General features: G+C 42.1%; 4 protein-coding genes and 1 long non-coding RNA gene across 6 annotated transcripts; 1 reads left to right on the top strand and 4 right to left on the bottom strand.

The window, feature by feature from the left end:
• The first annotated feature begins 42,166 nt into the window (after window positions 1-42,166).
• On the top strand, window positions 42,167-48,178 carry ggcx (gamma-glutamyl carboxylase). The gene is made up of 15 exons (XM_062478468.1): window positions 42,167-42,363; window positions 42,667-42,912; window positions 43,339-43,497; window positions 43,624-43,789; window positions 43,892-43,970; window positions 44,082-44,188; window positions 44,295-44,458; window positions 44,649-44,950; window positions 45,282-45,413; window positions 45,622-45,773; window positions 45,861-46,030; window positions 46,300-46,430; window positions 46,658-46,805; window positions 47,037-47,241; window positions 47,427-48,178. The coding sequence occupies exons 1-15, from the start codon at window positions 42,333-42,335 to the stop codon at window positions 47,584-47,586; spliced, it is 2,352 nt and encodes a 783-aa protein (XP_062334452.1). The 5' UTR covers window positions 42,167-42,332; the 3' UTR covers window positions 47,587-48,178.
• Window positions 48,171-64,670, bottom strand: snx24 (sorting nexin 24). Its single transcript, XM_062478480.1, has 7 exons — window positions 64,472-64,670; window positions 63,875-63,958; window positions 63,609-63,713; window positions 51,437-51,531; window positions 51,237-51,266; window positions 50,913-50,977; window positions 48,171-49,256 (listed from the first exon to the last, which is right to left on the bottom strand). Exons 1-7 carry the CDS (start codon window positions 64,538-64,540, stop codon window positions 49,186-49,188), a joined length of 519 nt encoding a protein of 172 aa, XP_062334464.1. The 5' UTR covers window positions 64,541-64,670; the 3' UTR covers window positions 48,171-49,185.
• LOC134034123 (uncharacterized) lies at window positions 49,955-50,906 on the bottom strand. The gene is made up of 2 exons (XR_009932195.1): window positions 50,616-50,906; window positions 49,955-50,538 (listed from the first exon to the last, which is right to left on the bottom strand). It is a non-coding gene; the product is annotated as an uncharacterized LOC134034123 (long non-coding RNA).
• A 634-nt stretch (window positions 64,671-65,304) lies between the features above and the next one.
• On the bottom strand, window positions 65,305-137,763 carry loxa (lysyl oxidase a). 2 transcript variants are annotated; one of them, XM_062478475.1, is made up of 7 exons: window positions 136,747-137,763; window positions 136,503-136,611; window positions 136,083-136,220; window positions 67,018-67,174; window positions 66,851-66,946; window positions 66,432-66,547; window positions 65,305-66,288 (listed from the first exon to the last, which is right to left on the bottom strand). In XM_062478475.1, exons 1-7 carry the CDS (start codon window positions 137,381-137,383, stop codon window positions 66,282-66,284), a joined length of 1,260 nt encoding a protein of 419 aa, XP_062334459.1. In that variant the 5' UTR covers window positions 137,384-137,763; the 3' UTR covers window positions 65,305-66,281. The 2 variants fall into 2 exon arrangements, with proteins under 2 accessions (XP_062334459.1, XP_062334461.1); XM_062478477.1 differs by lacking the exon at window positions 65,305-66,288 and having other exon boundaries at window positions 66,428-66,547.
• Window positions 89,382-91,375, bottom strand: LOC134034004 (uncharacterized). The gene is made up of 2 exons (XM_062478300.1): window positions 91,056-91,375; window positions 89,382-90,693 (listed from the first exon to the last, which is right to left on the bottom strand). The coding sequence occupies exons 1-2, from the start codon at window positions 91,264-91,266 to the stop codon at window positions 89,918-89,920; spliced, it is 987 nt and encodes a 328-aa protein (XP_062334284.1). The 5' UTR covers window positions 91,267-91,375; the 3' UTR covers window positions 89,382-89,917.
• Window positions 137,764-138,030: the final 267 nt, after the last annotated feature.

Below are 138,030 nucleotides of genomic sequence, written 5' to 3'. Positions count from 1 at the left end.
CTCGGCAGAGTCCTGGAGGGTACATGGGAGTTCGCCCAACCAGTATACACATGTTTTGTGGATTTGGAAAAGGCGTTCGACCGTGTCCCTCGGGGGCTCATGTGGGGGGTGCTCCGAGAGTACGGGGTACCGGATTCCCTGATCGGGGCTGTCCGGTCCCTGTACGACCGGTGCCAGAGTTTGGTCCGCATTGCCGGTAGTAAGTCGAACTTATTCCCGGTGAGGGTTGGACTCCGCCAGGGCTGCCCTTTGTCACCTAGGGGCGTTGAGGGGGTCCGGTTTGGTGACCTCAGGATCGGGTCGCTGCTTTTTGCAGATGATGTGGTCCTGTTGGCTTCATCGGGCCGCGACCTTCAGCTCTCACTGGAGCGGTTCGCAACCGAATGCGAAGCGGCTGGGATGAAAATCAGCACCTCCAAATCTGAGGCCATGGTTGTCGAATGGAAAAGGGTGGAGTGCAATCTCCGGGTCGGGGAGGAGATCTTGACCCAAGCGGAGGAGTTCAAGTATCTCGGGGTCTTGTTCACGAGTGAGGGAAGAATGGAGCGCGAGATCGACAGGCGGAGCGGTGCGGCGTCCGCAGTGATGCGGGCTCTGCATCGGTCCGTCGTGGTGAAGAAGGAGCTGAGTCAAAAGGCGAAGCTCTCTATTTACCAGTCGATATACGTTCCTACCCTCACCTATGGTCACGAACTGTGGGTAGTGACCGAAAGAACGAGATCGCGAATACAAGCGGCCAAAATTAGCTTTCTCCGCAGGGTGTCCGGGCTCTCCCTTAGAGATAGGATGAGAAGCTCGGTCATCTGGGAGGGGCTCAGAGTAGAACCGCTGCTCCTCCGCGTCGAGAGGAGCCAGCTGAGGTGGCTCGGGCATCTGATCAGGATGCCTCCTGGACGCCTCCCTGGTGAGGTGTTCTGGGCACGTCCCACTGGGAAGAGGCCCCGAGGAAGACCCAGGACACGCTGGAGGGACTATGTCTCTCGACTGGCCTGGGAACGCCTCGGGGTCCCCCAGGAAGAGCTGGTGGAAGTGGCCGGGGAGAGGGAAGTCTGGGCCTCCCTGCTTAGGTTGCTGCCCCCGCGACCCGACCCCTGGACAAGCGGCAGATAACGAACGAACGAGGAAACTGACCAACCTAGGGACTGGATTGGTCGGGCTGTACTACCAGTGAACCTAAGTATAGGGCCGGCGAAAGGTTCTCTTGCCACAGGCAGTCTTTGAACTTGACGCACGGCCAGTGTCTTTCCAGTTCACTCACGCGTGGCTGAGCCTGTTAGTTGGATGCGGCTTCCACGACCTGGCTGTCGTCACTCCTCGGGATCCCCCGAGAACGCCAGGAGGTGGATTCCGTGCGGCCTCGGAATCTGCCAATAGCAAACACACACGGTGAGACCTCAATGGTCAACAATCACAGCAACTCATTCATGCTGCAATGGCTTGTCGAAATCACCATTCCTTTCGGATATGTTTGAGAGTAGTCGCAGAGCCAGAGGGGTGTCTGGGGTGGCACTGGACCCCCCTGATATCGGACTGGCCACCCACCCCAGGTGCCACCCTAAAATGTCATTCGCTATCCCTGGCAATTGGATGCTGATTGAAATTTAATTTATCTTGTTAAAAGAAGCAGGTTTTTTTTACATCTGGCAGCGCATTTCGAGGATATTTCCACAGTTCACCAGTCAGTCACAAATCACTACGCCAGAGTCTGATACAGTGCCAGCGACGGAAGACAAGAGCATCATATTACAGTTATCGTTTTAAGGTTTAGCATTGGTGTTGAGGCTTCCTGAACAAAATGTTATGAAAGTTGAGTTGCTGGGCCGCAGAGCCATAGAAAAAGATGCATATTGGCAATTTGGTTCCATAACTACGGTGGCCGACGTGCAAACGCGCTGCAAATTAAGAAAACACATGCAAATAGACAAAACACAAGCAAATTAAGAAAACATCTTCATGAATTTGACAACACATGCGCAGCATTCAGCAAACGCGCTGCGAATACACAACGCAACCAAATACATAAACGCGCTGCAAATACATAAACGCGTTGCAAAAACGAAAGCATGCAAACCAAAAACGCTGCAAATACATAAACGCGTTGCAAAAACGAAAGCACGCAAAACAAAAACGCTGCAAATACATAAACGCGTTGCAAAAACGAAAGCACACAAACCAAAAGCGCTGCATCCAGTTTTCACAACGGAAGTTGTCCAGGCCTCTGGGAGCGCTAAATGGAACAGCTTGATTTTCGGCCCCACGGAGCGAGAGAGAGAGAGAACATATGAGAAGTTTGTTTTGGAAATGGGACCAAAATCGAAGTTGCTCTTTTGAAAAACTGTAAAAGAGGAGGGCCACATGTAAAAATGAATACTAACCTTTTTATGTCGCCTCTTTACTTCGATGTTGGTCCAAACTTCTCATATGCTCTCTCTCTTTCGCTCCGTGGGGCCAAATCAAGCTGTTCCACTTAGCGCTCCCCCTAGAGGCCTGGTCAACTTCCGTTGTAAAAACTGGATGCAGCGTTTTTGGTTTGCGTGCTTTTGTTTTTGCAACACGTTTATGTATTTGCAGCGTTTTTGGTTTGCGTGCTTTCGTTTTTCAACGCGTTTATGTATTTGCAGCGGGTTTATGTATTTGGTTGTGTTGTGTGTATTTGCAGCGCATTTGCTGAATGCTGCACGTGTTGTCAAATTCATGAAGATGTTTTCTTAATTTGCTTGTGTTTGTCTAATTGCATGTGTTTTCTTAATTTGCAGCGCGTTAGCACATGTCGGCCACCGTACATAACAGATTCAGATAACAGAAATGTCTCTGTTTTTGTTTAGCACTTAGCACTACCTACAGCGTAGTTGTCGTAGGCTACTGTAATGTCGTTGCTTCAATTTCTTTTTTTCATTTTCATTTATATAGCACACTATATAAATGAAAGGAACAATCGTCCAGGCATAAGATGAAGTTCCCGAATTGACGTTTATTAACCACACGGTACACAGGCTAGTAAGCCAAACAGCTGTTTGGCCCTAGCCCACGCTAAATAAAAGAAAGGTAGCCCACAAAACAATAGTGACCGTCTTTTGTGAAATCCAGACGTAACAGAAAGAACAGACGCTAAACCTGGTCTTAACTTCGAATGCTCCATCCCCCTGCCCAACCCCCCTCGATGCCCCTTCGCCAACCACCAGGATGCCCGGCATCCGAACATTCTGGGCATTCCCGTGATTAGCAGACAACAGGTTGATTTGTCAGACCCTGCGAACACTACTGGTAAACAACCAACTAACAGCCTAACATATAACACACTATTTTTGTACTTTGACTGCTAAGATTCCTTTATGAGATGCCTTATCAATCTATTGACGTTACAAAAGATTAACACTGCAGTCAGATAGCTACTCTGTTTGCTATTGTATAATGCCTGTTTGAAATACGTATTTCATAGTAGGGCTAGCCATGATCTAGTAACTTAAAGGCTGGTAGTTGATTGAAGATAATAATGGGGATATGTTTAAGAATGAGATTGGACTCAAATGTGGGTAATTGGATGTGTGGGCCTACATGTTATTTTTGCTTAGGGTTCACTTCAAACATTAAAAGAAAGGGTGAGATAGCAGACTTCTTCAAAAAGCTGAGCAAATGGGATCAGATGGAAATAGATCCCAGTCCGTGCACCACCCCAAGACCTCAGAGCAGCTCCCTCCCCAAGGCTACAGGCACCAGGTCAGAGCATACTAGGCAGTCAGTCACATGCCAAGTTTAGCTTGTGTTTGTAGGCCACACATGTAAGCCTACACAAAAGTTTTTTCCCGATTAAGCCTCACTTTAAAATGTTGGTTGTTGATTCATGAGTGTTCTTGTTTTGATGGCTGTGGTATTTTGTGTGTGAGTATACACTAATAGTTATGTTTTAATGTAAAATAAGTATTCTAACCTCTCACCTGGTTAGACCCAAATTATATATTCATGAAAACAAAGTGACGAAAGTCTCCCAGTGTGTGAGTAGCCTACAGTACAGTGTGTGTAAGAAAGAAATTAGTTCGAATTCAGATGTAGAGACACAGTGTATTCATATTAAATGTAGAATTTGATTAAAGTAACCCTAGTGGACCATACTAGGCCACACTGAAGAACTCAGGCTTAAGTTAATTTGAATTTATATTTCTCATCAGCAATCATATGAATAATTTACACTGCTTAGATGCCAGGCTAAGGTTACACACACATTTTCAGTCTTGGTCTGACCCCCTGAAGTAGCCCTGGCCACCCCTTGGCCACCCCATATATCAAAGTCTAGTTCCGCCACTGTTTGAGAGCGCAGAGTAATATCACCCGTCCGATGTCTCCGCTCAGCTCCCATTCCCTCTGGACTCGGACGTTGTAGTAGGTGTGGAAACCGTAGCAGCAGAAATACTTGATGCGGATAGTGGCGCGGAGGGTAGCTACTAGTGATGGTCCGCTCAGTACTACGGTGTCGATACTGTCCCAACACATTCAACACTCACTGCATCGGGACAACGTGTCGAGATGGGTTTTAAAAACACTGCCGGTCACGTGTCAAAGTGTTTCGAAACGTTTTGTGACGTGATCTTGAACGAAACCTGTCTCGTACTTGCCAAAAGACTGACGTGTCGAGGTATAAAATGAGGCGGCAAAGCCAAAGGTTTTGAATGCATGAGACCTTGGTTGGGAGATTTGTGAGAGTTTGAAACAGTTTGAGAGAGTTAGAGACAGTTAGAGAACTTTAGAGAAAGTTACAGAACGTTACAGAAAGTTAGTTACTTGTGTGCCATTAGCGAAATCCTGTTTGTTCATTTGTCTGTTTGTGTGCTGTTGTGTGTATAAAAAAATATATATATATATATATGAATATGTAACAACTTTACACTGAGTTTATCGTCTCAAACAGTTTGAAAATCATATTTTGGCTTGATTGAGTTGTTAGATGAAAACCATCGCTCCCATATTCAATACCACGCCATCTGCATTGAAGGACGGCAATAATTCCGTTCAACCACAAGGATCTTTAAGATGACGATGTGAAATGATATGCTCCAAATCATGTTGTGTGGACCCTGTGTCTTTTTTAAGGGATGGCTTATGTAGATGTATAATTTGTATTGGATGTTGGGAGTGTGATTTTGCAGGTTATCTGCCCTCGGACAATGGGGATAAAAAAAATGTACGTTGTAATATGGACTGTACAATACCCCGCATGGGTCTGTGCTTTCTGCTGCCCTGTTCTTTTATCCACTCACGGACAGACATTCTGCTGCCGTTCGACGACAAATTAATAGCACACAGCTGCAGGCACTCAGTGAGGGTGGTGACCGCAGCACCGATTGGCTGAGCCTTGATTGAGGTAGATACAAGAGGACTTACAGCGGCGAGACGAGGCAGACGGGAAAAAAAGGATTCCACGACCGAGCCAAGGCCACGGGTTGGTCGTCCACGGTAGCTACTAGTGATGGGAAAATCGAGGCTTTTCGAAAACGCGAGACATTGAAGTCGGGGACTTTGAAACGCTTGAAACCTTTACTTAACAGCGACATCTGCTGGCAGCTACGAGTATGGCATAACCAACAGTCTTATCCCTAATTTTATGGAAGCAAATTGTTACCAAAATTCAAATGAAAATGCATTTCCAGAAATGCATTTGCATTTTAAGAATGTGGCTGCATTATTTGACTCATAAATGAAATTAGTAATCAATCATCCTATTTGCATTTTAATTTTCTTCTTCAAGAGTGCTCAAATAGACATTTGAGATTTAATTTTCAAAACATGCCCCAGCAAATAGATACCAAAATTCAATTTGAAATGTAAAATTAGAAAATTAAAATGCATTTCCAGAAATGCATTTTCATTTTAAGAACGTGGCTGCAAAATCGTGACCACAATTCAAATTCAAATGCATTTCCAGAAATGCATTTTCATTTTCAAGAACGTGGCTGCAAAATCGTGACCACAATTCAAATTCAAATGCATTTCCAGAAATGCATTTTCATTTTAAGAACGTGGCTGCAAAATCGTGACCACAATTCTAATTCATTTCCAGAAATGCAAAATGAACGAAAAAGCATTCTGAGCGGCGCAGCAGAGTGACGTCAGTAGCCGCTCTTCTTCAGCTCCCTGCTGACCGAGCTATCCATCTTGTTTGGTAGGGGGCAGTGTGCACATCTGCATTGCATTACATTGCAAATGTGCGGGGAAATTGATTGAATTGCCGGGTCTTTAGAGCAGCGTTCCCCAACCGGTGCCCACCGGTCCCCGGACCGGTACCGGTCCGTGGGTCATTTCGTACCGGGCCGCACAAAAAATAATTAATAACATTATTTCCTTTTAATTGATTATCAGAGTCTGAAAGACGTTTTATTCTGAAAAATGACCTGATTCTCTCCTTCTCCGCGGGCCTTTCCCCCTGAGCAAAAAAGCTCTGCAAAGACGTGTGTTTACTCATTTTTTAGCAAGTTTGTGGGCTTTATTGAACGGTATCATGCGCGTCTCTTCCTCTTGACACATGACAAGTGATAGTTACCACTCAATGAAGCCTGTTTGAGACAACAACTCTATCGGTGTTTTGGATGAAGGCTATCCTGAGATCGCCACTAAAGCACTGAAAACCCTGCTTCCATTTCCAACATCAAGCGGGATTTTCTGCCGTGACAGCAATCAAACAACATTTTGGAATAGGCCTGAACTGGATATAAGGAACGCACTTTGGGTGTCACTGTCGTAGCTTATAGTCACACACAACAGTGGGACGGACACATCGAAAGCTAGCTAGTAACAATATAACGATGGAAAACCAGGCTAAGAAACTTAAATATGGGTCAATTGAAAAAACGGCTGTTTATTTGACATAAAACTCCAAAAACTATTTTTCGCTTAAATCAGCTAAACTAGGTGTGGAAGTCACTAACTAGGATCACATCAAACCCAGAATGTACATGCATTAGCAGCGCAGCCTTCCAGGGCCTATCTTTCCTCCCAGTCCGTTCTGCCGGTCCGTGAAAATGTCTTACATGAAAGCGGTCCGTGGCGCAAAAAAGGTTGGGGACCGCTGCTTTAGAGGACGCATCACAGACCATGGCGCTCCCTCAAATTGTGCAAACACTGTTAGAATTAGCTGAACAGGTAGAATCTAATAATATATCTGAGTCTGATGCCCGTGACCGAGTAGAACAAGTCATAGAGAGCTTGGCTGCATACTCTGCCGTCACAGATTTACACATTAATAGTAGCTCTGCCACTGTTTTAGTCATTGTTTGACATCAAGTTGCTCAGTCTGTGATGCGTCCTCTAAAGACCCGGCAATTCAATCAATTTCCCGGCACATTTGCAATGTAATGCAATGCAGATGTGCACACCGCTCCCTACCGAACAAGATGGTAGCTCGGTCAGCAGGGAGCTGAAGAAGAGCGGCTACTGACGTCACTCTGCTGCGCCGCTCAGAATGCTTTTTCGTTCATTTTGCATTTCTGCAAATGCATTTGAATTTGAATTGTGGTCACGATTTTACAGCCACGTTCTTAAAATGAAAATGCATTTCTGGAAATGCATTTGAATTTTGGTCACGATTTTGCAGCCACGTTCTTGAAAATGAAAATGCATTTCTGGAAATGCATTTGAATTTGAATTGTGGTCACGATTTTGCAGCCACGTTCTTAAAATGAAAATGCATTTCTGGAAATGCATTTTAATTTTCAAATTTTACATTTCAAATTGAATTTTGGTATCTATTTGCTGGGGCATGTTTTGAAAATTAAATCTCAAATGTCTATTTCTTTTTCATTTTAATTAAGTGAAAGATTGAGCACTCTTGAAGAAGAAAATTAAAATGCAAATAGGATGATTGATTACTAATTTCATTTATGAGTCAAATAATGCAGCCACATTCTTAAAATGCAAATGCATTTCTGGAAATGCATTTTCATTTGAATTTTGGTAACAATTTGCTTCCATAAAATTAGGGATAAGACTGTTGGTTATGCCATACTCGTAGCTGCCAGCAGATGTCGCTGTTAAGTAAAGGTTTCAAGCGTTTCAAAGTCCCCGACTTCAATGTCTCGCGTTTTCGAAAAGCCTCGATTTTCCCATCACTAGTAGCTACCGTGGACGACCAACCCGTGGCCTTGGCTCGGTCGTGGAATCCTTTTTTTCCCGTCTGCCTCGTCTCGCCGCTGTAAGTCCTCTTGTATCTACCTCAATCAAGGCTCAGCCAATCGGTGCTGCGGTCACCACCCTCACTGAGTGCCTGCAGCTGTGTGCTATTAATTTGTCGTCGAACGGCAGCGGAATGTCTGTCCGTGAGTGGATAAAAGAACAGGGCAGCAGAAAGCACAGACCCATGCGGGGTATTGTACAGTCCATATTACAACGTATATTTTTTTTATCCCCATTGTCCGAGGGCAGATAACCTGCAAAATCACACTCCCAACATCCAATACAAATTATACATCTACATAAGCCATCCCTTAAAAAAGACACAGGGTCCACACAACATGATTTCTTTACAATGTCCTTATATCCACCTTTGCATTTGTGGCTTTTCTCAGATCTAGATGTGATGTCTCTCAATATTGTGATGTCTCTCCCACTTCCTCTGCCAACAGAGGAAGTGGGGTGGGCCACGACCTACCTAGTATTGTACACGCCTACTGCCAAGCCCCCGGCCCCTCCAATGGGTGACCAGCTTTCCGGAACTGCTTCTCCAATGGACAATCGACGCCAATGAAGGACAAGCCCCTTAAAAGGGGCATGTTGGCACAGCAGAGGGGGTGGGCATTTGTAGTGTGACGAAGCTGGGCAAACAGCGTGACGAATAATGTGGACTGGTGAAGTTGCGATCCTTGTTCTTATTTGTATCTTTTAACTTTTGTATTTACTTTTTTGTATTGTACTTTTGGTTTTAACTGTAGATGTACGGTCAGTGTCCTAAGCAGTGTTGTACCTATAGCTAGCTATACTTAGACCTTTGATTGCCGTGAAACCTCACTGCCGTTTGGAGTGCGTGTGCCTGTGTTGTGTGCGTGTGCTCACCTAGTGTATCGTGTTAACACGTTGACGTGTGTAATTGCAGTGCTTATTTCACCGTGGTGTATGTGAACTGGTTTATGGAGTATACGCTGTATTAGAGCACCAGACCTACGATCTGCTGTTTTTAGATGTACAGAATAAATTCATGGTACTTAATTTTTAAGGTTGTCACTGAAGTCCCATCCCAGATCCTTATTTTAGAGCATTTGATCTAACCATTACAGGATATACAGCTTTTGAGCATGAACAGAGGACCCAAACTTGACATGTATTGATAGGGTGTCAACTGTGGCCAGGTCATTGAGGGTATCTCCAAGGTCAGGGCCCTGAACAAGGCTGTGACTGTTAAGAGTTTATTGTTGCAGGTAGATACAATACAAAATACTTTGAGAATGTAGACGTGACCCAGTCAACCACAAACTAGTATGCATTTACATACATTCAATGCCGGACTGTAAACAACATTTTCACAACTTTGAAACAACACATTGCACAGTCCATCCCAACAAAGTCCCTTTGAGAACTCGCAAGGACTGCCTGCTAGAACAGATACATAGTGTATCCGGAAAGTATTCACAGCCTTATTCCAAAATGGATTAAATTCATGTTTTTTCTCTTCTACACACAGTACCCCATAATAACAAAGTGAAAAAAGTTTGTTTAAATATTTTTAATAGATTTGCAAAAATATATAATGTACATATTCACAGCCTTTGCTCAATACTTTGTTGAAGCACCTTTGGCAACAATTACAGCCGCAAGTCTTTCTGAGTATGATACTAGATTGTTTAGTTCTTAGAAATAGTTAAACTTTTGTACTTTTACTTAATTTAAGATCTGTATATGTTTAGTGTTTTGCACCTCCCTGCCACAGTAAATTCCGTGTTTGTATAACATACATGGCGAATAAACCGAATTCTGATTCTGATTCTACAAATTTGGCACACCAATCTTTGGGCAGTTTCTCCCATTTTTCTTTGCAGGACCTTTCAAGCTCCATCAGGTTGGATGGGGAGCTCCATAAGGTTGTATGGGGAGCGTCGGTGCACACCCATTTTCAGATCTCTCTAGAGATGTTCAATCAGGTTCAAGTCTGGGCTCTGGCTGGGCCACTCAAGGACAGTCACAGAGTTGTCCCGAAGCCACTCTTTTGTTATCTTGGCTGTGTGCTTAGGGTTGTCCTGTTGGAAGATGGACCTTGGCCGAACCATTGCAGCATTCATCTTTCCCCTCGATCTTGACTAGTCTCCCAGTTCCAGCAGCTGAAAAACATCCCCACAGCATGATGCTGCCACCACATGTTTCATGTTGCTGTAGGGATGGTATTGGTCAGGTGATGAGCGGTGCCTGGTTTCCACCAGACATGACGCTTGGCATTCAGGCCCAAGAGTTTAATCTTTGTTTCATCAGACCAGAGAATTTTGTTTCTCATGGTGAAAGAGCCCTTCAGGTGCCTTTTCACACACTCCAGATGGGCTGTCATGTGCCTTCTACTGGAGGAGTGGCTTCCGTCTGGCCACTCTACAATTAACAATTAACAGGCCTGATTGGTGGAGTGCTGCAGATGGTTGTCCTTCTTGAAGATTCTCCTCTCTTCACAGAGCATCGCTGGAGCTCTGTCAGTCTTGGTCACCTCCCTGACTAAGGCCCTTCTTCCCCGATCGCGCAGTTTGGCCGGGCGGCCAACTCTAGAAAGAGTCCTGGTGGTTTCCAACTTCTTCCATTTATGAATGATGGTGGCCACTGTGGTCATTGGGATCTTCAATGCTGCAGAAATGTTTCTGTACCCTTCCTCAGATCGGAGCCTCGATTCAATCATGTTCTCTCTAATTCCTTGGACTTCATGGCTTGGTTTGTGCTTTGAGATGCACTGTCAACTGTGGGACCTTATGAAGAGGTATGTCCTTAAACCACTGATCAGTTAACAACAATTAAAGATAATGATTACTTTATTACTTTTATACTGTTTGAAATGTTCTGAATATAAGAAAAAAATGTTGTTCAGAATCAGAATTTGGTTTTCGCCATGTAGGTTTACACAAACACGTAATTTACTGTGGCCGGAAGGTGCAAACAAACATATATGGATCTATTGATCTATACCTTGCTATATTAAGCTTATGAGCACATGGAGTTAGATTAACTAAAGTTCGGGAGGAAGATGGCGCACCAAGACTCCTTCTTCACTCCAATCAACTAATACAGTAGTCAGGTGGCTGAGTGGTTAGGGAATCGGGCTAGTAATCTGAAAGTTGCCAGTTCGATTCCCGGCCGTGCCAAACGACGTTGTGTCATTTGCAAGGCACTTCACCCTACTGGCTTCGGGGGAATGTCCCTGTACTTACTGTAAGTCGCTCTGGATAAGAGCGTCTGCTAAATGTAAATACGCATCAGCCCAGTGAAAGCACGGAGGAATGCGCACCAAAACTCCTCCTTCACTCCAATCAACTTGTGATGTTCTGTTGTTTATCTGGGGGAAGGGAAAACTCTAGGGGTGACTCCTAACGTAATGTTCATGTTGTACTAACGGTCTTGCTACAGTTCAGCTAGAGAGGGTACAATTTCTGTGGAAATTGTAGGGTGTGCTCGCTTGCGTCGGTTGCAGGTGGGTCCGTCCCCTTAAGTTTTTTCCCCATCTAGTGATATTTTCAAGCATTTAGCCTACTCAAGAAAGGGAGTTAGATTAACTAACTAAAGTTCGGGAGGAAGATAGCGCACCAAGACTCCTCCTCTACTCCAATCAAGCAAATCGCAAAAGCACGGAAGAATGCGCACCAACTCCAATCAACTTTATACGCATCAGCCTAGCGAAAGCACGGAAGAATGCGACCAAACTCCCCGTATCAATTACGAGGTTTGTATAAAGTGTCTTCCGTTGCTCTGATCCTTGTGCTAGCATGTTTTTGTCACCCTCCCTCCCTCCCCTTTTCTCTGCTTCTCCCTGTCTATCCAGGCTCCCCGGGGGATCCGATTGAGCCGCTGCTCGGCCGTGACCCATAAGGACTCTCCGCCACACCCCGAGTCCATACCCGGTAACTATTCATGAACCATCCACATCACCTCCCCGGTAACTATACATGCACCATCCACATCACCTCCACCATCTCTGCATCCCCTAATCACACTCTCATCCTCCCAGGAACCCAGGCCCGGCTCTGCTACCGGCCTCCATCAGCACCAGGCTCGGCCCTGCTACCAGCCTACACCAACCGCCTCAGGCTCGGCTCTGCTCTACCAGCCTACACCAACCACTCAAGGCTCGGCTCTGCTACCAGCCTTAGGCTCGGCTCTGCTACCAGCCTGCGACACCCTGCATTAGGCTTGGCTCTGCTACCAGCCTCAGGCTTGGCTCTGCTACCAGCCTGTACCACAATGCATTAGGCTTGGCTTTGCTACCAGCCCAGCTTCAATAAAAGCTATCTATTCAATCTATGGTGTGATTACTGAACTCGTGAACCCCCTTTGAAACAAGCGAACCCCCTTTGAAACAAGCTACTGTAACAACGTTGTCACCGGCAGTATTTCAGATGGAATCGCGATTCAAACAGTACCATCTGCTAACTGAAAATATGCCCCCAAAAACGTAAATAAACTTTACATCTATTTAGGGAGAAATGGCTCATTCAAAAGAAGTTTGCTACGAGCAAGCTAGTTGCGGTGGCTAGCCAAACTTCACTGAGTGAGGGGATTGTTTGAAAGCGCCGGATATGAGTGTGTTTTGACATAAAGTTTAGGCTGTGGCACTGAAGCCAGCGACGCACCACACAAGCTTGAGTTTAAACTTTACATACATTCTTAATGTGACATTACTTACTGTACATGCAAGTCTTGATTTGCTTAAATGTACATGTATGATGCTGCTAGTAGTAGCAAAGAGTCAATATAAGTTCTTTGGTAGTAGTACACCACGGCACGATACGATACTCGCTGTGCAACAGCACATAAATCCATGCGTCGTTGCTAACGTGTGCTGACGTGGTGACGTAGATAGTACTGAGTACCCTTCGTCGACTAAAGGCACTTTTTTGCCACAAAAACGTTGTAACCTCCTAAACCGTGCAACGGAACGTAAATAAAAATACAAGCAACGCAATCAAGACCAAGACAAACATTTTGACACAGGCGTTGTCTATGTAGTCCAAATATTGACTGATCCTTAGGGGCGCGAAAATAAACAATAACTAGAAACGGCTGTTCCTGCGAAACAGCAGTGAGAATGCTGAAAACCTGAATGGGGACAGCTGACCATGCTAAAAAAGCGGAAAATTGTTCAAATTTAGTAGAAAGTTATAAGCTGAAGCGGCTGAAAAGTATTTTTGAAAGGGGCTGGAGCTGGACGAAGGTATAAAACTACAGAAAAGATAAGAAAAATGCAAAAAGAGAAATAAATCTGAAGAATTTGAAAATTTAGCAGAATTCTTTTTGCTGGAGTTTCAAAAGGCCTGAAATGTATGTTAGAAAGGACCTGCAGCAAGATGAAGGCAGAAAAGTACAGAAAAGAGAAGAAAAATGCAAAAGTACTGGCAGTTGGAAGGTACTGCTGTGAAATGTATTTTTGAAAGGACCTGGAGCAAGATGAAGACAGAAAACAGAAGAAAATAGAAGAAAAGAAGAAAAATGCAAAACAATAAGGGCAAAATTTCTGAAAGATGAGCTGCAGGAAAATGTGAAATTTAGCAGAAAACCAGTTGCTGAAGTCTGGGTTGAACGAATTTGAAGGTAAAAGGACAACACTGGAATGACTTGAACTTGCTGGAAAAACGTAGCAACCGTTGGTCATTGGCAACAGACTGGCAACATTTCTAACCTAGAATCTAGGTTTCAGGTTCAAGACGGAGGAGAAACTAATCATGTGTGCTTGCACACCCAGTCATGTTCAGACATTTAATTTAAGATGACATCAAAATAATAATTCATAGAGGGTTGCCAATGTTGTCGTTGTCCCTGGTGAGTTTTTTATACTTAAATAATAAGATCATGCTACATCTAACCAGCGGATCATTTCTTGCAAGTGTGTCACAGTCAGACCCGGCGCTATGGGCGGGCCTTGGGGTGCCGGGCCCGCCCTGGGACTCGGTTGGGCCCGCCCTTGACGAACGAGCCAGTCAGTCACTTATCACACGTAAAAAAAATAAGATAAGATAAAAATAAGTCCAAAACACAGGAGGAAAGGTGCCGGCTGTGGATTAAACAGTGTGGGAGACCCCACTCCCAACTAAATATATCGAAAAACACATGTCTGCACCGAAGTAACTAACCGGTCACAATTCTTTCCTGAAATAACTCACGTTACTGCTACAAAAAGGTGATTTCAGGCAGCCATTTTTTACAAAAACTTTAACTACTAAAACTTTAACTTTAACCACTTTAATTACATGATGGAGAAATACTTTTTGGATGTTTTGTTGAAACTTTGTTGAACAAAGTTTGCTAACCCCCATCCCTTCCTCCCCTCGACTACAGATCACGTCACACATGATCGTGTATTTTCATTGGCAAGACAAAGTAGTGTTAAGCTAGCATTGAAATACACTCATATGCTAACCCATAGTAGCAGTACGATGACAACACAGACACACTTGTCAGAGTAAAGATCGTCGCCCAAGCGTCGCCCGAGTGTCGCCGAGTGGTCTTTCGGCCAAAGTAACTTTCCTATATTATTTAGACATGTAAACGTCCATATATGTTCATGAAATTTTACACGTAGATTGTTTGGCATGCCTAAAATAATACTACTTACACTTTGCTGGCGATAGCAAAAGAAAATGCTGGCAAAAAGACCGGAAACTGAGTGTCCAAACCCCGTTCGGGTTTGGACAATAGTAGTTTACAGCGGTCGGGATTGGACACAGTGACGTTACCTGTGGAAAAAGCAAGCAACAATAATAAAAACAATATATCACAGAGTACAAAAATTTAAATCAGTTACCACTAACCACAAGAGCAACAAGTCTCTAAGCAAGAGTCATTGTGATCCTTGAGGAAACTAACATCGGGTCAAGCGAACCGTTCCTAAGTACCGTTGTACTCCCGGAACAAGTGCGTCTTGAGCCTTTTCTTGAAGGTGGAGAGACAGTCGGTGTCTCTGATGGAGGTGGGGAGTTGATTCCACCACTGGGGGGCCAGACAGGAGAAGAGCTTGTGTTGTGACCGGGCACTCTTGAGCAGTGGGACCACCAGACGGTTGTCAGAAGAAGACCGTAGTTGGCGGGTGGGGGTGTAAGGCTGGAGGAGAGACTTGATGTAGTCGGTGCAGTCCCATTTGCCCCTCGGAAAATAAACTGAGTCTCCACTATATTACGCTGCACCTCAAAATGCTTCTGACCTTAGATCACAATACTTTCTTTTAGCAATTTACAATTTTTATTGCTGCATACATAGCCTAACTCTTACATACATATACAGTACATTTGCCTCAACCCTTACTGTAGTTCTGGGCTTGTGCTATTGTTGTTCAGTTTCTGTGCAGGCATGAACAGGGGGGACAACCTGGATATTGAGCTCTGAGTAATGAGCTGTCTGAAAGAGCAGTGCAGCAGTGTCATTACACACTGCTGTGCCAGCTTTGCACGAACACTGACTGGAGGTCATGACGACAGTGCTACGTGATTCAGAACCTATCTGTGTAAAATACACAAAGAGACAATTAGACAAACATTGATACTGATGTATCCTTTGAAGTGTTTTTGAAGTGAATTTTGCTACTATTCAGATACCGCTGAATTAAGAATTGGCCTAGTAAAGTTTCCTACAAGTCTATTACAATACGAGGTGAGGTATACCATACCAAATATGTTGCAATAGAAAGATTTACTGTCAATCAACTTTGCCCCAATTACCTTACTTCTCCACTAACAGGTAGACTATAGCCATTTATCAAGTGTCTCAGAAGGATGTTTACATAGTCGAGAACATGCTCATGGTCAAATGAAAGCAGTTGTAATGTACGCATGATGAACGCATGCTATGCTGCAGTCATTGAACTGGACATTAGCCTACTCTCAAGCTGTGTGTTTTTTTATTCTGCTGCATGGACCTGTGACAAGCTGCTCTGACACTGATAGTACCGGTCAACCTGTCTTTGTTTGAAACTGGTGGACAAGAAGATACAGCATTCATCCATTCAGTACTTTTATCATTATTCTAACAATATTTTAGAAATCTGAAACACCTGCCAGAACAGCAGTCTACATTAGACCTACAGTCGACACATTAGACCTACAGTCAGATGGATTACATAACGGTTGACCAGCATAAACACACAGGACATCATAGTAATACTGTTGGTACTATAACCCCATCGCTAAAATGCAGTCTTCGTTTGACTGTTTTAATCGTCTGCGAGCAAAAATAAAATACTAAACTACTGATAGCATACAAGTCTAAACTAACTACTGATAGTTAGCTAGGCTAACACTATCGCTATATCCGATGCCATTAGCAAAAGCTACATATATTACATACCTTTATAATTATGAATAAATGAGGAGGCGTAAAACTTAAATACCTTGTCTAACAGAGTACTCGGGGCTCTGGACGTCCGTTTGGCAATACGGTGTACATCGGAAATTGTAATTAAGGGTAGGGATGGGACGTATGACACTGACGCATCGATGCTTGTGTCGCAAAACCAATACGCACAGTTTCGAAAAAGTGTTTTGGAGCTTGTATGAAATTACGAAACCACGTGATAGATGACTTTCAATGCTTCAAACGTCACAAACTGGTTCGAAGTTTTGCCGCTCTTCTGAACCAGAGCCATAGAAGGAACGAAGCCACCGCTTCTTGTTCAAGACAAATCTCACATTGCCAGAGAAGCAGCACCAGGCATCGCTCGAGTTTCTTCCATCAGTCATTATTATTTAGCCAAATCCGTATTGTAATAATTATAAATCCGTGCACTTGAGTGTTGTGTTATTTTATTGAAATGAAACGTAACATGATAGGACTAGGTAGGTAGGTCTATACAGTGCCCAGAAAACAAATGTTGATGATTCGTCAACATTGTCAACAGTAATAATAATTAGTAAAAATAAAGTCCCTCCAGTTCACAATAGGCCTACATATCACAAATGTTAAGAATAAGAAAAAATCTGTGTAATCTAGTTTAATTGATATAAAAACCGTATCGTATAAAGTCCGTCCACCCGCATTAACAGGTAACGGCTTTTTCGGTGGTGTAGCTGGTTAAAGCGTTATACGACAACGTATTGATAATGCGAGGCTGGTTACCCGAGTTCGCGCCCCAGTGCAGGGAGCCTCGGAAGATATTCTTTAACTTTTACTGTGAGCAAATGATATAATTCTAACGGCCTTCAGATGTATCACAACATTTTTTAATGTGTGAGCACTAATATCAGATAAAAATGAACACATGTAGCCTTAATTAAAATATTAAATAACGTAGGGTAGTCTACCGTCGGAGACAACCACTACGCCTCATTCAGCCAGTTTAAACGGCTGCTATATGACGCTGTTCATTTTCAATGAGCCGATAGTTCGGCTCTTTGGGCCGGCACAATCCGGAAGAAACCACCAAAGCTTCACAAGGCATCGTTCGCCCATCCCTAATTAAGGGTAGCTCCTGTAAACACCGAAGGTGGCCATTACTATGCTGTGTTTACCTCAGTAGCGGACGGCCGGAAGTAGTTACATCTGTTTTGTAGAACCCGGAAGAATGTTGCGCATAACCCCTATTTGATGTCAAGTGGGGCAGAGAGCCGGTAGCCCTATAGACAAGTTTACGCGCCAAATCCCAGGGGGCCGCCATAACTCTACACAAATGCACTTCATTTCCGCCGGAAGTGGTTTGCAACGCGTCTGCCGGTGTAAACACAGCGATGTCGATGCTAGCTTGGGATCACGGTTCTACTACTTTGACATACTTGTCGTTTGACATTTACTACTGGATAAGTTGCCAACGTCGTCGCCATACTTTTAAGTACATTTTAGAGTAGATTTATAGTTATAAAGCTTTTGCCAGTCCATCATTTTGGAGCTTTTAACATGGAGCAAAGGCAATGTCAGAAGATGACTTTAGTCGGTGATTCATTAGAACGTTTGTTGTCTAGCTCTTAATCTCTCAGCAAAATGTAGGCTAATTATTTGGCTAAAGGATGCCACACGTATCAGACAGAAGTTGTTCTATAAATTCGTAGCCCGACATTAAAAACATTTATAGTCGGTTGACTGATCGCGTTGTTGTACCCAGTCAAAGGAATAAACACAAATGAACATCATGAACATTCAATGGTCTTGCCAGTTATCCTGGCAAAACATGTAGCATAATGTTCTTTATTTATTGCCAGGACACGGTCCAAGTAGCCTAGGCATACATAACATTGAAAGCTAATTCGTTTGGAATTTCTAGGCTATTGATGTTACATGTTGATGTTCAGCCTATTCAATTTAACCCTTGTGCTGCCTTCGGGTCACATGACCCAAAGGTTCATAACGAACCATCGTTGTGTTTACCCAATTTTACCCAATACAAAAACAAATAAAAATAATTTTCTTTTAACCTTCGCAATGTGGGGGGTCTGAGACAGCCCAACGGTTAAAAGAAAATGCTTCACTTTGTTTTTGTATGCGGTAAAGTTGTCGCAATACGACGGTGGGTCACAATGACTGATGGGTCAGAACGACCCGAAGATAACACAAGGGTTAACAACTTCAGAAGGACAAGACAGGCAGTACACTGTTATCCTTATTTAAGTGTAAGTATATTTAAGTATCTATTCTTCCTATGAACCCGGTTATGACTGCTTTAAACAAGCACCGGTTGGCTACACACCTCATGCCGGGCTTATACAGATGTGTGTATTGGCACTTTGAAAGGATTGAATTATTATATCCACATATCAATGTATAATTATTAAATCCACTGCAACAATAGGACAAAGGAACACCAACACAATGTGAATAGCCTACAAACAATAAGCATACTACTGTAGTATAACTGTAACAGGCTAGAGGCGATTCTAGGTTTTAAAACTGGTGGTCGTAGCACTCTATCTAAACACTCGTTCAGGTGCTTTTTCGAGTGTTTGCAACCAACTACCGCACACGTCGTTCCCGAACCACTTTTCTTCATGTTGTAAATTGTATATCCTCTTTGTCACTGCGATATCAGTGCTTTGTCGGCACAACGGAGCTAGCTAGCAAAACAAACCCAGCCCGCCAGAACGGAAGTGGATTGCATCGAAGGGAGGAGTTTAGGAAGTAGAGCGGAAACGGCTCAAAAACTTGTCTATATATATCTATGGGTAGCCCCACCACAGCGTCATCTTGTATTTCATACCTGATTGGCTGCCTGTCTGTCTGGCGCCAACATTAGTCGGCAAGAAGAAGAGCGAGTCGTCCTTTTTTGCTATCTTCTGTTGAAATACTACACTACCCACAATCCTAAGCAAAACAACACTGATATCTCTGATTGGTCGAACTCGCGGTTACCTTGGCGACGTTTACCTCCCCCGTGACCTTGAAGCAACGGCCCCGGTGGATGTAGGTGGTATTGCATTTCTTGTTAGACTTCCGGCTCTTCCGGTCGTTTTTATTCTATTAACTCCAGTCAACATTTACAAAATTATCTCCCCCAATAATTTTTGTTCGATTCTCGAACCTGGCTCATACTACTAGCTTTTTAATAGAATAATTTTTCCTGATTTTTGTTAAGTTTGAAACCAATCCGAAATGGGTAAACTAGCACCCCATGTATTTGCTTACGTCAATAAAAGTTGCCTGCAAATGTGCTCGCGGATACTAACAGGGCACGAGCACAAAAGTTCACATTGGCCGATAGCCGATTTACCTGGAGCTAAAAGAAATGGCTTTAGTTGCCTGCCATGTTGTAGCAAGTTTAGCAAATGGTTGTCACACATACATGAAACGTTAATATAGTTTATTCCCGTTATTTTAAAACAGATTGGATTTTTCGTAACAACGTTCATGACATGATGGCAAATATTATATTATGTTAAGCGTGAGCATAGCTTTTTGACATGACTATCTGGAGCAAAGACGAAGATTAATACTTTAACTGATAACCACAATAGGAGATTATATATATTTAAATAATATTAGTCTTGCCTTCAGAAGCTTTTGTTAAACACACTCATTATTCTTTTTTGATCGTGTCATCAAGCCAGACTGCTTTTGTGGGACAATGAAGGTCCTCAGTGACTACGTTTCACCCCCACTTATATCTGATGGAAACGTCTTGTATATAGTTCTGTTAATTTGCCCCTTTCAAAGGCACGTTCAATAAAGTAGACTATATTTTAGACACACTTCTCAATTTATTACATTATTACCAAGTTAGATCACGTTATATCCATTAATAGGCGTTTGGTTTTGTAGGTTGAACATATATAACACAGGCCACATTTCTACACTGATGTTAAATTGAAGGCAGTGTGAATTTCGCGGCATTTCGTTTGAATATAAAGTTGACAGTAAACTATGGTAAGTCTGCATTATGGAAGATTTCTGTTACAAAAATAACTATTAAGCTTTCTTTTTCTGGCGAGAACAACGACGGAGCTAAGTGTTCATGTTAACAGTTTATTTAATCCGATACAATGCGTTGGAAATCATACTCATATCACAAAGAAAGAAAGCAACATGTGATGAGTTCCATCTAGAATAGCCCTATATTTAGCCCTATAGCCTATTTCTAAAAGCCAAGTGAAAGGAATACTATATAATGACAGCATACATTTCCGTACAGTTTGCATCATGTCTCTGATTCTTATCGGACTTGTACCGCATTCTGCCGCTCGCAACCTAAATAAATCTATGCTTGCGACTGGTTGTCGCAAAGTATGACGTGTACAGCTAGTTGCAAGCGTGCACGAGGTCTCGGTGCTAGGGAAAAAAAGAGCCACTGTTTAAAGCTAGACCGGAAGAGTCGGAAGTGGAAATATGGCGCGGTCCAGTTTCGTGCTCTTGCTTGCCTCACTGCGCCATTGAGCACTTTTCATAGAAATGAATGGGGACGCCATCTTGGAAGACAAAAGTTGCTTCCTCTAGTAATATTAACTCTATGGTTTAAGCGATCTGAAGGTTAAAATGTTAGTTTGAGCAGGAAAAGAAATGAAAACGTACATATGCCAGTGGTGCTGAACATATCAGACAACAAAAGAAAAGCTTATTCAGTCTACCAAAAGTGACCTCTTTCTTTGGTCCAGTGTAGAGCTAGCTCTAACCCTGCGCCCGGTGACCTGCATGTCCACAGTGCTGAAACGCGGAGCCCATCGTTGCTATTTATGATACCATTAGTCTAAGTTCGGTTCAGTGTCAGTCAGACACTTTTTATTCTTTGCTTTTGTTAAATAATTCAAGTTGAGGGGATGTTTGAGTCAGCCCAGACAGCTGAAAATATACTGCGCTAATCAATTAGCTAAGCAGTGAAGTTACCGAAAGGGCGAGGCTTATTCCAACATAAAACGCTGTATGTACGTATATCGTTTTAATCAAATAAGGTTGGATTATTTCTATGTTGAGCTGCCTGTTCATGAAGATGAAAGTGCACATAATAAAATAATAAACCATTGATGCAAACCAACAGGAATCCTTGCTTTTTCTGCTCTATTATGTTTTATGTAGGTAGGGACCCATATAGTTATTGAAACAGGCCCCCAGATGCTTAACCCTGTGAAGCCTGACACATCAACTAATAGACAGAAAATTCAGTTTTTTGTTATTTTAGTGTTTATTGAACCTTTAGTCAAAACATTTTGCTTTGTTGGGACCATCAGTGGTGTTGAGCTCATTGCTGTTCGGGTATGGCCCTGTAGGCAAATTGGTTCTGAGCTTGGTTGCATTCCTAATTTAGGTTTCCAAATGTGACAGTGGTAATTTTACATGTGTGTGTGAGAGAAGGAGAGCAATTACACAATAAGGTCTCTCCAGTAGGCCTGTGTAGGCTACTACAACACCTGGTAGAAGCAAGCCGCTCTGTTGTTAAAAGTGTTTTGTGGAGCCACGCTGTTTGTTGATGTGTTAAATAAACATATCAGTAGCAAGAGGGAGTTTTGTAGCTTTAATGGTATGTATCCTATATTTCGAAATGGTTTGTGCCCCACCAATGTTTTACATATAAAAACGCCACTGAGTGCAGGGTTGCCAATGTTGTCGTTGTCCCTGGTGAGTTTTTTATACTTAAATAATAAGATCATGCTACATCTAACCAGCGAATGAAAGTATTCTTGAAAGTATGTCAAAGTGGTATTTTTACAGACTGTATTAACACCGTAGGCTTGAATAATAACCGAAGGCGTGAAGCTAGAGAGAGGATGCAATGGAAAATTTCCTACATAAGCTAGATCTACTGCTTCAAATTGAAAACAGAGACGATCTTTTGATTAAAGACAAGTTCCTTAACCTTTGTTGTCAATATCGCCAATAAAAAGTAAATACTCTTCAGTTACGAAGCATTTGTTTGTAGCTAGGTAATGAATGATAGTTATTAGACCGTATGTGACCTGGGGCCTGTTCCATAAAGGCCGCTCAAATAAGTTGGACTTAAAGTCCCAAACCAGACTTGAATTAGCTTAACAAGTCAAGCGGGGCTAAAGCGGTTCCATAAAGGCCAATTTCAGCTCACGCAGTCCTACTAATTCAAGTCAGATTTAAGTAGTCAAGCTAATTGCGCGTGCACCCTATTCTTAAGCAGCCAGAGAGGTAAAACATGGATCATACAATCCACCACGGCAAAAGCAATGCATACGGCCACATGACTTCTTCCAGAAAGAACGTTCCCTTTAAGCCTTGTACTATGACAGCTCCCTCATCCACGCTTCATCAAAATGAAACGACACGCCATGATTGACGTGAACGATAGGCTACGTAGGTCGAGGTCCTTTTTTAGACCTTTAGTTACTTCGTTGATTAAAAAACAGACACCCTCTAAACACATGTAAATGTACTTTTTTGACATTGTTTTAAATAAATAGCCTACTATTAATCAATACATTACCCAGTAGCCTAACTTTTTAACATGGTTGTGTCGGGAAAATGGAGGATATAGATGTAGCCTATGGATTTAGGTTTGTTTTGCAATTGTATACTACTGTTAACAACTATACAGCTATGCTAATTATACTCAGATAATTTAGATTGAGATAGGCCTATGCCTGATGCCTAAAGATTTGAAATCACAAACTAGGCAAGCCATAGTCTACGTTTAACGTGGCGTGTATCAAATCATTGTTCATCATCATTTAATGCATTAGGCTAAATGTTGTAGCCTATGTAGGCTATTTAAGTTGATTTTCTATCAATGTTGAAGATATTGAACTGATGAAAATAAGAAAATGAGAATATCCGTGGTAAATCATCGTTTTCCCGTTGGGTCAGTGTTACAGGAAGGTATGGTTAAGCACCAAGTCACGCTAAGCCTGACAGTTAGCCTGCCCCGGACCAGACTAGTTTCGCAGCCTAAGTTGCCATAGTAACCGAGTTCGAACTACGTTGAGCTAGCTTTATGGAACCGAATGAACTAAAAATGAGTCAGACTAACTAACATAAGTCTGGCTTATTCGGTAAACTCGCTTTATGGAACAGGTCTCTGGTTTCGCTGTTCTATTAGCAGCCATGATGACAGTACACTGAAAAAATGGAAGATCAATGGTTGTTCAATTTACAAATATGCATTTCATATATACTACATAATTGATTTATATTCTTTCAGAAACATAATTAATTCTTTTAAAGTCATTCAATATTGAGGAATTAAAAATCTATATGTTTCAGTCATTTGAAGAAGAAACCAAAAAGTTATGTTTAATCAGTCAGAAATGGAAAAGCCCGCCATAGGGGGCGGGCTTGAGGACAGGAAAACGGTTGGTCGAGAACAGACAAGCTTGCACGCGCTGCCATTTTTTCTCTGAGTTGGAAGAATTTTCAATGGACGTTGGCTGCACACATCTAAGGTAATTAAAACTTATGAAATAGGAGCTAAAGGTAGAGTGATTACACGCAATGTTTTAAAAAGTTCAGTTTTGTATTTGCTTGTAATATCGAGTAAAAGCCAGTCAGTCAATGCTAACGTTTTCTGTCATTCACTGGTTATGCTACAGAAAATCAATCGGTTGCTTTCTCGAGGACAGAAAAACGTTCAGGCTACGCCATTTTCTCCCTCGGTTGGAAGGACTTTAAATCGACTTTGGCTGCTATCCACACATCGAAGGTAATTAAAACGTATCAAATATGAGCTAGAGGTAGAGTGATTACACACAATGTTTAAAAAAGTTCAGTTTTGTATTTGCTTGTAATATCGAGTAAAAGCCAGTCAGTCAATGCTAACATGTTCTGTCATTCACTGGTTATGCTACAGAAAATCAATCGGTTGCTTGCTCGAGGACAGAAAAACGTTCAGGCTACGCTATTTTCTCCCTCGGTTGGAAGGACTTTAAATCGACTTTGGCTGCTATCCACACATTGAAGGTAATTCAAACTTATCAAATATGAGCCAGAGCTAGAGGTAGAGTGATTACACGCAATGTTTAAAAAAGTTAAGTTTTGTATTTGCTTGTAATATCGAGTAAAAGCCAGTCAGTCAATGCTAAGGTTTTCTGTCATCTAGCTAGCTAAGCTAGTTACTGGTTGTGCTAGCTAATTGTGGCGTCGCAGATGTACTGTATTCCTTAAATATCTTTGTATCGGTTTTTATGCCTATTAACGTAATGTGTGCACGGCAGCTGGTTTGTATTTGAAAATTCATAAAACGGTTCCACTTGTCTTTTCAAATTGGCGCTTCAAACCAACTATTTCAAGCCTAACTCCACTCTGACATTGGCTTTGTTGAAACGTGGCTGCGGCAACAAAATGGGGGGAAACCAACTCAGAAATATCAAAGTTTTAATATTTGAAATTCAGCAATGCGAAACTCTAGCGATGTCGCTAGATTATACAAGTCAGCTGTGTAAAATCCAAGCATGTGGAAGCCTCCTTTCATATTTCTTAATATCTAACAGTACCGCTATCAATATGATTATTGCTAGGTTTTAGTTTATTATCAAGTACAGCTCTCAGTTGTTACAATTCTTCTGTCCTGAGTTGATACACACCCACAGAGATCCGACCTGACTTTGTGATTTTTCCCCCCACATATATTTATTTTCACTGTGTAGTTATCCTCCAGCCAAGGCCATTTGACTTATGCTTTGAGTGCTGTACCAAAGGCTCTGTAGTAGTGGTGAGTATTATTCACTTGCTTTTCTTGGTTTACTGGATGTGTTTAAACAAGAGTTAATTACTTTCTCTGCCTGATGGTGATGATGATATTTAACAAATATTGTAAGATAATTGCTGTAATTCCTACTTTAAGGTTCTAATGTTAATTTTTTGTTAAAACTATTTGAGAAGAGTTTCTAATATTTAGTCTCTCAGTATAACACACAACAATTGATTTATAATACATAATATATAATTAAATTTTCTAAAATGGCAGTTTTTTTCTATACATGTTTTTCAACAATTACTGATGAGCTGACCTTCCATTTGTATGTCTCTCTTCCCTGCTGACAGCCATCTCTGTACAACTCTGGCTGAAACTGAAACCTCTGGTCCCTCAATGCTAATATATAAAAGCTTCCATAGCATTTCATCAGTATGATACTAAGTACCCAATTATTCTAATTATTCCAATTATTATTCTATTCCAAGATGGCGCCGATGATGGCTGCCTCGGTTGCCAGGTGCGCTCTGTTTTGTCTTGTTTTGTCTGTTAATTCAGTGTTCTGCCAAAATTTCCGGGGTTGTCAAACAAGAGAAGTACTTCTAAACATCAGGACTACAACTCCTGTGAATTTGTTTCCCACGTTTCTGCTTCCAGGGGCAGATTTAGTGGGAATTCTAGCCAGTGCCGCGCTAGGTTTTGCCCATGCAGTGAAATGCCGAAGAAGGGGAAAGCGAGTGGGAGCGCTAGTTCGGCTTCGCAGACGTGGAATCCGAACAGTGCTTCCAAGTTTTTTCCTCTCCAACGTACGTTCACTGTGCAATAAAATGGACGAACTTCAGCTACTGATGGTGAAAAACAGAGACTTTCTTTCATCTTCGGTTTTGTGCTTCACGGAGACATGGCTGTGCGATTTGATCCCGGACACTGCATTACATCTGGCAGGCTTTCAACTCGTGAGAGCTGACCGGGACTCTGCACTCTCCGGCAAAACCAAAGGCGGTGGTATTTGTTTCTACATCAACAGTGGCTGGTGTGTAGATGTGACAGTGATTCTGCAACATTGTTCTCCGGATCTGGAATCATTTTTTATAAACTGTAAACCTTTTTACTCGCCACGAGAATTTGCGTCACTCATTTTGGTCGGAGGTTAAATGGCACCGGGTCCACAGGTTAAAGAGGCCCAACGCATGCTCGCCGACCAGATTCTGAGTGTGGAGCGAGCAAACCCGGATTCCCTTGTTATCGTACTCAGCAACTTTAACAAAGGTAATCTCAGCCACAAACTCCCTAAATACAGACAATTCATCAAATGCCCAACCAGAGAAGAGAACACTCTGGATCACTGCTACACTACAGTCAGTAGAGCCTACCACGCCGTCCCTCGTGCAGCACTGGGTCACTCTGACCATACCATGGTCCATCTGATTCCTGCATACAGGCAGAAATTAAAGCTCTGTAAACCTGTTGTGAGGACATCAAAACAGTGGACCAGTGAGGCTATGGAGGATCTGCGGGCGTGCTTGTACTGTACTGACTGGGATACAGGGTTTTTCCTGGGTCAAAATGGGTCTTTGGTGCTCAAAAAAAAAAAAATGTATATATATATATTCTTTTTTCTAATCAATATATTTATTCCCAGGTGTTTTGCAAGAACTATAGACTTATACAAAAACAGGCTTAAATGAACTGACAACATAAGTTATACAACTTACAGTTCTCAAAGATGCACACACGCAATCTCAACTGCGGTGTGAAGCGCAGTTGAGATCCTACTATATATTATCATTCCAGGTTAAGAATACCAATGGAGGCTGCGTTTGAAATCGTAAATTAAACTTTTGTCAGCATTTTCAGTGGAAATTTCATTTGCATTTGTACAGGTGTATTCGTGCACGTCGGGCTGGTCCTCGCAGCGGAACGACAGTTTATTGGCCACTCATTCGCGCACCTCACAGTTGCGTATTGATCAGACAAGAAGACACGCTTATCAACTCGATTACTATTGATCAAAACAGAACGAGGGTTCGGCTGTAGCCTACTTGAAACATACTATTGAGAACATATTCGCTGACATGCATTGCACGCGTTTTTTCTTCATCGCAGACTTTTTTTGCCTTTGGCGCTCGGGATTTGTCATTGGCGCTCGGGAAAACGGCTTTGGCGCGCGCCAACATTTTCTCTATGCAGGAAAAACCCTGGGATATGTTCACGACTGCTACCAATAGTCTGGATGAACTCACAGAGGCTGTGACATCATACATCAGCTTCTGTGAGGACTGCTGTATTCCAACACGCACCAGGGTGAACTTCAACAACGACAAGCCCTGGTTCTCAGCAGAGCTCAGAAGGTTGAGGTCAGAGAATGAGGAAGCATTTCGGAGTGGGGATAGAGACAGATTCAAGGAGTCGAAGAACAGGTTTAGCAAGGCGGTGAGAGAGGCTAAACGACTGTACTCAGAGAGACTGAAGCGTCAGTTCTCTGCTAACGACTCTGCTTCTGTCTGGAGAGGGCTCAGGCAGATTACCAACTACAAGCCCAGAACCCCCCTCTCCACTAACGACTCTCGCCTGGCCAATGACCTGAATGAGTTCTACTGTAGATTTGAAAGACAATTGGACAGTCCTGAACTACCCATTCCCACCCACGAGGCCTCCTCCCTCACCCCCTCTACAGTGACAACTCTCTCCATTCAGGAGGGTGAAGTTAACAGACTTTTCAAGAGGCAGAACCCCCGCAAAGCAGCTGGGCCGGAGGCCAACAGGACATAATGACTACAGACCCATCGCCCTGACCTCTGTGGTAATGAAGTCTTTTAAGCGCCTTGTGCTGGCACACCTCAAAGCCATCACAGACCCTTTCCTGGACCCACTGCAGTTTGCCTACAGAGCCAACAGATCTGTGGATGACGCCGTTAACATGGCCCTCCACTTCACCCTACAGCACCTGGACTCCCCAGCATCCTATGCCAGGATCCTGTTTGTGGACTTCAGCTCTGCCTTCAACACCATCATCCCTGCCCTGCTTCAGGACAAGCTCTCCCAGCTGAACGTGCCTGACTCCACCTGCAGATGGATCACAGACTTCCTGTCTGACAGGAAGCAGTGCATTAAGCTGGGAACACAAGTCTCTGACTCCCGGTCCATCAGCACCGGATCTCCTCAGGGCTGCGTCCTTTCCTCTCTGCTCTTCTCCCTGTACACCAACAGCTGCACCTCCAGTCATCCGTCTGTCAAACTTCTGAAGTTTGCGGACGACACCACACTCATTGGGCTCATCTCTGGGAATGAGTCTGACTATAGGTGGGAAGCTGACAACCTGGTGACCTGGTGCAGCCAGAACAACTTAGAGCTCAATGCTCTTAAGACAGTGGAGATGGTTGTGGACTTCAGGAAGAATACAGCCCCACTCACCCCCATCACCCTGTGCGACTCCCCAGTCAACACTGTTGAGTCCTTCCGCTTCCTGGGCACCATCTTCTCCCAGGACCTCAAGTGGGAACTGAACATAAGCTCCCTCACCAAAAAAGCACAACAGAGGATGTACTTCCTACGGCAGGTGAAGAAATTCAACCTGCCAAAGACAATGATGGTGCACTTCTACACAGCCATCATTGAGTCCATCCTCACCTCTTCCATCACCATCTGGTACGCTGCTGCCACTGCCAAGGACAAGAGCAGACTGCAGCGTATCATCCGCACTGCTGAGAATGTGATCGGCTGCAATCTGCCTACCCTCGAGGACCTGCACACCTCGAGGACCCTGAGGCGTGCAAGGAAGATTGTGGCCGACCCATATATATTTTTATATATATTTTATTTTATATTTAAATTGTTGTATTCTTAGATTGTTTAGTTCTTAGAAATAGTTAAACTTTTGTACTTTTACTTAATTTAAGAATCGTATATGTTCAGTGTTTTGCACCTCCCTGCCACAGTAAATTCCGTGTTTGTATAACATACATGGCGAATAAACCGAATTCTGATTCTGAAAAGTTGACACCATTCTTCTGCTGCAGTTCAATAGCCTGGGGGAACGAGGCGAACGGCTGGCCCGTCTTAATTATGTGATATGCCGTTGTTATAAATCGTGCAATAACACGATGGGCATCTACATTTAAATTCCTGACCAGCATGGTCAACGGCCTGGAAGATGGATTGTCAACCATCCGCTTAGCTGTCACGCAAACCAGGTGCTGTCTGCTAGCATGGCTGGTCAGGTATTGTTTTCGAAAATTGTCGGTGCCTCTGTAAAATGTGAAAATATCCACTTTTGTCTGCTTTAGACGGGAACATACGACAGACGACACAGTGCATCTTCGTTCCATAAAAAAAGTTGCTTCCGTTTGAGCTCGTAGCTCTACTTTGCTGCCATCTTCACTTTATTGTCCACGCCAGTTGTTAAAAAATGTATCGAGATTAGAGAATTACAATTTGACAACCACTCGTCACTCCTCAACTCTTGATTTGCCAAATGTGCGCCCCACGAGCTGCAAAGTTATTTATGCATTTAGCAGATAGCAAAACATATGAAGGATGTTCCATCCATCCATCATCTTCCGCTTGTCCGGGGGTTGGGTCGCGGGGGCAGCAACCTAAGCAGGGAGGCCCAGACTTTCCTCTCCCCGGCCACTTCCACCAGCTCTTCCTGGGGGACCCCGAGGCGTTCCCAGGCCAGCCGAGAGACATAGTCCCTCCAGCGTGTCCTGGGTCTTCCCCGGGGCCTCTTCCCAGTGGGACGTGCCCAGAACACCTCACCAGGGAGGCGTCCAGGAGGCATCCTTATCAGATGCCCGAGCCACCTCAACTGGCCCCTCTCGACGCGGAGGAGCAGCGGTTCTACTCTGAGCCCCTCCCGGATGACCGAGCTTCTCACCCTATCTCTAAGGGAGAGCCCGGACACCCTGCGGAGAAAACTCATTTCGTCCGCTTGTATTCGCGATCTCGTTCTTTCGGTCACTACCCACAGTTTGTGACCATAGGTGAGGGTAGGAACGTAGATCGACTGGTAAATAGAGAGCTTCGCCTTTCGACTCAGCTCCTTCTTCACCACGACGGACCGATGCAGAGCCCGCATCACTGCGGACGCTGCACCGATCCGCCTGTCGATCTCGAGCTCCATCCTTCCCTCACTCGTGAACAAGACCCCGAGATACTTGAACTCCTCCACTTGGGACAAGATCTCCTCCCCGACCCGGAGATTGCACTCCACCTTTTTCCGGTCGATAACCATGGCCTCAGATTTGGAGGTGCTGATTCCCATCCCAGCCGCTTCGCATTCGGTTGCGAACCGCTCCAGTGAGAGCTGGAGGTCACGGCCCGATGAAGCCAACAGGACCACATCATCTGCAAAAAGCAGCGACCCGATCCTGAGGTCACCAAACCGGACCCCCTCAACGCCCTGGCTGCGCCTAGATATTCTGTCCATATAAGTTATGAACAGAATCGGTGACAAAGGGCAGCCATGGCGGAGTCCAACCCTCACCGGGAACAAGTTCGACTTACTACCGGCAATGCGGACCAAACTCTGGCACCGGTCGTACAGGGACCGAACAGCCCCGATCAGGGTGTCCGGTACCCCGTACTCCCGGAGCACCCCCCACATGAGCCCCCGAGGGACACGGTCGAACGCCTTTTCCAAATCCACAAAACATGTGTAGACTGGTTGGGCGAACTCCCATGCACCCTCCAGAACCCTGCCGAGGGTATAGAGCTGGTCCACAGTTCCACGGCCAGGACGAAAACCACATTGCTCCTCCTGAATCCGAGGTTCGACAATCCGACGGACCCTCCTCTCCAGCACCCCTGAATAGACTTTCCCAGGGAGGCTGAGGAGTGTGATCCCCCTAAAGTTGGAGCACACTCTCCGGCCCCCCTTTTTAAAGAGGGGAACCACCACCCCGGTCTGCCAGTCCAGAGGCACTGTCCCCAATGTCCACGCGATGTTGCAGAGTCGTGTCAACCAAGACAGCCCTACAACATCCAGAGCCTTAAGGAACTCCGGGCGGACCTCATCCACCCCAGGGGCCTTGCCACCGCAGAGCTTTTCAACCACCTCGGCGACCTCAGCCCCAGAGATATAAGGGCCCCCCCCAATGTCCCCAGACTCTGCCTCCACGTCAGAACGCATGTTGGTGGGATTAAGGAGGTCTTCAAAGTATTCCTTCCACCGATCCAGGACATCCCCCATCGAGGTCAGCAGCGCACCATCCCCACCATATACAGCGTTGACAGTGCACTGCTTCCCCCTCCTGAATCGCCAGATGGTGGTCCAGAACCTTTTCGAAGCCGTTCGAAAGTCATTCTCCATGGCCTCGCCGAACTCCTCCCACGCCCGGGTTTTTGCCTCCGCGACCACCAAAGCCGCATTCCGCTTGGCCTGCCGGTACACATCAGCTGCCTCTGGAGTCCTACCAGCCAACAAAGTCCGATAGGCCTCCTTCTTCAGCTTGACGGCTTCCCTCACTTCCGGCGTCCACCACCGGGTCCGAGGGTTGCCGTCGCGACATGCACCGACTGCCTTGCGTCCGCAGCTCCGGTCAGCCGCCTCAACAATGTAGGCCCGGAACATGGCCCATTCGGACTCAATGTCCCCGGCCTCCCCCGAGACATGATCGAAGCTCTCCCGGAGGTGGGAGTTGAAGCTCCTTCTGACAGGGGATTCTGCCAGCCGTTCCCAGCAGACCCTCACATTACGTTTGGGCCTGCCAGGCCTGACCGGCTCCTTCCCCTCCATCGTAGCCAACTCACCACCAGGTGGTGATCAGTTGACAGCTCCGCCCCTCTCCTCACCCGAGTGTCCAAGACATTCGGCCTCAGATTCGACGACACGACTACAAAGTCTATCATCGAACTGAGACCTCGGGTGTCCTGGTGCTGTGGAAGAAATTGGGATTTCCTGTGTGCTTACACTAATCACTAATCAATAGAACTAGTCATTGGATACTAGTTAGTACGTTTATCATGTAAGCTTGCTATTAATAACAGTATATTGTGTCTATGTGTCAGGTTAATAGATGTTCGGGGTCAGGAGAAAGTACTGGCTAAACGGTCCTTGTCATGACTACAAGGAGAGCTCCAACTATGAACTCTCTAGTGTGAGAGTTGTCATGTGTTGGGAGCAGTGAATCTTTATCTCTGAGACTGTTGTAACGTCATTCCTGCCTGACTGTCACAATCTATGTTTACATTCTTGTGCCCTATAAAAGATGGTCCTCCGGCTTTCAGAGCTGAGAGAGACATGATTGAGACCTAAGCCTGGTGTTGTGTGGTCATTTATTGTCAGAGGTCTGGTTTTCTCTCCCAATCTGCAGATTGATAATACTTATTAAAATCCAGAACTCAACTGAACTTAGTCACTCCGTTTATGAAGAGACGGACAAAACACTTTCTTCATCAGTGCCAAGTGCACATATGGACACCCTTATGCTTGAACATGGTGTTCGTTATGGACAAGCCGTGTCTAGCACAGAAGTCCAACAACAAAACACCACTCGGGTTCAGATTGGGGGGGCCGTTCCTCCCAATCACGCCCCTCCAGGTCTCACTGTCATTGCCCACATGAGCATTGAAGTCCCCCAGGAGGACGAGGGAATCTCCGGGAGGAGCGCTTTCCAGCACCCCTCCCAGAGACCCCAAAAAGGGTGGGTACTCTGCACTGCCATTTGGTGCATAAGCACAAACAACAGTGAGGACCCGTCCCCCCACCCGAAGGCGGAGGGAGGCTACCCTCTCGTCCACCGGGGTGAACCCCAACGTACAGGCGCCGAACCAAGGGGAAACAAGTATTCCCACCCCAGCTCGACGCCTCTCACCGAGGGCAACTCCAGAGTGGAAGAGAGTCCAGCCCCTCTCAAGGAGACTGGTTCCGGAGCCTATGCTGTGCGTCGAGGCGAGGCCGACTATATCTAGCCGGAACTTCTCTACCTTGCGCACCAGCTCCGGCTCCTTTCCCGCCAGCGAGGTGACGTTCCACGAGGATCGGACCGCCAAGGTCCCCGCCTTCGGCCGCCGCCCGTCTCGCACTGCACCCGACCCCCATGACCCCTCCTGCGGATGGTGAGCCCACTGGAAGGGGGTCCCACGTTGTCTCTTCGGGCTGTGCCCGACCGGGCCCCATGGGAAAAGGCCCGGCCACCAGGCGCTCGCCATCGAGCCCCACCCCCGGGCCTGGCTCCAGGGGGGGGCCCCGGTGACCCGCTTCCGGGCAGGGGCAACTGAGAACCATTGTTAGTTTTCTTCATGGTAGTTTTTTGAGCCACGCTTTGTCTGATCCTTCGCCTGGAACCTGTTTGCCTTGGGTGACCCTACTAGGGGCATAAAGCCCCGACAACATAGCTTCCAGGATCATTAGGACACGCAAACCCCTCCACCGCGGTAAGGTGGTGACTCAAGGAGGGGATGAAGGATGTTAACTTTTACAATGCAAATTTTTTTTCAATCAATAATTTGCAGTGGCCCGATCGGGCCAGTGAGTTGCTAGTTTAACTGTCGACGCTACTTTTTACTGGCCCCGGGCCATCGTTATTGTCGAGCCCTGATATACTAAATGCCCCTGTACATTTAAGACATGGAATGCTTTAATCATACATCAAAGTAGAGTGCATTCCACACAAGATCATCAGACACAAAGAGAGCTGCCTTTATTAAACTGTCACTTATGTGCATGCAAAAGTTTAGCTAATGAAAGGGAGTTTTTCACTCATATCAATACACATCTGAAGAGAAATGAAAATGTCTGTTGCATGTTTGTTGGCTGTAGTTTTCAAACCAGTATTTATGGAACCTTTAAGTCTCATAAGAGTCGCCAACACACACCTCACACATTAGCAGATTTTTTACCAGGTATTGTGAGAACAACTGCAGTAGCATCTCCACCTTTAGACGATTCATTTCCTGATAGCTAGGAAGAGGAGTGTGTGGAAGAGGAAGTTCCTGATTCATCACAAGATCAACACTGTAGCAGAGCCAACAGACAAACCACGTACCATCACACCTTTCCCCTACCCCCGACAAGGAGAAAGGGGTTTTTCCCCCTTGTCCTTATCTCCAGAGCAGGAGCTTCAAAGCTTCTGGCCCAGCATGGGGTCAGAAGGTAGACCAAAATGGCCTTACAGTATGGAGACAAAGGATTTTAAGGAAGAACTAACTTTTCTGGATTTACAAACATATTCTCAAGGACTACATGGCTCATGGACACTATTTCAATGACAGTAGTTGATGTGTTATAATGTATGCTTTCCCTTTAATGCTGTGTTGATATCATTTGATGTTTTATTGTAACTTCCTTTCCTGTTATGATAAATCAGTCAATCTTGATATCAAAATGATTCGAATCTACAAACTAAACCATTTATTAATGTTGTATTGTTATATTTTGAATTATAAGCAATAAATGGACATTTGAAATAGCTGAACTCTGAAAAGTTATCAACCACTTCACACCCATACGTCAATCTCAGGATGGACGCCCAGGTGGGAGTAACTGACCAATCAAAGAGTTCACCTCCAAAAGGATACCCCCTTTCGCAAGGATTATAAAACCTCGACACACAAGCAATCCTGGCTTTTTCGCAAGGATTCACCGGAAGTGTTCGCGACACATCTGACCTATCCTTCTCAATCAGCAACTCCCTGGACCGCTAGGAACTTGAACGAAAGATTCCTTTGCTCTAACCGTTTGACAACAATAAACGGAACTTTGACTCTTCTTCTTCAAACTGACAACAGTAACTGCGATATTGCTCCATTTCTTACTTGTGAACATTGGCATATTGTGATTTAATTTGTTACGTTTGATTTTAGTTTGCAAATGATTTAACCTAACTTTCGTTAGGATTAGTTAACATACTCTCCCATTGTTCTCCAGAAGCCTATCTCTCCCTTCCCCCTCCCCATGCGCTCTCAACCTACCATCTTGCACCAACCCTCATCATAGTTTAGGACCTACTGTATACAGTTCAACTCAACTCTCAACTAACCTATAACTTCTCTGGTATTTGTTCATTATAATTACATTTCCTTAAATAAATCATTGTTTATAATACTCGCGTTATCCCTCACGTTATCTGATCTGCTCTACTTTCATAGAATTCACTACTTAAGATTAGACTGATTATTACGAAGGCTATTATTCAATAAGGTTTCCTCTGTCCCTTTAACAAATAAGAGGTGGTGCCCCCAAGAACTACATACTTTATTATAAATTAAGTATTGCTAATCTTAAACGAGCAAACCCCGCTACAACACAATGTACTTCCAAGTGCGATTGAGCAGCGGCTTGCAGCAATCTTGCTGAAGTTGGAATATTTAGTCCACGTGCCAGCAATAGCAATTGATGAATTTTTACAGGAACTTTACTTCTTGATAAACTCAGCATCAGTCACACTATCTAAAGGTGTTGTGACAGATATCCTTAAGCATCACAACCTACAAGTTGATGACTCTTTAGTGACAGAAATCACCACAGCAGTGAGCTCATCTAACCCTGTTTCAAAAGCAATTGAAAAAGGCGGCCCTCTCAGTACTTCATATCAACGTAAACAATATTATAAGAAAGAATTCTGTGTTGTGGAACCAGTTACTTACATACTTGATCAAAAAAAGAAGCACACCTTTCAGTATATTCCACTGTTGAAATCCTTGCAGCAAATTTTAAATAATAAGGCCATTCTTGATAAGGTTATTGAAAATCATAGAGGACAGCAGGACATACAACTTGACCCAGCTCTTGAATTCAGGTCCCCTGAAGATGGTTTGCATTATAAGGAAAACAGCTTCCTAAATGCAGAGGAGTCACGGATATCATTGCGTCTGTATGTGGATGATTTTGAGACCTGCAATCCCCTAGGCACCTCTCGGAAAAAACACAAGCTTTGTGGTGTTTATTGGATACTAGGTAACCTGCCACCAGGCTACCACTAATCTTTATCATCCATTTATCTTGCAGTACTTTGCAAAAGTGTTGATGTAAAAACGTATGGTTATGACACAGTCTTGGAACCCCTTCTTCAAGATCTTAAAATTCTTGAGGACCATGGTGTGTATGTGCCTTCATTAGGTAAATCTCTTAAAGTTACAGTACTGAGTATTGTGGCTGACAACTTGGGAGCGCATTGTATTGCAGGCTTCATAGAAAGTTTTTCTGGTGACTACATCTGTCGCTTTTGCACAGGCAAGAGTTGTGATATCAGGAGTCACTGTGTTGCTTCTGGCGCTTTCAGCCTTAGAACTAGAGAGGACCATGCAGATCATGTAAAATCATCTTCTGAGAATGGTAAACATTGCTTTGGAGTTAAGAGAGAGTGCTTTTTTACCAAAACTCTTTCTCATTTTCATGTTGTCTCTGGTTTTCCGCCTGATGTTGCACATGATATATTTGAGGGTATTGTGCCTGTTGAGCTGGCCTACTGCTTGGCATCAATGATATCAAATAAGTTATTTACATTAGATGAACTGAATAAAGCTATACTGACTTTCCCCTACAAATGGTCAGACAAAACAAACAAGCCACATACTGTACCTCAGAGCTTCGTAGGTCGGAAAACTATCGGTGGTAACGCTCATCAAAACTGGAGCCTACTGAGGTTGCTCCCATTTGTGATAGGACCTCTTGTCCCAGAAAATGACCCAGCATGGCTTGTGTTGATGGATTTAAAAGATATAGTGCAGTTAGTTGTTGCTTCTGTGCATACAGATGAAACCATCTCATACCTTGAAAGCAAAATTGTCGAGCACAGACAGAGGTATCAAGAGCTGTTCCCTGGTGTCAGAGTTCTACCCAAACACCACTATCTTGAACACTACCCGCAGATGATAAGGTGTTTTGGCAGTTTGGACAATGCGATTTGAAGCCAAACATAGTTTCTTTAAGAACATTGTTAAACACACAAGTTGCTTTAAGAATGTACCACTGACTCTGGCTTCAAAACATCAAATGATGATTGCATTCCACATAAACTCGCCGTCTTATGGTACAGTTAGCCTAGATGTATCTAATGTCTCCACAGTTCCAGTTGATGTACTGAAGGAGGAAGTAGCTGAGGCTATAAAAGTAAAATGCCCTAGTACACCTGAAGTGCATCTTGCTAAGAATGCATCAAGTAATGGCATAGCCTACAGCAATGGTATGATAGTTGCCCACGGATCAGCAGGTGGTTTACCAGAGTTTGTTGAAATTCTTCAGATGTGTGTGATAAATGACAGCTTGTTCCTCATTGTGAAAGTTCTGTGTGGGTGGTACACTGAACACTACAGAGCCTTTGAGCTAAGCCTGTCACCAACCAGAGAAGTCAAACTTGTGGCACTCGGTGAACTCACTGACCCCTATCCACTGGCCTGTTACACAGTTGGATCAAGCTGTATGGTGACCTTATAAAGGCATATCATCATAAAAGGTTGGTTAACCACCAAATAGGGTGATTAATATTAGGGCTGAACAATTAATCACAAGATTTATTTTCAGCCCTAAGTAACTGCTCTGTTTTGTACACACAGGTTTGGTAATGTGGATGGTATTATCACATCTATTTTCTCTCCACACTCTGACACTGGCTGACACACACTGGCTGAACGATAAGCATTAATCTTGTATTTCTCATTGTCACTTTTCTCTTCACAGACTGAGACATTGAAAGATGAATGCCCCAGCATTTCTCAAAGTAATCCTAGGTGACAACAGCAGCCAAAGGATGACTTTCCAACATGGACTTCCTGGATCTGTTAATGAACTTGTTACTGAGGTACAAAGACAGTGTGGACTTGACTTTAACTGCAGATTTCAGTTTATGGATGCACTTTTTTGAAATGAGTTTATGAACCTCACTTCAATGGATGAAATACAGGATAGAGGGACAATCAGAGTAATGCCATATGCCTCAACTCCTCAGTGTGCTAATACCACTTTCACCTCAGCTGCCCATCAGTCACTTGATGAATCCTCATCCCTGTCCAGTGGATGTGTTGACACAGACATACTCTCTTCACCAGAGTCAGTTTAATTGAAAGAAAAACAACAGGGCTCTAGCAAAACAACTTGTTCTGTTTTTTCTGCCTTAAATAGGATGATGTTGATTTGGGACGAGAATGTGTCATGAAGGCACTGCGTGTACCTCAATGAAGAGCCAGAAAATCTTGTAAGAGAGTATCAAATCAAATTTATTTGTATAGCCCTTTTTACACGCAAGCATGTCACAGAGGGCTTCACATATGCCCATAGAACTGCCCCTCAACCAACCTAAACCCTCAAGGAAGACAAGGAAAAACTCCCAAAAAACTCTCAACAGGAGAAAAAAAAAAAAATCGAAGAAACCTTGGGAGGAGCAATTCAGAGAGGGATCCCCTCCTCCAGAGACGGTTGGTGGGAGAGAGGAGCAGAACACAGGCTAAACATAGTCATACAGTGTCGATGGGTTTTTAAAACACCAAAATCCATTATTCAACTTTATAGATGTAGGACAGGACCGGGAGACTCGCGACCAGGTCCAGCGTTGGCTGACCGACGACCAGGCAGGTGCTGACAACTCAAACCCCCCACACCACAAGGGATGTGTGTGGGGGGGGGACAGAGAGAGGAGAGCAGGGATTAGAGAATGCCAGGAGCAGCTAACAGTTACAGTCATAATAGAATGAGATCCCCACCGGTCAAGTGTGGACTGGTGCAGCAATTTAACAGAGCAAAAAAGGGGAATTTGATGCAACCCCACACACCAAGACAGCGACAGCCCCCCTCATTTGGAACATGAAATCTGTTCCAGGGGAAGAGAACTCTAAAATAAGTTATACTTAAAGAATAAGGATGGAAACAACCCGTCCCCCGTTGCCTCCAACTAGTAACATACTTACCTTTAACAGTCGTAGAATTGACTAAACAATAACGTTTTTAACCTAATTTTAAACGTCGAAACAGTATCAGACTCCCTAATTGAGACGGGTAGTTTATTCCAGAGAAGAGGCGCTCTATATGAGAATGCCCTACCTCCAGCTGTTTTTTTCTTAATTTTGGGAACCACCAGATAGCCGGCATCTTGAGATCTAAGTGTCCTTGCGGGGCAATAGGGTGCAAGGAGACCGGAGAGGTACAGTGGTGCCAATCCATGCAGAGATTTGTAGGTTAGTAGTAGAACTTTGAAGTCAGCTCTGGCTTGGATAGGGAGCCAGTGTAGAGAGACAAGAGTAGATGTTATGTGATCAAACTTTCTTGTTCTGGTCAATAGTCTAGCAGCAGCATTTTGCACCCGCTGTAAATTTTTTAGGTGGGTAATTGGGAGGCCAGAGAACAACACATTGCAATAGTCCAATCGGGACGTAACAAATGCATGTATTAGTTTTTCGGCATCATCCTTTGAGAGAAATTTTCGTATTTTGGCAATATTACGTAGATGGAAAAATGCAGTTCTAGTAATTTGCTTAATATGGTACTCAAACGAAAGGTCTGGGTCCATTGTGACTCCTAAATTTTTTACTAGCTGGTTTTGAGAGACTTTGACGCCGTCTAGGTCTAAGGTCAGATTGGAAAAATGATTTCTATATTTTTTAGGACCGAAAATTTGAACCTCGGTTTTATCCGAATTTAGAAGAAAGAAATTTGCAGTCATCAGTATGTGGTGAGTATTATTGCTTAGGTGTAGTATGTTGAGATGTTATCTTTCATATTTTCATATTTTGTATAAGCTCTAAAAATGTATCTTATCTGTCACATATAGTGGTGATTTTTATATGAAAATGGGTTGCTGTGTGTGTGAATTACTGTTGGTTCAGACATGTACAATTAAATATAGAAATACTAAATGCTGGGTATTTCCAGCTTTTAAAATGTAGAAAGATAATGCTATCCTTCCTTGAGCTTCTGAAAATTATAAGACATGTTTCCCTCTTATGTTCAGCCATTTCATATTAAGCAATAACAGACAAATTAGTGAGCATATTTGTTTTATTTTTACTTCACTATACACACATGGCATGTAGTGTAATCTCAGTTTGTTTCATTTTGTGTCTACAGGCAGCAGATGAGTCCCTCATCCAAGAATCCCTTGAGGAGACCACTATAGGAATATACGTCTTCAAACGAAGGGATGCCAGTGATAAACCAGAAGACATTGGAATCGTCCTCGAGGGCCAGGTTGTGTTGCAGGAGATGGACAACATTGCTTTAGCTGTTGCCCTGTTGTTCGGCCTTATCTACGCATTGAACCTGAACTACCCTTGTACACTGAAATACACCTTCGAAGTGCTTCAAAAGGTGGTCATGGAGCTTGAAGGTAACACACTCTCCAAGAAGGCCCAAGTCCTTAAAAACAGACTTGATCAGTGAACTGTTGACTCTGACTCCGGTGAATCCTTTTCTCTCTGTTTCATAAGTAACGTTCAGTTACAGTATTTGTTCAGAAAAATGGCTATCCAGCTTGATTGCTTGTAAGACTACATTTTTCATCTACCTCTTCCAGTTGTTTGACCTCTTTTGGGGTGGAAGGATTTTTTTCTGTTATTTTATGGAGCTGAAATAGAATTTCTGTACTTGCATACATGCATGATTTTCTTTACTGTGAACGCTGATCATTAGAAACGAGCCATTACTATTGTTTGTGTACTTGCACACATTTTGGATCATTTACATACCTACATATACATAAATTTTACTTGCATACATATACACGCAAACACATATATACATACATACATACATACATACATACATACATACATACATGCATACACACACAAACACATAAGTAACGTTCAGTATTTGTTCAGAAAAATGTCTATCCAGCTTGATTGCTTGTAAAACTACATTTTTCATCTACCTCCTCCAGTTGTTTGACCTCTTTTGGGGTGGGTGGGTGGAAGGATTGTTATTTTATGGAAATGAAATAGAATTTCCCCCCTATTGTTTGGGGGTGATTTTCTTTACTGTGAACGCTGATCATTAGAAACGAGCCATTACTATTGTTTGTGTACTTGCACACATTTTGGATCATTTACACACCTACATATGCATACATTTTACTTGCATACATACACACGCAAACACATACACACATACATACATTTACTTACATACATGCATACACACACAGACACATAAGTAATGTTCAGTATTTGTTCAGAAATGACTATCCAGCTTGATTGCTTACATGTTTCATCTACCTCTTCCAGTTGTTTGACCTCTTTTGGGGTGGAAGGATTTTTTTGTTGTTGTTATTTTATGGAACTGAAATAGAATTTCTCCCCTATTGTTTGGGGGTGATTTGTGAACACTGGTCATTGGAAACGAGCCTGTTTGTGTACTTGCACACATTTTGGATCATTTACATACCTACGTATACATACTGCATGCATACATACATTTTACACACACACATTTACTTACATCCATACACACACAGCATATTTTCAACTTTCAATTTTTTTTTACTACCTCAAAGATGTTGTGTACCGCAGTGTGTATCACCACACCATTACAGCTTGTAGCCATTTACAGTGTTTTAATAAATTTGACTTAATTTTTCCACTGAGTTGTCAATGTGATGTGATTTACTGTACATATTAGATGACCCAGGTGGTACACAGCAAGTTGTATTTTAGTAGCTATGGATGTTTAGCACTGTCTTGAATTAATAAGTGAAGATGTTGGTCTATAGCCATATGTGCTTTTTTAAATTTAGGTAAATGTAGGTAAAATCGGGGGGGGGGGATAAGAGCGTCTGCTAAATGACTAAATGTAAATGTAAAATGAATATAAAAAAGTAATGTTGGTTTAACCCTTTGAGGAGGAATCCTAATAATAATACCTATATATGTGAGAGAACAATGGTTGTGCCCTTGCCGAAGGCAAGCACACCCAATAAAGAGATGACGTGACCGTGTGTGTTTCCCCTCCAGACCGATGGGGGCGGAGAATGTTCTGGAGTCATTCTTGCAGAGGTGGGATGGGTAGGCTATAAACCAATCGGAAGAGAGCACAGACACAAGTTACATTTTCCTGCAATCATGACCAGTATGCGGATTGTGACACGTATCCAACTGTTTACGTGTCTGGGATAACTCAGTGTGGGACAGGGTTTTATGCCAAAATTCGCAGAATTGTAACATTGTTTCGTCTGTTGAATGACGATTTGAAAGGATGGAGACAGGGGCGTGCGACGGTACTGCGGGTAGGCTATGTTACAGGCTAGCGCAATCAGCATTGTTGTTGTTTTGTAACCAACATTGTAGTGGTTTTGTAATCATACTACTTGCAGTTTAGCTCTGCACATTGTTAGTTTATTTCTTAACGAAAGTGAGGTAGTATCATCTCGTGAGGTAATCAATCTAATCTGAATCATATGTTGAATTGTGCAGATTTTGCTTTAAGCATTATACGTTTGCACAATGCTTTGTGTCAGCTGCACTTCTAGTGTCAGTTAGTCAAGTTTGCCCAAGTGGTTTACAAATAAAGTTTCTAACTTTTCTCTTAGGTGCACATTATATTGAGCCGTCCTCTAGACAGGAGGAGCCAACTGAGAATGAGGGCAATAATGATCAAAAGAATGCTACAAACAAGCTGTCAGGGCATGCACCAGAGAACGTAGCATGGACTGACAGCAGGATGAAACACCTGTTTGGGTTTGAAAGGGAGGACTTGTCCTCTTGGCATCGTCTAGTGTGCCTCCTGAACCGCCCCACTGATCCAGCCTCATTGGGCATCTTCCGTTTCTTATTTGGTGAGTTGTCGATTCATGTCATCTGTGTCAATCCCACCAAAGTCTTCAGATCCCTTTGGGCATGATGGTCCATACAGAAATATCTCTTTCCCAAACAATTATGTTGATGGGAAGTAACATTCTGTCTTCACTACTCATCCTCTTAACCCTTGTGTTATCTTCGGGTCATTCTGACCCATCAGTCATTGTGACCCACCGTTGTATTGCGACAACTTTACCGCATACAAAAACAAAGTGAAGCATTTTCTTTTAACCGGTGGGCTGTCTCAGACCCCCCACATTGGAATGGTTAAAAGAAAATTATTTGTATTTGTTTTTATATTGGGTAAAATTGGGTAAACACAACGATGGTTCGTTATGAACCTTTGGGTCATGTGACCCGAAGGCAGCACGAGGGTTAATAGTCTGCCTGTTTCTTTCCCCCAGGTATGCTGATGGCTGTGGATATTACCCAGGAGAGGGGCTTAAGTCACCTAGACTATAAGTACCTGGACGGAGCTCCAATCTGCCGTTTTCCTCTCTTTAACTTCCTGCATCCTCTGCCTCTTGATTGGATGTACCTGGTTTACGTGGTGATGTTTTTAGGTAGGTTTCATTCTCTGTTGTGATGGTGTCCATTCCCATATGGGGAAGCCTGTCAGTGACAGTAATGTTTTGCTCTGTCCATCCCTTTGTTTGTGTATTGCTGTGTCTGTCCCTTTTGTCTTTCAGGTGCCATAGGCATCATGCTGGGGTGTTTCTACAGACTGTCCTGCCTCATGTTCATCTCAACCTACTGGTACATCTTCTTCCTGGATAAGACGGCATGGAACAACCATTCTTATCTCTATGGCCTCATCGGCTTCCAGCTCACACTCATGGATGCTAACAGATACTGGTGAGTCAGAAGTACTCTTATGTGTGTTTTCGTATGCAGATCTTCATGGGCCCGTGTGTTTACATACATTTATTTATAAATGTAGTGTGTAACAACTTGCAGGTCAGTTGATGGATTACGTAATTTCAAGAAAAGAAATGCTCAAGTGCCACTTTGGAATTACACCGTTCTGAGGACTCAGGTTTGGGGAAACTTTAAATCTCTAGAAGATTCTTCTGTTTTCTATACATTCAGTTTAGCATTTTAAAAGGTTAACTATATTTAGAATATGTGCTCCCGTTGTCACCTGCAGGTTTTCATTGTATACTTTATCGCTGGAATAAAGAAATTAGATGCTGACTGGGTTGAGGGATACTCCATGTCGTATCTTGCGCACCACTGGCTTTTTGACCCTTTCAAGTGAGTTCAAAGTACATTTACTTAAAATGTAATGTTTTTGATTTATTTTCCTCAGTCTTAACAAGGGATCATAAGTTCTATGGCTAACACTGTGTGTTTTGGCCAGGCTAATTTTGCCTGTTGAGATGGTGAACCTGCTGGTGGTACACGGAGGTGGTTTGATTCTGGACCTGACTGCCGGCTACCTGCTGTTCTTTGACGCCACGCGGCCCTTTAGTTTCTTTTTTGTCAGCTACTTCCACTGCATGAACTCTCAGCTCTTCAGCATTGGTGAGGTGTCTTTTTGTTCTTGTGCTTGTTCTGCTTGTTCATGGTTGTCTACTGTTAACCAGTGATATCGCAGATTATTCAAACTAAAATATCCAGATATACAACCCGTACTGGCTATGCCTGTCAGATGAAGACTGGGTTAATTAATAACCTTCTATCGATCACTGATGATACCTTATGTCCACAACAGGAATGTTTTCCTACACTATGTTGGCCACGAGTCCCATCTTCTGCTACGCTGATTGGCCCAGACGCTTTTTTGCCCATTTCCCGGCATTTCTCAGAGTGGTGTTGCCCTTCACAACTCCAGACCCGCAGCCCAGTATTTCCTGTGTGTACCACGAGGCCCAGACCCCGCCTGCTGAAGCACATGACACTGTCTCTGTCCCCAAGGCCTCCAAACCATGGTTCAGACACAAGCTCGGAGCCCTCTTCACCATCATTTATCTGACTGAACAATTCTTCCTCCCATACTCCCACTTCATCACACAGGTAGGTTTGCTTCTGAAATCACACATGGTTAGATTGATTTTACAGTCTACAATTTGAGCATATTTTTCTAAGAAATAGGGAACTGCCTTGGACAATGATCGCACAGTCAGTGTCAACACAACTATTTACCTGCAGCAAACAGTAGCTGAGATTAGATTCGTACAGTGGAGAGGGAAGAGAGGGGCTTTGTCAGGAAAGTGACTTATTAGAGGCAAACATTTGTCTGTAGTGCCAGATTGAATGGCATATTATACATACCACTGTGTAAAAAAACAAAAAACATTTGTTTTCAAATGTATGTTATCGATCATATGAATATTTTATGACAAAGGGCTATAACAACTGGACCAATGGTCTGTATGGTTACTCTTGGGACATGATGGTTCACTCCCGCACCCATCAGCATGTGAAGATTACCTACAAGGATGGAAACACAGGAGAGGTTGGATATCTCAACCCAGGGGTGAGTCACAGAACAGAAGCCCTAAAAGCAGTTGGTATACTATGAAGTAGGGCGCATATTGTAAATCTAATACCCCTCCCTGTGCCCTCTCCCATCCATGTATCACTGCTCTTTTTATATCAGGCATATGGTAGATCCTTGTGGACATACACTACACCACTGCAACATGAATTCAAATTATTGTGATTAAGCTGTCATGTATTTGTAGGTTTTCACTCAGAGCCGGCGCTGGAAGGACCATGGGGACATGCTGAAGCAGTACGCCACCTGCTTGAACCATCACCTGCCTCACTACAATATTTCCGACCCAGAGATCTACTTTGATATCTGGGTATCTATTAACGATCGCTTTCAGCAAAGGTGGGCAGTAGGAACATCCGAAGGTGACCTATAATATCAAATAGAGCAGCCAAAACAACGTCTCATTTGTCCTTCAAACTGTGATAGGATATTTGACCCTCGTGTGGACATGGTCAAATCGGATTGGTCCCCCTTCCGTCCAAACCCCTGGCTTATGCCACTGTTGGTTGACCTATCTCCCTGGAGGACCAAGTTCCAGGAGATTGAGGGAACCTTGGACAACCAGACAGAGATTGTCTTCATAGCTGACTTCCCAGGTATTGACTTTTTCACTTCTTCCTTCCATTATCTGTCATTCCCTCCCATTTGATAGAAAATACGTTTGCCAGACAATAGGCTACACACTATATATACGGTAACTGTGTATAGTGCAGTCTATACACAATTTATAGAAAGTCTGCCAAAATGTTTACAGTAGAGGTTGCACTATATTGTGTAACAATATTACACCAATAGATAAAAGATAAACACAAACCTTATTTTATGTATCTTGAATTTTGAGTGACTGACAGTCTTCTTACCAAAGGTCTCCACCTGGAAAACTACGTTAGTGAAGACCTAGGCAACACTAGTGTTCAGGTGCTACAGGGCCAGCTGAGTGTTGAGGTGGTATCAGAGAACAAAAACTATACCCTAAAGACTGGAGAACAGATGAAGGTACAGTATATAGTACCTTTTGATAATTGTAAATGACTAACGATAGAGACTGTTGCATGGTTTCACTCTTTCAGAGTAAAAATCTGTAAAAGAAATCTTCTAGTCCCTCTGCTCGAACCCTGCACCCACAACTGGGCCATAATAACAGCTCTACTCATATAAATGAGAGGACTCGTCTTATGTGCAGAAATATACAGCTGAACGTGTGTGTGTGTGCGCATATGCAGCTACCAGCTGGAGCCTACCATAAGGTGTACACAGTTTCAACTGAGCCATCGTGCTACATGTACATCTATGTGAACACCACAGAGGCAGCACTCCAGAAGAACTTCATCAAGCTGTTTGAACTACAGGAGCGTGTCCGCAATGGAACGGGTCAGGAAGTTTCATATTAGTGCATTTGGCACATTTTCCAGTTTGTTTCATATTACGCTAACTCAAAAATGGATATGAAACAAAGATATTTTTTGAGATTTTTGCACATGCAAAAGGAAACTGCACACAATGTAAAGTTATATAAAAAAAAGACTTTCCTTGCAACTGCTTTTTCCCCTCAATTGTGCTTTTGACATACTTAAGGACTTCAGCATTATTTATACTCTACAGAGACAGAACCACTGCCCCCAGAACTACAACCACTTGTTTCTCCTAACGATGATGAAAGTGCAGAGATTAATGCAACAGATCCAGTGGTGCGGCTGTTTCTGCGACGACAGCGACGTATAAAGGAGGTCAAAAAACGTAGGGAAGCAAGTTTGTTGGAGAGGCTGCATCGCTTCTCTGTGAAAAAGTACTGGATGTTACGACGAGGGTGAGTATAACAAGAAGTATCTTAACTGCAAGCTGTATGAGTCGTATCCCAATACCTCAGATCAGATGTTCACTTCATCATTTGATGTTACAACCGACTAGTCATGCTATCCTGCAGAAATGTAGTTATTACAACTGTCTTAGTAGTTGACTTGCATTACATGAATTGGTTTCTCTGTCCTGTAGGTTCTTGATGACGGCCATTGCAATGCGAAACCTGGTGGTGGGACTTCCTCCTTTGGAACAGCTGACAAGAGAGGTGGCCTATGCCAACATGAAGGAACCTCAGAATGAGGGTGGACAGGATGAAAACCTCAAAGAAGAAGTTGGTCATGGAGAGCTTTAGGATTGAGGCAAGGGTTTTCAAAGAATGCAAAGTGCCTGTGCGAATAAGTGAATTAATGATTTACCTGGAAGGAACGTGTGTGAATGAGTGATTGTGTTACCCACTAAAGACAAATCTAAGAATAGTTTTTAAATGGTTACATTTGAAATGTGATTTTTTTTTACAGGCTGTCCATTATTTAAGTATGTTGAGCAGATGTTTCAGATTGTGTGAAAACACATTCCTAATCTTTCTGAGGAATTACATAACTTTTTTGTATTATAGAAAGTATCCATATTCCTTCATAAATATTAAGCCAAGTCCAACTTGCAACAAGGCAAATGTACATTTGTTGTTCAAAAAAGTAATTAAGTTGGAGTAAACGTCTCCAACTAAATGTTGAACAAGACCATCTTTGATAGTGAAACCCCTGTTGGCAATTTTATAATGAAGAGCCCAAAAGTATACATGTCTTTTTAAAGTGACTTGTGTTCTGAACTCTTGACCTTGTTTTACAAGTTTGTAAACAGGCTCAAGACAATTTTAGATTTTTTTCAGTAAACCATTCAAATTTATCAATTACTAATAAAGGAGAAAATCTGAAATATGGAAATATCTCACTTTATTGCTGTCAGTATTTAATTATCATATTCAGGTACCCAGTCTAAAGTGCTACAGTACAACTCCACAGTGTCTTTTAAGGGAAGGTGTTATGGCACAAGAAACACTGTAGACCAAAAACATAAATACAGTTCAATTATTTTAGAAGGTTGCAGGGTGTACAAAAGAATGGTTGATTAGTAAAAACAAAAACATTATTTAATCAGTGAGTACAGAAACATGTTTTGCTAACCTTTACAACAGCCAGGTCTCATCTCACAGTAAATGTTAGACAACAAAAGGTAATGACTCATTCTGTCTTCTGAACTGCCTCTCCAGCCTATCCATTTATGTCTAATGACAAGAGCAACATGTAAACAAAAGCCATATAAAAAATTATCGAATGACAATCCTTTTTGTAGTGCAACTTTTTGTGATTACATTTTAGCATCCATTTTAAGTAAAAGGACCCACTAACGAACCACAATCTGCCTGTGATGAAGTTGAAACACACTTTACTACAAAAAGCAAATAGAATGCATAAAACCATTCAACCATTATGACAGTCAACATCCCTTTAACATTTGAGCTTTTTATGACTTGTATGTTTTTGTTCAACAATTTCCCTTCTATTTTTTTCACAGCTACTATCAGTTATGACGCACAGACATTCACCACTGTGATATGTTTAGAAAAGGACAAAATGGATTAATGCTTAAGAGCTTGATTGTTATCCTTAAAAAATTCTCAGTCCCTATATCTAGGTTACAAACCCTATTATACACTATACATCTTGTGAGAATATACTGTACACACTGATTATTTGAGTGATCCCTTTTCAGTCTCCAAAACAACATCTGTGTTGTACCTGTATATACTGTTTTAGAATTGATTGGTGGAAAATAAACTACAAAATTATCTTATAAAACATGTTATTCTCACACAAATGATTATTTAATAAATGTGTGTCCACCTTAAAACGTCCTTTGTTTTGGGAGTTTTTCATATTTCTCCAGATCACTACCTTGGTTGAAGATCGGGGTAGAAAACTCCATGGATTACGCCTTCAATGACAACATTTGAAAATGTATCTAAACAGAAATGTTTGTTATAATAAATCAATCAGTAGTTACTTTACAAACAACAGTGTCATAAGACATTTATATTTTAAATACACAATTATAATTAACAGTGGAGTCAGTAAACCGTTTACAGTTGATATAACGGACAATTAGTAGGAAACCGTTTCATGTTTTATTCAAATTTGGTAGACTAATAATGAGTAGGTATCAAGGAAGTCATACCTGTCCTGGTTAAAATGTAGACATACACTTTACAGAAAAATTTATTGGGACACCTACACATTCATAAGATTGTATGACATCCCATTCTAAATCCATAGGCAATAAGATGGAGTTGCCCCCAACCCCCTCCATGTGGCTATAACAGCTGCCGCTTTTCTGGGAAGGCTGTCCATGAGATTTTAGAGTGTGTCTGTGGGATTTAGTGCCCATTCAGCCACAAGAGTATTAAGGTGTTTGGTCCATACCGAAACGTTTTGTTTGGTGTGAAACTTGACAGGACTGCACAGACCCCTGACCTACACAACATCAAACACATTTGGGATAATTTCTGCCATCTGCAAGCCATGTGTAATTACCCAACAGCAGTGCCCCAATTCTATATTATTGCCTGTAGTTTTGGAATGAGACGCACAAGAAACTCATAAAGGTGGAATGGTCAGGTGTCCCAGTCCCTAAAGTAGGGCTGCAAATAATGATTATTTTAATAATCGGTTAATCTGTCGATTATTTTTTAGATTAGTCGATTAATCGGATAAAAATTGGGCTCAAAGCCTTCGGCGAGCACAACCATTGTTCTCTCTCATATATATTTATTGTAATTTCCCCACCCCAAAGATCCCTCAATATTTGGACTACATAGACAACGTCGGTGTCAAAATGTCCCAATTGCGTTGCTTGTATAGGGATTTACGTTCTGTTGCACAGTTTAGGCTGAAATTACGTTTTTGTGGCGAAAAGTGTCTTGTGTGGCAGAAGGGACCTCAGTGCTAGCCTAACACAACATCAGCAAACGTTATCACCGACGCATAGATACGCCGTTCTAGTAAGACAGACAGCTATATCAGCGAGCCCTCAGCATTAGTACCGTAGCTAAAAATCAGAGACAAGTAAAAGACAACTACAGCTCGCAGCTGTGCTCCATTTTGCTCCTGGATTCAGACCTACCCCCGTTAAATTGTAGAGTTGGCTAACTACTACACTTTTGTGTGGGAATCGCAGCAGCTAACCAGTCGAAAGGCATACAAAAATACAGGAGCACACCCCACAATTTCCACAGAAATTGTACCCTCTTTAGTTTAGTGTGAAATCCCACACCTTGGATGACTTAGGTCATACTGATTTCTATGCCTCCGCCATGTGTTTCACAACAACGTTACGGGTCTCTCCGATAGTCTTTCCTCTACCTCTGCTCCTTTTTTTTTTTTTTGCTCTGCGCTTAACTCAGAACATAAACAGAAAAAATGTTTACTACTCAAACATCTCCGCGACTTATTGAGTGGCATAATAGTCGCGAGACAACAAATTGATAATTAAATTGTTGCCAACTCTTTTAATAATCAAATTTTAGAGATTCATTGTTGCAGCCCTACCCTATAGTGTACATTCAAATAATATAGACTAAATATAATATGCACTAATAATTTGGGGGGGTTTATACATTACCATGTGTGGAAGGAAGAAGGTAAGGATCTCTTAGGAAGAGCATAGCTGGTTGATGGGTAAGTTTGCTGTTAAAGAACAAAACAGGACAGATTAGCTATAAATAGTACTGTGATAGGAATCATATGAGGATTGTATCTTATGCTCACTCACACACCACAATGAAAATAGCAAAACAAACTAATATAAGTGTTCAGTGTATTTAGTGTAGACACACATAGTGGAACTCCCTCCCATGGACAGATTAATCGAGAAATGCAGAACAAAATGGTGGCCTGGATTACTTGAATACTTTCCATACATCGTGTTTTGGATACATCGACATACCTTGATTCCTCAGATTCAGTTTCAAATGACCTAATAGCAACAGGGGGGAAAATGGCAAGAGAAAGGACACTAAATGTCATAAAGTTCGAAATAACACCTTGTTAATATGAATATAGGCTGAGTGGGAAGCAACTCTGTCCATGCACAGTATTTTAATGGTAGCCTTGTTTTATAGAGCACCCATTGTACAAAATACTCACCCACAACTTTCCGTTTTTGGTAGAGAGGGAAAATGGCGGATGTTGAGGAAATCCAAGAATATCTTTGGGAGAACTTCATTCTCCATGATTATAGTCTGTCAGAGAAGGACAGCGAAAGTTGGGACAAATGGCGTTCTGGGAATCAAGGAGGGTTCATTCAAAGGTAACATTTAAATTGACTTCATATGCCAAGTGTCGAGGTGGAAACACTGCTTTCTGACAAGTGTGACATTAACACTTTGAAATCACAAAGGCTCTGGGGTTGGGTCTAACACTAAGGGTTTACAGTCTAACACTATCATGTAATGCCCACAAAATGAAAAATAATGTTGCTTGCTTACAATTAATCTGGAAGTTGGCGAGACTGGCTGCACCAAGGAATTATTGCAAAATTGAACTAGAGGGGGTACAATTTCTGGGGAAATTGTAGGGTGTGCTTGCTTGCGTCGGTTGCACAGGGGTCCGTTTTTTAATGACATTTTTACAACTGATATTTCTGTATTTTATATAAAAATGCATACTTATTATTTATAAAGATTACATAGATTTAAAAGCATTTTTTTTTGCTGCTCATTTACAACTGAAAATACGAGTGAAGTGTAGAATGAAATGGATGTCTTCTCATTTCCCCTGCAAGAGGCAGCCTCATCGTTGAATCAAAACGAATAAATTTGGCAGACCGGTGTACAAATTGACCTAATCTCTATGACTTAAACGTCCTTTTAAGTTTTTCCCTTCTCGTGATATTTTCATGCATTTAGCCTACTCATTGCATTCATTCATTAATAAAGAACCCCCTTTGAAGATTATTCTACGACGTTACCCGGCAGTAGAAGATTGAATCGCGATTCAAACAGTACCATCTGCTAACTGAAAATATGCCTCCCAAAACGTAAATAAGCTTGACATTTATTTAGTGGAAAATCACTCATTCACAAAAAGCTCACTGGTAGCGATCATTGTCAGTAACAACGCAAAATGCGATATAGCCCTGTGTGGAGAAGCTGTCCCGGTAAATTGTACTATTACGGTACAGTACTAGACTACTGCTGTGTTCGTCTTGGTAGCGATTGCGTTGGTTGAATTGGATTTAACGTTCCGTTGTACGGTTTAAGCTGAAATTAATTATTTTCATGAACAGATTGACAACGTTTAGGCTGTGGCAATGAAGTTCAGGTTAGTAGTTAGATAAGACTTTTGATTTAAGTAAGGGGAGTGCCGAACATGTTCTGTCGCCGTTTGACTTCCTAAACAGCTGTGTACAGTAGTGTAGATGTTTTTGTAGTGTGTCTCACGTAAGCTACAGCGTTGCAGTGAGCTACACTGGTTTGAAACCACAGGTAATGGTAATTTCACCAACAAATCGTTTACTAATGTCAGAATACACCCTACAACGAAAATGTATATGTGAGGAATGTTTATTTTAACGATTGAAAACAGATAACGCTACATCATAGACCACTGTAGTATGTGTTGCCCGGGCAACACAGGCTAATGTCATGATGCTAATACTTCAGTGAAATAGTAGACTACTGTTTCCGAAAGTAGATGTACTTACTTAATAATATCAGCGTATACTGTACATTACACATGACAATTGTGTGTCATATCACAAAGTAAAATGAGTAAATAGTTATCACCCTGGCCTCTTTGCTTGTGGCGTTTCTGCAGCTGCCTTGCAGTAAAGCTATAGTTAGCCTAGCTATCCCCCAAGTTAACAGATGCGAAACGAATGTTCTGCCAAAGGTAGTCACGCGTGTTTTCGTGACGTTAGTGACGTAGTGACGTTAGTAACGTCAGTGACTGTGGCTAGCAAATTAGCCACCGTTAGCTTCACTTTTCGCCACAAAAACTTAACTTCAGCCTAAACCATGCAACGGAACGTAAATTCCAATAGAAGCAACTCAATCGTTACCAAGACGAAACTTTTGACACCTACTTTGTCTATGTAGGCCAAATATTGACTGAGTTTTAGGGGGGCAAAAAGAATAATAATAATAATAATATATACGTGAGAGAACAAAGGTTGTGCCCTTGCCGAAGGCAAAGCACACCCAACTAGAGAGGGTACAATTTCTGGGGAAATTGTAGGGTGTGCTTGCGTCGGTTGTACAGGGATTTTAATGCAATTTTTACAACTGATATTCCTGTATATTTTATATAAAAATGCATAGGGCCTACTTATTATGTATAAATATTACATAGATTTAAAAGCATTTTAATTTTTTTTTGCTGCTCATTTACAACTCAAAATACGAGTGAAGTGTAGAATGAAATATGATGTCTTCTCATTTCCCCTGCAAGAGGCAGCCTCATAGCTGAATCAAAACGAATACATTTGGCAGACCGGTGTAAAAATGGACCTAATCTCTATGACTTAAACGTCCTTTTAAGTTTTCCCTTCTCGTGATATTTTCAGGCATTTAGCCTACTCATATTGCATTCATTCATTAATAAAGAACCCCCTTTGAAGATTATTCTACGACGTTATCGGCAGAAGATAGAATCGCGATTCAAACAGTACCATCTGCTAACTGAAAATATGCCCCCAAAAACATAAATAAGCTTGACATTTATTTAGTGGAAAATCGCTCATTCATAAAAAGCTCACTGGTAGCGATCATTGTCAGTAACAACGCAAAATGTGATATAGCCCTGTGTGGAGAAGCTGCCCCGGTAAATTCTACTACTACAGTACAGTACTAGACTACTGCTGTGTTCGTCTTGGTAGCGATTGCGTTGGTTGAATTCGATTAAACATTCCGTTGTATGGTTTAGGCTGAAATTAATTATTTTCATGAACAGATTGACAAAGTTTAGGCTGTGGCAATGAAGTTCAGGTTAGTAGTCAGATAGTTTCACCTATTGAAAGACTTTTGATTTAAGTAAGGGGAGTGCCGAACATGTTCTGTCGCCGTTTGACTTCCTAAACAGCTGTGTAAGTTAAATGTTTTTGTCGTGTGTCTCGCGTAGGCTACAGCGTTGCAATGAGCAACACTGGTTTGAAACCACAGGTAATGATAATTTCACCAACAAATCGTTTACTTGTAATGTAATGTCATAATAAATCCTACAAAGAAAATGTATTTGTGAGGAATGTTTATTTTAACGATTGAAAACAGATGCATCATAGACCACTGTGGTATGTGTTGCCCGGGCAACAGAGGCTAATGTCATGCTAATGCTTCAGTGAAATAGTAGACTACCGTTTCCGAAAGTAGATGTGGGCCTACTTCCTTAATAATATCAGCTAATATTGTACGTTACATTTCATAATTGTGTTTCACATCACAAAGTAAAATGAGTAAATAGTTATCACCCTGGCCTCTTTGCTTGTGGCGTTTCTGCAGCTGCCTTGCAGTAAAGCTATAGTTAGCCTAGCTATCCCCCAAGTTAACAGATGCGAAACGAATGTTCTGCTACAGGTAGTCACGCGTGTTTTCGTGACGTAGTGACGTTAGTAACGTCAGTGACTGTGGCTAGCAAATTAGCCACCGTTAGCTTCACTTTTCACCACAAAAACGCAATTTCTACTAAAACCATGCAACAGAACGTAAATAAAAATACAACCAACGCAATCGCTAACAAGACGAACCTTTTGACACCGCCGTTGTGTATGTAGTCCAAATATTGACTGATCCTTAGGGGGCGAAAATAAACAATAATAAATAAATAAATAAATATATATGTGAGAGAACAAAGGTTGTGCCCTTGCCGAAGGCAAAGCACACCCAACTAGAAACGGCTGTTCCTGCGAAACAGCAGTGAGAATGCTGAAAACCTGAATGGGGATAGCTGACCATGCTAAAAAAGCTGAAAATAGTGAAAATGTTGTAGAAAGTTATAAGCTGAAGCTTCAAAGCAACCGAAAGCTATTTTTGAAAGGGGCTGGAGCAGCATTCCAACAATGATTTGAAAGGATTTACCATTACATTTAAAGGGAGAATAATTTGCACAAAAACCTTAATATTTTAAAAAGTATAAAAGTGAGAAATGAGAAAATACCCGCAAGCTGAAAGCTGAAATGAATTTCAAAAATGTGTGAGTCACACAAAAGAGGCAGTGTGGAAGCTGAACTGCATCATCTTAACAAAGCTAAGAGCTAAAATAGCCTACAATGCGGGAGAAGCTGAAAGCTGAACTGTTAAACAGAAGAAGAAGGAGGCTAGCTAGTCGTAACAAGAATATTATCGTTTTAACAGATTAAATTATAGTTGGGATAGTATTAGCAGTAGCAGATGTAGCCTACCATTGAGCGCGTTTACTCGGCTTTCTTAGTAGGATTCAATGTGTTGATGGAATGAAACATACAGCAGTAGAGCCGATACAGGAAGACACAGCGACACTTTGTTGCAGAAGGATGATGGTGCAAGTTTTGTCCGTGGAGCATACAACGATTAATAAAAAAGAATCATGTAGACGCGTTTATTGAGTAATCGCATAACTAATTACACATGTAAACGGAGTAATCGTATTATTGGCATAAACCGACAATTGCTAGTAATCGGGTTTCTCATGGTCAAGTAAACGTACCAATCACCTGTGTGAGAGACTGAGTGGTGCGCGTCTGTCGTTACGGTGATGGTGCAGCTATGATTGCTAACACGCTGAGGGCAGAGAATAAGAGAAATGTAGCTAGAATCCACACCTCAAACAAGATAACCTAGACGCAAAACTGTACGTCCAATCCAAAATATAAGGATATTTTCCGAGACCCAAGACTCTGCCGAAACCAGAGATGTCCTTTATATGTCTGTGCGGTCAGAAATACGACTCTATCGGCAGTTTCAAAATCTTGTTCCTTCTTGCTTTCTCTGACTGATTTTACTCACCCTCTCCATTGAAGTTAGTGAGAGAATTTGAAAGGCTGCTCTCGCTTCAAGGCTCATAGCTGAAAATCTGTAAAGGTGAGCTCTTTAGTAGTTACATTGGCTGAAAGAGGACAATTTTTCCTACATTTTAAGGTATAACTTGTTTAAGTAAGTTAAACTATATGAACGTTAGAGGAATTTGTTTGACAATTTAGTTGAATATCAGAAAAAGAGCAGCCAGCAGAGTGGTGCTGGCTGCTCATTCATAAAAATCAAGAAGGAGCAAACATTTTAATGTATTTCAAACTGTCATAATTCAAAATTGGCTGAACATTTGAAAAAGCTGAATCATTTGGGAATAGCTGAATGTCTTGTGAACATTTTAAAGGTTGAATGGTGTCTCTAGCTGAAAGTAAACTGAAGTAGTTACGTTTGAAAGAGGAGGAAGCTTTTTAATGATTTGAAAGGATTTACCATTACTTTTAATGGGAGAATAATTTGCACAAAAACCTTAATGTCTTAAAAAGTATAAAAGTGAGAAATACCAAAAGTCATAGCCATCATCTCCTGAAGGAGCTGAACGTTTTGATACAAAAGTTGTAGGAATCGGTTAAAGTATGCAGAACGAGTTAAAGGCCAAAAAACGGCGGAAGAACTAAGAAGTTGAAAAACAATAGTGAGAATGCTGAACAGCATTCTCACAACTAGAAACGGCTGTTCCTGCGAAACAGCAGTGAGAATGCTGAAAACCTGAATGGGGACAGCTGACCATGCTAAAAAAGCGGAACATTTTGAACATTTAGTAGAAAGTTATAAGCTGAAGCACCTGAAAGGTATTTTTGAAAGGGGCTGGAGCTGGACGAAGGTATAAAACTACAGAAAAGAGAAGAAAAATTAAAAAAGAGAAATAATTCTGAAGATTTTGAAAATGTAGCAGAATTTTTTTTGCTGGAGTTTCAAAAGGCCTGAAATGTATGTTAAAAAGGACCTGCAGCAAGATGAAGGCAGAAAAGTACAGAAAAGAGAAGAAAATGCAAAAGTATGGCAGTTGGAAGGTACTGCTGTGAAAGGTATTTTTGAAAGGACCTGGAGCAAGATGAAGGCAGAACACAGAAGAAAAGAGAAGAAAAGAAAAGAAGAAGAAAAATGCAAAACAATAAGGGCAAAAATTCAGAAAGATGAGCTGCAGGAAAATGTGAAAATTTAGCAGAAAACCAGTTGCTGAAGTCTGGGTTGAACGAATTTGAAGGTAAAAGGACAACACTGGAATGACTTGAACTTGCTGGAAAAACGTAGCAACCGTTGGTCATTGGCAACAAACTGGCAACATTTCTAACCTAGAATCTAGGTTTCAGGTTCAAGGTGGAGGAGAAACTAATCATGTGTGCCTGCACACCCAGCCCTGTTCAGACACTTAACTTAAGATGACATAAAAATAAAAACTTTTAAATTCAATCACGTCACATTACGTGACTTTGTTGGTTGTGCAACTGCAAAAGCTACTTGAACTCAGATTAAAATGCTGCTGCTGCAAAAAGCTGAACTACAGTATTGTGGGTATTAAATAAGATCATGCTACATCTAACCAGTGGATCATTTCTTGCAAGTGTGTCAAAGTGGTATTTGTACAGACTGTATTAACACCATAGGCGTGAACAATGCATGCATCTTCATCGTCTCCATCTGACTTTAGCCGAAGCGAAGCTAGAGAGAGGATGCATTGGGAGATTTCCTATAGTAAGCTAGATACTGCTTCAAATTGAAAACGGAGAATATATTTGAGTAAAGACAAGTTACTTAACATCTGTGTTCAATATCGTCAATTAAAAGTAAAAACTTTCCAGTTACAAAGCGTTTGTTCGTAGGATTAACGCCAGCTGCAGCAAACACTTGCCCCAGCCCCGGGTTGGCTGTTCGTGACGGTCAGCTATGACAGTCTTGAGCGTCGATTTTTGCAAATTTCTGTGAAACTTGCTAAAATAAAAACGATCTAGCTAGATTATGTACACTTTAATCTCAATGTACATACCTTGTTTGGCCAATTTGGTCGATTGTGGAAAAGAGGTCGAACCGTTTTTAGTTATGGAGAGCCATTGCGCTAGCTCGACTATAGGAGAGAATAACAGAAATGTAGCTAGAATCCACACCTCAAACAAGATAACCTAGACGCAAAACTGTACGTCCAATCCAAAATACAAGGATATTTTCCGAGACCCAAGACTCTGCCGAAACCAGAGATATTCTTTATATGTCTGTGCAGTCATAAATACGACTCTACCTGCAGTTTCAAAAACGTGTTCCTTCTGCTTTCCTGGTGCGTGTTTGTTTGGTTGCCACGGCGATGGCGCAGCTGTGATAGCTAACGAGCTAGGCAGAGAGAAAAACGAACATTTACCTAGCATCCACACCTCAAACAAGTTGACCTAGACGCAAAACTACACGTCCAATCAATAAAATGAGGATATTTTCCAAGACCCAAGACTCTGCCGAAACTAGAGATGTCCTTTATATGTCTGTGCGGTCAGAAATATGTCTCTACCGGCAGTTTCGAAATCGTCTTCCTTCCTGCTTTCTCTGACGAATTTTACCCACCTCTCCATTGAAGTTAGTGAGAGAATTTGAAAGGCTGCTCTCGCTTCAAGGCTCATAGCTGAACATCTGTAAATGTGAGCCCTTTAGTAGTTACATTGGCTGAAAGAGGACAATTTTTCCTACATTTTAAGGTATAACTTGTTTAAGTAAGTTAAACTATATGAACGTTAGAGGAATTTGTTTGACAATTTATTTTTATGAATGAGCAGCCAGCAGTGTGCCACTCTGCTGGCTGCTCATTCATAAAAATCAAGAAGGAGCAAACATTTTAATGTATTTCAAACTGTCATAATTCAAAATTGGCTGAATATTTGAAAAAGCTGAATCATTTGGGAATAGCTGAATGTCTTGTGAACATTTTAAAGGTTGAATGGTGTCTCTAGCTGAAAGTATGCTGAAGTAGTTACGTTTGAAAGAGGATGAAGCTTTTTAATGATTTGAAAGGATTTACCATTACTTTTAATGGGAGAATAATTTGCACAAAAACCTTAATGTCTTAAAAAGTATAAAAGTGAGAAATACCAAAAGTCATAGCCAACATCTCCTGAAGGAGCTGAACGTTTTGATACAAAAATTGTAGGAATCGGTGAAAGTATGCAGAACTAGTTAAAGGCCAAAAAACGGCGGAAGAACTAAGAAGTTGATATAATAATAACTAGAAAAGGCATTTCCTGCTGAAAATGCGTTGGAATGCTGAAATCTGAAATTGTTTTTTTTTTAAATGGCTGAAAATACAGAAATTAGAAAATACCCGCAAGCTGAAATCTGAAATTGATTTTAAAAATGTGTGATTCACACAAAAGAGGGAGTGTGGAAGCTGAACTGCATCATCTAACAAAGCTAAGAGCTTAAATAGCCTTGCGGGTATTTTGGGTCATTATTTGACTTGCTATTTTTACTTTGTCTAGGTCAGAGTTGGCGAACTCTGATAGCGTACAAGAACTCTGGTCGCGTGAAGTATTTAAACAAATATGTAAAACAATCTGTATTCTTGATCTGAGGCAAAGGATCTGTTAACAGAGAATACGGCCCATACTCTTGACCTGGGGAAAGGATATGTTAACAGAGTGTATGGTTTTATATATACAGACCAGGGGTGAACCAAATGTATGTGTGTTACTTGTAATCCTACTTTTATTAGTTATTTTATTGTAGAATCTTGGTTTAGTAAATTTGGGTCATTATTTGACTTGCTATTTTTACTTTGTCTAGGTCAGAGTTGGCGAACTCTGATACGGCCCATACTCTTGACCTGGGGAAAGGATCTGTTAACAGAGTGTATGGTTTTATATATACAGACCAGGGGTGAACCAAATATATATGTTACTTTTAAGATGCATGTTTAAAGTTGGTTTCTCTCTTGAACAGAGATCTTATTGGGATTTTTATTTTTGTTTGAATTGTTTATCACTTGTATTATTGTTTTTATTGATTTTATGTAAAGCACCTTGAGCTGCAATTCTTGTATGAAATGTGCTATATAAATAAAGTCTAACTTACTTACAATGCGGGAGCAGCTGAAAGCTGAACTGTTAAACAGAAGAAGTAGGCTAGCTAGTCATAACAAGAATATTATAGTTTTAACAGCTGAAATTATAGTTGGGGTAGTAATAGCTGTAGCCTATCATTGAGTGTGTTTACTCGGCTTTCTTAGTAGGATTCAATGTGTTGATGGAATGAAACATACAGCAGTAGGGCCGATACAGGAAGACACGGCGACACTGTGTTGCAGAAGGATGATGGTGCAAGTTTTGTCCGTGGAGCATACAACGATTAATAAAAAAGAATCATGTAGACGCGTTTATTGAGTAATCACATAACTAATTACACATGTAAACGGAGTAATCGTATTATTGGCATAAACCGACAATTGCTAGTAATCGGGTTTCTCATGGTCAAGTAAACGTACCAATAACCTGTGTGATAGACTGAGTGGTGCGTGTCTGTCGTTACGGTGATGGTGCAGCTATGATTGCTAACGCGCTGAGGGCAGAGAATAAGAGAAATGTAGCTAGAATCCACACCTCAAACAAGATAACCTTGACGCAAAACTGTACGTCCAATCCAAAATCTAAGGATATTTTCCGAGACCCAAGACTCTGCCGAAACCAGAGATATTCTTTATATGTCTGTGCAGTCAGAAATACGACTCTACCTGCAGTTTCAAAAACGTGTTCCTTCTGCTTTCCTGGTGCGTGTTTGTTTGGTTGCCACTGCGATGGAGCAGCTGTGATCGCTAACGAGCTGGGCAGAGAGAATAACTAATGTAGCTAGAATCCACACCTCAAACAAGTTAACCTAGACGCAAAACTATACGTCCAATCCAAAAAATAAGGATATTTTCCGAGACCCAAGACTCTGCCTAAACCAGAGATATTCTTTATATGTCTGTGCAGTCAGAAATACGACTCTACCTGCAGTTTCGAAAACGTGTTCCTTTTGCTTTCCTGGTGCGTGTTTGTTTGGTTGCCACGGTGATGGCGCAGCTGTGATGGCTAACGAGCTAGGCAGAGAGAAAAACGAACATTTACCTAGCATCCACACCTCAAACAAGTTGACCTAGACGCAAAACTATACGTCCAATCCAAAAAGTAAGGATATTTTCCGAGACCCAAGACTCTGCCGAAACCAGAGATGTCCTTTATATTTCTGTGCGGTCAGAAATACGACTCTACCGGCAGTTTCAAAATCTTGTTCTTTTTGCTTTCTCTGACGATTTTGTCACCAGATTTGCATTGGTCTCTATGGGGCGAGAGTTGGACTTTGTCTCGCTTTCGTGGGGCTCTGAACAAATGTGTACGTCTGTTGGATTCAACAGACAACTGTCTACGACCAGCACAAAATTAGCTATCTATTGATCCAAAAACGAAGCATGAAGAGCGAAAATTGTGGCAATGCTGGCAAACTAGAAATATTTTTTCAACGACATCCGAAGCTGCCCTCCACTCTAGGGTTTCACGTAAACACCCATGTAAATCTCAGAAACGGCTTGAAAAAGTCATGAAACATAATCAGTGATATTGAAAAAAGTTGAATAGATATCAAAAAGCTGAATTATTTAAAAATAGTTTAGGGTTTTGTCAACATTTTAAAGTTTAAATGGTGGCTCTAGCTGAAAGATTGAGGAAGAAGAAGGATTTGGAAGTTGAAGAAGTTTAAAGAAGTTTGAGAGGATTTGAAAGAAAACTCCATTGGAAACCCATGTTAAAAATATTATGAATATTGATTTATATTAATTCAAGCATAAGAGGTACAAAGCTGAAAAGTCATAGCACCCATGGCCTGAAACTGCTGAATTTTTTGATAGCTGAACGGTTTTAACCCTCGTGCTGCCTTCGGGTCACATGACCCAAAGGTTCATAACGAACCATCGTTGTGTTTACCCAATTTTACCCAATACAAAAACAAATTAAAATAATTTTCTTTTAACCTTTGCAATGTGGGGGGTCTGAGACAGCCTAGGTGTTAAAAGAAAATGCTTCACTTTGTCTTTGTATGCGGTAAATTTGTCGCAATACGACGGTGGGTCACAATGACTGATGGGTCAGAATGACCCGAAGAGAACACAAGGGTTAATAGCTGAAGATTTGAAGGTGCTGAAAGGTGTCACGGAAGAAATAGAAGATAAATAATAATAAGTTGAATAAAGATTCAAAGAACAATACTTGGAATGCTGAAGCAGCATTCCAACAATAAAGAGAAACAGGAAAACAATATATATGTGAGAGAACAAAGGTTGTGCCCTTGTCGAAGGCAAAGCACACCCAATAATTTGTCTGGTCCCTATACCCAATCAGATGCCTGACGGTACAAACAGGGGTTGTGTGATGAGAAGTGAGTAACTTTGCAAACGTTAAGACAACCTAAATTCACAAGGTTGAGATGGAAGCTCACCGAAGCTACGTATAGAATGATTTAGCAGTGGCTGTCAGTACGTTTTAGTCTGAGGTCTCACAAAAACCTATGCGTCGCAAAGGCAGTTTCAATGGCCTCAGATGGAGTTTGGAGGGATAGAGGCAGGAATGTCTAGTACCTCAGGCATGTACTGTGAATTCAAGACATTTTCTATACTGGAAAACTTCTGTCGGTGTTAAAATTATAGTTGATCATTATGTTATGTCCCATAGGTGCTACAACCTCGGCCTTAAGAGTCCAGCTGGCACGGACGGAGCTGCACCACATGTGCGACCATCATTGGGCTTCTGTCCAGTGGCATTGCAATTTCCAATGATGCTTCCATGTCGTATTATTGTTTTATGTTAATAATTATTTTGATATAAGCAATGTTTTGAAATCTAGCTCTCCATTACATTGCCTACAGCCCTGCAATGTCTCCTTTGTAATATCCAATATTGTGTACAGCGATATTGTGCATAACATTACAGTGCTTCTTTGGGGATTTTTGTTTGGGGATTGTTCTGCAGTGCCCTCCACCCCAATCTGAAAGACATTTTCTGGTACTCAAAGAGTCTTTCTTATACAACTCGAGACGTTGACACAATTGATGGAATACATATTGTCTCAGAGAGGTGAGGACAATGTACAGAATGGCGTGATGAGGCAGCTCTGTAATGGATTATCACTGTCTCCTATTAGCAACCTGTCCAGATATTCGCTCTGGAAGACAGTAAGTTTATATATTATATATAACAAATAAATGTCATATCATTTTTTTTTAAGTAAGCCAGGGTAATTGCATCAATGTTACCTCTTGCGTCACAATCAACCTGAACAACATGTGTGGCAGTGGTGCAGGGGGGGGGGGGTACCTGTAGATAGAACTCTAGACCTTGTCTCCTCTGTTCCAGAACCTTGGGAATCCAGTTCCTCACATGCTTTGAAGGGATCTCAGGCGGTTTTATGCTCTTCTTTAGCTAAGAGGGACACAGAGGAATTGGTGAGGATTTTTCTTACCCTAATTCGTATGTGCTAGCTATGTGGTTAAGGTGGGTGATTTTGACTAGATCAGTATAGAAAAAAAGAAAGAGCTTGGGTCTCAATTTGGATGCCTAATCAATGTTGCAAACAAACTCACCATTTTATGCAGGGCATGAAACTCGCTGTAGCGCTTCTCCACAGTATGTTGTCTGCCATTCATGAGCACTTCAATTTTGAACACCTGTAAAAGACGGACATTAGACATCTGTTACTTTAAATGTCTTCTGATTTAGTTTGGGATAATCATTCAAATACATATTTTTTTTACACCGACACAATGCATTTATAGGGGTTGGCTTTTTTCAGAATTCTGGGAAACTGCTGTAGGCTATGTTGGCTCTGCCTACCACCTTAGATTTCACATCCTGCCAAAGACAATCAAAATTCATGGAATCCTAAGCTGGCTGGTTAGAGCCAGCTAACGTCTGCTAGCTTGCAAGATAGCTTTGCATGTGCCGAATACAAATAGATAAAATGATATTATAATAAATAACTGTATGGCATATATAGTTGTTGACATTCTGTATAGAAACTGGTGTTTAGTAAGGCATATTGTCAACGTGACAGAGCATTGACTTAGCCATCGTGCTTATTTTTAGAGGACAGCGGTACTGCCCAGTAGGCTACAGTACATTAGCAGTGAAGAGCTAGTCTCAAACAAATAGGCTAGCATTTAAATCAAGCGTTCGCTTACCGTGTATCCTTTATCAGTCGAATTTTCCTCTGAACGGAACGATGGAATAGAAACCCTGACGGAGTGCATTTTGTCACAAATAATCCTGTAATTTTTACAACGTGTTATATAAATGGAGACAACATGAAGGTGTGTTTGGACAGATCTGTAAGAGTTGAGTTGTTGCAGCACTTCGCTCTTGCTTGAAAAAACAATAGTAAAAGTATAATTGGCGCCACCTATTGGGGCGGAGCAATGTAACATTTTTGCTGCTCTCATCACTGTAAAGTATACAGTAAATTAACTCGTTAATTTGAACTTTATCTTGCTCCTTCATATAAAAAAAAAAAATCTGAATAAATTGTGGGTTGAGGATATCCACGAATATTTCTATATTGGGTAGATGAAATGTGCGGAAAACAAAAGCTCCAAGCGAATACCTGCACAGGGGGCCCCCGTGGCCACCAGAGGGCAACCAACATTACTTGAAATGTCACACAAAAACTATATAGGGAGGCTGCAAAACTGGAGCTGTTATACGGCCCTGACAGGTTTAGGACCCTGCTGATCCGGAGGAGTCCGGCGATATAATATTAAGGCTTCATATTGCACACTATTACCAATAATATCAATAGTTCATTTTATAGACTACAACCTTCCAAGTAGCCTAAACATAGCCTAAAAATAGGCTTCTATTTGCATCTTTCATCGCAGTTTATCTCCACGATTTAAGAAACTAGTGAACCGTGCCCATGATGCAGTTGGTAAAGATGTCAGAGAAACACACAAATACAGATTACTTTAACTATATATAGTGCACGTGCTAAAATTGGTGGCACACACACACACACAGATTCCTGGAATTTAGGTTAGGGTGTTTATTTGAGTGTCTAAATAGATGTAAAAAATCTACTAAATGTGTTTATTCAATCAAATTAACAAATGTTATTCCTTTTGTTATAAATTGTGCTAAGATAATTATGTAACAGATTGTTGGCATAGCAACATAGCCCTTACCACAGGCTTAGGGGAGAGGTGGCTAACTTTCCTACCTCAAATTAAGTCTTTCTATTTAAGCAACAAACAGGTTAGACAGACTAGTCTAACCTGACAATTTAAGACCATCTAATGCTACTGAATTGACGAGTTTAGCTGTGTGTGAATATTAACCATATGGATTTAAATCATGAAAAGCTTTTTGAGTTAGGTACACTTTAACTGACTTCAACAACAAAAGAGAAGAAAAATAAAACAATGTCACAAGAATGTATTCAAGTAGATTTTCTGGACTACATAAAAAAAGCAAAGCAGTAATTTGAGCATTTGCATAAATAAACACATACTACAAAGCATCTCAATTCTTAACAAAACAAATGTAACAACCCACAAAAGTAACTAGCATGTTACCTTGCATTCGTACAATGACAGTTTGGTTTATAGCCTACAGTCCTAGTTTAAGTTACCACAATTTTGCAAACATGAAATTATTTATTTTAAAAAATAAGAGTTGCAAAAACACAAGCCATAATATAATGCTGTATAAAGCTAATGTAAATACATAATACTACCAAGAATGGGATGACATTGATTAGAAGGACATGAAATACATGTTAATATAATGCATTCTAAATGCATTATATTTTGGTATCTTGTATTACTGTTACAGCATTCTCTTTCTGAACCTGGGTTTACATAATTTCAATTAATTAAATGTGTAGTTGTATTAGAGTAGTAGAGAGTAATTAAAGCAACAACAAAAAACAATTGCCAGACATTGTAGTCCTGTCATTAGCATAATGGCTCCTGGGAGTTTGAGAGTAAATGTATTCTCTTAATATCTGCAAATTGAAACAACAAAGCAAAAATCATAGATGAAGATTCCTTGTGTACTAAAATGGACTTTAATACAACAATTTGAGATGATGTATCAGATATTAAGTATAAATTTAGTATTATCTGAATTGAGAAGATTCACACTCACGGTGACATGTGACATCCAGACAAATAAGCATAGTTGCCCGTGTAGCGGACATCACAACGCACAATGTTGTTGCTGTAGTCTGACTCTGGGACCTGGTAGCTGGGGTTTACACTGACCTGTAGAGAGAGGTGAAAGTAAAAGGAGAAAAATATGAATGAACTCTTATGCTCCATCCCTTTGCTCAAATGAAAGCGAAAACTTGCAGAATGGTCCAAATCAAATTTCCAGTCTTGCCCTTTCAAAAACGCCTTTTGGTGAATTGAGTGCCTATTTCTCGAAGGCCACATAAAATAAAATAAATTGATAGTACCATAATTTGTTATTGAAATTATATTATTTGAAAAAACATGTTTTGGTTATTCTTCTATTGTTGTGCCAACTGTAAAGTGCCACCATGTCACATATTTTTTGAAAATAACCTTCAGGATGTAGTTTCCAGGTTTCACATCTGTGATGTCGATCCACTGGCAGTCTATGTCTGCGTTATAAGTGTCATAACATCCCGGACTCAGTCCCTGTAAAATGCAGAGTATTAATATCACTGTCAGGTCATCAAATTACACAGTTTTTCACACAAATAGAATACCTGGGTGTGTGAAGTGCAGGCGAAGCGTCTGTAGTAGCCATAGTCACAGGATGTGTCCTCCAGACAGAAGCTGGCCTTATGGCCCTCTGCAACCCTTCTCTGAGAGCTCACCTCCAGCAGATCATAGTGACTGAACTCATCCATGCTGTGGTAGTGCCTGGAGAATGGGACAGCAGTAATATCTCATCTACAGTGCAACAGTAACATTTTAACTACATTTTAACATAGTACAGTGCATGATTTAAACTTTTTAAAAGTGATGTTGTTTTCATTTAGTTTGTGCAGTCTCATTAGACAGCACAGTATACCGGCACTGAGGTACCATACCGAGGTACTGGCTTTTTAAGAAAGGTGCTATACTGACATTAGGTCCATTATGTAAGTGACAGTGTCTTTATATTTTGTAGATCTCAAGTGCAGTTCGACATAGGAAGCCTACAACAGTGGTTCTCAACCCTGGTCCTCAGGGACCCCTGTCCTGCATGTTTTAGATCAGAGGTCTCCAACCCTGTTCCTGGGGGGTGTTCCATGATTGTCGATTAAGGAAAAGCGAGACTTATTTCGCCAACTCTCGCTTACTTCAGCGAGAGTTCCGTTCCATTAAAGTGGCTTATTCTAGTTCAAGCTACGTAACCAATGTAACTTATACTTCGGAACTAGCCTGCTCCGTGTCAGGCTAAAAGTCGAGCTAAACAGACGGGCTCTGGCTAAACTAAAATGTGTTGAAAATAATTTCAAACAGGCAGAAACAGAATCTCAAAAGACAGTTCCGTCGAGTAAATTCCTGCGCGCAAAACACTTTGTTCGGAAACATAAGTGCAGACTTTCTGAAGTGCAGACATGAATGAATTTACTTCATCTCCAAAGAATGTATTAATTTTAATAAACAAGTTAAGAAATAATGTCACTTTAACTGTTTTCAAAAGCCACTGGTTAATTGACATTGAAAATAAGGCCTTAGAAACTAAGCAGAGCGTTTAGACAAGTTACAATCAATGATGGCGTATCCGTTCTTTGACAACCCTGTGGATGAAGGTGCTCAGATTATACAAAGAGCGTTTATCCCACCAGCCCCAAGGGTCTTCAGAGACAGAAGTAATGCTTCCCTGACCAGTATGTGGAAGAGGTATAGGTTCAGCAGGCCCAGCATTGTTTATCTTGATACAGGGCTGGACTGGGACAAAAAATCGGCCCTGGCATTTTTGGCCCAGGCGGCCCACACCCACCGTGACTGGTCAGACACATTCCCTGCAGACAGTCCTTAAAATATGCGTGCATTCTATAATATGAGTTGCCTAGTGTTCTGCATTCATGTGATAGTTTTGGATCCTTCAAGAAGGGTCTCAAGACTTATCTGTTGATCTTACACTTAAATAATTAATTAATTCTTAGAGTTATGATTTGTATATGGTATAAAAAATATATATACATATTGATATTTGATATTGTATTGTTATTGGGTGTGCAAAGGGCACAACCTTTGTTCTCTCACATATATATTTATTTATTATTGTTTATTTTCGCCCCCCTAAGGATCAGTCAATATTTGGACTACATACACAACGGCGGTGTCAAAAGGTTCGTCTTGTTAGCGATTGCGTTGGTTGTATTTTTATTTACGTTCCGTTGCACGGTTTAAGTAGAAATTGCGTTTTTGTGGTGAAAAGTGAAGCTAACGGTGGCTAATTTGCTAGCCACAGTCACTGACGTTACTAACGTCACTAACGTCACGAAAACACGCGTGACTACCTGTAGCAGAACATTCGTTTCGCATCTGTTAACTTGGGGGATAGCTAGGCTAACTATAGCTTTACTGCAAGGCAGCTGCAGAAACGTCACAAGCAAAGAGGCCAGGGTGATAACTATTTACTCATTTTACTTTGTGATGTGAAACACAATTATGAAATGTAATGTACAATATTAGCTGATATTATTAAGGAAGTAGGCCCACATCTGCTTTCAGAAACGGTAGTCTACTATTTCACTGAAGCATTAGCATGACATTAGCCCCCTATGCATTTTTATATAAAATATACAGGAATATCAGTTGTAAAAATGGCATTAAAATCCCTGTACAACCGACGCAAGCAAGCACACCCTACAATTTCCCCAGAAATTGTACCCTCTCTAGTTATTACTATTTTGCTTAATATTGGCTTAGAAACTTTTAAAACAGTTTACTGTTAATTTAAATTATTGTAAGATTCATATTTTGTGGCTTTGGACAAAAGTGTCTGCTAAATACAATACAAACACACACACACAGCCTCCCTCCCTTCCTGAGTCCCGGTTAATTTGCCTACTCCTTACTTACTACTCTTTCTTCCATCTTTTCCTCACTCGCTCCCATGGCCCTGTCATGGTCACTCTCCTGCTCCTTGGCTTCTTCCCTGACTCTGTCAGTAGCCTATGTTTCGGCCTCTCTGAGACAGACACCTCTCCTCCTTCCTCTACAGATAATGCTGATGTTGAAGCAGCTAAAGCCCCCCCCAAACATGTTCGAAATGTTTGCACATTGTGGCATTCACCTGTAGATTTGTTATCTTTTTCTCCCTTAAAGATCCTGTAAAGTGGAATTGAAAACAAGTTTTAAGTTCACCACACCACAGAAGAATGTGTTATTAACTACCCATCCAAATTCGAATGAAAAAAACAAACAACTATGTTAAATTAGGCTTTGAAATCATGTGAAAATCAGCACTCTTCTCTGCTTGAGACTGGGGGGGGGGGGGGTGTCGTCTGAAGGAGCTGAAGCACCGCCCCTCGTTGCCTACCTACGACCCAGATAATGGACGCTACGTCAAACCGAACAAAACAGTATAGAATTAGAATTTGTTCAATGAGTTAAACATACAGATACATATAAATGAAATGTTCCCCTGAGCTGTAACACAGGAGTAAAAGCTGTCTCTGGTGTCTATTTGAGCTCTCCAACTACTTATAGCACATTAGCTACCATTTCACCAAAATACTATCATTCTACACCGAGTAGCCTAATATCAAGTTAGCGGTTTGCACTAACTCATAGCAGAGATACCTCACGAAAAGTTATCTTGTATAATTATAACAAGCACACAGAACTGAGTGATGAACTGCTGGCGGCGGTGGATGGTCCAGGTGCGACCGGTGGAGGAACGGCCGGGAGGGCGATGCTCGGTACGGCTCCGCGCTGCAAGAGAAGCCGTGTGTCCCTGAGCCCCGTCTGTCTCTGGTCCATGTTAAAATTATCCTCCGTGAAATGGTCACTGCATAGGCGGCTGTTGGAGTTTATCCGAAGCTTTCCATCAGCGTGGCTCTTCACAAAATCAATCCACCTATTTTTCCTTTCCTCATCAATAGGGAAATTAAATAGTGTTGCATCGCAGCTGAAGTTCTTGCATCCAGGGAAGATGCTGTTGCAGGTGGAGGGAGACATCCTGAAGCTAGCTAGCTAGCTGATGTAGGTTACAATAACAGTACAGCAGGAGGAGCCATTCAGTGATCTGACGTAGATGGGTCAAAATGACGTAGATGGGAAATATTTTGGCTCCGCCCATTAAAACCTGATCTGAAAACGAAAGAGAAACTGTTCTACGGTCTAACTCCACATTTCAGTGCGACAAAGTTTTCGCGCTTTGCACATGCTTTCAGGAACTAATTTCACACGTATATAATGTACTGAGAAGCAAATCATGGAATTTGCTTTACAGGATCGTTAACTTTTCTGCGCCTCCCTTACGCTTTGGTGGTCATTTCTCCATTTTAGCGATGCTAAACTTTAACGATGCTAAACCAGCATACGCATTAGCCAACAGCTCGTGTCTCAAGGCCTGCGGGGGGCGATATTATGATTCAGGGGAAGGGGGTTTCTGGATTTGATTGGGTCAGGCCAGTGCCGATGAAGAGAATTAACCAATGGGCCGCTGTCAGTTTTTTTTCGGCCGGCCCGACCCAAAAAAAAGAAGAAAAAGAATATAAATGATATCGGCGATTCGGCCCAAAAATGCTTCGGCCGGTATGCCAGATGGCCAGTCCAGCCCTGTCTTGGTAGATTTTATTGTCATTCTTAAAAAATATATACATCGAAAAACACTTTAGCAACTCTTAAGGATGGCAATTAACACATAAGAGCAACCTACCATCCTTTGTAGAAAGTAGTAGAAAGGAGAGTAGTAGACTATAATAGTAGAAATGAGGGTAGTAGACTTCAGGCTATGTAGGTAGGCCTAGACTATGTAGTCTGCTGGAATCACACACAAAGAAGCAAACTCACTGTAGCCAAGCCTTGACCACTGTTCGGTCTGTCTGAATCTCTGTGTGTCTTTGCATGTGGGACATTCTTGAACAGGGTTGGTGACTTAAAAAGGTTTAGGAAAGGCAACTATGCCAGGAAATATGAAGGGTATACCTTGCTCCAAAGCAGTACCTGAATATTATCATCAGTTTTCCAGGTCATCGTGAAACACAAAGAATCAAGGATACTTTTTATTTAATTGTATAAAGCATTTTCATTGTTTAAAGTAGCCTTTATGTTGCCCTCTATATTACTTCATCCTCTCCTTCTGGCTTCCCCAATATTATAGGTGCAATATACTGTCCCTATGGGTGTATCCAGGCCCACTGGAAGACTCAGGGGTTGACTGCCTGGTGCCCCCAGGGTTGAAAAAGCGTTTCTAAAATACTCTTTAGAGTGGCAAAAATTAGACCAAGTGCACTGTCTGCCATTCACATTGTGAAATATGCTTAGGTGCCCCTTAACGCAATAAATGATAGTGTGCCCTCTATAAATTTCAAAACATGTCTTAATGAGTTTCTTTATAGTTGAGAAAATGTGATGCAGTACCCTATAAGGTGCCCTTACAATGGTCTAAATTTGACTGTTCCCGTGCCCTTACTTCCAATGGAAAAAGGTGCTGTTATGAATTGCCGTTTATGCTGCCCCTACATGACAGTGTCCCAAATGGTGCCCTTTCCAAAGAAGACGATTAGATGCTGTGCCCAACAGTCTCCCCCTACAATGTGCCCACTAGGGCATGCTTTCCCAAAGTGAGGCTGTGACGACACTTGGGGTGTCGTCCCATTCCCATTGTTACACTGGTGAGAGCCCATGTCCTGCAGTAGCAGCCATTAAAAAATGTTCGGCCCCTGCCCTTGAAACAGCCACAGTCTGCCACTGTCCAAGCCCCCTCTGGATCTGTGGAGGCAGACTATGTTAATTGGAAATCTGGAAATCTGGGGCAGCTGTCCATACACTGTCAGCCAGAATAGTAATAATTGGATTTGGATTAAATATGCATGCGTAATATAATAATGATATATTCTTAGTCATGCTGAGCAATTTTAAATGGCTGTTCTGCCAAGCAAAGTGTGCTACAGTTTGGGTCACCTTCTGATCTGAAAGTTTGTGCTGGATCTGTGCAATAATACTTATTTCAGTGAATCCCCATTTTAGTCATTGTTATCTTTCCCTTTTATCTTAAAGCTCAGCATTTAGCCTATCAGTTAATGAATGTTTGTGGCAAGGTTGTTTTGAAGTAATTAATTAATTTTGTTCAAGATGTGAAGACAAAAACATTATTAGCCCACATCAAGTGCAATTAACCATGGCCTTCTTCAGCGTTTTGAATGTTATCCTACAATTTTCAATTGCTGCCACGTTCCTTTTGGGGCTATTATTCTCAATCTCCTGTTGAGAATATTGAGCCATAGGCTACTGTCAGAACGGTTTCAGACAGCTCATCAAATTACAGTAATTATCAGTAGGCCTAACTGCATATAGTTATGTTAAGATTTCGTAGGCCTACAATTTACGCATTTTAACGGTCGTAATGGTTTGACAAAAATCTCCCTTGCCGTGTTAATTGCGGCAACATTACCCTTTTTGGGGATTTACGCTGCTGAAAATACCACCCAGGGCTCAACATTAAGACTTTTTGGCACTGGCCCCATCGGGCCAGTGGGTTTGAAACTTACTGGCCCCAAGACAGTTTTTACTGGCCCCCCCTCCAAAAGTTGTAATTTATCATTGTTACAACAAAACCAAGACTTATAAGTTGTGTTATGATGTTAACATATTTAACCATTTATTAAACACATCCTGGATATTAAAAAAAACAAAAATGAAATCACATTTCTAGTGATAAAAAATTAAAAGGTAATAGTCAGCAAAACAATTGACTTTTAACCTCAAACATGATGTGCTCTCTTCCCTGCTGACAGCCATCTCTGCACAACTCTGTCTGGCTGAAACTGAAACCTCTGGGGTCTCTTTAATAAAACTGTGCGTAGGATTCTTACTAAAAGTGTACGTACGCCCAAAAGCCTAAAATGGCGTACGCTCACAAAAATTCAGATTTATAAAACCGTGCGTACGCACACCTGTACGCAATGTTCCCTTTATAAATCACAGATAACCCACAAGTGTGCGTACGTGAATCAGCATTGTACCCCGCCCTGAACACGCCCATTTTTAACCATAAATAGTCAATGCAAAGCACCTCATGAATGCTAATCTAGTATCTCATTATGACCCTGGCATGCGATTGTTCTTTACGGTGAATCATAGCACATGACAACTTCTCAGACACTGTTAGCCTATTGGTGGAGCCCGAAAACTCTGAAAATGTGGTGGCCGGTAGATCACCAATTACAAAAACTGTGTGAGTGGCGTCAACTGTGCCAGTGATACCGCGAGTCGAGATACAATTTGAAAACAAAAGCGTTTTGTTATGAACAGTAATCTATTAAAGTCTGGACTGATGACGTGGAGTGTAGCGATTGCACGGGAGCTTAACGACTGTATTTCCAGTTTTTGACATATGATTATATATGCACAGTATTAAATAAATATATTTAGTTATACACTGTATTCTGCAGTTATTTAAAGGTAGGATATGTGATGTTATCTGCATTCCATGCAGTCGGGCATTTCCCCCTCCTGCACTCCGGTAGTGGACAATATGATGGTGAGACAGCGCTGAATTTTGATTTAAAATTTGAGTTGATTGTACAAGGTGTTTATGGAACAATTATCACTCAGTACAAGCTAAAATAATACTGCTGGATTAAATCTTCATGATAATGATGAAATCGAGTGAAAAAAGTGTGTGAGGAAAACAAAATATATAAATATTACGAGTAATCGTTCTTCCCACGTTTACTTTCTGCAGTCTGACTACAGTAAGGTCATCTGCGTCGCCAATTCCAACTGTTTCCAAAATGTGCGTAGGCCTACGGGAGGGTCAGTTTGCGTGGAGGACCGCAAATTCTCCCGTCAAGTTTGTTTTTTATAAATCACAACCTTTGCGTGGAAAGTGGCGTACGCACATTTTCAGCCCTGTTTTGTGCGTACGCAAGCTTTAGAAATGAGACCCCTGGTCCGTCAATGCTAATATATAAAAGCTTCCATAGCATTTCATCAGTATGATACTAAGTACCCAAGTCGACACCATTCTTCTGCTGCAGTTCAATTGCCTGGGGGAACGAGGCGAACGGCTGGCCCGTCTTAATGTGGTCGTGCAATAAGTCGTGCAATAACACGATGGGCATCTAAATTTAAATTCCTGACCAGCATGGTCAACGGCCTCGAAGATGGATTGTCAACCATCCGCTTAGCTGTCACGCAAACCAGGGGCTGTCTGCTAGCATGGCTGGTCAGGTATTGTTTTCGAAAATTGTCGGTGCCTCTGTAAAAATATCAATTTTGTCTGCTTTAGACGGGAACATACGACAGACGACACAGTGCATCTTCGTTCCATACAAAAGTTGCTTCCGTTTGAGCTCGTAGCTCTACTTTGCTGCCATCTTCACTTTATTGTCTCACGCCAAATACGCCAATTTTTTTTTAGGATACATAATTTTTTTTATCGAGATTAGAGAATTACAATTTGACAACCACTCACCACTCACTACTCAACTCTTGATTTGCCAACTGTGCGCCCCATGAGCTGCAAAGTTATTTATGCATTTAGCAGATAGCAAAACATATGAAGGATGTTAACTTTTACAATGCGAATTTTTTTTTCAATCAATAATTTGCAGTGGCCCAATCGGGCCAGTGAGTTGCTAGTTTAACTGTCCCAACGTTACTTTTTACTGGCCCCGGGCCATCGTTATTGTCGAGCCCTGCCACCACTCTGCTGGTTTACGGTTTGCTTTTTGCGACATAACTCCTCTTTTCGACGATCGCCTGATCTGGGCTGCACAGTCTAAGCTTATTGAGGTCTAGCTTGAATTAGCGTTGCCTGTTAGTGTAACGGAACGTTAGTGGAACGGCTTGAGGCTTTAAGGCCGATTTATACTACTCCAACTCCGTTACGGAGAGACAGACGGTCGGACGGATTTGTTGAATTTATCAGTAGTGAAAAGTAGGTGGAGCAATGTTCGAGCAGCCTGCCACATGACGTCTTTGTGTGTGGAACCAATTGCGGACCAATCACAGCCAAGGGGTATCCGTAAAATGACGGACTAGCGGACGGATAGTCAGGAAAATCAGGATGTGCACGTAGAGCTCTCCGAGGGGCTTGGAGAGGGCGTTCCTCATCGGAGAGGGCGTTCCCTGTGTCTATCTCCGTGAAAACGGAGTAGTATAATTCGGCCTTAAAGGCTGATATATGCTTCTGCGTTTTTCGAAAAACGGACACATGGGAACGCCCTTGTCTCCGTGGAACGCCCTCTACGAGCTCTCCGTCAGCCCTCGGAGAGCCCCGGAGAGCTCGACGTGCACCTCCTGAATTTTCTAACTATCCGTCGTAATTTCTGAGAGCGACAGAGAGCTACGGAGACCCCCTTGGCTGTGATTGGTCAGTATTAAGAACCGCTTGCGTCAAGGGCGGGGTTGCCGTGATAAACAGGACGAACAGAATCCTTTGACCGCCATTGCTGTAAGTTTTTACAATTCATATTTCAGCTAAACAGTACATGTAAATCAGCATCTGAATTCAAATGTGACGAGAAATGGGCAGTGTAGTTGCTTAAAATGTGCGTATTTTATTGATGAAAGGGCTAATTTGTAAATTTGCTCCGACTTCTCGATAACCTAGGTAAATAAACACTCCACGACGACTTACAAAAAACCGATGCGCCACCTACTCTTCTGGCGGTGAATTGTTTTGAGCACCCACAGCCTACGGAGAACCATAAACGAAGTCTATCCGTCCGTATCCATGCGTATCCGTGCGCCCGCCCATCCGTAAACGGAGACGCAGAAGCATATTTCGGCCTTAAGTCTAAGTTGACGTTTACCCAAGTGAGACTTATTCGTGTAAGTTAGACTTGCGTTAGCGACGTTGATGGAACACCCCCCTGGAGAGCAACCTGCCTGTTGTTTTTTGCTACAACCTCGATTCAACCCGATTCTACACTAGTAACCTGATCCACCAGCTAATTATTAGAATCAGGTGTGCTAGATTAGTGTTGGAGCTAAAACCTACAGGGAGGTAGCTCCAAAGGAGTAGGGTTTGAGACCCATGTTTTAGATGTTTCACACACCTGAGTCAAATGATTGAGTCGTTATCTATCTTATGCTGGATACACACTAAAAGATTTTTGTAATCTGTCAAGATTTTCAAAATGTGAGAGACCACAAACATTAGGACAACAAAATCCTAGATTTAACAGTTTTTCTCCTATAGTGTGTGGTGTTTGTCCTCGGGGTTCCCCCCACACATCAGGATTTCTGATCGTAAATATTCAACATGCTAAACAAACAAAAAAGAAAAATGTCACAGACTGTGAGATCAAGGTTCTAACAACAGAGGTGGAGGCGAGAAAATGTGTCAACATTGTATTAGCAACAAAAGAAAGTCGGCGGAGTGGAAAACTGTCACTTTTTGTGCCCTTTCTTGTTTTTAACCTGTAGCACTTTGAGATTTAGCTAAATATAAAGTGCATTACAAATAAAATTATTATTTATTATAGGGCCGTAAATGCTGTGGGTTCGGAGTACCAGACCATGGCAGAAATGAAGAAGAAATGGTCCGATGTAAAACTCGAAATTAAGCAACGAGTGGTGGCGCATAGTAACAGCATGGCAGCTATATGGTTAGCGTGACATGCATTTCCTGAGTGATTTTGTCGTTCGTTTGACACCCTCAAGTTTAACAGAAGTTATTAAATGGTGGCGGATTAAACAATAGGCTATATAGCATTTTCCGTTTGGGTTTTGGCATTTTGATGTGATCATCTACATTAATGATTAAACTTTTATTTGAATGTTTTTTGAATAGTCAACGTCATAGATGTATGACAGTAACTGTAGTGAAAACTTTATTTTTTAATGTTTGGTGGGTTTCTGAACTTTTCAGTTACAATTCGCCATGTTACAGAGCCAGACAAGACTTTGCGGACGGTCTGCACATTCTCACGTCTGCTCAAAAATTTCCGTGAAGGCCCGCACAAGTAAATTTTTATACATCACACCGTGCGCGTGAAAACCAGCATACGCAAGCTTTTCGTGCGTATATACGCACAAAACGGGGCTGAAAATGTGCGTACGCCACTTCCCACGCAAAGGTTGTGATTTATAAAAAACAACCTAGACGGGAGAATGTGCGGTGCTCAATGCAAACTCTGACCCATGCGTAGGCCTACACACATTTTGGAGACAGTGGGAATTGGCGACGCAGAAAAAACACTAGAAAAAACACCAGCTTTACTCCTTTTATGGTATTCTCATTAATATTTAGATGAGCTGCACGCTGATTGGTTGGTTTTCAACGAGTGAAGCTGGGGAGCAAAAACGCAACACGTCCAACAGCACTCACTGAAACACCGAAGGTGGAGACTTGAAATAAAAATGCGCAAATAAATCTATTGTGTCTACACAACACTGTTTTCAACAGATTGACTAGATATCATTTGAAATGATAACGTTAGTTGTTTCCACTTCTGTTGCCGAAGCAAACTGGATTGACTTAGGTGGGTAGAACGTTACAGCATAGCAACCAAACTACTGTATATCGTGATTCAACTCAGCTTCAGTTAGCTAGCTCTAGACATCTTGCTGAAAACTAACCTGACAAAGATCTGGACAAACATGCATCGTGAATTGTAGATTTACATAACAACACAGGTTATTTATTTGAATGAAAAAGTCAGGAACATGAAACAACGTTAGCCCCATTGCCAATAAACTAGGCTAAATCATCACAGATTCTACCTATGCTCTTGCGTTAGCAAGCTAAACTAGTTTACATGCCTACAGTCTAGGTTTTTTCGCTATCTAGCTGTTCTTGCATTCCTTGCAAATCAGCGTTAATAAAAAGCAGATGAGCTAGAGTCTAGCTAACATTGACTAGACGGGCATGGCTGATGTTTGTCTATACCGTAGCGTAGAAGATCCCTGTGCAGTTCGACCCTCGACACATTTGCGCGAATCATTTCACCAAGGACGGTTTTGAAAACCTGGGACATGTACTGTAGCTAAAGCTTTTTTTAAAGGATTTGCTATGATGCTGTTGCCGAAAAGAGGTGCGTTCCTACCTTACGTTCATCACAACCGCAAGCTGTAGTATGATTTTGTCGGTAACAGTTATTAGCAATGCTAACGTATCCTGTATCTAGCACCTGCCTTTCTCCAGTTCTTTCAAATAGATAATCTAGACAGGCGTTAGCAATAGGCCAGACTGCTATTTGTTTTCTGGCTATTTTTTCGGAAGCTTCCCTTCTAATGCCGACTACAGCTGGTCTAACTAGAGTCATTTGCTAAGTAAAGTATGTTGATGTGTTTAGAAACGTATTTAGTATTCTACCTATGCTAGATACAGGAGACGTTAGCATTGCTAATAACTGTTACAGACAAAATCATATTGTAGCCTACTTACAGCTTGCGGTTGCGATGAGCGTACGGTCGGAACAGCACATCTTTTCAGGTTCAGCTTCATAGCAAATCCTGCTTGAAATTGTCCAAGGTTGTCAAAATTGTCTTGGATGAAATGTTCAGAGCAAATGAATAATTGAGTGTCGAACTTAGCCGGGATCTTCTCATAGACAAACAGCAGCCATGCCTGTCGAATGTTTGGCTCCTTGGGAAGACTATGAGTGTTAGCCTTCCCTGTACAGCCTGGAACACGGCATTTACGACCGTGGTCCATTTTCAATATCCTTGTTATACTTCAAAACGTTATTCTTTGTAATTGCTTAGAAGTAGCCTACACAGAGCATCGGAGATCTACTCTACCTCGGACTGGGCAAGAACACCAGTGAGTGGGCTGGTCTGGATGTAAATTTTGGGGCGTGACAAAGATGCAGACCAGAGCCAAAAAAGGCGGTCCCCGGACTGACGTCAGTCCGGTGGCTTTGTTGAAAAGCTAGCGTTTTACAGCCAAATTTTTTCATTTGGAGATTTGCATAGGAAAGAGGTGTCAATGGACTTTGAGGTTCACTGTATGTTCATTTTACCCACCGAACTGTCGTTATTCAACTATGACAAGGTAAAATTGGTTTTGTAATCAATCACCCCTTTAAAACTGTGCAAATATCATCATATGTCAAAAACTGGAAATACAGTTGTTAAGCTTCCGCACAACCAATACACTCTACGTCCTCGTTATCAGTCCAGACTTTAATAGACTACTGTTCATAACAAAACGCTTTTGTTTTCAAATTGTATCTCGACTCGGGGTATCACTGGCACAGTTGACGCCACTCACACTGTTTTTTTTTATTTATTGGTGATCCACCGGCCACCAAATAATGTGGTTTTCGGGCCTCCACCAATAGGCTAACAGCGTCTGAGAAGTTGTGATTTTTAGTTTTTTTTCCCCACCAGTCGCCATGAGCTTGGCTGCATACTCTGCCGTCACAGATTTACACATTAATAGTAGCTCTGCCACTGTTTTATTCATTGTTTGACATCAAGTTGCTCAGTCTGTGATGCGTCCTCTAAAGACCCGGCAATTCAATCAATTTCCCGGCACATTTGCAATGTAATGCAATGCAGATGTGCACACCGCCCCCTACCGAACAAGATGGATAGCTCGGTCAGCAGGGAGCTGAAGAAGAGCGGCTACTGACGTCACTCTGCTGCGCCGCTCAGAATGCTTTTTCGTTCATTTTGCATTTCTGCAAATGCATTTGAAATTGAATTGTGGTCACGATTTTACAGCCACGTTCTTAAAATGAAAATGCATTTCTGGAAATGCATTTGAATTTGAATTGTGGTCACGATTTTGCAGCCACGTTCTTAAAATGAAAATGCATTTCTGAAAATGCATTTGAATTTGAATTGTGGTCACGATTTTGCAGCCACGTTCTTGAAAATGAAAATGCATTTCTGGAAATGCATTTGAATTTGAATTGTGGTCACGATTTTGCAGCCACGTTCTTAAAATGAAAATGCATTTCTGGAAATGCATTTTAATTTTAAAATTTTACATTTCAAATAGAATTTTGGTATCTATTTGCTGGGGCATGTTTTGAAAATTAAATCTCAAATGTCTATTTCTTTTTCATTTTAATTAAGTGAAAGATTGAGCACTCTTGAAGAAGAAAATTAAAATGCAAATAGGATGATTGATTACTAACTTCATTTATGAGTCAAATAACGCAGCCACATTCTTAAAATGCAAATGCATTTCTGGAAATGCATTTGCATTTGAATTTTGGTAACGATTTGCTTCCATACAACCGGAGCCATATAATAACTATTGTTCTTCGAATCTTTATTCAACTCCTTCATATTATTCTTTTTCTTCTATTTCTTCCGTGACACCTTTCAGATCCTTCAAATCTTCAGCTATCAAAACCGTTCGAACGGTTTTGATAGCTGAAGATTCAAAAAGATTCAAAAAATTCAGCAGTTTCAGAATAATATAAATCAATACTCATAATATTTTTAACATGGTTTTCCAATTGAGTTTTTTTTCAAATCCTCTTAATCCTCTAAAACTTCTTCAACTTTCAAATCCTTCTTCTTCCTCAATCATTCAGCTAGAATCACCATTTAAACTTTAAAATGTTGACAAAACCCTAAACTTTTATTTTTTAAATCAGCTTTTTAAAATCTATTCAACTTTTTTCAATATCATTGATTATGTTTCATGAGTTTTTCAGACCGTTTCTGAGATTTACATGGGTGTGTACGTGACAGCCTAGACTGCTGACTGAAACGCTTAGAGTGAAGAGGAGCTTCGGAATCTGGTTCAAAAAATATTTCTACTTTACAGCATTGCCACAATTTTCACTCTTCATGCTTCGTTTTTGGAACAATAGATAGCAAATGTTGTGCTGGTCGTAGACAGTTGTCTGTGGAATCCAACAGATACACATTTGTTCAGAGCCCCACGCAGGGTTGCCAGGTCCGCGGTTTTCCCGCGGAATTGGGCTACTTTTGAAGTGTTGCCGCGGGTTGAATTTTTTGTCCGCTGGTTCGGGTAGACCTATTTTGCATGCAAATGCTGGCATACTAAACATTTGGTGTTACTTTGTAGATATTACAATACATTTGGCAATGATAGCAATGCTGTTGGACTTTAAAAGCAGTGTATATGGTTTGGCAGGGGCATATTTTGAGTTCTGATATTGGGCTGGTTTTTGGGCTGGTTTTGGGCTAGTTTTGATTGGCCATTGGGCTGGTTTTGTCACACAGACCTGGCAACCCTGGCCCCACGAGAGTGAGACAAAGTCCAACTCTCGCCCCATAGAGACCAATGCAAATCTGGTGACAAATTTCTCAGAGAAAGCAGAAGGTACACGTTTTTGAAACTGCTTAAGAGTCGTATTTCTGACCGCACATACATATAAAGAATATCTCGGCAGAGTCTTGGGTCTCTGAAAATCTTTTTTGGATTGGACGTATAGTTTTGCATCTAGGTTAACTTGTTTGAGGTGTGGATTCTAGGTACATTCTCTCTGCCCAGCTCGTCAACGGTCACAGCTGCGCCATCACCGTGGCAACCAAACAGACACGCACCAGGAAAGCAGAAGGTACACGTTTTTAAAACTGCCGGTAGAGTTGTATTTCAGACCGACATATAAAGAATATCTCAGGTTTCGGCAGAATCTTGGGTCTCGGAAAATATCCTTATTTTTTGGATTGGACATTTAGTTTTGCGTCTAGGTTAACTTGTTTGAGGTGTGGGTTCTAGGTACATTTCTGTTATTATCTCTGCCCTCAGCGCGTTAGCAATTATAGCTGCACCATCACCGTGGCAACCACACAGACACGCACGACTCAGTCTCTCACTGTTGCAAAGGACTGATGGTTTTGCCCCCTTAGACTGGGCACGTGAACAGCCCTTTCTCTGCTGCTGGGTCATGCCGTTAGTGCATGCACCCCTTATGGCTCCACTGGTACAGCCAATCGGAGTGCAGTCTGGGGATGCTCGCGCTGACGGTACCCAGTGGCGGGAACAGCGGAGTAGTGGACTACCTATAGACAAGTTTACGCGCCAAATCCCAGGGGGCCGCCATAACTCTACACAAATGCATTTCATTTCCGCCGGAAGTGGTTTGCACAGAGTCTGCCGGTGTAAACACAGCGATGTCGATGCTAACTTGGGATCACGGTTCTACTACGTTGACTGGAGATGGCGTTACTCTCCCCCACCCGAATTCAGTGCAGAACTGGGAGGATAACATAAAGACGTGGCCCAGCATAACGTACAGCAAGATTTGCTCCTATTTCGTGCAATCCATGGCAATAGATGGAAAAGCAATGGACAATCTGAAAGCCTCCGAGGCATATCAATATCTGCATAGCAACAAAGTCAGTGTTGTCATGTCATACAAATATGATGGTTTTGTTTATCTAAAAGCAAATGTAGAGCCTAGCCAGTGGTTGAACAATGCATGGCATAATGCTTGGATGCTGGTAACTGCAGATGGAGAAGTCAAAACTGCGGGATGTACGTGTGTTGCTGGGAGATCTTGTTCCCACTCAGCTGCGATCCTGTGGAAGGTAACTAGATTATTTGACCATTGTAGCCTAGGCCTGTCTTTTTTATTGTTGGTATCCGAACTACATCATAGGCTACTTGGCTAGAGTGCAAAGTGTGTGTATATATATATATATATATATTTTTTTTAACCGTTTAACTGATAGTATTAATTATGAGCATCCATATGTGCAATGTATTACATCATATGACATGTGTGCTGTGAACCCATTATAATATCTATGCACTGTTTTTACTATATCTCTCTAGGTAGAAAATGCTGTGAGACAGGGTAAAACCGGGCGTGCCTGCACAGACGGACAGAACCAGTGGAACGCTGGGTCTAAAAGAAATGCTGGTCAGAGGAAGATGAAGTATGTGCGCTTCAAACGACACAACAGGAAGGATCTCTACCAGCCGCCACCAACTTCACAGCCATCCTCTACCACTCCAGAACCGGCACAGGAGGTGACACTCTTTAGGACTCATGAAGAGTGGAGGAAGAACGCACTTGCCTCACCAATGGCAGAACTTTTCAATTGCCCTGGGAATAGCCTCCTGCAGCTCTGCTTTAATGCTAATACCTCCTCCATCACTGAGCCAACTCCATGTCCAAACCTCCATCTCCTAACCCATGATGAGCACTAGGGATGCACCGAATATTCGGCCACCGAAAATATTCGGCCGAAAATGTTCAAAAACATAATTTTCGGTTTCGGCCGAAGGAGTAAAAACGCCGAAAAAATTACACCGAATCTTTCTAGTTTTTATTTTTTTTAAAGCAACCAGTGTGGAATGAGCCTGGTGCGCTTCTAAAAAAGACGGATTAAAAAAGAGCCGCAGGTACGTTTGTTAACAACTAACTGACAATAAAGGGAGATGAAAAAGGGTCTGCATGCACTTGTAAACAACTAAATGACAATAAACGGAGATGAAAAAAGAGCCGAGCGCACCTGTTAACAACAAAATACCAAGTAGAGAGAAAAAAATCTGCGCACACTTCATGCAGCAAACATGTCAGCAGTGTGGAAGCATTTTAAAGTGTCGGAAAACTGAGAAAATAAGGCCGTTTGCAGACAGTGTTCTGCTGAACTTTCTAGAGGGGGAACATCTGCGAAGACGTTCACCACATCAGGCTTGATTCATCACCTTAAATCCAAACACCCCAGACAACATGAGGAGTACGAGAGAGACACCACCGCGGCAGCAACTAAAAGGAAAGTAGGCCTACCCAGCTCACACACTCCATCTGTGGCTGACGTTTTTGAAAAGGCAAAAAAGTTTGGCAGTGACAGTGCTAAAGCTAAGGGCATTACAACTAAAGTAATGGAATTCATTGCCTTGGATGACCAACCCTTCTCAGTTGTAGAGGACGTAGGGTTCCGTAGGCTAATGGGACATATTGAGCCCCGTTACACTGTCCCAAGTAGACGGCATTTCTCGGATGTATGCTTACCCGAAATGTATAACGTTGTGTCAACCCACGTCCACAAGCTCTTGGCTACAGATATTGCAGCCTTTAGCTTCACCACAGATATATGGAGCTCGGATGTCAGTCCCACCAGCATGCTGAGTTTAACGGCACAGTGGATAGACACTGAGTTCAACCTACAAAAGGTTGTTCTTCACTCGCAAGAGTTCAGAGGCTCCCATACAGCCGCAGTCATCTCAGATGCTTTTGCCAAAATGTTTGACACTTGGCGTATCAACCCATCCAAAGTGCATGCGATAGTGAGTGACAATGCAAGAAATATGACCAAAGCCATGGAAGACAGCAACCTTAACCCTTGTGTTATCTTCGGGTCGTTCTGACCCATCAGTCATTGTGACCCACCGTCGTATTGCGACAACTTTACCGCATACAAAAACAAAGTGAAGCATTTTCTTTTAACCGTTGGGCTGTCTCAGACCCCCCACATTGCGAAGGTTAAAAGAAAATTATTTTTATTTGGTTTTGTATTGGGTAAAATTGGGTAAACACAACGATGGTTCGTTATGAACCTTTGGGTCATGTGACCCGAAGGCAGCACGAGGGTTAAAGGCATAAGGTGCATGGCCCACACGCTTCAACTGGCCGTCAACGAGGGAGTGTTGAGTCAGCGCAGTATAGCGGATGTAATTGCGACCGGCAGACCGGCAAAATTGTGGGCCATTTCAAGCATTCTCCGCTTGCCTATGGGCGCCTACAAGCAATCCAAGAGCAATTGGGAATGCCACCGAAACGTCTCCAACAAGATGTGAGCACAAGGTGGAACAGTACGTATTACATGCTGGAAAGCCTTTTTGCACAAAAGCGAGTCCTGGCTTCATACATTGCCGATCATGATCTCCCCGCGACATTCAGCGCATACCAGTGGGTTTTAATAGAGAACATTCTCTCTCTCCTTGCCCCCTTTGAGCAGATAACAAAGGAGATAAGCTCATCGGGTGCATCTGTGGCAGACGTTATCCCCTTACTAGCAGCATTAAAGCGTCTTTTAGGCAAAGAGGCTGAAACAGACCACGGAGTGAGAACAACAAAAAGTGCGCTCTTAGATGCTGTGAACACTCGTTTTAGCAAGGCAGATTCCGAACCGCTGTACTGCATCGCGACAGTACTTGATCCAAGATATAAGGATCATTACTTGGATGTGGGGAAAAAGCAGCGCACAAGGGACATGATACAGGCTGAGTTGGATTTGCAAAAGCCGCTGTGTGATGGAGACGGTCACATGACGCACAGCGCAGCAGAACGGGGAGATGGCGTGGAGAAAAAAAGGGCACGCACTACAGATGATGAGCTGCGCAAACCCTTACTGTCTGACATGTTCGAAGAGATTCTCCAAGAGAGCAATCCAAATACTAGTCAGAAGACAAGCTCAACAGCTCAACAACTGGATGCTTTTCTATCAGAAGTCCCCATCCCCAGGAGCAATAACCCTCTCGGATATTGGAGGGCCAATCAAGGCCGCTTTCCCCACCTGGCACAGACGGCACGCAGGTTAGCTATTTAGGAAATTGAATTAAATATGTTATTCATAAAGTTCTTGTTATGCTATATATTTTGAACTATTATACTTTAGTGTGGAAAAATAGAAGGCATATAGCCTACCGGCATTCAAAAAATTAATTATTTCTTAGGCAGAAAAGAAACACATGCCGTCATCAATTAAAAAACTACAAAAAACTGATAGCCGACAATGTCGATGCTATGAGATAACTGTTTCGATTCTCCGTTCCCATCCTAGATACTTGTCTGCTCCATGCACAAGCACCGATAGCGAGAGACTGTTTAGCGCTGCTTCTCACGTCATCGATGAGAAGAGGAACAGACTTTCATGTGACAAAGCAGAGAAGCTCCTTTTCATCAAGAAGAACCTGCCACTTTTCCTGAAGTAGACTTAATTTAGTTTATTAAAGTTGCCTGTTATTTAAATACACTGTCAGAAATAGGGCACTGCCCCATTTGTGTTCAGCCCCCCCGGCCCCCACTTTTTTTTTTTTCAAGCAGTTGTTAATGCACTTTTTTTGTTGTGAGCATACAGAGTAAATGCAGTTAATTTCTTGTTTAAGGCCGATGTTAGGGGGGCTCAAAGATGGCCAAATAAAAAGTATTTTGTTTTACTAATTTATTTAAGGGTAAATTGTTCTTAAATTAGGTCTTCTGGAATGTTAGAAAACGTTCAGTATTAAATAAATCGTTTGTATCAAATATGTAATTGATTTTGTTTTATTGAAAAGCAAGACAAAAAAGTTTATAAAGGACATTTAATTGTTTTATTCATGCAATGGTGAAAGATTAAAGCAAAATGAATGAAAAACAGCAAAAGCCACATTCGGTATTCGGTTTCGGCTTTCGGCCAACTGTTTCAGTATATTCGGTTTCGGCCAATAATTTTCATTTCGGTGCATCCCTAATGAGCACCACACACCACTGGCTTGTGTGAAATGCAGAACTTTCTATGATGATTACATTAACTTGTCCACAGCTCAGCTTGAGGAGATTGAGAAGGTTACAAAAGCACAGAGCAAAGAACAGGTCTGGCATGATGCGCGGAGAGTGCGCGTCACAGCGAGCACGGCTAGAAAGGTGCCCATTCGCTCAACCACGGCACCTGACAAGTTTTTATCAGAACACTTACACCCATCCTTCCGTGGAAATGCCGCAACCCGTCAAGGAGCGGAGGGGGAGGAACTTGCAAGGGACTATTTGGAAACTCTGGGCAACAGCATTGAAACCAAAGGCTTAGTGGTGTGCGAAAAGCAACCGTGGCTTGCAGCATCTCCCGATGGAGTGATAAACAAAGACATTCTGTTGGAGATCAAATCACCTGTGATGGGAAACAAGTCACTTGCAGAATTTTTGGCAACAAATAACTGCGAAATCACAACTGTGGCAAACGGAGATAGGGTAGATTACCATATTGCCTGCAATGGTCCAAAAGGCTACTACATGCAGGTGCAAATTGGGATGCACTGCACAGGGCTTCAGCACTCCAAGTTGGTGATCTGGAACAAAACTGAGCACCTAGAAATCGAAGTACCCTACGACCAAGGCTTTGTCCAGGGGCATATCATAAGGCTGCGCACATTCTACTTTTCCCACATGCTCCCGAAAATTGTTGATGATTTTGTTGAGGGAAGGTTACAGTTCTGCAGAAAATATCTCAGCATTTTAAAACCAAAATAAACTGCCTAATTTAAGTCATGCCCACAGGAGCCAACAAATGTTCGTTGTTTACATAATGCACAATTTACATTATCTCTTTATGCTGTGCAATATACAGTTAGGTCCATAAGTATTTGGACATTGACACAATTTTCATCATTTTGGCTCTGTATACCACCACAATGGATTTGAAATGAAACAATCAAAATATGCTTTAAGTGCAGACTTTCAGCTTTAATTTCAGGGTATTTACATCCAAATCAGGTGAACGGTGTAGGAATTACAACACATTTTATATGTGGCCCCCCCCCTTTTTAAGGGACCAAAAATAATTGGACAAACTAACATAATCATAAATCTAATTGTCACTTTTAATACTTGGTTGCAAATCCTTTGCAGTCAATGACAGCCTGAAGTCTGGAACCCATAGACATCACCAGACGCTGGGTTTCGTCCCCGGTGATGCTCTGCCAGGCCTCTACTGCAACTGTCTTCAGTTCCTGCTTGTTCTTGGGGCATTTTCCCTTCAGTTTTGTCTTTAGCAAGTGAAATGCATGCTCAATTGGATTTAGGTCAGGTGATTAACTTGGCCATTGCAGAACATTCCACTTCTTTGCCTTAAAAAACTCTTTGGTTGCTTTCGCAGTATGCTTCGGGTCATTGTCCATCTGCACTGTGAAGCGCCGTCCTATGAGTTCTGAAGCATTTGGCTGAATCTGAGCAGATAATATTGCCCGAAACACTTCAGAATTCATCCTACTGCTTTTGTCAGCAGTCACATCATCGATAAATACAAGGGAACCAGTTCCATTGGCAGCCATACATGCCCACGCCATAACACTACCTCCACCATGCTTCACTGATGAGGTGGCATGCTTTGGATCATGAGCAGTTATTTCCCTTCTCCATACTCTTCTCTTCCCATCATTCAGGTACAAGTTGATCTTGGTCTCATCTGTCCATAGGATGTTGTTTCAGAACTGTACAGGGTCTTTTAGATGTTTTTTGGCAAACTCTAATCTGGTCTTCCTGTTTTTGAGACTCACCAATGGTTTACATCTTGTGGTGAACCCTCTGTATTTACTCTGGTGAAGTCTTCTCTTAATTGTTGACTTTGCCACAGATACGCCTACCTCCTGGAGAGTGTTCTTGATCTGGCCAACTGTTGTGAAGGGGTTTTTCTTCACCAGGGAAAGAATTCTTCTGTCATCCACCACAGTTGTTTTCCGTGGTCTTCCGGGTCTTTTGGTGTTGCTGAGCTCACCAGTGCGTTCTTTCTTTTTAAGAATGTACCAAACAGTTGATTTGGCCACACCTAATGTTTTTACTATCTCTCTGATAGGTTTGTTTTGATTTTTCAGCCTAACGATGGCTTGCTTCACTGATGGTGACAGCTCTTTGGACTTCATATTGAGAGTTGACAGCAACAGATTCCAAACACAAATACCATACTTGAAATGAACTCTAGACCTTTTATCTGCTCCTTGTCAATGAAATAACGAACTCCCATGAGGGAATAACATACACCTGGCCATGGAACAGCTGAGCAGCCAATTGTCCAATTACTTTTGGTCCCTTAAAAAGGGGGGGGCCACATATAAAATGTATTGTAATTCCTACACCGTTCACCTGATTTGGATGTAAATACCCTGAAATTAAAGCTGAAAGTCTGCACTTAAAGCACATCTTGATTGTTTCATTTCAAATCCATTGTGGTGATATACAGAGCCAAAATGATGAAAATTGTGTCAATGTCCAAATATTTATGGACCTAACTGTATCAGTGTGCCTGTACTGTTTGAGTAAAAATAACGTTTTTATGTTCCTCAGTGCTACAATTTTATTTTAACACAGTTCATCATTCATAGTAAGCTCATACTGTACATAAATAACACTGGATGAATTAGTTGTTTTGAGGAAACTAAACAAATGGCTTCAACAAGAAAGATTGTGTGTTTAATCCTAACAGGTATTAAAAAGTAAAATACAAAAGAAGCCCACACAATTACATTACTATGAAAATATTCATATATAATATTAAAAAATACAATGCATGCAGTATTTGTTGTGTTTATCTGTATTTACTGAACAACATGGCTGTTGGTAGACATGGACACAAGGCAAGATTCTAAACCTCACGAGGCACTCTGATCAGTGGACTCTTCAGGTTAACTAGGCCAGCACAGATGGTTAAGATGTTGTCCAGTTTTGGTGCCATGCTGATGGGAATGGTCTGGGATAAAATCTTAAAGACCTTCAGTCTCTGGATTGCTCTTTCCACGTGTATGCGGACATTGGCTACACGCCTGGTGCGCGTCGTCTCCTCATTGGTCAACTGATTGCGCCTGTAGGTAAATGCAGGGATGTTCAAACTGACCCTTCTCTCATCAAGCAAGTCTCAAATGGTGAACCCACGGTCCGCCATGACCTCATCACCAGCCCTCAGATAGTCTAGGAACCCACTTTCCATGGTGATAAACTTATCGCTGCTTCTGCCAGCAAAGGCATCAGATATAAACATGATTATCCCATTAGGGGCCACAGCGACGAGATATTTCACAGTGTTGCGTGATTTGTACTGGCTGAAAGTGTCACTCCTTGAGTCGTGGTTTGTGGCTCTCTGCATGGCACTTTCGGCACAGTCAATGATGCAGGTGGTTAGAGGGTAGTTCCTCTGAAACGACAAGGGCATGGTGGCACAAATGGTCTCTCTTGGAAGCCAGGGGATCAGGACTTTGAACTGTTCACCCATCACGTCAATCCAGTGACTAATCACAATGCTTGCCATGGCTGTAGACACATTGAAGCGGTGAGCAATATCTCCTAATATTAGGTTTAGTTTTAGCTTCATCAAGGTCATCAGGATTTGGTGAGCAACAGGAAGGGTAATTGATGGCTTACTGAAAGGCAACAACACTGTCACCAGGGTGAAAAATTTAACCATAAGCACTCCTGTATACAGCCGGGACCTAACATCATCAATGACCGTGGTGCTAGTCACAGTAGGACCCATTTCTTCCTCGCACTGTGTGGCCTTGTCTACTTTAACAGACTGTGTTGTTGAACAGTACATATGGTCAATATGTGACGGATCCTCCCATTGGGTCTGGGCATCTCGAAATTTTGGTGTAGCAGGTTCGGCCTCACAGGCAGGCTGACAGGTTTCAGGAGCATCTAAAAAGGGGAAGAGAAACATGGATGGAGCAAAATTATTGCAGGCATAGCATTAATCTCTCACTACAAACATCACAATGGCAAAATTTGTACTACAACATTGCACTCACATGCACACACACAACCATCATTACAACAGCCTGCTACCTTGCATTGTATTTATGATGTAGACTAAGGCACACACACAGAGAGACACACACACACAATTAATGATGTAACGTTAGCTATTTTATAGTTTGTCCCATCTCCAAAACAATCAACTCCCTTAGCAAAATACCGGTAGCAATGTTAGTGTATGACAACTTCTTCATAATTAACACTAACAGTATTGTCAGCTTCATAGCTAAAGTTGCTGAACTTACCCTCAGATTCAAGTCTGCGTTTCTTTATCTGGGTGGAGGCAGTGGTCCGCTGGGTGAATTGACGCGTCTTTGGCTGGGGAGGGCAATTGTATCCCAACCACAACTCTGGGAAAGGATTCTCCTTGGTTGGTTTTTGGTCAACAAAGTGATACGAACAAACAAAAACATTGCGGGGTGGTTTCTTTAAATTCAAGGCCTTCAGCCACGTCATTGATTCCGAGTCGGTATCAGGCTTGCGAAAGAAATTAAACAATGGAGCGCATGGACATTGCCTCTTCGTAGCTGGTTTGTGGTCGTAGCACTCTCTATCTAACCACTCGTTCAGGTTCTTTCTCGAATGTTTGCAACCAACTACCGCACACGTCGTTCCCGAACCACTTTTCTTCATGTTGTACATTATTACTCTTGCTAGCAAAACAAACCCAGCCCGCCAGAACGGAAGTGAATTGCATCGAAGGGAGGAGTTTAGGAATTAGAGCGGAAACGGCTCATAAACTTCTACAGAAGTTTATGGCGCGGTCATTTCGGTTTATAGTGTAGAGTGCGAGAGTGTTGTATTGTGTGCGTTAAGATACCTGTAAGTATTTATAATGCTTCTTGTTATGTTTAGTTATGCTGTTATGAGTCTGTGTTTGTTAGACACGGTATTGAAGTAGTTAATTGGTGTGTCTATTACCGAACACTTTACAAAGTGCACTGTATTGCACTGCACTGTATTGCAGTGCACTCCGTCGCTGATTAGTGCTGTCTCAAATTGAACACTTAAGTTAACCACTTGGCAGAAGTGACGGACGCAAATTTGCTCGCGGCACCCGCGAATCTAAGGCGGAAGTGACGGTCTCAAATCTGCTCGCGAGTCATTTCGTCCGCCATTATTTTAGAAATGAAATGAAAAGCTGCCGAAAGGGCTCCTCCTCTTCCGCTACGTAGCCAAGATGGTTGTACACTGCATTTTTTGACCGTTTGCAGTGCGCCATCTGGGTACTTTCAGTGCCCTGAATTCTGCTGGTTCTGCCAGTGTAAGCGCCCTAAGCACTGAAAGTCAGTGCTCGAAGTGCACAAGTGCTCGGTAGTAGACACAGCCAATGTGTTTTATGATGCCGGTGTCGTGGTTACCTTATCAATTTATCAATGCTAAGGTAATCGTTGTTAGCCAACTAGTGACATGTTTACCTGAGCTGTTTAGCAGCTGGAATGTCTACGTGAATAATGTAGAAAGTAGTGTCACTGCAGTAATGTTATTAATATTGCTTGAATATTGAGAATATTGATATTATTAATGTGAGGTAGTCACTAGCATTATATTTTGAGATGCCTATTATTGTATGATTGCTAAGTATCTGTTGTATTCTGTTTCTTTGCAGAACCACACACAAACACACACGCACGCACGCACACACTAAAGCAAATATAACCAACACCATTCCTCTCAACTGTACAATAAATAGCAACTTTGGATCTGTACATCTCAGGCATTTTAATCGGATGCACCACAGTGGCTTCTAACAATTACTGACCAGAGAACATAGTCTCCACAACACTCACACAGGTGATTGGTATCATAGATATAGATTGGTATAGGCTTATTAGTGGAGTCACAAGACGGAGCTATTCAGTCAACTCGTCTCATTAAAAGACTAAGAGCACAACTACTACCACTACTGATACTACTAGTGCTGCTACTACTACTGCCAGTGGCGGATCTACACTGTAAAACAAAACATTGTAAAAAAACAGGAACAATCTTGCAGCTGGGACGCCAGATTAAACCCATTAAATTACAGTAAAAAAAAAATGTTTCATTAACATTAATTAACCGTAAAATAATTTTAATTTTCCTGTACCAAATTTACAAGATATATCTGTAATATTACATTACAGGCTGTTCTTTGCCGGTAAATATGACTTTTATTAATTGAACTTCTCTGTTAAAAAACTGCATTTTCAAGCCAAAACAAGATATAACAATTTAACATTTTCATTGTCAACATACAACATCCAGGCTAGCTGTGCGAATTGGAAAGGAATATTGCTCGCCGCATGTAAGGCTTATTAAACAGGTTAGATCGCTAACTGGACAACATTTACACTCAGGGTGAACACTTAATGTATCCAAACTACAGACCATCACATTACACATATCAAAACAGAACGAACACAACAACAAAACTCCAAACAATGCTTATCTAACTAAGCTTAAACCTTTAACTCTGTAGCTTTTCAGCTCGCTTCGGGCCATTCTGGGTAACAGGAGCGTTGCCGCTACACAACTATCTAATCAACTGTCCTTCGTCCTACTCTGGAGTCTTTACATTTATTCATTTAGCAGCCGGTTTTATCCAAAGCGACTTCCAAGAGAGAACTTTACTAAAAGTGCATTGGTCAATGATCATAAACAACGAGATAGCCCCAAAAAGGCTTTTGTAGGCTTTTGAAGTCTTTGATATTGACTGGTGCATGCATGCTGGGATTTCATGACGTCAACTACCCGAGCTCAGTTCACAATTCAAGGTTCCTATGTCTAAACCAAAAATTATGTTTTGAAAGTAAATATCTGCAAATAACTGTTAAATTACATAGTTTTGATAAAGTGAAATTAAGTGTTTTAACCGAACATTTTGGTGAAAATGTTATTAATATTTGTAAAAAAACTGACATTTTAGTGTGTTTTTCAGTAACATTTGGCTGTAATGTTTATGTAAAATTATAAATTTACAGTTTGCCATTGTCTTTCTATATGTATTTCCTGTCATTAAGAAATACAGAAAAAGGCTTCCGGTTTGGCGAATGGCAGAGTAGGCAGCAAACCGGAGGAGCTCTGTCACAAATTTGACATTTATGGAACATTCATACATATAAATCGTGGAAAACCAACCAGACTGCGGGATAACTTGAATTAGAAGGAAAGAGAATCCAATAAAACGAGTAAAATGGACAAAAAAGCTTTGAGGGCAAGGAAAAACGATGATAAGGACGCCGCTAGCATCCAGTCAGCTCGTCTAGCTAGCCAGGACTCCACACACATGGAGGGCGGCACGTGCAATGTGACTGAACTTGAGAAACTACTCGCTGCCATGGAGAAACAAATTATTGACGACCTCTCAGCGCGAATAGCATCCAACCACGCCACCATAGCCAAGCACGACCAGACGATTAAGGGTATAGAAGAAGCCATGACTGATCATGAAACCCGAGTGACGTCTCTGGAAGCTACAGTCACACGACTTCTGAAGGAGAACACTCAGCTACTGCTAAAAACTGATGACCTCGAGAACAGGTCCAGGAGGTGCAACATTCGTATAACAGGCATACCGGAGGGAGCGGAGGGCACCCAACCCACCGTCCTGGGGGAGTTATTCACTGACAGGTTCCCTGAGGCTCCCACCGTGGACCGAGCGCACCGAGTGGCTATCCAGAGGAGAGAGAATGGTCCGCCGCGCCCTTTCATAGCCCGAATCCATTACTTCCAATCAAAGCTACGGATCCTCCAGCTCGCACGAGAGAGGGGCCACCTGTCATACCGAGGGGCCGAGATCCACATCTACAACGACTACAGCGCAGAAACAGCCAGGAAGAGGGCCGCCTTCACACCCGTCAAGAAACAACTGAGAGAAGCTGGTCTGCAGTACAGTTTGCTTTTCCCTGCGAAGCTCCGGGTGATGGACAATGGATCGAAACATGAGTTCACCACTCCAGCCGAGGCTACCACCTTCCTCACAGGCCGCAGACAGCGTCAGGCATCCGGGTGAAAGGCTTCTCTTGCGCCGTAGCAATGAATAATCCATTACAATGACAGTAGGTTTTCTCGTTATTGGTGAGTGGCCATATACGAACTACTGTGTGCTGTGAAAAATGTTTCAATGTGACGAACAGTGAGTGTAATACGGCATGTTAGACTACTGCTGTTTTTATTTTATTTCCTAACATTTCTTGAGCTCGCTCATTTCAAACACAGTCTGATCACGCTCATTAAGCCTTTATGTCCTCTATGGATAGGCATATTGGGTAACCTACTTCTTTTCCCTTTTTACATTTTCTTATACTCAGTGCTGATGTTTAGAAAAGCAGCCTCTGGTTTTGCGTTCGGCCCGGTTGCATGTTGAGAACGCCTAAAGTAACCCGCGGCGTCAACGCTCATTTTGAATATTGACTTAAACCTAGTTAAGGATTGTTCACCACATCCTATATGTGTTATTTTTGTTCCTGTTTTCTATATATTTCATATAGACAGAGTTCAAGTGCAGGTAGAACCAAGCACAACGTTCGAGATAGCTCAAGAGCTAAGATTTACTGGGTTAGGGTTACTTGGGCTTGGGCTCACTAGGTTAGGGTTTACTGGGTTAGGGTGTACTAGGTTAGGGTTTACTGGGTTAGGGATTAATAAGCAGGTTTTCTTTTTGAATGTATTTCTCTCTCTCTCTCTCTCTCTCTCTCTCTCTCTCTCTCTCTCTCTCTCTCTCTCTCTCTCTCTCTCTCTCTCTCTCTCTCTTCCATCCCCCCCACTACCTTCCATCCAAACAAGTGGCTTCCCTTTTATTCTCCTGAAGTACTATGGTGGTTCAAACCAATACAGTGACTAACAACCCAACTAGATTTATATCCTGGAACGTGAAGGGCATTAATGACCAGGTTAAAAGACAAAAGGTCATGTCTCGGCTACAGCAGATGCAGGTGGACGTTGCCTTTATATCGGAAACCCACCTTCGTCAAGCCAGCGTATCTGGGCTTCAACGAGGCTGGATCGGCCAAGTGTTCCATTCTAAATTTAACGCGAGAGCTAGAGGGGCGGCCATTTTAATAAACAAGAATATAGCTTTCCAACCTACAGAGGTGATTAGTGACCCTTACGGGCGGTATATCATTGTCACTGGTCAGATCTTTGCCAATAAAATCATTTTGGTAAACGTGTATGCCCCCAACTGTGACGACAGTACTTTTTTCAGGAAATTGTTTATGACAATACCTAAGATTGATGATGGGTTCCTCATCCTTGGAGGTGACTTCAACCTTGTTTTAAACTCCACTTTAGATTCTCGAACGTCACTCAAACTCTAAGCAGGTCTGCCAAAGTTGTAACTGACTTTATGGACCAATGTGGTCTATCAGACGTCTGGAGATTTCGGTTTCCTCAACGCAGAGCTTACTCTTTTTTTTCTAATGTACACCACACTTATACTCGCATAGATTATTTCTTACTCGATAATAGATTGCTACCCAGAGTTAAATCTTGCTCATATACTAGCATCACTATCTCGGATCATGGTGCCATTGTATTTGAATTAGATCTTCCAAATCGCCCTCTGCCAAACAGAATCTGGAGACTCAATTCTCTTCTACTATGAGATTAAAAATGTACAGACTATATTTCAGACCAAATAAAATTCTTCTTAGACACCAACTCTACCCCGGGGATCTCCCAAGCCACACTATGGGAGACTCTAAAAGTATATCTCAGAGGACAAATTATTGCCTATTCTGCCAGAGCTAAGAAAGAGAAGAACTCCAAATTAATTGACCTTTCCCAACAAATTCAGGACATTGACGAAAAATATGCGGAGTCACCTACACCTGACCTATACAAAGATCGGCTAAAAGCACAGACTGAATTTAACCTTCTCTCCACAGATGAGGCAACGCGTCTTATTTTGAGGTCTAGACATAACGTTTATGAGTTTGGTGATAAAGCGAGTAGGTTATTGGCTATGCAAGCACGCCAAGCAGCTACCGCGCGCTCAATTACTAAAATCCAATCAGACACAGGCGACGTCTTGACTGACCACGGTGACATAAACAAAGCCTTCTTGAACTTTTACTCTAACCTTTACTCATCAGAGTGTAGTAATGACTCTGATCGCCTGCATGCTTTCTTTGAGAACCTGACTTTGCCGTGAATGTGAATGGCTTTAACAAAACAAACACAAAAACACTTTAAAACTACGGTAGTTATTGTTTAATCATGCCCTTACACACTACAAGCGTTTTTAATTCACAACAGGAATATGCCCAGTCAGGGCAGGAGTGGGACCAATTTTCAGCACGGGAGTGTAATGGCCCAAAACAGCCCATCCCCACCAGGGTCCGAGCCATACGTTGAAGTGACGCAAACGTTTGCGTCACTCGGCTCGCTAGCAGACTAAGTTGTTTTTGAGAGTGACAGCATGTCCGCATCAAAACGCAAAGGTGGAGCTGAAAAGCTCAAGGAAAAAAAGAAAACAATTCTGGAGGAAGGTGCATCAAAATATTTACAAATCTCAAATTTATTTGGGAAACCACCGACTGGTGACAGTGATACAACGGTAAGTTGTGGCGTTTGGCTAATGTTACCTTGCTTTTCACAGATGAGGTAACGTTCCCTACAAGGTAGCCTAGCTAACGTTAGGTAGATAAATGTCCAAAATTTTGACCGTTATGATGTGGTAAAATAAGCAAGCTGGCGCTGTTGTCATCATCGAGAATATCTATTTTAACATGTTAACCGTAGTTACTTACTTACAATCGATGAGCAAGCTATCCATGGTGGTAGTTGTAAAGAGGGCAATCTTATCATTTCCATACTTATGTCAAATAAGTTAACCAGCTAGCTTGTTATGCTAAAATCACCGTGTTACACACAACAGTTACATTATAAACAATGTCAATATGTTGTCTACATTGATGATTCTGCTGCTGGAAGCAGCAGCCAGGGGCCACAGAGCCAAGATAAGACCCAGGGTACAAGGTAGACTGTAAGTTACACTTTAATATACTAAATACAAAAATAGGGTATTTTAATTTAGCACATGTATTCAAAGTATATTTATCAAATACACTTTGAGTGTACTAAGCAATAGTGAAAAGTTAAGTAAAAAAAGTATACTTAGTACACCTAAATGTAATGTACTTAAGTGTACTTTTTTTCACATGGGGCACTAATACTAAATTACCATAGTTTGCTGATAGTGTTGTGTCAATGGTTTAACATACTAACATAATAATCCCTATTTACCACTCATGTAGGCTGAACATGACAGTGACAGGGATAGCAGCCAGATTGACAGAGAAAGTCAAGGCCAAGATTTAGATTATTTCACCAGGCCGAAGTCAGACACATTTGAGCTCTTCTTCAGTTTTCATCCCCAGCAGAAGGCAGACAAGGCTGTAGTGCAGAGAGCTTTCTTTTGCAAAGACGGCACAAACAGAAAATGGCTATCATACAGTCAAGAAAAAGAAGCCCTCTTCTGTTCCCTTTGTCTGGCCTTTGCTAATCCCACAGAAAGCAGCTCTTTCATCACTGGCATGTCCAACCTCACGCACATACACCAGAGAGTTGAAGAGCATGAGAAGAGCCACCTACACAGAGGTTGCGCTGAGGCATATTCCTCAGATCCTCAAGAAGCACGATCCAGGACCTTCTCATGGGACCTCGGATGTCGCTTCACGGAGAGCAAGTCCGCAGGAGGCGACAAATGTTGGAGCGCATTATAGATGAGATGAAGCTCATCGGCAAAAGAGGTTTGAGCTACAGAGGCAGGCAGAAAGAGGCAGCATACACACTTGAGGACGACACCATTGACCATAGTAACTTTTTGGAAATTACAGTTTTACTGGGAAAGTATGACGTCTGTCTCAAGGAACACCTCACTCTCTGAATCAAAAAAAGCAAGCAGATACACCAGTCTGGTTCAAGAAAAGGTAGAGGTGCCCTTGTCACTCTCCTATCCAAAACGACCATCGACTACGTCATCACCACCATTCAACGCCTAATGAAAAGTACCATCGCTGCTGAAGTCCGGAAATCTGGAATGTACTCGGTCCAGATCGACACCACACAGGACATCACAGCCCAAGATCAGTGCTCTGTTGTCATACGGTATGTGACAGACACATGTGTGGGTTGTGAGGCTTCCACTGGGCAGTACTTTGCCCAACTTGTGAACAATGTGCTGGAGACCATGGATCTGGATGTGAAGCAGTGTATTGGAAATTCCACTGATGGGGCCTCCAATATGCAAGGCCAATATAAAGGCTTCTCTGCACTGCTCTCCGAAAAGTGCCCGACTCAAATCCATGTGTGGTGCTATTCACACATCCTAAAACTTGTGCTGTCAGACACAACACAGTGTGTAATGGCAAGTGGCTCTCTTTTTTCCCTGATGAACAACATTGTTGTCTTCTTCAGAGAGTCCTACGAGAGGATGAATATCTGGGAAAAGGAGAGCAAAGACCCAAGATGCAAACGTCTCACTTTGATAGGAGAAGCACGCTGGTGGTCAAAAGATGCAGCTATGACAAAGGTGTTTGGCTCTTTTGAAAAGCCAGACGGGGCCCTGTATTGGAGATGGAGAGACCATCAATGCCACGGCACGAGTAAATGCTCAGGGATACATTGGCCAGCTTCTGAAGTATGAGACTATACGAACAGCTCAGATCTTCCTGCGAATTTTCCAGGTCATGTCATCAGTCTCAAAATACCTTCAGACAAGGGGAATGGACATCCTGACAGCTCATCGGATGGTTGCGGCTGCAGAAGCAGAGCTGAAGGATATGACCAGAGATTTTCAGAGTGTCAAGACAGCAGCCGACAAATTTGTCCAGTGGGCCAACAATACACTACAGGAGCAGAGTGAGGAGACTGAGCTGGAGGTGGAGACCACTCTGCCATAGAAACGGGGAAGAAGGAAGAAATCAATGCCTGGAGAGATGTCCCGATATGAGGCTGTAACTGATGCCGAAACATCTTACAAGATTGAGGTCCACAATCGAATCATGGACACAGTCGCAGGAAGCATGCACCAGCGTTTCCTGAAGAATGGTACTTTGTATGCTGATCTGGCACTTCTGGACCCGAAAAACATCAGCCAGGTTACATCTTACGGCGAAAGTTTCCCAGAGGCAGCACTCCAAGAGTTGAGCAAGTGTTTGCTGCCATTTGATGACAGAGCAACAGAGGCCGAGTTACAAAGCGAACTCAAAAGTCTGGCACGACAGTGGGATAGGCTGAAGGCATCAGTATTTGATGAGTACACAACCAAGACAACAGAACCCGGGCCGGAGGATGCTGAAGACGAGGCAGAGATGGTATACAAAAAAGGCTCATCTTGCACCTCAGACAGATGTTTTGCAGATGCTGGACAGTGAGAAAATCATAGACGGTGTTGCAGAAAAGAGTGAGCTGCTGCAAAAACTACTCATGGAGTGAGCTAAAAATTACACTGATATAGTATAGAGTATATAGAGTATACTGATATTGTTTTTTATTACCATTTGACCTTAATGCACCTGGGCTGGCAGAGTTAGTTTAGGTTCTGTTACGTAACTTATTGTTTTGTTATGCACCTTCAACACCCCTACACACAAACAATCACACACCCAGCATGCAACACTACTGACACCACTGATGTTCAGACCCCATCGTATGTTCTGTTCTGTTCATTTCTAATATATTGTTCATACTAATTCTACCCTCTGATTCCAGTTTCTTTATTGTGTGGTCTTTCTCTGCTGACATTCATTCCTTAAGGCTTTTTAGTTATACGTATAACCATCTTATACTAGCCAAGAGTTAAGCATATTCATCTAGCAAACTATACCTACATTGGAGTGCTACAATAGCCAGTATCATTTTATTCCATGTGTCCATCCAGGCAAATTGGTGGAATGTTATGATAAAAAATATATGATGTAATTTCTTTGTAATCATCCAACATAATGTTAAGTGTATGGGTATTTTTCCAAGTAGGCCACTGACTGGTCGATACGTGCGATGCATTGAGTGGGCAACGCGCCGTGTATTGAGTGGGCAACGCGCCGTGTACTGAGTGGGCCACGCGCCGTGTATTGAGTGGGCCGGTCTCTGACAGTAACTCCCGGGCCACTTTTTTCCCCCAGTCCGTCCCTGTTCGGGGCTTAACCCGAACCTAGGACCTAGGCAAGGTTTTGATGTAATATGAAATAGGAACTTCACATTAATGCAAGCGCGCATAGCTCACAAGCAAAATTCTTTGCATTAATTTCAGTGTAAAATATTTTTTTTAGCTTTATGTAATATGAACATTACGTTGGACTCATATTGTTATATTTGTATGTTAAATTACAACCCCAATTTTTACCTGAAAGATTCAGGGCTTTTGAGAAAACATTTTCCCACCCTTCAGGAACCTAGATTTATGAAGTGACAGATCTTTCATTTTTTACCTGGCTTTTTCAGTTCCTCCTGGCATCTTTTCCCCATTAATTTTATTATTTTCGCATCCGCTTAATCTTGCTAACTCCCTCCACAACAATAAATGACGGTTTAGGGTTGTCTCCATGGCAACAACCTTGGTACACGCACTTGTGTTTGAGAAAGAGAGCATGCGCGACAACTGTAAACTGCACTTTTTAATGCACAGTCTGATCATGCGTTTATTTAAATTAAAACCTAGTGTAGCCTATTAGCTTACTTATCAGTCACATGGTAACTTAACAAACTTAACACATATCGTTTTATTCAGTGTGTAAAAAAACAAAGAGAAAGCAGGGGATCTGCTGGTCCAATTTATGAGCGGGCAGAGTGGCCCACCGGGAATTCTTCTGATTCTCCTGATGGCCACTCCGGGCCTGAGCCCAGTGTTCAAACAAAACAAAACTCTGCATCTTTTAAAAAGTCAAAGTATAAAAAGCTAAATTAAAATTCAAAGTACAATATTTGTGTCCAAGATGCAGTGGACTACAAGTATAAAACAGCAGACAATACTCAAGTAGGCCTACTTATTATAATTAAAAACTTATCTGTAATGATACAAGTGGTCCCCTAATACTGTATCATAAGTCTCTTTCCCGAAATTCAGCCTTGGTGCAGAGTTACAGCCACTACTAGCAGTCCCACAAGGAGCTTTCCTCAGAACGCGCTGTTTTGGTGTCTGTAGCTTTAAATGCTAATGAGGAGCGGAGGGGCGGCACCATGCGCTAATGTTTACAATGGATGTATCGCAATGGCTGTCGCCCCGTTGCTGGAAGATGCCTCGAATTTGCCCATTCTCATCTGATAACCCTGGTTTGCAGAGGTACACACTCAGGGCCTCATGTACTAACACTTTTGCGCCCACAAGCATGGCGAGGTATGTACAAACATGGCGCACTGAGGTAAAAGCGCAGACTGCCTGTCGCGGGAACTGAAAATGACAAATTGCACTTTTTGTGTCATGCATATGCATTCACGGGAGGGTCAAGGGGAAAGTGTGAGTTTCCCATAAAAAGATGGGAGGGGATGCGTTAAGTGCGCCTAATTATGTATTCCGCGGTATGTACAAAAACCGCCTGTGAAAGTGCACCTCTATTTTGCGTTGAAAATTCTACGCTTTTTAAAAGCAGGCGTAAACCAGGATGCGCATATGCTTCCTGGTGAAATGGCAGCAGTAACCCGAGCAAGACGAAGACAATGCCCAAAGGATTTTTGCCACAAGGATCACACTTTTTGAATTGAGCGAACACAAAATCATTACGCGTTACAGATTAAGCAGCCATGCAATATTACAGTTACTGGAAGAAATCAAAGATTACATCGAATCTCCGATTCAGCGTTCACATTCCATTCCAGCAGTTGTTAAACTCCTCGCTACATTACAAATATTGGCATCAGGATCATTTCAAACAGTCATCGCTGTTTCGACTTTGGTGGCTGATCCATGATAGAAAGAGAGAAGGAGGCCCATTCAATTGCGCGTTTAAATGCTCTCAATGTACGGTATAGTGGGCGGAGAAAGGCGCTGATTACCCGATGACTTGCATGTTTCGTAAATACGACGTAAACTGAAGTATCACAGCGTGCGCAATCTGCGGGTTGGCCATGGCGCTAATAACGCTACGAATGTACGTACATGAGGCCCTCAGTCATTTCAATGAGGGGAAAGGCGGATATCGTGTGCGCCATAACACCAACAGCAGAATGGTTATCCAAATAACAAAGAAGTGTACAACACTTAAGTTACAGCATGTGTATTCACACACATACTTGATGCTATCTACCTTTCCATTAGCGACAGTAACTCAGCTGTTATCTGCAGAGCTAATGTTACAGCCACATTCTAAGGGTAGCTAAGGTAAGCTAGGTAACCATATACAGTAAAGCTACAAAATGATATAGCGTTAGTTAACTTACTTGTCCGAGGTTAGTAGCTGGACGAAGGAGAGTTAGTACTGATCCAGAATTTAATTTCAGCAAGGCCAGTTTTGTATTAGCTCAAGTTGAGGAAACAGTCGTGGCTGAAGTGTTTGGCTCAGACATACAAAACAAATGTGCCTACAACAGAAGTTGTGTAGGCGCATTTCCAGAGAAAATAAAATTAAGATACTGGGTCTTCAGAGGCTCGGGTGAAGAAACTGTAAAAAAAAAAAGTTTTCCTTTGTACATCCAATCTGAGCAAATGTAATGCTTCGTTCGTTTGCAAGCCATGATGTCTCTCGAGGATAAAAAGTCGTAGCTCAGTTTCTTATGGGCGGGCCAGATTCTCTGGGCGGGCAAAGCAGAGAGAGGGGAGGTAACCTTCCTCCTTGTGACGTAACAAAGAGGAGATTTTCAAACAGAGCAATTGAGCTTTCATTTTCTGAAAGGCGGAGAAGAACACCCAGGGCTTGGTTTACACCGATCGAAAATTCTAGCCACTGGGGGACCAAAGGCAGGCTAGGGGAACTCATATTAATGTTAAATAACCTCCTAAAGTGAAGTTTTCATGTCATGTCACCTTTAAGGCGACGGTTGTTGTGCTTTGCAGCTAAACGTTTCACAAACGATATGTGAGAGTAAGTGGATTTTATAGGACTGCTTAGCTAATCATATAAATGATCAATCTCCCAACTGGCACTGTATTATTGTCTGTTGTAACGTAAGGTCGGCAAAACAGCGAACATCAGTAAACGTTATGGATACAAACAAGAGTTTATATTATATATTAAGCTGTTCTTGTCTTTACTAAAATCAAAACTAATCAAAGGGCAGAGTGCTCTTACAAATGAAGCGATTTGACTTTTGGCTAACGTAATAGACTCACTGTTTTTGCTGATGCTGAATTGTCTTTAGCATACATTACATTCATTATCAATGTAACTAAGTCAAACGTGTGTTTAAACTTCACCTGGGAAAACTGACTTCACCTTCAGAGGCTCGGGGGCAGCTCAGTTGCTCCAGTCTTTGCCGGGATGCAGTGCCACCGCACCGCAGCAGACTCGCTGTGTGCGAGCCAAACTTTGTGAACGCCGCTCTGAACGTTTGATGCAGGGACGTAGCTATTTGAGGGGCAGGGGGTTAAGAATACGTAAAAAAAATAAAATAAATTGGGGTAAATGTATTGTTCAGTTCAATGTTTTGAGAAGCTTGTGGACATAGTGGCGGTTTATTTTTATAAGTACAGTTTTTGGATCACCAAAGTTAGGGGGGCAGCTGGGGGGGCAAGGCTCTAGAGTGGGGGGCAGCTGTCCCCCCCCCTTGCCCACCTGTAGATCCGCCCATGACTACTGCACCTGCTGCTGTATCTTATGCCACTACTACAACTACTAATTCTGCAGATGCTGCTAATATCTCTTTTATTACTATTGCTAATGGAACTGTTTTATTCTACTACGCCACTGATACTACTGTATCTGCTACTGCTATTACTATCCCAACTATAATTTCAGCTATTAAAACTATAATATTCTTGTTACAACTAGTCTACTTCTTCTCCTACTTCTACAGTTTAACATTTCAGCTCTTAGCATTGTTAGATAATGCAGTTCAGCTTCCACACTGCCTCTTTTGAAATTCAACTACCGTATTTCTTCGATTGCTTAACACCGTTCAGACTTATGCTATATGCTTTTTATTAACGCTGGTTTGCAAGGAACGCAAATTATCATATTTTTTCGTAACTTTACTTTTAATGCAGACTAACAGCTAGTTTCATAATTTTTGTGCGTATCACATTTTTGATATGCCAGTATTTGTAGTTTGTACTAGCCTAACATTTGTATCATACTTGCACAAAATATGAAAAACAACACAATTTGAATTGGCCGTGGGAATATAGGCTACTTGTGCACCCATCCAGCGCCTGTGTGTCAGAGGTGCTCACATTTTTCAACTTTCATTCCTGTTAACGGTCGTTAGAGGGAGCAATTGTCGTTATCAGGTGAGTCCATTTAAATAGAAAAATACTATAGGCCCTATGATACTGTTCGGGATATTTAATATTAAAATAATAATGTGTTGCTAAGGCTAGCTTACGTTAGATAATGTTTATGATATTTAGCTTACTAGTAATCGTAACCTAGCTAGCCTAGTCTAATGATGTGTTGCAGCTAGCTACAAATTGTAGTACAATGTGTCAGGTTTGGATGGACGCTTGTTACAGTAGCCTACCAACATCCTCTAATAAAGAGATATCAATAGTTGTATTCATTATACAGCTTGAAACATTCTTACTTTGCTTCATTTTTTAGATGCAGCTTATTTTTTGGTCAATCTATGTCTATCATGTTACAGAAGCGGGTGAAAACTTGATAGCCACTTGTACACTTTAACACGGAACCAAGAAACGTTCAATACTCACTCAAGTAAGGAGTGAGTATTGAATAAAGACTCAAGTAAGGAGTGAGTATTGAATAAAGCAGCGGATGAAAACGATCACATCTGTATTCGTTGTGTAATGTGTTGGTAGCCATAACGCCTCTGACTTGAGTGCTGGTTACAAGACTGCTTGAGCAGGATCGAGACTCGCCTCAAATCAGAGGCTCCCACTTTAAACGGTAATTTCAGTTCACATCAGAGGGAGTAGCCTATATGGAAGATTATTCCTGTCAAAATTCAAATTATAAATGAAATTCTCAAATGATAAAACATATGCTCAAATGATGATCTCAAATGATGAGCTTCAGGAATCAGAGGGAGCAGTCGTTGTATTTTGGTCAATAAATGTGAAATAAAAGAAACGTTATAGAAAAAGAATGTGTACTAACCTCTACATAGCTTATTATTAATACTTGTGTGTATTTTAATATTTCAGAATGGCCTTACAGACACTTTCGGGGACAAAACCTCCAACACCCTATTCTCGACCCCCACCAATCCACCTACCGTATTTTACGGAAAATAAGCCACATTGTGTACAAGCCGCACCCATTCAGAATGAGCACTTTGTGTTTGTAAATCGGAGTATAAGCCGCACTGGAATATAAACCGCACTTTGAAAGCAAACAACGTTACCATTGCGCCGGCTAACGTTGAGCGGACCAATGCTCACGATTGATTACTCGCCCAGACACACTGTCGCAGCGGACAGCTTGGATACCGATCTAACTAGACAACATTCCCAATCAGGGTGAACACTCAAATGATATAGACCATAGCATTACACATATCAAAACAGAACTAACACAAAAATAGAACTCCAAACAATGCTTATTTAACTAAGCTAATGCCCTTAACTTAGTAGCTTTTCAGCTTGCTGCGGGGCGTTCTGGGTTCCAAGAGCAATGCACGAGTATAGGCGATGTTACAGCATTGTGTAACACACTTCGGTTGTGGATAGTATGTCCAGAAAATAAAGCCAAGTCACTAATTTAGTGGCAGAATCCATTGTTATGTCTACAAAATCATTTTAGATATAATATAAGTTTAGCTAGCTTGTAAATCCTGAGGATACTGTAGCAGACCTTTCTATGTGACAACTGACAAGGATGTTTTGTCCCTCAGGAGTTGCCGTAGGCTTGATGCTGAAAGCATTACGTGAAATCAGTGAAGGCTGTTCGAATGGCGATGTCAAGAAGAGCAGTGGTAAAATACAAGTTATGAAAAGAGACCACGTCCGTGTCTTATTGTCCACACGATCATATACAATTATATCTAAAACGAACTTACAAAGAGCTTGGTTACACTACCAAAGTTGAATTTGTAATGTTGTTATCGATGCTAGCGTTATTTTGCTAGCTAGCCTATAACATTTCACTGGGTCTTGCAGCTGTTTGATTAACTGAAATTATTATGAAATGTTATGTTCTACTAGCTATTTGCCTACTTTAGCAAGTCACTGTATTTCCAAGCCCTGATAGTGTAACTGAGACAACACAGTAAATAATTCCTCTTTCAAGTAATAAGCCCCCGTTCAAGTGTTGAGCATTAAATTAGCTGCACGGTCTGTAGAGATCTTGAGACAAAGGCACTTTTTTGTTCTAAAACCGGACTATAAGCCGCTTCAAAATATAAGCCGCACAAGAAAACTGTAAAATCGGAGTACAAGCCGCGGCTTATTTTCCGTAAAATACGGTATGTGTGGTGTTGATGGTGGAGCAGCCTAGGGTGGTGGCTAAAGAATGTATAATACATTACAACACATATTCTAGAACTGTAATCACCAGCTGCATATCGGGCATGGCACTATCTATAATCCCAGTTATTAATATGTGTGGCATTTTAATCACTAAATGCATCACAGGCACTGTGCACGAGTGAATATAACAACAGGATTTATGAAGGATGCATGTCTTAAAGTTATATATTGTGCTTATTAAAGTTATGTCTTATGAAACTTAGAAGTGTGCTCAGGCTTAAACATAGGGTCTCACACTGAGTGTGGGAAGCAGGCTGTTCTTTGTGTCTCTATCTCTTCATTTTCAGAAACAACCTTGAATCTGGGTGGAGATGGCACCCGAGCAGGTGGGACGCGCGTAGGCAAGAACAACTCCCTGATGCACGAGAGAACAAGCTCAACCCTTTTTTGATACTTGTGTTTTCAATTGCATTGTATATGATATGCTGGGGCAGGGAAAGATAGCCAGTTGGACTTCGTGAACCAGCCCAAACTCTGTTGCGGGTAGGGAAACGTAGACAACCCCAGAGCTCTGTACTTGTTGATTTCCAACTGCTGCATTAAAGCTGATATTATCGGACCTCTGCGACTCCAGACCACTCTTTCTAGAACACAGATTTGTGTCATTGAATACCATCATTACATATTGTAATAGACACAAATACTTTGAATCCTTCATGGCCTGGGAGTTCGACCAGGATGGCGCAAGACCAGCGACCACAAAAACGAACATTTTGGCCCAAATTTCTGATGGATATTTAGTTGCCAAAGTGACTATTTATGAGGAGTTTGCGAAAAAAATCAAGGAGGTTGGGAGCTACATGGTGAAGGGCCTTTCCTTGAGAGGGCAGTCTCCCCCTTACCAGCTAAACCTATCAAAAGATACACTTTTATTTCGGAGCGCTCCTGTAGCGCTAAGTACAGAGCTACGAAATCTAGCTGAAGCTCTGATCCATTTAGAAATAGCCTTCATGTTTAGACTGCAGCACAGTAGTGTGACGGGTATGTAACAGCTGTAGCCACGCTCCGTCACGACAAGGCTCGTTCGCCACTCACTGGACTCGAACGCACGACATCCGACTTACCAAACGTGACCACTACCAGCTACGCCAAAGAAAAGCTAGCTCTTCGTTGACGCGGGTGGCCTGTTACATACCTGAGGAGCGAGTTTCACGGTTCTAACTCCGTTTCACTCACCCCTCTGAAACTCACTCCGGCGGTTAGCTGCGCTAACCTCGTGAATCCGGGTCACGGCACCAATGTGACGGGTATGTAACAGCTGTAGCCACGTTCCGTCACGACAAGGCTCGTTCGCCACTCACTGGGCTCGAACGCACAACCTCCGACTTGCCAAGCGTGACCACTACCAGCTACGCCAAAGAAAAGCTAGCTCTTCGTTGACGCGGGTGGCCTGTTACATACCTGAGGAGCGAGTTTCACGGTTCTAACTCCGTTACAGTAGCCTAACAGAGTGCTACAGGTGTGGGATGGGTTCATTTATCTCCATAAACTCAGCCATGTTGCGGTAAAGAATAAGTCAGAGGTACCTTAAGTTTTCTTCATTACTTTGTTTGCTAAGGTCTTTCGTGTAACGCTTTAACGAACTTTAAGGGAATCCTTAAGTATTCGACCCGGATAATGAGAAAACCTTAAATACATAAGGGAACATTTAAGGAAACCTTAAGGAGAAGACTTAAGGGTGCTTTGTGCAACCGATTATATTTTAAAGAAACCTTAACTTTGACTTTAAGGAAAATCTTAACTTAAGGTGTTTTGTGCAACCGGCCCAAGAATTGTAAAGCTGGCTATAAAATGTAAATAATTCCGAGGAGATTAGCTTTTCATCTGTGATTTCAGAGTTTTAATGATCAGGGACCTGATATTATTATTATTATTATTTTTTTTGCGTTATTTTTTCAAGACCACAGAGGTATGCTGAGATTTTTTCCCCCTCCTCTATCCATTTGGCCCTTGATCTGATGAATGCTCCTTGTGTGAGTATACATTTTGTCTAGCTTGGGTTGGAGGTTAAAGGGGCGATTGATTGCAAAACCGATTTTACCTTGTCATAGTTGACAAATAACAGTTTGGTGTGTAAAATAGACATTCAGTTGTAGCGGGGTTTGCTTGTTTAAAGATAGAAATACTTAATTTATCATAAAGTCTCGGGGCACCACCCTAATATTGGTTTAGGACATTAGGGAATCCTATGTTTAATATGTAATAATCAGTCTCATCTTTAGGAATGAATTCGTTCTAAGTGTAGAGCCAATCGTAACATCAGTGAACATGCACGTCAAAATATCTTTACAATGAATTTATTCAAGTAAGGTAAACAGATCTTATGAACAAGTTAGGTTATGGGTTTGATATGAGAGATTGGTTTCAATGAACAGAATGAAGTGGTTTAACTTAACGAAAGACAGAAATTGTACAATCAATGACTACATCCTTACAAATCATAAACAGAGCTCACGCCAATGCCATGTCAGGGAGGAAAGAGAGTTAGCCATAGTTACGTTTGATCAGGGGTTGATCAATGAGGTAGAGGGCGGTTCGCGCCAAAGGTCCATTTGAAGAATCTGAAGTCAAAGCGCGGCTGCGCTGGGTCATGTGACTGAGTCTGCGGGATCTCAGTCAAGTCGCAATTAGAATTGCATTTTTGGTTCTTCTGTTGAAACGTCCAGGTAGTGTCGCGATCACTATGAAGTTGAATCTCAGGAGAAGCTTGGCGACGTCCTTGGAACGCCAATCCTAATGGCGTTCATGCCATGGTCGGTTTCGCTGGAGTCTGAGATTGATGGTCATCTTAGGGCTTTATACAGTTCAGAGTTCGAGGGAGGGCCTGTCTGGGTCAGACGTAGATTGGGGGAAGCTGGGTTCTCAACTCCCCCTCCTTCCTTCACACCTACCAAAGGTGTGATCTGATCTCTGGCTGGTTCATAAGATTGTTCAAATATTGTTCTGGACATCTTGGTACAGTTACAAAATATAGTTGAATGATTGTTTTATTATGATAGCTTTGTGTAGATACCAAGAATGACGTGGTTATCTTTCAGGAAGAAGGAGTTGTTACTAGAATCAAGATTTCAGTGAACACAACATTAAAACAAAGTAACAAACATGACACAAATATCCCTCTCGTAATTCTCCACCTTGTACTCTTGTGGTACAGGTGAAGTGTCAAGAACTTTCCTCAGAAGTTCTGATCAAGGTATGTTCTTTGTTCAAATCGCCGCCGAAACGGATAGCAAATGGTTGCTGGAGACGTGTTGTCTCAAGCAGGCCCTTTGAACCTTGCAAGCTAGCAGGAGGGCTGATTAGGTAGATTGGGGAGGTCCTCCCCCAATTCTATGGTTCCTTTGCATTGGCGTTTGGTGGGTAATCAGCATACTGAGGGTGTCACGAGGGTTGATTAGGTTTGTCTGATGTGATTGAATCACTTTTCAGGTGTGGCAAGATGTTGACTCCGTGTGGTCTTGCTGACCTCACTACACAGTGAACCTCAAAGTCCATTGAAACCTCTTTCCAATCAACATTTCACTTCTCACTACTATTTTGAAACTGCAACTTGCAAACGCTAGCTTTTGAAACAGTGCAACTTGTGACGTCACAAGTTGCAGCATCAACTTTGTCACGCCCCAAAATTTACATTTACCCGCCCTCTGGTTTTCTGGTCCAGGAACATAAACGGAGGTCGCGTAGATTTCCAACACTTTTTTAGCTAGCTGTGCGCTCCTCTGTACTTTCACAGGAATTACAAATAAGAAAGTTAATACGTTTTCAAGATTTTGGAAATGGAGCGCCGTAAATGCAGTGTTCCAGGCTGTACCGGGAATCCAGACACTTTTCACCATCTTCCCAAAGAACAAGACACTAGACAGGCATGGCTGATGTTTATCTATGGGAATATCCCTATTTATAAACGTTGATTTGCAAGGCATGCAAGAACAGCTAGATAGCGAAAACACCTAGACTGTAGGCATGTAAACTAGTTTAACTTGCTAACGCAAGAGCATGGGTAGAATGTGTGATGATTTAGCCTAGTTTATTGGCAATGGGGCTAACATTATTTCATGTTCCTGACTGTGTTTCATTCAAATAAATAACCCGTGTTGTCATGCAGATCTACAATTCAAGATGCATGTTTGTCCAGTAGCTAGAGCTAACTGAAGCTGAGTTGAATCACGATAGTTTGTTTGCTAAGCTGTAGTGCTAACATTACCCACCTAAGGCGATCCCGTTTGCTTCGACAACAGAAGTGGAAACAACTAACGTAATAATTTCAAATGATATCTAGTCAATCTGTTGAAAACAGTTGTGTAGACACAATAGATTTATTTGTTCGTTTTTATTTTAAAGTCTCCACCTTCATTGTTTCAGTGAGTGCTGGTGGCCGTGTTGCGTCTTTGCTCCGCAGATTCACTCGTTGTAAACAAATCAAAACTCATCTATATATATATATTCATGAGCATACCATAAAAGGAGAAAACCTGGGAAAACCTGGGAAAATTTCACTGGATGTATCAGGGGGCATAGAACAGCACCCGGGCCATTTTCAGCCCAACCAATGTTACATACCCTATTCGGAGACCTTAAGGAACAATGTGAAATACCTCCAAAATCACCCCTTTAAGTATTTTTTGTCTGTCGTCTTCAGTGAGGTTAGGTTGACTGCAGCATTCATTTAATTGTTGGATAATATATATTTCTTTTTTTTCATTATATTGTAATTGTTTTTTGCTAAATGAAATAGTATTCTGCCTTATCTTGTATTTTAGGAACTCCCATATCTTGACATGGATTAATATTTCTTCAGAGTTCCTAATCTCTATTATTAAAGATGTTATCTTCTGACAGTATTCGTTGTTCTTAAGGAGGCTGGAGCTGGAAATTAACCAATGTTCAATTTTAGATTTGAGTTGGTAATTGGGGTGGAACCATAAATATTTAATTACATCTGGATTAAGGTGTCTCCATGCATCAACTAGACCTTGTTCATTACAAAACTTAGTGAATGTAGAATTAGTGTGACTAAGAGAGTATCTTGAAAGATATCTAAAAAGTTGTCCTGAACCATGTTAATATCACCCCCTACCACAACATTTTCAGTTGAATGTGATAACTTCAGATGATCTAAATGTACGACAATTTACTCAAGTCAATTTCAGTTCTCTCTCTTGTCGTTGTAGCCATATACATTAATCAAAATAAATTTCAAACCATCAATGCTTATGATAAGAATTAGCCAATGACCCTGTTCGTCTGCCATGTGAGTTACAATTTGACCTTGAAAGTTCTTTAGAAGGATAGCGACCCCTGCTGACCTTAAAGTGTCGTGACTCATCTCCCCATTCTTTAGCCCAAAACATAGCATCCTTGGTTTTAGAATACGTTTCTTGTAGGGCTGGGAATCGATTTAATTTTTTAAACTAATTAATCGCACAATATGCTGTGATTAATCGCAATTAATCACATTTTCCCCAAGCTCGTTATCATCATGTAAAACACTGAATTAAATCAATTAACAAGTATATTTTAAATAGAACATTTTATGACATCTCGTGAACTGTAAACAGTCTTTCCTGGGAACTACAGAATAGTCATTCCCATCAAATATATGCAGCAACTTTATAAACAACAAAGTGTTTAAGTGCACGTTGAATATTTAAAGTTTAAACCCTGAAGGTTATCAAAAATACTGGACAGGGCTCTACGCTAATTTTTTTTTGCTGGAGCACATGTGCCCCCAAGTGAAAAACTTAAGGGGTTGTTGGACTTCTGTGCTAGACACGGCTTGTCCATAACGAACACCATGTTCAAGCATAAGGTGTGCACTTGGCACCAGGACACCCGAGGTCTCAGTTCGATGATAGACTTTGTAGTCGTCTTGTTGGATCTGAGGCCGAATGTCTTGGACACTCGGGTGAGGAGAGGGGCGGAGCTGTCAACTGATCACCACCTGGTGGTGAGTTGGCTACGATGGTGGGGGAAGACGCCGGTCAGGCCTGGCAGGCCCAAACGTAATGTGAGGGTCTGCTGGGAACGGCTGGCAAAATCCCCTGTCAGAAGGAGCTTCAACTCCCACCTCCGGGAGAGCTTCGATCATGTCTCGGGGGAGGCCGGGGACATTGAGTCCAAATGGGCCATGTTCCGGGCCTCCATTGTTGAGACGGCTGACTGGAGCTGCGGACGCAAGGAGGTTGGTGCATGTCGCGGCGGCAACCCTCGGACCCGGTGGTGGACGCCGGAGGTGAGGGAAGCCGTCAAGCTGAAAAAGGAGGCCTATCGGACTTTGTTGGCTGGTAGGACTCCAGAGGCAGCTGATGTGTACCGGCAGGCCAAGCGGAATGCGGCTTTGGCGATTGCGGAGGCAAAAACCCGGGCGTGGGAGGAGTTCGGCGAGGCCATGGAGAATGACTTCCTAAAAAAGGAGCTGCTCACCTCCGACGTCCACCACCGGGTCCGAGGGTTGCCGTCGCGACATGCACCGACCGCCTTGCGTCCGCAGCTCCGGTCAGCCGCCTCAACAAAGGAGGCCCGGAACATGGCCCATTCGGACTCAATGTCCCTGGCCTCCTCCGAGGCTTCGAAAAGGTTCTGGACCACCATCCGGCGACTCAGGAGGGGGAAGCAGTGCACTGTCAACGCTGTATATGGTGGGGATGGTGCGCTGCTGACCTCGATGGGGGACGTCCTGGATCGGTGGAAGGAATACTTTGAAGACCTCCTTAATCCCACCAACACGCGTTCCGACGTGGAGGCAGAGTCTGGGGACATTGGGGGGGGCCCTTCTATCTCTGGGGCTGAGGTTGCCGAGGTGGTTGAAAAGCTCTGCGGTGGCAAGGCCCCTGGGGTGGATGAGGTCCGCCCGGAGTTCCTTAAGGCTCTGGATGTTGTAGGGCTGTCTTGGTTGACACGACTCTGCAACATCGCGTGGACATCGGGGACAGTGCCTCTGGACTGGCAGACCGGGGTGGTGGTTCCCCTCTTTAAAAAGGGGGACCGGAGGGTGTGCTCCAACTTTAGGGGGATCACACTCCTCAGCCTCCCTGGGAAAGTCTATTCAGGGGTGCTGGAGAGGAGGGTCGGTCGGATTGTCGAACCTCGGATTCAGGAGGAGCAATGTGGTTTTCATCCTGGCCGTGGAACTGTGGACCAGCTCTATACCCTCGGCAGGGTTCTGGAGGGTGCATGGGAGTTGGCGGAAGATGATGGATGGATGATTGACTGTTTTTTTTGGGTATTTCACAGTTCCTTAAGGTCTCCGAATAGGGTATATAACATTGGTTGGGCTGAAAATGGCTCGGGTGCTGTTCTATGCCCCCTGATACATCCTCTGAAATTTTCCCGGGAAAAAACGCTAGGTTTTCTCCTTTTATGGTATTTTCATGAATATATAGATGAGCTGCGCGCTGATTGGTTGGTTTACAACGAGTGAAGCTGTGGAGCAAAGACGCAACACGGCCAACACTCACTGAAACAACTAAGGTGGAGACTTGAAATAAAAACGTACAAATAAACTTCCACTTCTGTTGTCTAAGCAAACTGGATCGACTTTGGTGGGTAGAACGTTACAGCTTAGCAACCAAACTATATCGTGATTCAACTCAGCTTCAGTTAGCTAGATAAAAAATAACCTGCCAAAGATTTGGACAAACATGCATCGTGAATTGTAGATTTACATGTACGGGTTATTTATTCGAATGAAACACAGTCAGGAACATGAAATAACGCGTTAGCCCCATTGCCAATAAACTAAATCCTCACACATTACCTATGCTCTTGCATTAGCAAGTTAAACTAGTTTACATGCCTACTCTAGGCGTTTTCGCTATCTAGCTGTTCTTGCATTCCTTGCAAATCAGCGTTAATAAAAAGCATATGAGCTAGAGTCTAGCTAACATTGACTCGACGGGCATTGCAGATGTTTGTCTATAACGTAGCTCTAGCGTAGAAGATCCCTGTGCAAGCAAACAGGATCGACTCAGGTGGGTCACTTTAGCACTAGCTACAGCTGAGCAAACAAACTATCGTGATTCAACTCAGCTTCAGTTAGCTCTACCTATCTTGTTGAAAAATAGATCTGGACAAACATGCATCTTGAATTGTAGATTTACATGACAACACGGGTTATTTATTTGAATGAAACACTGTCAGGAACAAGAAATAACGTTAGCCCTATTGCCAATAAACTAAATAATCACACATTCTACTGATGCTAGATACAGGCAGGATACGTTAGCATTGCTAATAACTGTTAGCGACAACATCATACAGCTTGTGGTTGTGATGAACCTAAGGTCGGAACAGCACCTCTTTTCAGCAACAGCTTCATAGCAAATCCTGCTTTACATTGTCCCAGGTTTTCAAAACTCTCCTCGGTGACATGGTCCGAGCAAATTAATACTTTAGCGTTGTACTTAATAGGGATATTCCCATAGATAAACATCAGCCATGCCTGACTAACGCTGTGTAGTGTCTTGTTCTTTGGGAAAATGGTGAAGTGTCAGGATTCCCGGTACAGCCTGGAAAACTGTATTTACGGTCCTCAATTTTCAATATCTTGAAAACTTAGTAACTTTCTTATTTGTAATTCCTGTGGATGTACAAAGCAGCGCGCAGCTTGCTAAAAAAGTGTCGGAGATCTACGCGACAGAGGGCGGGTAAATGTACATTTTTGGGCGTGACAAAGTTGATGCTGCAAGTTGTGACGTCACAACTTGCACTGTTTCAAAAGCTAGCGTTTTCAAGTTGCAGTTTCAAAAAGTGAAATTTTGATAGGAAAGAGGTTTCAATGGACTTTGAGGTTCACTGTATGTCTATTTTACACACCAAACTGTCATTTTTCAACTATGACAAGGTAAATCGGTTTTGCAATCAATCGCCCCTTTAAGTTAAACATAGAACACAGAACACAAAAAAGAATAACTTAATTGTTTGAAATGTAATTGAATAGGAATAGGTGTGTTACCTTATAGGTAGTGAGTAGCAAAATCTGAACACATTTATTTTTTTCAGACTCACTTGTTTGTTGGATTCGGTAACGTTTTCCATACATAGATGCAGTTAGTTTACCTAAGGTGTAACTTTCTGACCATTAATGTAGGCAAAGGGGCCTTGGAACATGGTCTTAAGTCCTGCTTTCCTCGCTTGCTCGACTTTTGGCCACACTGCCTTTCGCGCCTCTCTGTCCTCCTTGATGATATCTTCTGGGAATCGGATGTTGAGATCTTTGCATATGGGATGTTGTTTGGTGGTTCGCCAGATTTCATCTCTGAAATGCCTTCCAGTGAACTGCATGATGATCTGTCGTGGACGATTGCCGTTGTTCGGTCCTAGGCGGTGGTCAGAGTCCAGAATGAAATCCATCTTCTCCCTCCAGTGTGGAGTAATCTTTCGGACTACAAGTCGCTCCGGAGTATAAGTCGCATCAGTCAAAAAATGCATAATGAAGAGGAAAAAAACATATATAAGCCGCACTGGACTATAAATAAAATTTATTTAGACATTTATTTCACAAAATCCAAGACCAAGAACAGAGATGTAATGTGGAAGGGCAAGTTATTCAACTACACAATAGGACACAGAACAACAGGCTGAATAGGTGTCCGGTATGTTTTTTTTTTTTTACATTTAGCAGACGCTCTTATCCAGAGCGACTTATAGTAAGTACAGGGACATTCCCCCCGAGGCAAGTAGGGTGAAGTGCCTTGCCCAAGGACACAACATAATTTTGCACAGCTGGGAATCGAACTGGCAACCTTCAGATTACTAGCCCGACTCCCTCACCACTCAGCCATCTGACTCCCTTGTTAACGTAACACATTAACATTTATTCAGCTGCACAAGAGCATAAAGAACATACCTGGGAGGCTGAATAGGCTAAATTAACATAACAAGCTAGCGAGTACAACAAGCAAGTTACCGGTAAACTAGTTCGCCAAGCTCCCAATCTCATTCCATTTCCATTACATTTACATTTAGTCATTTAGCAGACGCTCTTATCCAGAGCGACTTACAGTAAGTACAGGGACATTCCCCCGAGGCAAGTAGGGTGAAGTGCCCTGCCCAAGGACACAACGTCATGTGGCATGGCCGGGAATCGAACCAGAGACCTTCTGGTTACTAGCCCGATTCTCTAACCGCTTAGCCACCTGACGCCATCATTCCACATCACTGAATCCGTTGAACTCATTGGTTCAGGTCAGTCAGTATGAATTAACATTTAAAAACATGTTAAATTATATATATATTTTGATATATAAGTCAATATATATATAAGGTATTGGTATATAAGTCGCAGGACCAGACAAACTATGAAAAAAAGTGTGACTTATAGTCCGGAAAATACGGTATGTTTGAAATGATTTGACGGGCGTTTTCTTCTTTCTCTTCTTTTAGGCCATTCAATCTTAAGTTCCATCTTCTCTTATAACGTTCCAGCTCTAAAGATGTTTTTTCCGTCTCAAGAGCTCTATTTTCCATTTTTGTGTTTTTGTCTGAGTAGTTTAATTTCTTATTCTTATTTTTTTTCTTTCTTATAATCTTTGATTTCAGCCGAATTGAATTCCTCCACTTTTGCTATGTTATGGTTTGCGTAAACTTTTTTAGCTCCGTTTTGAAGTGTCTCAAAGGGTTAGGGTTTACAAGATTAGCCTTCCTCACATGCGACCCCATCTCCTTTCTGCTTTTTCTGAGGTATTGGAGTCTTGCGAAAGTGAGGTGTTTTCTCCTTTGGCGTTCGTCTCCATGATTTCTGGTACGCAATAGTCATGTACCATGAGAGCCTTGGCGTTAGCTTTAGTGTTAGCTTTGTTCACGTTGTGGTTTGGAGTAACGTCACTGTTATTGGAGAGTGATTTAGCTGAACTCATTTTCTAGTCATTCAGGATTTAAATCAATCTAGTAAACAGCTGAACCAGGTTCTTGTGATATGAGTTATAGTTAAAAATGAACAGTTTTCAAAGTTTTACTACCCAGAGCTGTTTACGGCATGTTTGCTCTCTCTGCCATCTTGCCGGAAATCTCCCATCTGGCAAGACCGGGTCAGATGGCTGAGTCGGGCTACTAATCCAAAGGTTGCCGGTTCGATTCCCGACCTTGCAAAATGACTGTGTCCTTGGGCAAGGCACTTCACCCTACTTGCCTCGGGGAGAATGTCCCTGTACTTCTGCTAAATGACTAAATGTAAGACGCTTGGCAAGTACATTCTTCGCGTTCTTCGGATTGATAAACAGCCGGTGTTTCACTTACAACTAGCCAATGAGTAGCAATGTATATGGGATGATGCAAAGGTGTCCACTGGAGTGGCTGATGTGCAACTAGACAACCAAAACCCATGCATATACAAGAAAATGGGTGTCCACTGTAGTGACCACTATGCGTGAAAAACCGGTATACTTTTATGCACCAAAACAGGCAGTTGAAACGCAGCGATTAAAACTGTGGGCTATTGAGTCTTCAAGATAAACTAACCTGCGTATGATGTCACGCCCTTGCTCTGCTACATTCGGCCGGTGTTCGGAGAATTCATTTCCCCTGCTCACCCTTCTGCGCAAAACCATTATGTTTTCTCCTGTTTCTAGGTTGAGTTGTATGTATCATCGCGTGTTAGCTTAAAGTGTACCTACTTTACATCAGTATTCGGTACATTTATTGTTGCCTGTTAGTTAATTTGCAATCAAATAAATTTAAGTATAGAAAAAAAATCTGAGGTTTTATTACTTAATCGTTTATCAGATGTAGCCTACGCTAATTGTATTTTTCGCCATTTTCAGAGTAACACAGATAATGCGTCTAGTGTAGACGAATGTGGATGTAACGAATTACAACTACTCACGTTACTGTAATTAAGTAGTTTTTTCTGGTACTTTTATACTTTTATGAGAATATTTTTAAGTCTGTAATTGTATTTGTACTTAAGTAAGCTAAGTAATCTACTTTGCTACTTTTGAAATCACAATTTGTTACCGGCCTAGCCTACAATTTGAATTAATATTCAAACATTTGACCGGCATTTCAGTAGCTATATAAAGATAAATATAAGATAAATGTATCTGATTGTGAATTAACCAATTAATACCCTGATATTTGGACCAAAAAAAAGTCCCTGCTGCAGCAGGTTTCAGAGAGTTTATCGTAATAATCGCACAGTTAATTTATGGACAGAACTGAAAGTTTGGAGAAGCAAACCAACCACATGATGGAATTAAATTACAGCCACCATGAACTCATTGAAAATGATAAATACCATCTGACGAGTGCCCATGGCCGCACCTGGAGGAGTTGTTCACATAGGCTACAGAGGGAGAAAAAGTAACAGCGTGCTAATACAATGCAAATCTGCCATCTGGGGTGATTTTGTCTTAAAATAATTCAACCTCTAATCTCAGAAAACACTTTACTATTAATCAATAAGGAAAACATTTTTTGGTTGAAAGTAACTATTTTCTCTATGGATCTCTGATTGTATGAAAAGGTTTTTAGAATATTCTTTAAATATCACCAGCTAAAAAGTAACTAGTACTCTGAGTAGTTTCTTGAAAATAGTATTTAGAAATTTTACTGAAGTACTTTTTTAACACCTGTACTTTAACTTGTAATTGAGTATTATCTGAACAATGTAACAGTACTTTGTACTTAAGTACCCATTTTCAGTACTCTTTCCACCACTGCCTACTAGTGTTGTCACGGTACCAAAACATCATTAGTCAGTACCAATACCAGTGAAATTTCACGGTACTCGATACCATGTTCGATACCAAAGCAAAAAAATATGTATATACGTTACGGAACAAGTCTCATTGTTGACAGTAACAGTCACCTACAATATTGTAGAGCAGAGCCAACAGACAAACCAAGGTACCAGTCACACCCTTCTCCTACCCTCAACAAGAGGTTTTTTTCCCCTTTTCTTATCTTCCAGGAGAAGCGTCAAAGCTTCTTGCCCAGCATGGGGTCAGAATGGCCACCACATGGCCCTACAGTATTCAGGTCTCCAGTAGACAAAGGAGTCTGAAGAAAGGTCAGTTTTCGTGGATTTATAAACATTCCCCAAGGACTACATGACTCATGGACACTATTTTAATGATCCTACTTCCCTTCAGGTAGAGTTAAGTCAGTCAATCTTGATATCCAAATAATTGTATTGTAAAAACAAAACCATTTATGAATGTTGTATTGTTGCAATACAACAATTGTTGCATTGTATCTTCTCATTTCCCCTGCAAGAGGGAATAGTGATCAGCTATAGCAGCCTCAGTTGAAAAGTTGGATCAAATGAAGATATTGTGCAATCCCGTGTAAAAAGGGTACTAACCTCTATGACTTAAACGTCACCTTAAGTTTTTCCCTTCTAGTGATATTTTCTAGCATTTAGCCTACTAATGTAAAGTTATATCTCCAACAATGCTGGTCCACTTGGCAAGACCCAGGAAGAGACACAGAGAGACGCAAGGCTCAACTCGGCTTTAGTGATTTTTATTGGACTTTTACTCCAGCAGAATAAGCAGAATAACCAGGTTGAAAACCTTAAAGAAAGAAACAGATTCTAAGCATTCGAAATAATAATTACAAATATATTTGGTATCCCCATTGCACCCCATTGCAAGCAGCAATGGGGTGGACCAATGTTTATAAATCCACGAAAACTGACCTTTCTCTCACCCAGCTTGGTGGCCAAGCAGGTCAGATGACCCAGAAGAAACTTTCGACATCCTCAGAAGAGTGTTCCGAGTACATGCAACAAGTTTGGCGTGAATCCATCAAAGATTTGCTGAGATACGACACAACTTTCTGTTTGGCGGCTCTGCTGCCGATTTCGATTGGCTGTACCGGACAAACGGTTTTGAAAATCTAAAATCATTTTGATAGTTTGTGTGAGGATTGCATTGACTATAGCTTGTAGCTTGACTACAGGTAACTAGCGACTGCGGTGTACCTGGCTTCCTTTGCAGTGGCTTACAGTCTCGCTAAACAGAGAATCAGAGACATGAGCTCCTAGCTCGTCGGCTTTGGCTGGATTCAAACCTCTGACGTTGCCGTTGCCAGGACACCAACTTATCCTAGTGAGCGATTGTCAGTGCTGCAAATCACAGTTCAGTTACTGGGTAAAAATATAAGCAGTTTTTCCTGTGGCAAGCGGTTGTCCGATTTGGCCCAAGTTTAAACAGCTGTAATTCAGTCCTATTTTGACATGTCAAGGTGATTGTGGTCTGAAGATAATCTGTCCCAAATTTGGTGAATATTTGATACATTTTGTAGGAGGAGTGAACAAAAACCTTTTATTAATTCATTCAAAATGGCGGCATCAATTCGGCTGGTATCACAAGTTACAAGTAGGCCTTGCGTTTCCTGCAGGTAACACAGCCGTCAACCACGCGTTTTGCAAGTCTTCGGACCTTAATCACCCACGCCTTTTCCCTCATCCTGAGAAGGGTTCCAGCGATTCCTTCGCGGTTTGCATTGTGGGCCTCTCTGGCAAACAAGGTGGAAATCCAGGGTTCGAAAGGCAGCAGTGGTACAGCAGCTTGTCCTTCAGTAAACATTTGGAACCTGCCTCCACACACCAACAGGCCACTGCTGTCCCAATAGACAACGAGTCGATCTAGTGATGCGTCTGTAAATGTTGCACCTTCTTGAGCCGCCAGAAAAAGGTCTTTGAGGGCATCCTGACGGTCGACAGCTGTAAGCACAGGTAAGCGTTTTGCAACTCTTCCTTCCTTCCTTTTTCATCCAGTTCGTAGCAGCCCGCCAGGTCCATGCAACAACATCCACAAGCTTTTGTAAACTGCTGAACCTCTTCACAGTGACAAGTTTATCAACCCAGCCGGCTGGCGCTCTTCTTCTCTGTTTATGTACAGGGCATTTGTCTTGGCTGTCTTGGTCAACTGTCTATGTTGTTTGTCTGTCCTTGTATTGTCTCGTCTGGCTTCTGGTGATAACAGCTGCAAAGGATTTTCTATGGAGTCGGTCCACATTTTCTTTGGCCTGGGCTGCGACTACTCCAGGTGACTTTATAGGCCACTCATCCACCGGCAGTTTCAGGAAATCCGGTCCATCTTGCCATATAGATCCTTCTTTCAGGTCCGGAACGTTTAGGTCGCCAGGAATCCACCACCAATCTGTGACTGGTGCAGTCTTTTGGATTTCACCAACACGGTTCGCAAAGAATGTTTGGTACCCGTAGCTTTCTCTTTGGATGGCTCCCAACACAGTTTGACTGTCAACCAGATGAACCCAGTGCTCTACTTGCATCCTTGAATGCCTCTCAAAGTACTTTCGGAGGCGGGCGGCAAAGACTGCTCCACAGATCTCAGATTTTACAGCTTCACCTTTCTGATCCAGTGGCGTTAGTTTTGCTTTTGCCTTGACAAAGCGTATCTCAGCTCCATGTGCAGTGTCCCATCTCAGGTACATTACAGCACCATATGTCTTATCGCTTCCGTCAGAGAAGGTGATCACCCAGGGCTTACCTGTCCAGTCAGCTGGTGTGAGACTCCTCTGGAACTTGATTTGGCTTAACTCTGAGTATTCCTTGAAGATCTTAATGGCTTCCTCTCTGAGGCCTTCAGAGAGTGGCTTGTCCCAGGTTTCCCTCGTCATCTTTCCACCACCAGTTTCTTTGAAGGCCTTCCTTACTAGGATGGCACCTTTCTGTTTCAGAGGTGTCACCAGGCCGATGGGGTCATAAAGTCCAGCTACTTGGCTTAATAACTCTCTCCTGCTTAGTGGATTAGGCGTCCCAGGCCTTACCTCTTCTTTGCAGAGATTATTCCCAAGTCTCCTTTTCTTTCTCTTTTTGGAGAAGTTGACAGAGGCAAGCATGTACAACTGGTCCTCCTCCGTCATATACCCAACTCCAAGGGCTCTATTTTCCTCGTCCCTCATCTGGTTCGGAAGAATGACGGTTTTGCTTTGTGACTCCCTTTGAAGGGTTGTGTCCTTTGACTTGACGTCACCAGACTCCTTCTGCCTCCCCTTTGGCCAGACCACAACCAAGGTCTGAGAAAGAAACCTCCAGCGTTAAGTATTCCCTCCACTCCTTGAGTTACTTCACTTAGTCTCTCTAAGCTGTTGTGGGAAGTGAGGATATCGTCCACGTCACTATCTTCTTCCAGGATTCTGCGTTCTTCTTGAAGATGAGCAAAGGTAGGTAGCCTAGCTGTCTCTCTCATGGCCAGTTGAGCGATGCACCCTGCTGGTCTGTCACCCATGTTTACTCTGGTGATGGCGTATTCTTCAATGTCATCCTCAGAATGGTCTCTCCAGAGAAACCTATGCAGATGCATTTCGCGATCCTCCAGCCAGACAGAGTTGTACATTTTTCTGATGTCTCCTAAGGCAGCATGCACACCTTGCCTGAATCTCAGCAGGACGGCTCTGATTGGATTGAGCACATCTGGTCCTTTCAGAAGAATGTCGTTCATACTTAGCCCTTTGAATTTCTGACTGCCGTTCCACACCAAGCGAACTGGAGTCGTTACAGAGCGAGGATTCGGTGCAACCAGATGGCTTATGTACCAAACAGGGCCTTTCTAGTCTCTCCTCATCTCAGCTGTGAGTTTGATGGCTGCACGTCGTTCCACCAACTCATGGACTTGGGCAGTGTATGCTGTCTTCCACTCAGGTCCTCTCTCCAGCTGTCTTTCTGTCCTCAGGAATGTGGCTTTGACTGCACTTCTGTTATCTGGGAATGTAGCAGGATCTTGTGTCCACGGATACTTCGAATCCCAGTGTGGTGAGCTTATATGACCATCTTCCTTCACATAGGTAAGTCCTTTTATTATTTTGAGTTCCTTCTCCTCTGGCCAGTGGCACCTTAATGCACGGGCTTACCTGGGCTTAAGCCCGGGGCCTCCACCAATCAGGGGCCTCTTAATAATAATACAAAATAATAATGGTGATAAACATCCGTATTCGCGCTGTCATTACTCTGCTCTACAGTGGAATCTGGTGGTGGATGTGGATGTGGGGGGAGGCCCCCCCCCTCCCGCTATTCAAACAGTACCATCTGCTAACTGAAAATAACTGCCCCCAAAAGCTGCGAGCACGAGCTCGCTACGAGCAAGCTAGCCTAGCTGCTGTTGCTAGCCAAACTACACTGACTACACCGGTCAGGTCGGTGCCGTGGTGGGAAAAAAATGAAGCGTTCACATCCAAGCGGAGCTCAGAAAAGGAAGAAAACCAGACAGGCTATATTATTAAAGAAAACTTTGCCAAAAGTTGAAGACTTTTTTGCAAGCGATCAGAGGCAAATGACAACACACTGCCAAATGAAGTGGAGGATAGACTTAATGAGGACAAGGTAGGCCTATCTATAGGATCAAGCTTCTCTGTTTAGAACTAAAATGTAGTACATCCTCATTCGTTCTTATGACTTTCGTGTAAATATTGCCCCTTCAGTCAAAAATCAGATATCTCTACACTAGTATCATGTGAAAAGCTACTACGATTGTTCTGTTAGAGTTAGCTGCACAGCTAGAACTACCTGTGAAAGAACTAGCTATAGCGTTAGCTGCTACGAGATGTTTGTAGTGACAGGTACTAGCCATACTGTAGCTATTGCCTTGCCCTTGACGGCGACTAGCTTATCTGTTTATTCACTATTATTGTGAAGGAGGAAAACGAGACCAGTGAGGCAGCAGGAGACAACCATGAGACGACAGTCGTTACAAACAGCTGTGCTTTTGAGGGAGAGGTGGAGGACAGGGTACATGCAGCTGAGATGGGGACAGACGAGCAGGAGTTAACAGAAGGAGAGGCTGCTGAGGAAGGAGTTGACAAGCAGCAAGAGCCTAGAGATACACTGGCAGGCGGCTCAAACCCCTACAGTAACGACCCTGGTGTCTGGGGCGATCGCATCAACCAGCAGATGAAGTCATATTGGGCAACATTAGGACCGAAAAACTGTCAAAACAAAGACTGCGACTTTTCCGCATCTGAACGGCAGTATAAACATCAGAGGAGGTATCTATCAAAGGTCAATTTTCAACGAAAACTGGGGAATGGGGAGCTTGTGGCCAGAGATTGGTTGTGCTACTCTCCATCTAAGGGCAGTGTGTTTTGTTTTGCCTGTAAAGTGTAAACGAAAAATCCCCGTTTGTTAGCACAGGTTTTTGTGATTGGAAGCATGCCGCGGAGCGCATCACAGAACACGAAAACAGTGACCTCCACAGACAAGCCATGGTCGCGTCACAGTAGATTCGGAGCTCAAAAAGCAATTTGATGACGAGTGCGCCTATTGGAGGCAGGTTCTCCATAGGGTTGTTGCTGTGACGAGACATTTAACAGAGCGTGGACTTTCTCTGAGGGGACACACAAGCGTATTTGGAGATGTTAAAAATGGCAACTATTTAGGTAGTATGGAGCTTATCGCTCAATTTGACCCATTCATGAAAGCCCATATAGAGAGGTATGGAAATGCGGGCAAGGGAAACCCCTCGTATTTATCTATTCATGTGTGTGAGGAATTCTTAGAATTAATGGGAGAAAAAGTCCTCACTGAAATTATCAGCCGTGTGAAGCTAGCAAAATACTTCTCTATTAGCGTGGATTCAACTCCCGATGTGACCCACATAGATCAACTCACTTTCATCTTACGTTACGTGTCCCCAGAGGGAGATATTGAAGAGCGTTTTTTGACATTTTTGCCCATCACTTCCCACACAGGAGAGGCCCTATTTAACTCTGTCTTGAGCGTGTTGCAAAGAATGGATATTGACATTAACAACTGTCGCGGGCAATGCTACGACAATGCAAGCAATATGTCGGGGACATACAAAGGCTTGCAGTCCCGTATCAGGGAGATAAACTCACTGGCAGAGTGGGTACCCTGCGCCGCTCACACGTTAAACTTAGTGGGGGTTACTTGTGCAAACTGCTGCGAGGAAACCGAAAAGTTTTTCACTTTTGTCCAGTCACTCTTCAACTTCTTCTCCAAGTCAACGTCACGCTGGCAGGTTGTTACTGAGGGTTTACAGGCTAATGAGAAGGGCCGTATTGAAACTTTGAAATCACTTTCAGATACGAGATGGTCAGCTCACTCCGACGCCACCAAAGCTCTGTGTTTGAACTATGCGAGTATCCAGCAATCTTTACGGCTTCTCTCTGCTGATACACATCAGACATTAACTACACAAAATGAGGCCAAAACACTCATTAAAAAAATGAATAAGCTGGAAATAGCGTTTCTTTCCAATATGTGGAATGTCATTCTCCTGCGGTTCTGCAAAGTGAGCGCTGCTCTACAGGCAATTAACCTCGACCTGTGTAACGCTGCAAGCCTGGTCTGGTCACTGAGAGATTATGTTGCGGGGTTACGTGATCAATTTGATAGTTTTGAAGCCGCAGCCTCCAAGATGTCTCCTACTGTGTCAGATGTCTACAAAGCAGACACAGAGCGGATAAAAATACGGAAGAGACAGGCCGACGAGTCATCCGCACCAGATTGCCATCTACCAGGCCGACGCAAGTTTTTAGTGAGCGTCTATAATGTCGTAATCGACAGGCTGGTAGTGGAGCTAGATAGGAGGTACCAGGCATACAACAGCACAGTGGAGAGCTTTGGCTTTTTAAACACATTGCGGACAACTTCTTCACATGGCCTCCGAGTCTCAGCATTGAGACTACAGGAAAAATACGCAATTGATCTGGAGGAAGACTTTGTAGAGGAGGCTGTTCAGTTTCAGCAGTATGTTCAAAGGGACATGACCATGTCGACATCGGTAGGCGAACTCCTGAAACTAATTAGGAAAAGAGGCCTGCAAACCGTGTTTCCTAACATAGACATAGCACTTCGTCTGTACCTAACCTTACCTGTCACCAACGCAAGTGGAGAGCGATCTTTCTCAAAACTTGCCCTCATTAAAAGCAAACTGAGGTCCACCATGCAGCAAGACCGATTGAGCCATCTCACCCTAATGTCCATCGAATATGACATTCTTCGGGCCGTGGACTTTAATGAAACAATAAACGAGTTTGCGGTTAGAAAGACCCGGAGAAAGACTTTCTAGTGATCCGTTTATGATTAGGCTAATAAGACAATCATAAATCAAATGTGTTCCTTCCTTTGATGGCAACTTGCCAATTTAATTAAACACAATATGATATGTGCAGTTAGCAACGAAATTAATAAGTAAATTAAATGAAATAATTATCTTTTAAACACACGTTTTTATGTGCAGTTAGCAATGAAATGTCTTGTTGATTGTCATTCTGTCTATTTCCACCTACTGTTTTATTTAATAAATGGCAGAGAGCCAAAGATCACAGTTCTCGAGTCAACTCGTTCTTAAGATTGTTATTTTATTTTAAACAAGATACATGCAAGCTATGTATACGGTTCAATCACGCAGGCAATGATCTTGTGTGGGCTATTTGGCTATATCGCTGAAATTGTTTGTGCGATTAGCGTGCGGGGGGCCTCAAAACATGAAAAAAAAGTCCATAGCCCAGGGGCCTCAAGTGCTATTAAGACGCCCCTGCCTCTGGCAGGGTCATTTCTTTGCCTCCAGGCTGACAGGTGCCACATCGACATCCTCCGCATTTTGGTTTGCAGGAAGCACCAATGCTCTCCCATCTCAACCATTCAAGAAAGTCAAGGGCCTTGGCAGCTGTTAGCATCGTGTTGCCTGGCTTGTGTCGGAGAGTTTGCTCGAGCTCTGTGTGCTTGATCTGCTCATACTTGACTGCAGCCGTTCGCATGGATCGAGCAAAATGAGTTCTGGACTGGTGTGTTGTCATTTCAATGTGCTCAAACAGGTCTGGGTGAGCTCCACCTACTGTCTTCCCCAAAGGGCCTTCCCACAAGACAAGGTCCCCGGTTACTCTCACTCTTTGGGGAGCAAGTCTTCCCTCGCGGTGACTTATCAGTAGCTCAACACTTTGAAACACTTTCTGTTATGTACTGTATTGCAGCTTCGTCCCAATATCTCTACAGACCGTGCAGCTAATTTAATGCTCAACACTTGAATGGGGGCTTATTACTTGAAAGATGAATTACTGCGTTTTCTCAGTTACACTATCAGGGCTTGTAAATACTGTGACTTGCAAAAGTAGGCAAATGGCTAGTAGAACATAACATTTCATAATAATTTCAGTCAATCAAACAGCTGCAAGACCCAGTGAAATGTTATATACAGCTAGCAAACTAACGTTAGCTAGCATCACTAACGACATTGGCTAACTCAACTTTGGTAGGCTATCCTCAGTATTTGCAAGTACAGTAACATGGCATTTTATTTTGTTTGAGTTTAAACTTGTCCAGTGGCGCAGGTACATTTCTCTGCCCTACAAAAAAATCCACTTGTCCCGGACAATCATGTCGTTAGCTGTAGTTCAGATAAGTAGACTAGTACTACCGGTAAACTAGATCTAGAAAGAAGACATCATGCTAGCTATGGGCTAGCTATGGGCTAACTTGCCAGTCCCACCTAGAAATCCCCCCAAGATCATCCCTAATTAAATATTTTCCCAGACGTTGTAAACACATTTCCTATTAGATGTCCCATGTTTTGATGGTACTAGCAGAGACCATATTAGACATTCTCTGGTACTAGCCTAGTGTTTATTTCTAATCGATTTCAATGGTCTCTAAGCGGGCCTTGGTCTGTCGTCTCCCCAACGTGACGTCATGCAATGCATTGTGGGGGAAAGAAGAATCATTGCAAAAAGTAGCTACTTTTTCGTATTATATTCCGTTTTGTGACACCCAACAACATCAAATACAATGGATAACAGTTTAAATGTTTATTACCAACAAGCAAATAGCGCAAATTCGTTGGAAAAATTAACCTGCCATATGGCCTTTAAACTGACGCGATTACGAACAAAAGGATTTCCTTTCCATATTCGCCACAGAATTAAAATGAAACGGAGTGTAATCTCTGAATGCAACTTTCTCACTTATCACTTTTTGACAGGTCAACTTAAAAATTATGTAACTTCAGTTGTTATAAAGATATCTGAGTGATTTAAACTGATTTGTATTCAGGAGAGTTTGTAGTTTCCAAATATGTATAATACCCAGAAAGACCCAAATGTTCACGATGTGAAGGGTTTCCGCAGGCCGCCACACATTTGTCATTGTTCAAAACCAAAGACAGCGCTAGCTGATAGTTCAGCACCAAGGATAGCATCGCCGAAATAACACACAATCAATGGAGGAAAGGAAAACATTTATTCTTGCCAATAAGTAGGCTAAGCAAGTATAATTATTGCTGGTTGCTGGTGAAGACGTGCTGCTGCTACCTGTGGCTGCGGTAGTGTTTCTTCTGTGGAGATGTTCATAATATTCCTCTCTGGCTGGTCTAAATAAGTGTGTAATCTTCGGGTGTTTTGCTCGAGCTTGTTCATCTAGCATAACGTAGCCTAATGATTAGCATTTTTTAAATGTGCGCGTTCAATAGGCGTAATGGCGCAAAAGGCATGTAATATATGCAAAAGCCTTTGTTGCCAGATTCAGGGATTTTGAGACTATTTAGCCCATGGAAGTGGATGAAGATCTGTTACGTTGCCTACATTACGGAATTCCTTTACCTGGCAGTTGAAACTTGGGGCTCTCAATGAGCGCCCTCAAAGTGTTTTCCTTGTTTTTTTTATATATATTTTTTAATATAGGCCTAGTCTGTTTTTTGATATGCAGGGCGGGGGCCCTTAGGGCGTGGGGTCCCCCCCGCCTCGTGGGGGCTGCGGGGGCTTCCCAGCCGCCACTGGGTTTAGTGACTGCGTATTTTGATCGTAACCTATTGTCTGGGTTCATAGTGACGATTTAAGTAATTTGTAAGATGCAGTTTCATAAGGGGCTGTGGTATCGTGGGAAATTTGGCTATTGCCTCAAGACAACCACAAATACGCGATTAGTCTACACATTCGTCAATTCTACGACTGTTAAAGGTAAGTATGTTACTAGTTGGAGGCAACGGGGGACGGGTTGTTTCCATCCTTATTCTTTAAGTATAACTTATTTTAGAGTTCTCTTCCCCTGGAACAGATTTCATGTTCCAAATGAGGGGGGCTGTCGCTGTCTTGGTGTGTGGGGTTGCATCAAATTCCCCTTTTTTGCTCTGTTAAATTGCTGCACCAGTCCACACTTGACCGGTGGGGATCTCATTCTATTATGACTGTAACTGTTAGCTGCTCCTGGCATTCTCTCCCCCCCACACACATCCCTTGTGGTGTGGGGGGTTTGAGTTGTCAGCACCTGCCTGGTCGTCGGTCAGCCAACGCTGGACCTGGTCGCGAGTCTCCCGGTCCTGTCCTACATCTATAAAGTTGAATAATGGATTTTGGTGTTTTAAAAACCCATCGACACTGTATGACTATGTTTAGCCTGTGTTCTGCTCCTCTCTCCCACCAACCGTCTCTGGAGGAGGGGATCCCTCTCTGAATTGCTCCTCCCAAGGTTTCTTCAAAAAAAAATTCTCCTGTTGAGAGTTTTTTGGGAGTTTTTCCTTGTCTTCCTTGAGGGTTTAGGTTGGTTGAGGGGCAGTTCTATGGGCATATGTGAAGCCCTCTGTGACATGCTTGCGTGTAAAAAGGGCTTTACAAATAAATTTGATTTGACATTCGGGTATTTTCTTGTGTGCCCACGATAACCAGTTGTTTTCGATAAACCCAGGCCATACAAAATGTTGCCTAAATGCCAATAAATTCGTGACTAAAAGCTCCTTTCATCCATGAGCCTGAATAGCTCGCATTGTATAGCAATGGACCAACAATCATGTGTTTTTGCTCAGGTGCGATCGAATCCCACTTCATGCCAGCTTGCAACTGTTTTATTTTCTTAGCCTACAGCAGCAAATATGAGATGCGACTTGAAATTCGCCAATAATGTTGAATGTTGTGTGAATTTGTGATTAATCTGGTGATAGAGGCCAACGGCAGCTGCTCTCAAGTCGGCAACTGTAGACTAAGTGGCTGGCTAGCCGGCTAGCTAGCTGGAAAAATTAATAAAAGGACGACATCAGTGTGGCCATTTCAGCTAGCTAGTGTTGTGCTGTATTGGCACAGACCTGAACAGCCAACCCTGTTTTGTCACTGACTGGTCATTAAAACGAGTCTGGTGGTAGTGGTTTGATTTCATATTGAAGAATTAGGCCTACATAAATTATAATATCTGGGTTTGGGTATTGTGTACCGTGTTGAATGGGTCTTGGTCTGGACACGTCTTGGTTAGTTGCAACTTTAAATTGCCAATATTAACAAAGCGTTAAGAAACTTGACTTCAATTTGAAGCAGTACTGTAAATCCAAAGGTATGGGTAATGTCTTGAATGGTCTGGCTTCACTTCAGGTCTCGTCTCACTAAATGGTAATACCAGCATGGCATAATGGTGGGGCTAGATAGTTATAGCTAGGTGCCTTATCGACATAGCTATCCATATAATGGCAGAGCGATGTAGCGGTGGCAGTGATTGTCTTCTTTGTTAGGCGTAGCGACGGTTGCTAGCTGTGTTAGCTAACATTACCTGGCACTAGTCCCCCCACTACCTGTACATCTTGCACACGAACAGTGCTCGATAAGACTCAAACTATATAAGACTTCAATATATATGTTCTGTAGAGCACTTATCTGCCCAAGTACCTCTACAAAATCTACAATGTGTGCCAAAATAATATATCCTGACAAGCCATGCTGATCAATTTGATCTATAAGGCCAGCATGCGATCTCTGACACAACTAATGTCTTCCATCATCTACCAAATCTAGGTGTCCCTATCTGCCTTCGATCTAGTGAAGCTGCGTTGGTCTGAAGATAACCACGCCCCTCTCGTTTGCATGTGAGACTGGAAATAAATACAGCAAAGAAATAAATGTGGTGCTCGGAAATATATGTGGCGTTGGGAAATAAAAGTCTCAAAAAATAAATAAATGTGACATTAGGAAATAAAAGTCCCATGAAATAAATAAATATTGTTTTTTCAAAAACGTAATTTTGAAATAAATAAATGTATTTATTTATTGATGTTGGTAAATTGATTCAGCTATATAATTATATAATGCTATATTTATTGCCATCTTTTTTTAATTTCAGAATTTATTTCATAGCCATATTTATTTATGTATTTATCAATTTATTTACCTATTTATTTTATTTTGACTAAGTCGGCGTTCCATACCATTCTGGTGGGGTGCGGCTTATAGAAAATGCGGACTATTTTCCGAAAAATACGGTATTTCCCTCATTAAAATGCAAATCAATTTATAACAATTTTGACATGCGTTTTTTTCCTTTTTTATTTTATTCTGTCTCTCAGTGTTCTAATAAACCTGCCATTAAAATGATAGACTGATCATTTCTTTGTCAGTGGGCAAATGTACAAAATCAGCAAGGGATCAAAAAAATGATCCCTCACTGTATACACTCGCAACTTTACACAAATCTGATGGCATAACGTTGTCGCTAGATTTAGTGACTTTTCGCCTTCCTAAGTGACATAAAATCTAGCGACTTTTCAGAGAGCCACTAACAACATCTGGTGAGATGTTTTTGGCAACACCTGTGCTTGTCAGCGTCGGACTCTGCAACATGGTACTTCAGAAATTCTGATATTGTACCGTTCTTTTTGTTTGAGTTCCAACTCAGCACCAGGGTACCGTTTTTTGCGACAACACTATACTATACTATACTATACTATACTGTAATTTACAGTAGCCCATGGGCGGAGTGGGGGGCTGGCATTTTTGGGGTTAAAATTTGGGTTGTAATTTTCAGAAAATATATCTAGTCCAATATAATGTAACGGCGGTCCTTTCAGGCTCCATTATTTTGCACTAGGATTTCCATATTGGCGAAGCATATGGTTTATAGTAAAGCTTATGGCCAGAGAAATAATAAAATGCGCAATTTGTATGTTTTTTCTTTTTATTGAAAGTGTTTTATTGGAAGTGTTCTACCATTAGAGGAGGGGTACTAGCTAGTGTTATCTCCAGATTGCGGTTGGTTGTATTGGCCGCGCCACCTGGATAAGACGAGTACATTAGGGGATTAGCGGAGCTCGGAACCTCTAGTATTGGACGTAAATCAAATAGCCTAATACATACTGCAGCGATGGTCAGAATGCTAGATACAACGGTAAAGAACTTATGTCTTTCTAAACACTTACCTTTGTTTTCTGTCTCCAACTCCCAGGGTGCACGATTGAAAGAGGCCCCGGGGCAACAAGTGTCTCTTTAACTTCCGGGAGGGTTCCATCCAATATAATTGTGTAGGGGAAGGAGAAGACATGTGAGGTGTATGTTGGCTCGTTGCTGTTGTGTTTTGGGTGGAGATATTGATAATTTATGGGTTAATTAGAGGGATATGAGTATGTCGTTGTTATGTGGATTTATGTTTAGCTATAGCAAGATCATGTAATGTAGGGCAGCCAAGAGCACCCTGCAGTTGGTAGGACCTGGAAGAGCCGATTATAAAAGGCCTGCTCTTGGGTCAGACTGATCGAACTGATCATGGTAGTAGGACCTTACCGCTGGGGCAGGACAAGTTGCTATGTACTTTGTAAATAAATACCCACACTAAGGGTTTGCTTGAACTATGTCTCTGCCTGCTCACTGATGTTCATGACCGCTACAAGGGTCAGTTTGACAATGTATTATATTATATATACATATAAACAAATGTTTATAGTAGGTCTACATAAAGCTCAAAAAACTATTTGGCGCTCAAATGAATGCAAAATATTTAGGCGTGCTCGCATTACCTGTGGAATTTCCAATCTAAGCTTACATCAAACCTTAACTAGGTCCTAGGTTGGGGATAAAACCCGAATGTTTACAACGTCTGGCTCCGCCCCTGCAGTAGCCTACTTATGTATCCCATTTAGAACTGACAATGCCTAGGTCTTCCGGAGCATTCTCTTGAAATAATGTCATATTATTATTGTGTGTGTGCCGTTTTTAACAACCTTACGTTTTGTTGCAGGCACAAATAGCCTAAACTATAGCCCATTGCACTGTACAATAAGCAGGTGTTATTATTTTAGGCTACTCATCTCAGTTACACACTATGATTTACTCGTGAGAAGCACACATAGAAAAGTAGTTTCATTAATTTTTTTTACGGTTATCGTTATGTTTAACAAGTTCAATCCTTATAGGACCTAACAGTCTCTTACACTGAGAGCACAGGGGGGAACCATTTTATTTATGCCTACATTTCTATAGGCTACACATCGTAAAAAGTTCCAATTGAAAATAAAAGACTAAACCATTGTCAAATTATTCAATTAAATCCTTAATATTGTTTCAGTACCGCGATACTACATTTGGTATCAGTATCGAAGTCTAAATTTTGGTATGGTGACTAGACAGCACTAGACAGCAGTAGGCTACAACAGGATCTCATGCAACATGCAGAAAAAGGACACTTTTGCAGTTATCACAAGAAGGACTGCAGAATGTCTTGCTAAAAGCTGTTTTCGGTGCCCTTAGGCCAAGCAAAAACAAGTTAGTCGAGGTGAAGCTTGAAAAGGTGTGTTTTGAGACCTCTTGACAAGGACTTATCTATTGCATCCATCTAATCTATCTGTAAGTCTTTTGTTTTTGGGCCATTGTGTATCAAACTTTGTGTAAATTAATCCCTAAAGTAGCCTATACATATGGAGAAAACTGAAAACAAACGCCCCTATTTTGTCAGTTTTCTCAATACACTTCTCAATTAACCCATTGTGAACAATGAATGATTCTTAATGAGAAATGGCTAAGGTAACAAAAAACTACTGAATGTGAAATTGAGATCTTAATTAGAACTTAATTAGAATTAAAATAGAGTCGGAGGAGAATCTTGTTTGGTGTCCTTGGTTATGTGAACGTTGATGGAGTTTTTTCGATTTACAAAAGAATTATGAATCAACCCATTGTGCCCTAATTATAACATTGGTGCTGAGCAATCAGTGGTATAAATAGCACTGATTGCATTTGGGAAACCGGTTTTCGCTGCAAATTACGCTTTAATGTTGGCCTGGTCAACCGCAGCGTAAGGGTGTCTAATGTACCTTGGGGACAGGCAGATCATGTCATCCTACAAATTGGGCATCACACGACTGAGGGTGGACAATCCCCGACCTGTTAACATTTTTTTCCTCATATATCTGAAACCCTGTGTAGAAACACCTGTACCCATGTTTTTGCGCAAATGTTCATGCGTAGGCTACGCGCCTTCATACATTTGAACCCTGGACTAGACTGGAAAGACAAACTGTGATGTAGCTCCCACTATGTGTCAAAATGTTGATTTAGTCTCTGCCAAGTGTAGTCCATACTGGGTTAGTTAGGGCAATGGCACTGTAACAGACTTACGGCAGGACATAGCTATGAAATGATGTAGTTTGGCATTTAGACACAGGTTTGTGAAATCAAGGAAACTGTCCATTTTCGCAAGTGTGTATTGAGGCAGGCTCAGATTCTCTCTGTCTCTTTTTTACTAAACAGCCAGGACCATATTCCTCAAGAGCAGCACAAGCTATCATTTGGGTATAACATTTCATATTTGCAATATACATTTCAACAATAATGTTTTTACTTAAACAAGTCAGTCTGACAAGAGCTGATCTTGACATCGGTAATCTATAAATAAAAAATGAGCATGACTATAAAGAAATGTTACTAATGAAAACCAGAAAGTGGAGAAAATCAGCTAGGCTGATGTGAAAAGGCAGAGACCAAGAAAATAATAATTGCCAGAGAGGAGGACTGGTATATAGAGTATAAACAGACCATAGAGACTCACTGATGACAACTATGCCATTCCCAGGAGTAGCGTGGTCTGCTCGGCAAGAAGTCAGCTGTGCCCTGGTTCTTCACCCTTTGAGGGAACCTCAGAAGCATACGAGTGTCATAGTCTCTCACACTCCCTCTGTAAGCAGAGCTGCACAAACAGTGAAAATCTGATTAAGATAACACAAACACATTGTGGGCCACAGTGGTTATCAACTGGAATCAAGTAATCTGCAGAGGGATGAACTGTTTACAGATTCTAGAACTCTTTGTGGCAGGATTCTGTTTATTCCCAACACATTACCCTTTTAGCAACCCTTCAACCACAAACATACCCGAGACGGTGACTCACATGTGCACACACATACAAATGCACACACATTTGGACACACACACACACAGAGTACACACAATCTAAAATTTGCTTCAATACCTTGACAAGCAGTTCTCTTCTGATGCACATCTGAGGTTGTACATAGGAACCCTCTGAACGTAAGCAGAGGCTTGGATGTAGTATGGGTCTGGCACAAGATCAGGTAGACCTAATGGAGATTCATTTGCATTTACCACAAACATATTATTAAATATGAACACAAAATTAACCCCTAAAACTATAGAGTGCTTTCCATTATCAGACAGTATTCAGACCATTTAGAACAATTTCCCCCCATTCTTACCATACTGGTGATACCTAGTGCCATATCCTGGTCTCTGTCTGGGCCTTGGTCTTTCATAAGTGTCATAGTAATTGTAGTAAGGGTTATCAGGATCAGTGGATTTGTATGGGTCATATGGGTCATCTCCCACCATCATGTCTTCTCTCCTTGTTTGGGGGGTTTTGGCAGTGGGTTTGTCTTGTGTCTCATTCTTTGTGGAAATGGGCTTTGTTTCAGCACGGACACTTCGATGGACATCCTGACGCACATGCCCGTGTATCCCCGAGCGCTTTCGAACTTGAGGAGGGAGAAAGCGTGGGCCAACTGTGCGCGCTTCTGTGCCTCCGACAACACTCTGGATAGATGCTTGTGATGGAGGCTGTCTTGCCGAGTCCAAAGGATTGCTTGCCTCCCCGGTCGCGTGTCCGTTTTTAATGGCAGCGATAGGTTTTGACGCTGCTTGATACTCCGAGCCGCGAGTCAGAAGACTAAACAATTTGCCATTGTGCACCCACTGTATTGTCTGACGTAAAGTCCCTGCTCCTGGTTCGATACTCCCTGTTCTTGTCTCAGGGTGCAGCTGAGATTGGGCAGTTTGTAACAAGCAAACTAATACACAGACGTGTGCACAGGCGTGAATCGTCGTGCATATGCCCATGGTGAAGTAATAAAACAATATCGACAGTTGTTTTAAATGTTCAGACTTTTCTTATGGCTATAAACAATAATAATCAACAATAATCAACACAGAAATAAACCTTCAATTGTAAATGTTCTAAACTATCTGCGTAATATCACATCATTCTCTTCCGAGGCTTCCTGATGCGCTAAGTGAAGGGAGGAGGCGGAGTTGAACATTTAAAGTTTCTCATTCCGATGTTATACAAGCCTAGAATTTCTGCTCGTGCTCATCATGCAACAGCTGGATAGTCTTCCTGAATTCTGACCATACTTTAAGGGGCTGCCCAAAAGGTTTGATAACTGATGTTTTATTTAACCCATACTATTTTATTCATGATATTTATGAGATGCGAACATGACACACATTAAAGAATACATATATTTTTGTATAGGCCAACATATATGTAATGTATTAATTTTCAGCTCGCCAAATATCAGCAATTTGCATATACAATGTGCCTGTGTCAAAAGTCAACAGATATTCTATCCATACATTATAATTATTATATTTGGAAGTGTACAATGTATTCATTTTCTTTACTGTACACATAATAATAACCTCTTGTACACACGTGAACACACAATTCCTACACTTTTTATCAATATTTTATTCATCTTAATTGA

This window comes from Osmerus eperlanus, chromosome 14, assembly GCF_963692335.1.
Source record: "Osmerus eperlanus chromosome 14, fOsmEpe2.1, whole genome shotgun sequence".
NCBI classification, from domain to species: domain Eukaryota; kingdom Metazoa; phylum Chordata; class Actinopteri; order Osmeriformes; family Osmeridae; genus Osmerus; species Osmerus eperlanus.
The sequence above is the reverse complement of the archived record's forward strand: the minus strand, read 5'-3'. Positions and strand labels throughout refer to the sequence as shown.

Coding starts and splice junctions, on each gene's coding strand:
- snx24 (XM_062478480.1), bottom strand. CDS start 64,540: ATGCACTCCGTCAGGGTTTCTATTCCATCGTTCCGTTCAGAGGAAAAT. Junction 63,959..64,471: donor CGACTGATAAAGGATACACG/GTAAGCGAACGC, acceptor CGTCTTTTACAG/GTGTTCAAAATTGAAGTGCT. Junction 51,267..51,436: donor CCAAAAACGGAAAGTTGTGG/GTGAGTATTTTG, acceptor TGTTGCTATTAG/GTCATTTGAAACTGAATCTG.
- LOC134034004 (XM_062478300.1), bottom strand. CDS start 91,266: ATGACGTGGCTGAAGGCCTTGAATTTAAAGAAACCACCCCGCAATGTT. Junction 90,694..91,055: donor ACGCAGACTTGAATCTGAGG/GTAAGTTCAGCA, acceptor TCCCCTTTTTAG/ATGCTCCTGAAACCTGTCAG.
- loxa (XM_062478475.1), bottom strand. CDS start 137,383: ATGGGCATATGCACGACGATTCACGCCTGTGCACACGTCTGTGTATTA. Junction 136,221..136,502: donor GAAGAGAACTGCTTGTCAAG/GTATTGAAGCAA, acceptor CTGTTTGTGCAG/CTCTGCTTACAGAGGGAGTG. Junction 66,548..66,850: donor CTGGAAACTACATCCTGAAG/GTTATTTTCAAA, acceptor CTCTCTCTACAG/GTCAGTGTAAACCCCAGCTA.
- ggcx (XM_062478468.1), top strand. CDS start 42,333: ATGGAGACAGGGGCGTGCGACGGTACTGCGG. Junction 44,189..44,294: donor TGGCTTTTTGACCCTTTCAA/GTGAGTTCAAAG, acceptor TGTTTTGGCCAG/GCTAATTTTGCCTGTTGAGA. Junction 46,031..46,299: donor CTTCATAGCTGACTTCCCAG/GTATTGACTTTT, acceptor TTCTTACCAAAG/GTCTCCACCTGGAAAACTAC.